Source organism: Cetorhinus maximus, chromosome 17 (genome assembly GCF_964194155.1).
Source record: "Cetorhinus maximus chromosome 17, sCetMax3.hap1.1, whole genome shotgun sequence".
Classification (NCBI taxonomy): domain Eukaryota; kingdom Metazoa; phylum Chordata; class Chondrichthyes; order Lamniformes; family Cetorhinidae; genus Cetorhinus; species Cetorhinus maximus.
In genome coordinates, this window is record NC_135895.1 from 25,060,674 (window position 1) to 25,204,852 (window position 144,179).

At 43.7% G+C, this 144,179-nt stretch overlaps 1 protein-coding gene across 3 annotated transcripts; it reads left to right on the forward strand.

The window, feature by feature from the left end:
- Positions 1 to 18,637: 18,637 nt before the first annotated feature.
- On the forward strand, positions 18,638 to 111,669 carry tie1 (tyrosine kinase with immunoglobulin-like and EGF-like domains 1). Of its 3 annotated transcripts, none has more exons than XM_078560852.1 (24): positions 18,638 to 19,118; positions 45,395 to 45,688; positions 51,255 to 51,365; positions 52,643 to 52,798; positions 54,045 to 54,176; positions 57,130 to 57,270; positions 59,662 to 59,790; positions 63,012 to 63,157; positions 65,309 to 65,453; positions 67,244 to 67,405; positions 68,391 to 68,528; positions 69,185 to 69,472; positions 74,402 to 74,677; positions 81,017 to 81,319; positions 82,585 to 82,775; positions 83,706 to 83,916; positions 88,048 to 88,158; positions 88,780 to 88,970; positions 89,940 to 90,053; positions 90,810 to 90,880; positions 100,642 to 100,682; positions 103,604 to 103,700; positions 108,399 to 108,498; positions 110,159 to 111,669. In XM_078560852.1, exons 1-24 carry the CDS (start codon positions 19,070 to 19,072, stop codon positions 110,228 to 110,230), a joined length of 3,669 nt encoding a protein of 1,222 aa, XP_078416978.1. In that variant the 5' UTR covers positions 18,638 to 19,069; the 3' UTR covers positions 110,231 to 111,669. The 3 variants fall into 3 exon arrangements, with proteins under 3 accessions (XP_078416978.1, XP_078416980.1, XP_078416979.1); XM_078560853.1 differs by having other exon boundaries at positions 18,685 to 19,118; positions 45,358 to 45,688; XM_078560854.1 differs by lacking the exon at positions 74,402 to 74,677.
- Positions 111,670 to 144,179: the final 32,510 nt, after the last annotated feature.

Genomic DNA, 144,179 nt, shown 5'->3' on the forward strand with positions numbered 1-144,179 from the left:
GTTTGCAATTTAAACCGCATTTTCAAATGGTTTCCAGCACAGGGCAATTGTCCAGAGGAAGTGTGCACTTCTGGGCAATTGCCATGCAAACCCTTACCTGCAAACTTCCCAGAGGGATTCCCCAGCACATCTTTGGGTTTTATGCTGTTGAAAAAGGGCAGAGAGTCAGCTGGAACGAAAGACGAGGTCAGGGATAAGTTAAAGGGCAGGGGATATTAAATGACAAAGATGTCATGGAACCAAAGAGAAAGGAGTGGTAATTGTTGTGGAGTCTCTAAGAGACTTGACACAAGTCAGCTGTGAGATGAACCAAGCAGTTTATTGAGTGCTGAGTATGCAAACACAGGAGATCAAGGCAACTCCCTGATACAAAGCTTTCCCTGTGTATTTCTAGTATTTTTTAAAGCATTACAGCATTAATCATGTTTACATAATACCTTGTTTATACTTTTGATCTCATACATTCATGATTATGTAAAAATAATATGCATCTGCACCTCGTTGCTCTATTATTCTCCTCGACCTTACACCTCAAGTACACTTTTCCCTACTTACTCTGACCTCCTCGACTTTGTAGCTCCCTCTTATTGGCTCCCCTTTCAGCAAAATATCAGCAGATTATTAAAAATGACAATGCAGCAATAATGTCTAACCTTGTAACCCAGACACTAGCAAAAAGTCCCCTTATGTCAATATTGGACATCTTTCCTTTAGATCATACCCTAACCATCCTGTTAGTCCTAAGTTAGTTATGTCTGCAAGATCAGGAAGGCCAAGCAAACTTGGTACCTTTAAGCATATATGTAACCTTGTTGCATTAACCTCTTCAGTAGTGATAGTCGGCCGAATCTTAGCTACGTCGGCCGAATCTTTACTACGTCGGGCGGGCTGGGCGGGAGCGGGCATAGGCGGGCACAGAGTCGATCGCTGCCCGCAAATGGCTGCGTGTCGCCATTTTATGTGGGCGGGCCAGTGTAATACGCGTTCCATAGCACTCAGCGCTACCTGTACAGGCTGGGGGAGGAGGCTGAGTCAGGGCCAGCGATCTTTCGTGCACATGAAAGAGCGCAGCAATCCCCTGCCTCAGCAATATGAAGTACAGAATGAAACTTTTTATAAATAAAGTGAAATATCAATTCTTTAGATGGGTCCAAGTGTTACGTGAGCTGGGACATGTTTGTCAATTCAGCAAAATTTATTTATTTAGTGACTGGAAGCCATTGTTCAGTGGCGTACCACAGGGATCTGTGCTGGGTCCCCTATTATTTGTCATTTATATCAACGATATAGATGACTTATGTGAGGGGTAGGATTAGTAAGTTTGCGGATGACACAAGGATTGGCCGGGTGGTTAACAGTGAGGTTGAGTGTCTTGGGCTACAGGAAGATATAGACGGGATGGTCAAATGGGCAGATAAGTGGCAGATGGAATTTAACCCTGAAAAGTGTGAGGTGATACACTTTGGAAGGAGTAATTTGACAAGGAAGTATTCAATGAATGGCATGACACTAGGAAGTTCTGAGGAACAAAGGGACCTTGGTTTGTGTGTCCATAGATCTCTGAAGCCGGAGGGGCATGTTAATGGGGCGGTGAAAAAGGCATATGGGACACTTGCCTTTATCAATCGAGGCATAGATTACAAAAGTAGGGAGGTCATGTTGGAGTTGTATAGAACCTTGGTGAGGCCACAGCTGGAGTACTGTGTGCAGTTCTGGTCGCCACATTATAGGAAGGATGTGATTGCACTGGAGGGGGTGCAGAGGGCATAATTTGGATGTTGCCTGGGATGAAACATTTAAGTTATGAAGAGAGGTTGGATAGACTTGGGTTGTTTTCGTTGGAGCAGAGAAGACTGAGGGGGCAACCGGATCGAGGTGTACAAGATTATGAGGGGCATGGACAGGGTGGATAGGGACCAGCTGTTCCCCTTAGTTGAAGGGTCAGTCACGAGGGGACATAAGTTCAAGGTGAGGGGCAGGAGGTTTAGGTGGGATGTGAGGAAAAACTTTTTTATCCAGGGGGTGGTGACGGTCTGGAATGCGCTGCCTGGGAGGGTGGTGGAGGCGGGTTGCCTCACACCCTTTAAAAAGTACCTGGCTGAGCACTTGGAACGTCATAACTTTCAAGGCTATGGGCCAAGTGCTGGTAAATGGGATTAGGTAGGTCAGGTGTTTCTCATGTGTTGGTGCAGACTCGATGGGGCGAAGGGCCTCTTCTGCACTGTATGATTCTGTGATTCTGCGATTTTATTAATCCTTCAGGAAACCTTATCCCGCCCGTGGATGAGGTTTCTTGAAAAACGAGAAGGCCACTTGGGCCCTTTGCCTGCCCGCCAACTTTAAGGTTGGACGTGCAGTGTTGTCAAGAACTTTAATTGCTTTTTTAATAGCCTTAATAGGCTGTTGACAGTTTGGCGGGTGTGCAGCCGCCTCCAGTGTACACCCAACGAACAAAATATCAAAATGACACACGATGACATCGGGACGCACGCCCGGTGCCATCGCGCATCATTTTACGCTTTGGCATGTCGGGCCCGCCCCCGCACGCTGACAGCAATGTTTTGCCCAGTACTAAAGAAACAAAGGATTGGTCCAGAGTAGGTGTGTAGAGCAGAATAAGCGTCAGCGCTGTCTAAAATCAAAATAACAATGTCTTCAGAACTGGATCGACAGAGCCCGAGCATTAGCAAATTTAGAGGAGGTATTAAAAAGATTTCTGGAAGCTGGGGTCCGCCTAAAAAAGGAGAAATGCACTTTCCAACTCACCAAAGTTACCTATCTGGGGTACTGTGTAGATGCACAAGGATTACACCCCATGGAAGAAAAGGTTAAGTTGATAAAGGAGGTGCCTTCCCCCACAAATATCACTGAACTCAAATCACTTTTAGGGATGATAAACGACCAAGGGTGATTTTTACCCAACTGTAGGCCTTTTATACATATGTAAAAAGCAAGAGGGTAGCCAGGGAAAGGGTAGGCCCACTCAGGGACAGAGGTGGGAATCTGTGTGTGGAGCCAGAAGAAATGGGAGAGATACTAAATGAATACTTCTCATCAGTATTCACCAAAGAGAAGGACTTAGCAGTTGATTTGTCTAGGGAAGAGTGTGTAGATAGCCTGGATCATGTTGAGATCAAAAAAGAGGAGGTGTTAGGCGTCTTGAAGAATATTAAGGTGGATAAGTCCCCAGGGCCAGATGGGATCTACCCCAGAGTACTGAGGGAGGCAAGGGAGGAGATTTCTGGGGCCTTGACAGAAATCTTTGTATCCTCACTGGCTACGGGTGAGGTCCCAGAGGACTGGAGAATGGCCAATGTTGTTCCATTGTTTAAGAAGAGTAGCAGGAATAATCCAGGAAATTACAGGCCGGAGAGCCTTACGTCAGTGGTAGGGAAATTATTGGAGAAGATGCTTCGTGACAGGATTTACTACCATTTGGAAGCAAATGGGCATATTAGTGAGAGGCAGCATGGTTTTGTGAAGGGGAGGTCGTGTCTCACTAAGTTGATCGAGTTTTTCGAGGAAGTGACAAAAATGATCGACGATGGAAGGGCAGTGGATGTTATATACATGGATTTCAGGAAGGCCTTTGACAAGGTCCCTCATGGCAGACTGGTACAGAAGGTAAAGTCGCACGGGATCAGAGGTAAGCTGGCAAGGTGGATACAGAATTGGCTTGGTCACAGAAGACAGAGGGTAGCAGTGGAAGGGTGCTTTTCTGAACGGAGAGCTGTGACTAGTAGTGTGCCGCAGGGATCAGTGCTGGGACCTTTGCTGTTTGTAGTATACATAAATGATTTGGAGGAAAATGTAACTGGGCTAATTAGTAAGTTTGCAGACGACACTAAGGTTGGAGGAGTTGCAGATAGTGAAGAGGATTGTCAAAGGATACAACGGGATATAGATCGGTTGGAGACTTGGGTGGAGAAATGGCAGATGGAGTTTAATCTGGACAAATACAAGGTAATGCATTTTGGAAGGTCTAATACAGGCAGGGATTATACAGTAAATGGCAGAATCCTTAAGTGCATCGACGGGCAGAGGGATCTGGGTGTACAGGTCCACAGGTCACTGAAAGTGGCAACGCAGGTGGATAAGGTAGACAGGAAGGCATATGGCATGCTTGCCTTCATTGGCACGGGTATTGAGTATAAAAGCAGGGAAGTCATGCTGCAGCTGTATAGAACCTTGGTTAGGCCACACTTGGAATATTGCGTGCAATTCTGGTCGCCACATTACCAGAAGGATATGGAGGCGTTGGAGAGGGTGCAGAGGAGGTTTACCAGGATGCTGCCTGGTCTGGAGGTTATTAGCTATGAGGAGAGGTTGGAGAAACTCAGATTGTTCTCACTAGAGCGACGGAGATTGAGGGGCAACTTGATAGAAGTTTACAAAATTATGAGTGGCATGGACAGAGTAGATAGTCGGAAGCTTTTTCCCAGGGTGGAAGAGTCAATTACTAGGGGACATAGATTTAAGGTGAGAGGAGAAAACTATAGAGGAGATGTGCGGGGCAAGTTTTTTACGCAGAGGGTAGTGAGTGTCTGGAATTCGCTGCCAGAGGAGGTGGTGGAAGCAGGTACGATAGTGGTGTTTAAGAGGCAGCTTGACAAATACATGAATAGGATGGGAATAGAGGGATACGGACCCCAGAAGTGCAAAATGTTTTAGTTGACGGGCAATATGATCGGCGCAGCCTTGGAGGGCCGAAGGGCCTGTTCCTGTGCTGTACTTTTCTCTGTTTGTTTGTTCTTCGTTCGTTTGCACTGGCCTCCTTGCACATACTGTTGAAGAAACACCATCGTTGGTCCTGGAAGGCAGCCTTCAACAGAGAAAAACAATTGTTGCACTCCTCAACCTTGTTAGTGCACTTTGACCCATCTAAAGAATTGATATTGACCTGCAACGCCTCTCCATATGGTGTTGGTGCAGAGTTGTCACGTGAAATGGATGATTCTTAGGGGGCTTGACAAGATATAAGCTGAGAGGTTGATTCCCCTTCTGGGAGAGTCTAGGACCAGAGGGCATAATCTCAGAGTAAGGGGATGCCCATTTAAAATAGAGATGAGGAGGAATTTCTTCTCTCAGAGGGTAGTAAATCAGTGGAATTCTATACCGCAGATGGCTGTAGAGGCTGGGTCATTAAGTATATTCAAGGCTGAGATAGACAGATTTTTAATCAGTAAGGGAATCAAGGGTTATGGGGAAAAGGCCGGAAAGTGGAGTTGAGGATTATCAGATTAGCCATGATCTCATTGAATGGCGGAGCAGGCTCGATGGGCTGAATGGTCTACTTCTGCTCCTACATCTTATGGTCTTATGGCTCTGAGAGGCCAATAGGTTACGTATCAAGAACCCTCTCAGTGGCTGAAAAAAGTTATTCACAGATTGAGAAGGAAGGGCTGTCAATAGTTTTTGGAGTTAGAAAATTCCACCAGTACCTACATGACAGGCACTTTACTATCGTCTCCGATCATAAACTGCTTTTGGGCCTTTTCAAAGGAGACTATCCCGCCGTTAGCCTTGGCAAGAATTCAGTGATGGGCATTATTTCTGTCCACCTACGAATACACTTTCACGCCCCGACCTGGGATACACATAGCAAACATGGACGCTCTTAGCTGCCTACCCTTGCCAGAAAGCATTGGATGTACTCTCGTACCCCAAAGATATCATCCTTACATTGAATTTCTTAGACACATCGCCCATCTGCGCAAAGTAGATAAGGAACTGGACCAATCGAGATCTGCTTCTGTCCGAAGTGAGAGACCAGATGCTTACAGGGCGGTTAAATGAGCCAGCCTCTGAGGGAATTAAACAAATTTTTACCCACAAACGCGAATTGAGTTTTCAGGATGGCATCATACTCTGGGGAGCAAGAGTAATTGTTCCTGTACCAGGCAGAGAACTGCTCCTAACCAAATTACACAGCGCTCATCCAGGCATTTCTAAGATGAAAATGCTCCCCAGTAGTTCTGTGTGGTGGCCTGGGATATATGCAGATATTGAGAAGCTAGTCAAGCACTGTCAACTGTGCCAACTGCAGCAAAAGTTGCCAGCCTCAGCCCCACTAGACCCTTAGGGGTGGCCTAGATGGCCATGGGTGCAGATCCATATAGACTATGTGGGTCCATTCCTAGGCACAATGTTTTTGCTTATAATTGACGCACACTCAAAATGGATGGAGATTTTTGAGGTGAAATCACTTACATCACATGCTACCATCGAAAGGTTACACCAATGCTTTTCGACTCACTGATTGCCCAAAGTTACTGTCTCAGACAATATTTACACGTGCTGAATTTCAGAACTTCACCAATCTAAACGGCATTAAACACATCCGAACTGCGCCTTACCACCCAGCGTCTAAAGGACAAGCTGAGAGAGCCGTCCAAACTTTCAAGCCAGGATAAAAAAAATTGTTGGGAGGAACCTAGGAAACCAAAATCTCACATTTCCTTCTTAGGTACTGCACGACTCCGCATGCAACAACGGGAGCTCCACCAGCAGAACTGCTTATGAAGCGTTGTCTCAGAACAAGTCTGAGCTTTGTCTTTCCAAATTTGCAATGGAGGGTAGAAAAGGACCAAAGCAATCAGAAAACAAGCCATGATTTGCATAGTAGAGCCCGGAAATTTATGATAGGTGAAGCCATATATGTAAGAAACTTTGGAAATGAAGTTTCTTACCACAAAATAACCAGGGATTATTGTCTGTGAGACCGGACCTCTTTCACATCAAGTAGACATGGAAGACTGGATAGTTCATAAACACGTGGATCGCCTGAGAAGCAGAGAGACGCTTCCACAGTCAGTGTTACCGCCAAGGAATGTTATTGAATACATAAGCACCGAAGTATCTGACTGACCTATTATAGACATAACTGATGTCTCCATTGAATCAAATAGTAATGAACTGCCTGTGCCAAAAAAGGTGCCTGTTATCACAGTTCCAGTTAGTGTCGATCCTGCAGGAGAGCCTCAGGCTATAGAATTACGCTGCTCTACCTGAAACAGAAAAACCCCTCAATGACTTGATTTGTAATTGCTGGACCTATGTATATAAGTTTACAATCTGAATTCATGACAAAGTGCAAGTGTGATTATTTCTAAGACTTTTGATATTGTTTTCTGTTCACCTGTATAAAGTAATTTGTGTAAGAAATGTAAAACAAGGAATTAAAGGGGGAGATTTGTGGTGATTGTCGCTTTAAGGCCAGCCTTCCTGAGTAAGTGTCATGTGGCCAGAACAGCCAATCAACACTAAGCGCAGGGAATCTCATAATGGGGTGGAGTTTTCCTCACCTGGGGGAATGTACTGTAGCCTTGGTAGAGGCCTGCAGCTAATCTAGCAGCCCTGTAAGTAAAGTTAATTATTCAACTCAAAAAGCTTCTCAGTAGTACATCTCTACAATTGTCTTAAAGTCACGTTCTCTATGAAATATGTAATTGTGCCTTGCTCATTTCAAAATGTTTTCTTACTCTTCAGGCCATTTTAACCATTTCAGGTCATGCCGTTTGTCAGGTAACTGAACATGTGGACTATAAGATTCTGTCCAAAGTTATCACCAATCGGGTCAAGTCCACTCTGGAACTGGTGATCCGCCCTGACCAGACCTGCGCTGTGCTCCACAGGAAATTCTCTGACAGCCTTGCACTCCTCAGGGATACGATTGCCTATGTGCAGGACAGGGGTGTTGACACCTGCCTCATCAGCCTGGATCAGGAGAAGGTCTTTGACAGAATATCGCACACCTACATGGTGGCTGTGCCCTCCAAAATGGGGTTTGGGGAGGGAATCTGCAACTGGATCCAACTGCTCTAAATTAACATCAGTAGCGCAGTCACAATCAATGGGTGGGAATCAGAAAGCTTTCCTATTAAATCTGGAGTAGGACAGGGCTGCCCTTTCTACCCTGTCCTGTTTGTGTGCTGCATAGAACACTTTGCTGAGTCCATCATGAAGGATCCGGGCATAAGAGGAGTGATGATCCCAGGCAGTGGAGGCACTCAGGTCAAAGCCTCCCTGTACTTGGACAATGTCGCCGTCTTCTGCTCGGATCTGCTGTCGGTGCACAGACTGATACACATCTGCGACCAGTTCGAACTGGCCTCGGGAGCCAAGGTAAATCGTGGGAAGAGCGAGGCCATGTTCGTTGGGAACTGGGCTGACTGATCCTTTGTCCCCTTCACTGTCAGGGCTGACGGCCTGAAAGTGCTGGGGATATGGTTCGGAGGGACCAGGGCATGCGTTAGAAACTGGAAGGAGTGAGTGGCAATGGTAGAAAGAAAACTGGGCATGTGGGAGCGACGCTCCCTCTCCATTGCGGGTATGAACCTGGTCATCAGGTGTGAGGTACTCTCGCTGTTGCTGTACTTGGTGCAGGTCTGGCCCATTCCACACTACTGCGCAATGGCGACCACCCAAGCCATCTTTCGCTTTATCTGGAGGTCGAAAATTGATCATGTCCGCAGGGACGCGATGTACAAGCCTCTAGATAAAGGGGGAAAAAACGTGCCCAACATCGCACTCATACTGATGGCCACCTTTGTGTGTGGCTGCATCAAGCTGTGCGTAAACCCTCGGTACACAAACACCAAGTGTCACTACGTGCTGAGGTTCTATCTGTCCCAGGTGTTGCGAAGGATGGGTCTGGCCACGCTGCTGCAGAACGCTCCAAGTAGTTGGACCGTGCCGTACCACCTGTCCCTTGTGGAAAAATTTTTGCAGGCAAACACCTTTGACCACAAGTCCATCAGGCAGTGGTCGGCACGTAACGTCTTAGAGGCCCTGCAGGAAAACGAGATGGTGGATCCTGTGGGATGGTTCCCCGAGCAGACTGTCAAAGTCATTTGGCAGAATGCCTCATCACCAGAACTTTCCAACATGCACCAAGGTGTAACTTGGCTGGCGGTGAGAAAGGCCCTCCCCGTCAGATCCTTCCAACACGCCAGGAGTCTCACCCACTCTGCACGTTGCCCTCGAGGTGGCTGTGGTAGGGACGAGACCGTTGTCCACCTCTTTGTGGATTGTGCCTTTGCAAAGAAGGTCTGGAGAGAGATGCAGTGGTTTCTGTCGAGGTTCATCCCGAGCAGTTCTGTGCCACAGGACTCTGTGCTCTACGGGCTGTTCCCAGGGACACACACCAAGACAAACATCAACTGCAGCTGGAGGATCATCAACTCAGTGAAAGACGCTCTTTGGTCTGCCCGAAACTTGTTGGTCTTCCAGTGCAAAGTGTTGTTCCCGACCGAGTGTTGCAGATTGGCACATTCCAAGGTCCAGGACTATGTGCTGAGGGATGCAGTAAAGCTTGGGGCAGCCGCCGCAAAGGTGTAATGGGGAAAGGTCGCTGTCTAAGACCTTTCTGCCATAGTGCATCGAGGGGCTGGGAATTGTATAGACCCCTTGGGCTGTACGGCTCACAATGAATGTATGCATTGAATACTAATTGTATTATAATTGTATTGAAGCACCTCAGAGTGCAACATGATGTATGTTGATAACTCCAATACCATTGCACTGTCTGACTATCCATAATGACCATATTGAAATGATGAAAATATTCATTGATTGTTTTGAAGCACCTCGTGATCCATGTGTAAAAGTTGAATCTGATTGTACTTTTTGTGATGGTGATTTAGAAATGTTTTGTAACGTTCTTCCAGATATTTTATGAATAAAGTATATTTTTCAAAAAAAACTGAACATGTCTAGAATCAGTTCTTCAGTCCAACTTCATGATGCACTCTCACACGTCGGTTGCTTCACATGTAAGAAATTGCTTCTGTACACACACCAGTGTCCATCTTCACATGTTTCCCTATTTGTTGGACATGGTCTTCATTGATTTTTTTTTCCCAAAGCTTCAACTGAAAATCTCCCTTTTGCTCATCATGCTTGGTGATAATCCCTCTGCTCTTACCAACAAATCCTTGTTTTGCATTTGTCAAAAGTTTATCAGGTCCGTGGGAATTGTGCCGTGTATCTTGCCAATCAACTTCATCATCCCATTTAGTTGTGCATACCGCATCACACATGCTCCATCCGATAAGCCTTCCTGACTTACAGATAATCTTCTCAAAAGAACAAAGGGGGTCTCTGTCTCAAGATCTTCGCTTATCCTCCCCTGCCTGGTCCCAACATCTCAGGTAGTGGCTAGACTATCAAATTTGGTTCTCTTAAAAAGTTCATAGGCAAGGAGATAAATATTTCCAAGAGGGAGCTGCCAACTTATTAGTCTCATATACAGTTTCATTTCACTAGAATGTACATCAATACCAGACTAATATATTCCATTGAACCACATCCAAAGTGAGTTGTTATTCTAATTCCCATTTGGTGTTTTGTCCTTTTTCCTAACTCTATCTCCGACCCTCATTCTCTTCCTCATACCATTGCACATGTGCAATAGTTACCATCTTATCTCGTTCATGAGCCCCAGAAAAATGTTACAGTCCAATGAGATGCTTTCATAATATCCTTAAAACAGAAATTAGTTGACAGCGGTTCACTGATCCCAGAGGACGAAGCGATGGTTGGCACAGAGTATATTGATTTCAGAAGCTTGTGATAGCAGTATTCTCTCTCCAGTGGAAGCATTGGGGAGCTCTCCCCTTGGCCTTCCTCCATCTTGCCTGGCCCATCTTCCATCAGAATAAGGTGGCTGCCTGACAAGGACTTCAGCCTGACGAGAACTGCCCCCTGTCTCTGAATACTAGTTAATATACTTTATTTCTAGGGGCTGGTAATATGTTATTCACTTGTTTGACCCTTTCTAACCAATGAATACAGGACAGGAACCCAGGTCGCAAAATGTCAGGACGGTCACCTCCCCTAGTCCATCACCTAGCTTGATGTCACTTTTCAGTATACCTCATGCTCAGGGTCATTGGCTAGATAAAGGTGGTATGCAACATGCCAGGAGACTCTCTGCAATCAGTTCAGGAGTTTGTAAAGTCTCATGACTGCAACGTGGGGAGCGCAATCTTTGTGACCTCCATTTCTACCTTGGTCCCTGACTCCTTAGAATTGGTTATGTTTTCTTCAGAGAGATAAAGGTAAATAATTCTATGCCAACTAATATGATGTGTTCTATATTATTCTAAAAAATTCTAATTCTTAAAGGTCCCTATTTCTTACAGACAGATTTTTGATTGACAAGGGTGTCAAGGGTATATTTCAGATTTCCAGAATCCGTAGTGTTTTGTTTTTATATAAGGGAGTCAAGAGTTAATGGGGGCAGGCAGGAAAGTAGAGGCCATGATTAGATTAGCCATGTTCTTATTGAATGGCAGAGCAGACTTGAGGGGCTAAATCGCCTACTCCAGCTCCTATCCCTTCTTTTATTCATTCCTGGGATGTGGGTGTCACTGGCTGGGACAGTATTTATTGCCCATCTCTAATTGCCCTTGAAAAGGTGGTGGTGAGCTGCCTTCTTGAACAGCTGCAGTCTATGTGGTGTAGGTACACTCACAGTGCTGTTAGAGAGGGAGTTCCAGGATTTTGACCCGGCGGCAGTGAAGGAACGGCGATATATTTCCAAGCCAGGTGGTGAGTGGCTTGGAGGGGAACTTGCAGGTGGTGGTATTACCATGTATCTGCTGCACTTATCCTTATAGATGGTAGTGGCCGTGGATTTGGAAGGTCCTGTCTAAGGAGCCTTGGTGAGTTCCTGCAGAGTATCTTGTAGATGGTACACACTGCTGCTACTGCGCATCAGTGGTGGAGGGAGTGAATGTTTGTGGAATGGGTGCCAATCAAGAGGGCTGCTTTGTCCTGGATGGTTTCTAGCTTCTTGAGTGCTGTTGGAGCTGCACTCATCCAAGCATATTCTTATGTTCTTATGAATTTGCTTGTCTAATTTCATTGCTACATGATGTTACACGTTTTACATGTTTTTAACCTGATTACTTAGTCTATACATGATTTTTTTGATGTAAGCTACATTGTAATTCAGTCTTCAGGCTGCAAACATGTTTCTTGAATAAAATATCACTAATATGAGCAAATGTATGTTTGGCCTCAGAGAAATGTCTTTTTTCAGTCAAGGCAGCTATTTCAAGTGTCTGCTAAATATTGCAGTAAGACCAACCACTTTGCAGATACCAAGTTTGACTCCTTTTCCCCACACACACTGAGCACCTCAACAATGTTTATACTGGGGGAGGTATCTGCCAAAAATGTGCAAATTGTTGTACCCTAGGGAACAAAAAGCCAGGCTGGAAGATCACTGAGGTGGTGGGGGGGTTGGGTGCAGTGAGAGTTCCCACTCAGCCAGTTACAGCAGTGGAACAGAATTTCTGGGCCCATGTCTTTTAGTAACATGAAGTCGATATGTTAATGAAGAAGGAGCAGTGTAACTTAACATGTCACTGAATTTTCCGTATAAGAATCCTCCCTTCAGATTATTGGATTAACTTGTTACTTTTGATTTTTGATGTGTGAACTTTCAATTAAATCAATTTAGTGGCAACTAGACGTTGTTTCTAACCACACTGAACTGAGGCCCATAACTTACCAAACCTAAGACACAGGCCACACAGTAGAAGAAGGCAAGCACATGTTAAACACACAAAGCAGAATATCCATTAGAAATGGCCAGAGTTGTGCTCGAAAGTCAAAACTCTTGTTACACCCTGCAATATAAGCAAGACAAAAACCTGTGTATAAGTTACAGCTAAGTGAAGTTTTTGGAGAAGCCCTCATTGGAGGAAGTCTGAACGAGACATCCTGATGCAGTAAATCACAAAAGCAAAATACTGCGGATGCTGGAAATCTGAAAGAAAAACAGAAAACGTTGGAAAAACTCAGCGGGTCTGACAGCATCTGTGGAGAGAAAAACAAGGGTTGACATTTTGAGTCTGTATGACCCTTCTTCAGAGCTACAGAGAAGTAGAAATGTGATTAAATTTATACTGTTTCCGGGGTGGGGGGTGGGGGTGGAGCAGGTGGAGCTGGATAGAAGGCCAGCAATAGGTGGGGGCAAGGGAGGGATTGACAAAGATGTCATGAACGAAAGGACAAAGGGAGCGTTAATGGTAATGGTAAAGTCTAAATAGCTGCTGATAGTAGCATTAAGGTAAGAAAGTAGAATGTGGTAATAGCAGAACAAGGATAAGCACTCTGAAAAGACCAATATGAGCAAGTAACAGATGGCCTTAGTGCGGGTGGGGTGGGGGGAGGGGGCGGCGATGGGGAAAACAGGATCGAAAATGGGATAAATGGGGGGGTAAAAAAGAGGATAAGACAATGAATAAATGAATAAAAATAAAAATAAGTGGATAAAAAAGTGAATTTTGAAAAAAGAGAAATAAGAGGGGTGAAGATGGAGGAGAGAATTCATGTTCTGAAGCTGTTGAAATAATTGTTTTGGAAGATGATTGTTACAATATTGCAAAACACGTCACAATACACTTAAGCCCCATTGTATATGAGACCACACCGTCCCGATCGATTCTCCAATCTGCAGGCTCCACTGAAATGATAAAAATGCTTTTGAGCTGATCACTGTTGTACTTTTGGAGGTGCCATCTTTCGGATGAAAGGTTTACAGAGACAGGCATAAAAGAAAACCTCACAGCGCTATTTTGCAGAGCCGAGGAGGTGTCCCGTCCGATATTTATCCCTCTACCAGCATCCCAAAAACAGATTATCTGCAGGTTTAAGTGTTAGTTTTTTTCCTTAACTTGAAAAGCTTTGCTGTCCTGATCTTTGGCCATATGGCTCCTTTATTTGGCTGAACTGACATCAAGACGTGCTTTGTATATGGAAATTATTTTCTTCTGTTGTTGCCGTGTAGTATTTCAATTTCAAATTGGTTCGCATTAAAATCACAATTCAATTGAGAATTCATCCAAATGCAGATGACACTGGGTGTTTCATTTTACTCTGAAAGGACAATGATATTAGATTAATTGATATTTTGCAAATAAGTCAATAGTTTTTAATCTATTTGGCAATTACGAAGAGGTGTTTAGGGATTCCTGCTAAACTGATAATAAGAAGTTATGGGATTAAACATGTAAATAAAATTAAGTCTCATTCTTCAACAAATAAAAACAGAAAATGTGGGAAATGCAAAGCAGGTCAGTCAACATCTGGCAGAGATAGACAAGTTGATATTTCCACAGCCACTCTTCTTAAATTCTTATAAAGGGTCCCATTTATCCATCTCTTTAAGTTGTAAACTAACCTCTTTGTGCTTCCAGCACTTTTTGTTTTTAATTTCAGATTTACAGCTTTGTCCTTTCTTTCCCTGGATCAGGCTTTGTAGGAAGTGAAATGGCAATAATTTCAGTAGCTGTAATAAAAAGCATGCTGCTAAAAGTAACAAATTAAATGTCGACAGATTGGATATCTTTCTGTTCACTCAGCATTAGTGCCGTACTTCCTCTGTCCCAGTCACCGGTAGTGCTAACCCACCAAACCCAAAGACCCCTGTCGAGTTCAGACTTCCTTCCACAGGGCCAGCTCCAATGCTGGTTAAGATTATTAGTCAGCGTGAGCTGTTTCTGTGACTATTTCCTGTGCAAAACCCTTCCTGTGCACTGAGATACTACTAACAAAATGAATCTTTTCCACAGTCAGCGCCAGTCGTCACTGCTTCTTCACAATCTGGAAATTCATACACCCTGTACCACAGGCTATGCTGCTATTAACAGATGTGATCATCACTATGTTAATGTACTGTTTGGTTCCATGTCATGCTGTTTAAGACAACAACCTTAAAACATGTTGAGAACAGCATGATTGAAATTCCCTGGAACTGTAAGGGTTAAAGCTGTCTGCTATAAATGACAGAATGAACTGCACCAAAAAACAGCTTCGTTGAGAGGGATGCAAAGGAGTCACAGGAGCATTTAATCTACTCCTTCCCCATCCAACCTTGAAGCAACAGGTAGAGAATGCTATGCCATTCTGTTACTCAAATGATAAAGTTGTGTAGGCTGCATGAAAAATTATTATGCCAATGTGCTTAATTGAACCTATAATGATAAGAACATAAGAAATAGGAGCAGGAGAAGACCATACGGCCCATTGAGGCTGCTCCACCATTCAATATGATCATGGCTGATCTTGGGCTTCAACTCCCCTTTGCTGCCCATTTCCCATACCCCTTAATTCCCCGAAAGACAAAAAACTGTCTATCCCAGCCTTAAATACGTTAAATGCTGGAGCCATCCTTTGGAGTAGAGAATTCCAAAGTTTCTCAATCCTTTGAGTGAAGAAATTTCTCCTCGTCAGTGTCCTAAATGATCAGACCCTTATCCTGAGTCAATGCCCCTTGTTCTAGATTCCCCATTCAGGGGAAACAACATCTCAGTATCTACCCTGTCAAGCGCCTTCAGAAACTAGAATGTTTCAATGAGATTACATCTCATTCTTCTAAACTCCAGAGAATACTGCCTCAATTTACTCAGCTTCTCATCATAGATATCCCTCTCGTCTCAGGGACCAATTTAGTGAACCTTCGCTGTACTGTCTCAACTACGAATACATCCTTCATTAAATATGGAGACCAAATCTGAACACAGTATACCAAGTGTGATGTCACCAAAGCCCTGTACAACTGTAGAAAGACTTCTTTATTCTTGTTCTCTAACCCCCTGTAATAAAGGCCAACATGCCATTTGCCTTTTTAATTAGTTGCTGTACCTGTCTGCTAACTTTCTGTGTTCCTTGTGTGAGTACACCAAAATCTCTCTGAACATCAACAGTTACAAGTTCTACACCTTTTAAAAAAATATTCTACTTTTTTTTATTTTTACCATGAAAGTGAATAACTTCACATTTCCTCATATTATACTCCATATGCCACAATGTTGCCCATCCACTTAAGATGTCTATATTTCTTTGCAGCCTCTTTGTGTTCTCCTCACAGCTTGCATTCCCACCTATCTTTGTATCATCAACAAATTCAGATATAATGCTCTGTCTCTTTGTCTAAGTCATTAATATGGATTGTAAATAGCTGATGCCCCAGCACTGTTACCTGTGGCACTCCACTAGTCACAGCCTGCCAACTTTAAAATGCCCCACTTATCCCTACCCTCCCCTTCCTGTCTGTGAACCAATCCTCTAACCATGATAGCATATCATCCACAACACCATGAGCCCTTGCCTTGTGTATGAACCTTTTGTGTGGCACCTTAATGAATGCCTTTTGGAAATCCAAGTATACTACACCTACTGGCTCCCTTTTATCTACCTTGCTAGTTGCATCCTCAAACAACTCTAATAAATTTTCCAAGCAAGATTTCCCTTTCATAAAACCATGTTGACTTGTTCTAATCATACTACTCTTTTCTAAATGCATTGTTAAGACTTCCTTAATAATAGATTCCACACTTTGCCAATGAGTGATGTTAAGCTAGCTGACCTGTTATGCCTCAAAATGACCCAGATACTATACCCCAAAATATTTATTCCAAAAGAAACTTATTGAATTTGCATTTCAATTAAGAAATACCATCTTTAAGGAGCCTGTTTCACCACTGCACACTCATTCACAAAAATATGTGTTTCTCCAGATTAATTTTCAAGTGTTGAACATGACTTATGGCTCTATTGTTCTGGACGCTTTGAAACAGCTTGTCATGGTCAACATTATCTAGGTCCCTTTTGAATCCCAAAAAGCAGAAATCATATCACCTCTCCCTTCCTAATGAGAACATGGCCAATTTACATAAATATTCCTCATTACCCAACACCACACTACTGCCCATCCCTCAATCATCCTGGTTGTGCCCTTCCTAAATCCTTTCACGAAAGAGAAACTTGAGAAGTTAGGGTTTTGTCCACTGGGACTGGGAAGGGGTGACCTGATAGAAATCTTCAAAAATAAAAAGAGGGTGTAGGAGCAGAAAGTATATGTGCACAAATCACTGAAGGTGGCAGAGGAGGTTGAAAAAGTAATTATAAAGTGTGCCAGACCCTGGTCTTTATAAATAGGGGCATGCAGCACATAAGCAAGGAAATTATGTTAAGCTTGTATAAAATATTGGTTTGACCTCAACTGGAGTATTGTATCCAATTCTTTAAGAAGCATGTGAAGTCATTAGAAAGGCTGCAATGAAGATTCACAAGAATTGTTCCAGGAATGAGGAACTGCAATTTTGCAAATAGTTTGGAGAAGTTGGGGTTGTTCTACTTAAAGAGAAGATTAAGAGGAGATTTGATTGGGGTGTTCAAAGTCATGAGGGGTCTGGAGAGAATAGATGAGGAGAAGCCGTACCAGTTGGCAGATGGATCAAGAACAAGAGGACACCAAATTAAGGTGATTGGCAAAAGAAGCAATGGCAATATGAGGAAACCTTTTTACACAGCAAGTTGTTAGGATCTGGGATGCATTGCCTTATAGTTTGGTAGAGGCAGATTCAAATTTGGCTTTCAAAAGAGAATTGGACAAGTATTTGAAGAGAAAAAATTGCAGGGCTACAGGGAAAAGGCAGGAGAGTGAGATTGGTGAGGTGCTTTTGCACAGCTGGCATGGACACAATGGACTGAATGGTCTCCTTCTGTGCTGTAACCATTCTATGATTCTGTGATTCAAGCTTTTGCTGAGTTATGATAGAGAAATAAGTTCCACATTGTTTCCACTGGTCATCAAGGCGGCAATGGCTGGGCATAGAGTTAAAATAACCGCAAAACTACTTCAAGGGAAAAATTAGAACTAAAATCTTTACATAGAGGAATGTGAGAATATTGTTGATACAGAGTCCATAAATTATTTTAAAAGGGCAAATGGTGGTTGTTTGAACAGGATGGGAGCAAGTAGGAGACTGGGATTAAAACAGATGGTTTATGCAAAGAAAAACTCTGTCACAGACTTGATGGTCTGTTTTGGTGCTGATTCACTGTGCAATGCCATAAATGTACTAATTAATCCAAGTATCTAATTACGAAAGGGACTGATGGTTATAAGGATGAACATGGATAGTGATAACCAAACCATTGAATATTCTGGTTCAATAGTCCAGGTGCTATTGAAATGAAAGAAATAGCATCTGTAGAAAGCAATATTCTAATATCAAACACTGGAGACCAATTGATATTCTAAAGGTTTGCTTGACCAGGGGCAGGAGCTTTCATAGGATTTTCCATGAGGAGACATTGAGAAGAGAGATTCCACAATAAATGTAGCAAGAGCTTTTGAATAGGCACAACATCCTGCCATGAATCCTATGAATCTGTAGTGAGGTAGATTTTCCTTTACAAATGGGTGTAAAATTTTAAATTGGCCAGTTTCTGTGCAACAGCCGGCGGGTCAGCAACGCCCGCTTTACGCCTGAGCGGGAAGTTGAAAATCTGCCCCAAGGCAGTACAATTTTTGTTTAAGAGCCTCAATTTTTGCACAAACAAAAAATATCTGGGAATCAGGCAGAATATGCTCAATGAATGATTTGCCCTAACGCTGGGGCAAATCATACCCAGTGCACTAGAGGAGTGGGCTTCAACCAACTCAACACCCTTTGTTTTGGATTTCCAGCATCCCGCAGTTTTTTTGTTTTTAACCCTTTAATTCTTGTCAGGCGTTTAAAGCAACATTCTTCGTGTTATTAATAGACCAATAATAATTCTAGGCGGGGTGGGATGTTAGAGAATTGTCTTATTTTAGTTGAGCAATGATTCAGGGGTGAAATGATATTTTGGGAGGGGTGTCAGAGTCCCAGAGATGGCTGTTGTTTTAGTAATGTTCCGGGCGGGAATGATGTGGGGAGAGTAGTGCAGCCTGGTGCAGTCTCTTGTAGTCATGAATCACTGTGCTCCTCTCAGCACAAGTGACGCTTTTCCTTCTTTGCTTTCTCAGTCCAGAAACTCGGCGAGGAGAAAAGGGAGAAGGAAGATTCCCAAGAGAAGATGGAAATTGGTCTTAGTTCCAAGGAAATCTGCCTGAAAGGGATGACTTTTAATCGACTTCACTAAAGGGATTGCCTCAAAGCGAGATATTTGAGGGCAGGGAGAAAAGATTCAGTAAGAGTTCGCGGCAAAGTCTGCGTGGGAACTCCAGGATTTTGCAACGTTTCCAAACCTCTGGATTTTCTCGCAACATTTTATAAGGAAAAACATGATTTTGTTCCAGCTGTATTGGTTGGTGTTTCTTTTTCATATCACAGGTAAGCTCAAATCACTTATTATAAGAAAATCTCGTTTGTTTATTTGTTTAAGGCAACAGACGTTTATGCTTCATTTTTGCCTGATTTTGAATTCAGGTTTTGTATTATTATTAAAAAATGGTTGAAATATTGTACATGTCTAATCCACCCCCCCCCCCCCCCTCCCCTGCCCAATCTTCCCTCAAACAGGTGGCTGAGTGGTTTGGATAATACTCTTCCAATTTGGGGATTAAACTATTCCAACAGGTTCAGTACTGAGCCCCCACTCCCCCCAAACCCGGAGAGATTAGCTCCTGGATCACCGCTAGAGATTACAGCTACAGAAAACTGAAGGAGCAAGGTGTAAGAGAGACTCTATTCATAAGTATTTCGTCTGGGGCAAAAGAAAAGGTACAAACTATGCGAGTTCCCCCTCCCCTCCCCAAACATTAGTTTTGCAATGAAAAGAATTTTAGACTGTGCAATTTCTTTAGCCTGTTTGCAGACGCCCACAGAGCAATGCTCCGCCTGTAGGAAAAAGCCTTGATACTGCAGCCTCACTGGTACATGTGCAACATGGAGCGACAGCGTGTGAACATTTTTTTTACATCCCCCGCTCCCCCCACAACTGAGTTATGTTTTTAATTCTTTCATGGGACGTGGGCGTCGCTTGCAAGAGGCTTACTAGGCAGTTAAGAGTCAACCACATTACTGTGGATCCGGAGTTAACGTGTAGACCAGGTAAGGATGGCAGATTTCCTTCCCCAAAGGGCATTCATTAACTTTGACAACAATTGACGTTAGTTTCATGGTCACCATTTCTAAAATTAATTGAATTTAAATTCTACTAACAGCTATGATGGGGTTTGAACACCTACCCCCAGAGCATTAACTTGGGCCTCTGGAATACTAGCCCAGTGACATTACCACTGTCACCTCTGTGATATTTACCCCTTGTCCGTACTGATTCAATGAAGCATGACCAATGTCTATGCTAGTTGTGCAGTTTAACTATTTTGATCACCAATTTGCTGCTGATTTGGGTAGCAGATGCTTAGCAAAACTGACTAAAGTTCCTATTGGAGGAAATAAACGAGGAAGCAGTAACAAATTCGGAAATGGTTCATTTGAATATGTGTTCAGAGGAAGCGCATAAGAAGAGTCCAGACCGAAAGTTTGGAATTAGGAAGAGTTAGATCATTCAGAAAGAAACAGAAAATTCTGGAAATACTCAGCAGGTCTTTTTATAATTCATTCATGAGATGTGGGCTTCGCTGGCTGGGCCAGCATTTAATGCCCATCCTTAGTTGCCCTTGAGAAGGTGGTAGTGAGCTACCTTTTTGAATCCGCTGCAGTCCATGTGGTGTAGGTACATCCATAATACTGTTAGGGAGGGAGTTCCAGGATTTTGACCCAGTGACAGTGAAGGAACGGCGATGTATTTCCAAGTCAGGGTGGTGAGTGACTTGGAGGGGAACTTCCAGGTGTTCCCATCTATCTGGAAGGTCTGACAGCATCTGTGGAGAGAAACAGAGTTAAACGTTTTGAGTCCATATGACTTCCTCAGAGCTAAAGAGAAATAGAAATGTGATGGATTTTATACTGTTTAAGGGGAGGGGGAGCAGGTGGAGCACAATAGAAGGTCAGGGATAGATGGGATCTTAGAAAAAAAAGATAACCCTTAATTTATAAAAAAAAGGTTTGCATTTATATAGCAGCTTTCATGACCTCAGGAGATTGCAAAGCTCTTTATGACCAATGAAGTACTCTTGAAATGTAGTCACTGATATAATGTAGGAAACACAGGAGCCAATTTGTGCACAGCAAACTCCCACAAACAGCATGACCAAATAACCTATTTTTAATTATGTTGATTGAGTGGGAAATATTTGTCAGGACAGTGGGGACAACTCCCTTACTCTTCTTCAAATATTTCCATGGGATCTTTTATGTCCACCTTAGAAAGCCGAGAGGGCCTCAGCTCAACATCTCAGCTGAAAGGCAGCACCTCCAACAGTGCAGCACTCCCTCACTACTACATCGGACTGTCAACCCAGATCTTTGTGCTGAAGTCTATGGAATTGGACTTCAACCTACAGAGTCAGAAGTGCTACCAACTGAGCATTGGTTCACATGCAAGGATCATATCCAAGTGGGAAAAAATTCAGTGTTGAGGGTAGTAGATGAATGTAAGTTGTTGTGGAAAAGTTCTACATTAAAAAGGAATAGAATTTATGTAAAAACCATTAACAAACTATTCCTACTGTGCAAAAATAGGTCACTGAATATCAGTGATAGGTGAGTAATAAAGTCCTTATCTTGGCTTGTTAAGGCCTTAAGAACATTAAACACTGTGGGTGTACCTGCACCACATAGACTGCAGCGGTTCAAAAAGGCAGCTCACAACCACCTTCTCAAGGGTAATAAAAAATGCTGGCCTAGCCTGCAACACCCATGTCCTGTGAAAGAATAAAAGAAAAGCTGCCCTTTGATTGCTTCACAGTCAAACTGATAAGTGAGTATTTTGCTCCAAGGGTTACGGAGTTGAATGAATGGAAATATATTAAGGCAATATCACAAGCATTGTGACTAGGTTATGGCTCCACTATTGGCCAGTAATGAACCCTGGCACATTCTCTGTGGGAAAAGGAGAAAAAATACCAAACCATAGATAAAAAACATGTTGATGAAGCTAGTTAGCAAACTCATGAGTAATGTGCCCTGTTTAAAAAGCAGTGTCAGAAGTTGGTGTTTTTGAAAGTTACTTGAATGCTGAAGGCACAAAAATTTATTTGTTGGTGGATTTTCAGCTCATAACCACCATATAACTTAAGGATTTAAACACCATCACCCCCTAACTAAATGTAATATTCATCGTGAGTCCAGCTCCATTATAATTAAACTCAAAAATTGTCCTGATTTTGTCTACCAGATATATTCTCAAAAAATAGATTGTTTGTACCAGTTACTGAGCAAATACACTTTTAGGTACTTCTCCATGAATATGTTTAGTTATGCCTTTAATCAAGCACATGTCTGTCACATTTCCAAGTATCATGCTTCAAAATATAATATTTTGTTGTTGCAAAATAATTTTAATAAAGGAAAGAAAGCTTACTCATTTTATGTTGGCTTCTCCTCACCTGAAGCCACAAATTCACAATTGATCTGAACAGTTAACAATTTGCCTAATTAAACCTTCCCATGAGAAATACTGGAACAGAGGCCTTACAGATACAGGCCAGGCTGAACCTAACTCCATTTTTACAGCTAATTACCACAACTGATGTTTCATTCAAACTGTCAAGTTTATATCAGTATCAATGCCCTCAAATCAGGATTTCTCCACTGCTAGATCACTATGTTAACATCTGACCTTGGAAAACCCAACTATAGGTTGGATCCCGACGTTTCACTTAGTACCCAGAAGGGTATCTCTGCCAATACTAGTGCCTGAATTCTTCTGCTCTGCCCAAATGTGGTGTTTCCCAAATGATCTGGCCAAAAATGATGGGATTATAGCTGGAGATCACCAGCTTGGCATGCATTCCACGCAGTCATTACATCTCAATACACTCACATATGTAGCAATTGATGTGAGGTGATATGAGGAAACAATTAAACACAACAAGTTGTTATGATCTGAAATACACTGTCTGAAAGGGTGGTGGAAGCAGATTCAATAGCAACATTCAATTGAGAATTGGATAAATACTTAAAGGGAAGTAAATTTCAGGGCTAAGGGGAAAGAAGAGTGGAGTCGGACTAACTGGATAGCTCTACCAAAGAGCCAGCACAGGCATGATGGGCTGAATGGCCTCCTTCTATGCGGTATCCTTCTATGATTCAATGATTATAGTACAGTTGCAAGTTTAATACCCGTGTCTTTGGTTATGTTATGTGTCCAGAAGTTAATTCCACTGCATTCAGATCATTATTTCCACAAAAGAGTTAAAATGTTCCAAAACTTCAACCATTGTAATATCTGCCTGATAAAGAGTCGACAAAGACAGATGACGCAAACTAGATTGCACTTTAAAAATGTAATAAATGTTTTGCTGTGTGTGCAATAAAATACTGTTAAATGCAAGAAATTGTAGCTCAGTGTAGAATTGCAATTATTCATGAGAAGTTAAAAGATAAAAGGCATCAGAAAGATGCATGAAATGAGAGTTAATTTTTCTTATCTAATGCATTGAGTTGCTCATAATTTTTCTTTTCTAAAATCTTATAAAAACCTATATATTATATATCTATTTTAATAAAAGCCTTCCATTTGCACACATTCCTTGTCAGTGTAACATTTTCTTCCCGTGGGACAATTCCTATCAGGCTTTTTTACACCGTCCTGTTAATTCCAACACACCTTTGAATTGAATTGAATTTCTTTTTGATTTCAGTTGAGGTGTTAAATGATTTTCGCTTAGTCTCTTGTGCTGAACTGCCGAACTAAACAACCGTTAGGTGCCAATCTTTCCTGATAGTTAACTCTGATTGGCTGGAGGGGGTTCATGTTATATGGCCTCTCATGACACAGTTCCCAAGTCTGTCAGACCAGGCGTTTTTCCCCACTTCCCTAATTGCTCCCCTTAGTCCTCAATCCCCTGACCACACACAAGTGCCACTGGCAGCCCTTTGAACCCTGCACTTGAAAGGCTCTGTTCTTGACTCCAACTTAGGGTTGACAACCCTCCAGGATTGGCCTGGGGTCTCCAGGAATTAAAGATCAATCTCCAGGACGGTTGTGTGCAACCCTGGAGAAAAATTATTGGGACGTTAAAAAAACATTTATTTTTTGTCATTTTCTTTGAACATTTCTCTTTACCAGATATAAAAACATTGAAAATGGGCTTTAAAAAAAGCGGTTTGGCTGATAGTGAAGCATCATCCAATTGGGTAATGAGTCTTTTTGCTTTCCAGTTGGCATAAGAAAGGTAGCACATCACAAGGATGGATGTGTTGGCCGACTAATGACTGGAGCATGTGGGCAAATCATGTGATGAAACCTCCATTTAACCACAGTTGGCAACCCTACCATAACTAGAAACCAGCTTTTGAAATGTGGAAGCAGAATTTCATAAATGGATTCTTAAAGGCTTTGGGTAGTCCTTGGTATTTCAAGAGCTACCAATTTAAGTAGCAAGGGACTTCACCAAAGTTGAGGGAAATCCACCTAGATTCTCTGCAATTCAAAAGCTGTTTGTGGCTAGGGCCAGGGCCGGGGCTTTTGTAATGCAGGCGTAAGATCATTAATGGCTTTCCCATTAAGCTTCTGCTTTTTAAACTTCAGATGTTTTAAGTGACAAGGGTCATCTAAATGGACACCAGAGGGGAATTGAAGGCTTATGACATTCATTCACCTTCACGCTTCTCCTTCCTGCTCTCGACCCCTGGTCAGGATGATCAGGCCTTCCTTCATTTGTTGCTCCTGTCCCATTCTGTGTCTTTCTTTACAGCCTGTTATTGTCTCTTACCTTGAGGGCCCATCTTTTTCACTCTTTCCTACAACCTGAAAACTCTTCCCTCTCCAACACAATACTGACAGACCCCAGCACCTCCCAATTAACATCAAACCCAAATGCACACACCGTCCTGCCAAGCGCATTGCCATAACCCCATGCCTCATTAATAGATGTTAAGCCCTCATTAACGTATGCAAGGTGCCGAGTGCCTGTTGAAGGCAGTTGCCTTGAATGCCTGAAAATTAGCCAAGGACAATATAGTGTTGGATGTATTTCAGTCATCCTTAGAGTGCAGGGTATAGCCCTGTGAATTAGGTCACTTTTGTGCCTGTTTTCTGGGTGGAAAACATTCCCAAAGAGGGCCAATTTCAAACCCCATATCTTTTGATTCACCATGGAAAATACCATGGTAGATCTGAGAGTATACATTTTGTGTGTATCCCTTGTCTGTGTTCACTTCCAGTCCACAAAAACTTTACTTCTTGGCTGTTATTGACTGAAAATATCTGCATAAAATTACCATGCTGTAATTACAATCTTTGGTCTGTGGTGGGGCTGAAATGTCTCAAGCTTTGTATCTTCCAGCCTCTCAGCCTGTGCTGCAGAGAAGCACCTAAGCTCCAACTACTTCTCTACATTCAAAGCAAAATACTGAGGTTGCTGGAAATCTGAAATAAAAAGAAAATGCTGGAAAAACTCAGCAGGTCTGGCAACAACTGTGGAGAGACAAAAACAGAGGCCGGAATTTTCCAGCCACCCTTCTCCCCACCCCCTCCCCCACCCCAGCGGCTGGGCTGGAAAGCCATTGAAATCTCCATTCACATCGGCGGGACCGGAGAATTCAGGGGCTGGAAAATTCTGAGCAGAATTAACGTTTCAAGTCCAATTAGGCCCCTCTTCAGTCCTGAAGAGGGGCTGCTGAATTTTTCCAGTACTTTCTTTTTATTTTAACTCGACTTCCCTGCTTGTCAAATTACTTTAAGGTTTGGTACTTTCTAAAAAACCTTTTAAATCATACAAAATCAAGGAATTATACAAAATAAGAACAGAATGTATGCGTTCTCCTAATTTTGCTTCATCTGAAGACAATATTTGTTCTTGAATCTCCATATGAAATACTATGGGAACGTCATTAGTGTGTTTATATCTGGATGTAGTATATTAAATATAATGTATATTTATATCTATATAGAACATATATACCATATACCTGTTTCTTTCTACCTCCAAGAATTTATATTAACGATCCTCCAAGAACCATGTCTACCTCCAATTCTAGCCTCTTGTGCATTCCTGATTTCCTTCACCCCTCCATTGGTGATCATGGGCCCACCAGGCAGGCGGGCCCGACCCAATCTCCGGCAGGCGGGGAGCCGATCCCCGCCGGAGAAGCGGGCCCCGCTGCCATTTTAAGTGCGCTTCCTGTGCGGGCGGTGGGGGGGGATTCCCCAAATGCGAGAGTGCGCTCTTTCGCGCATGCACACGAAAGAGCGCACATCTCCCTGAGGCTAAGTGAGATCAGGGAAATCGCTTACGCTTGTACAAACATTAAAAATAGAAAAAATAATGATTTTGCTGTGCCCCCGCCTTCCTGAATATTTAAATGGGCCGGGATGATGTCGGGGGTTCCCCTCAACGTCATCCCGCGTCATTTTGCGTGTCGGCGAGCAGGCCCCGCCCCCTGTTCGCCGACGGCAAAATTCAGCCCCATGCCTTCAATAGTCTACACCGTAAGCTCTGCAATTTGGTCGGCTAAACTGTGCCCTTCGCCACCTCTCTCTCCTCTTTTGGCGCTTCTCAAAACCTACCTCTCTGACAAGCTTTTGGTAACCTACTCTAATGTCTCCTTCTTTATTTATTTTGCTGATTATAATCCAAGGGCGTCTTGGGTCATTTTATGACATGAAAGATGCTGCATAAATGCAGTTTGTTGTTATATGGAATACATCAAAAATTTTAACTTGTTTATATTTATCCTATTAAAAATCTTACACTTGTTTATGTTTAACCTATTAAAAATCTTACTGGAATTTATATATATATGTTAAAAATCTTCCTGTCAGCCATTGCCATTTTGTGGGGGAGAAATTTATTCACATAGCTTTGCTGTGCAGAATCACATCGATTCCCCGTGTCAGGCAATGCCTCAGGCAGTGCCACAGGCTGCGCAGGCAGTTAGAAGTGGTGCAGGGGAACTAAATTTCTCCTCCTCTATCTCCACTGCAACTGCTGGAAATCTGAAACAAAAACAGAGAATGTTGGAACTAAACTAAATAGAGGGGGCAAAAGATCAACTGTAGAAAGATGTGGTGTATCAAAGAATAGAGACAAGGTAAGAGTGGAAAATAGTAATAGTAGTGATGATAGGGATTGGGTCCTAAATATTGAGGTGTATATGACCTTCAAGAAAAATAGGAAGCTAGTTAAAGGTAGAGGGGTAGCACTGTTAATCAAGGATGCCATTTGTTCAATGGTTAGAGATGGCCTTGGTCCAGGAGATCAGGATGTAGAATCGGTTTAGGTGGAGATGAGGAATCGCAGGGGAAATAAGTCACCACTGGGAGTGGTCTACAGGGCCCCTAACAGTAACCACAATGTAGGACAAAGTATACAAGAAGAAATATTGAGTGCTTGTGATAAAGGGATGGCAGTACTCATGGGTGGCTTTAATCCATACATAAACTGGATAAATTCAATTGGCAGTAGTAGCCCAGATGAGGAGTTCATAGAATGTTTTCGAGATAGTTTCTGGAATCAACCAAGAGCAGGTTATATTAGACTTGGAGTTGTGTAATGTGACAGGATTAATTAATGACCTCAGAGTAAAGGCACCACTAGGTAGCAGTGACTACAATATGATTGAATTTTACATCCAGTTTGAAAGGGAGAAGTGTGGGCCTAAAACTAGTATTTTAAACTCAGATAAGGGCAACTATATGTTCACGAAAGCTGAGCTAGCTGAAGTGAACTGGGATATTAGGCTAGGGGATAGATCAATAGAGAAGCAATGGCAAACGTTTAAGGGGATATTTCAGAATACTCAGAATAAGTTTTTTAAAAATTTTATTTGTTCATGGAATGAGGGTGTCGCTACCTAGGCCAGCATTTATTGCTCATCCCTAATTGCCCTTGAGAACAGGGTGGCTTGCTAAGCCATTTCAGAGGGCATTTTTTAAGAATCAACTACATGGCTGTGGGTCAGAAGTCACATTTAGGCTAAACCAGGTAAGGATGGCAGATTTCCTTCCCTAAAGGACGTTATTGAACCAGATGGGTTTTTACAACAATTGACAATGGTTTCATGGTCCTGGGTCACCAGAGCATTACCGTGGGTCTTTGATTACCAGTCCAGTGACAATACCACTACGCCACCACCTCCCCAGTATATTCCTACTGTAAATAAAAATTCTAAAGGGAGGACCCACCATCCATGGTTAACTAAAGAAGTTAGGGAAAGCATCAAATTTAAGGAAAAAGCAAAGAACTGCGCAAAAATGAGTGGCAGGTCAGATGATTGGTCAGAATATAAAGAACAGTAGAGAATGACTGCAAGGTTAATCAGGAGAAGGAAATTAGAGTATGAGAGGAAGCTAGCTAGAAATGTAAGAATGGATAGCAAGAGTTTCTAAAGGTGTTTAAACAGAAAAAGAGTAGGTAAAGTGAGTGTTGGTCCTCTAGAGAGTGACAACGGGGAGTTAATAGTAGATAATAAGGAAATGGCAGATGAAATGAACAAATATTTTGCTTCTGTCTTCACTATAGGGGATGCAAAAAAATTCCAGTAGTAGCTGTAAATCAGGAGATGAAGTGGAGACTGAAACTTGAGGCAGAATTTTGCCTTTGGCAGGCGGGCTTGGCAGGAGCGAGCAGGAGCGGTCGGGAAGCCGACCGCCACCCGCGATCAGGCTGCGACCATGATTTCACGCTGGTGGGCTGGTTAAGGCCCACCCAAGGTGAAATGCGTGCTGCAGCGCTCAGCACTGCCTGTGTGGCCTGAGGGAAGGAGGGTGGTACTTTAATGGCCTTAATAGCCTGTTAGTTGTCAGCGGGCGCACTGCCGACTCCCGTGTGCACCCGCTGACCGAAATATTGCACAAGTGCGCAATGATGTCAGGATGCTCAGCTAGCGCCATCACGTGTCATTTTATACTCGTTTGGGTCGGGTGCGCACTTGCCCGACGAGGTAAAAATCCTGGCCTTGGTGAAATTACAATCAGTAGGGAAGTGGTACTAAGCAAACTGATGGAGTTGCGGGCTGATAAGTCTTCAGATCCACATGGACTTCACCCTACAGTCTTAAAAGAGGTGGCTAATGCGGTAGTAGATGCATTGGTGTTAATTTTCCAGAATTCCCTAGATTCTGGAAATGTTCCATCAGACTGGAAAGTAGCAAATATAACCCCTCTATTCAAGACGGGAGGGAAACGGAAAACAGGAAACTGTAGGCCAGTTAGCTTGGAGTCTGTCATGGGGAAGATGTTCGAGTCAATCAATAAAGAGGTTACAGCTGGGCACTTAGAAAAGCCCAAGGTAATCGGGAAGAGTCAGCTTGGTTTTATGAAAGGGAAATCATGCTTAACCAATTTATTAGAGTTTTTTGAAGGAGTAACATGTGCAATGGAGTGGATAGAAGGGACCCTGGAGACATACTTTTCTTGGATGTCCAGAAAGTACCTGATAAGGTTATTGTGGAAAATAAAAGCTCATAGTATATGGAATAGCCTATTAGCCTGGATAGAAGATTGGCTGGTTGGCAGAAACAGAGAGTATGCATAAATGGGTCTTTGTCTGATTAGCAGGATGTGACAAGTGGAGTCCCGCAAGGGTCTGTGCTGTGGTCTCAACTTTTTACAATTTATATCAATGGCTTAGGTGAGGGGAGCAAAGGTATGGAAGCTAAATTTGCGACAACACAAAGATTGGTAGGAAATTATGTTGTCAAGAAGACATAAGGAGTTTGCAGACGGATATAGATAAGTTGAGTGAGTGGGCAAAAATCTGGCAGATGGAGTGTGATGTGGGAAAATGTGAAGTTATCCACTTTGGCAGGAAGAATAAAAAAGCAAAGCATTACTTAAACGGAGAATGATTGCAGAATTCCCAGGTGCAGAAGGTGTTCTCGTGCACGAGTCACAAAAGTTAGTATGGAGGTACAGCAAGTAATCAAGAAGGCTAATGGAATGTTATCCTTTATTACGAGAGGAACTGCACATTAAAGTAAGGATGTTATGCTTCACTTATACAGGGTGTTGGTGAGATCGCATGTTGAATACTGTGTGCAGTTTTGATCTTCTTATTTAAGAAAGGATGTAAATGCGTTAGAGGCAGTTCAGAGGAGGTTTACTGGATTGATACCTGGAATGAGTGTGTTGTCTTATGAGGAAAGGTTGGACAGACTGGACTTGTTTCCACTAGAGTTTAGAAGAGCGAGGGCTGACTTGATTGAAGTTTATAAGATCCTGAATGATCTTGACAGGGTGGATGTGAAAAGGATGTTTCCTCTTGTGGGTGAGTCCAGAACTAGGGGGCACTGTTATAAAATTAGGGGTCGCCCTTATAGGACAGAGATGATGTGGTAATCTGAGGTGCAATACACCTTTAAAAGAATGTGAGCAGATTGACCACGTGACTGTATTACCCGATTGCTGTGTAGCGCGGGCTACAATGTTAATCAGTAGTTTAGAACAGTCTGGTTGGAGAAGCACACATGTTTTAGTGCTCTGTTACTTGTGTAAATAAACAGCATGTGCTTCATCTTATATTGATCTCTGCATCTGTAGTATATTGTTTGCCAACTCATCCATTGGTAGATAGGCGTGCAGCCGTGTTCACGAGCAAAGCGAGCTGATAGAAGGAACATAACAACTGGCGGTGAGGCAAAACACAACCAGTCAATGACACCAAGGAAAGCTGCGAAAATTCCACTGAATTTTCAACGATTATGGTGAGGGCCGTACCTTGCAGGCTGATTGTAAGTATGGCCCTCACCATAGTCGTTGAAGTTATCTCCCTCTGGTATGCCACAGTTTGACCGTATTGAACCGTTTGATCAGACCATCAATGACATTTTATTGAACGCCTTGTGTTTTTTTTGGCCAACTACATACCGGGGGAGGAGAAGAGGCGAGTGATCCTCTTATCGACATGTGGCAGTAAAACATACGGCCTAATTCATAGTCTAATGGCATCCAACACCTCAGATTCCAAGAGCTTTGATGAGTTGGTAAATCTTGTGAAAAACCACTTTCAGCCAAAACTCTCGGTAACAACGCAGCGATTTAAATTCAATTCGAGATTTTCTGCCCCTGGAGGGACAGTGCTATGTAGCAGCTTTGAAACAACTAACAGAGCACTGTGAGTTTGGGACATCGATTAACGACATGTTAAGAGACCAATTAGTATGTGGAATTAATGAAGACATCATTCAAAAAATGTTGTCAGAAACGAATTTAGACTTCAGCAAGGTGCTGGAGTTGGCACTCGTAATGGAATGCACAGTCAGGGATACAGAAGCAATCAAGGGAGCACAAAATGGCACCGTCCGTCATGTTAACAGACCAACAAAAAGCAATGGTTTAACAGAGAAAAGCCACATTATTAATGGCAGAAATGGAACCAGACAGCCTGCAAGTGAACGACAATTTAAAGGAATTGAGTGTTTCTACTGCCATCGCAATGGGCACATTATGCGATATTGTAAAGACAGATTGAGACAAAGTTTTTAACAAAAAGGTAGAAATCGTGAAACCCACATAATAGAGGAACCAGAAGAAACAGAGTCAGATATTTACTCACTACACAACTTAGAAATGGGTGAAGCAGAGCAAATCTACATGACAGTGGAAGTCAATAGAAAACCCATCCAAGTGGAGGTGGATACAGGGAGATCCACAACAGTTATAGGGGAACATACATTCACATATCTGAATGGAGGAGACCACTCCTAAATCTGGAAAATTCACATGCTAAATTAAAGACGTACACTGGTGAAGACATATGAGTAAGAGGTATATGCAAGGTTCCAGTACAGTACGAAAATCAGCCTGTTAATCTACCTCTAACAGTGATAGCAGGCAGAGGACCGAGTCTCCTCGGAAGAAACTGGTTAAGAGAGATTAATCTTGAGAGACTACTGAGATCTCAATCAAAAGCAGGAAACATTACTGTTTGGATAGGGAGTATGTAAAGACTCACCAAAAGGAACTCATAGAGCTGATGCTTCAGGACAGAGTTTGAGTTGAAGTTAGTAACCTCCAAAAAGAAAAAGAAAACCTGCTGAAGGACTTTCGCATATTGCAAGATTCCCTCAGATCCCAGTTTGTACCACTAAAAAGATATGAGGGAGAACAGGAAGATTTCAGCATATCTCTGGCCGGGATGAAAAATAAATTAGCCGAGAAAAGACAGCAATATTTAATTTCCAAGAAACAACTAACAAATATAAAAAAGAACTGGAAGAACTGAAGAATCAGCTACGTAAAAGGCAATAAGTTTTAAAAATAGAGACCCCTGAGTTTTCAAAGGATCTGACAGATGAGGAAATGCTGGAAGACTCAAGCACTGAGTTCACTCAAATTAAGCCCATACTTGAGCCTAGTCTGGCCAATAGGGAAATTGAAAAGAAAGCCGAGATTTAAGTCAGCGCTGCCAGGAAGAAAACCCAAGAAAAGAAGACATGTAGGAAGAAAAAGCAGAATTATTAACAAGGCCCCAAAATTCATACCCTGCTGCATTTAGGTTTGCCCAACATCCTGATTTTGAGAACCATCCTGAGAGTTGACCTTCTCATTGCTGAACTTGGAGGAGAGGAGCAGCAGGAGTGCATGCGATTGGGCCGTAAAGAGGGTGAAAGCATTCCCATTGGAGTCTACACCATATGTGGGAGGAACTCCACTTGGTTTGGAAGTACCTATAGGATAGCTGAGCCTGAGAGATTCGAAGAGACAAACTTACAGGTTCCTACTGGGAAGCCTAGTGGACAGATAGCTCCTGAGAGGGAGGCCTCAGATAAACCATCCGAAGTCATAGAACTATGACATTTGACACATTTGAAGAAGCCTCCAGAGAGACTGAATTTGTAAATAGTTTATTTATGTGAAGTTTATACTGTAAAGATTGTAAATTGTACTTTTGAGTAAAGGGGGAGGGATGTGGTAATCTGAGGTGCAATACACCTTTAAGAGAATGTGAGCAGATTGACCACATGACTATATTACCCAATTGCGGGCTATAATGTTAATCAGTAGTTTAGAATGGGGTCTGGTCAGAGAAGCACACATTGTGTTAGTGCTCTGTTACTTGTGTAAATAAACAGCATGTGCTTCATCTTATATTGGTCTCTGCATCTGCAGTATATTGTTAGCCAACTCACCCATCGGTAGATAGGCGTGCAACCATGTTCACAAGCAAAGTGACCTATCAGAAGGAACATAGCTGATGAGGAGAAATTTCTTCCCTCAGAGGGTTGTGCGACCTTGGACCTCTCTGCCTTAGAGAACAGTAGATGCTGGGTCATTGAATGTTTTTAAGGCAGGGGTAGATAAATTCTTGTTAGGCAAGGGAATGAAGGTTATTAGTGGAAGATGGGAATGCGGAACTCGAAACACAAACAGATCAGCCATGATCCTATTAGATGACGGATCAGGCTTGAGGGGCCCAATGGCTTACTTCTGCTTCTATTTCATATGTTTGTATGGAAAAGTAAGTATTGGTGGAGTGAATAGAGGAGTACATTTTTCAGGTGTGGATCCACCTTCTGAAGGGTCCACACCTGTAACATATATTTTATTGGGTCCTGTTAGATAAAATACAAAGGAGGAAGACTCACCAGAAGAGCAGCCTGTTGTCCATATTCTGTAAATGCTGTCCCATGCTGGCTGCTAATGGAGATGGGACACAGGTTACAGTTTGGGACAATTAGCCCATTCATTCAAAAATAAAAATAAAATTACCTGGAAAAACTCAGCAGGTCTGGCAGCATCTGTGGAGAGGAACACAGTTAACGTTTCGAGTCCGTATGACTCTTCAACAGAACTAAGTAAAAATAGAAAAGAGGTGAAATATAAGCTGGTTTAAAGGGGGGGGCGGGGGGGGGAGGTGGGTAGAGCTGGATAGAGGGCCAGTGATAGTTGGAGATAGCCAAAAGATGTCATAGACAAAAGGACAAAAAGGTGTTGAAGGTGGTGATATTATCTAAGGACTGTGCTAATTAAGGGTAGAAAGCAGGACAAGCAAGGTACAGATATCCCTAATGGGGGTGGGGTGGGGTGAAGGGAAGGGATCGAAATAGGCTAACAGGTAGAGATAAAACAATGGATGGAAATACATTTAAAAATAATGGAAATAGGTGGGAAAAGAAAAATCTATATAAATTATTGGAAAAAAGGGGGGGGTTCGGAAAGGGGGTGGGGATGGAGGAGAGAATTCATGATCTAAAATTGTTGAACTCAATATTCAGTCCAGAAGGCTGTAATGTGCCTAGTCGGAAGATGAGGTGCTGTTCCTCCAGTTTGCGTTGAGCTTCACTGGAACAATGCGGCAGGCCAAGGACGGACATGTGGGCAGGGTGGAGTGTTGAAATGGCAAGCGACAGGGAGGTCTGGGTCATGCTTGCGGACAGACCGAAGGTGTTCTGCAAAGCGGTCACCCAGTCTGCGTTTGGTCTCTCCAATGTAGAGGAAACCGCATTGGGAGCAACGAATGCAGTAGACTAAATTGAGGGAAGTGCAAGTGAAATGCTGCGTCACTTGAAAGGAGTGTTTGGGCCCTTGGATGGTGAGGAGAGGGGAAGTAAAGGGGCAGGTGTTGCACCTTCTGCGGTTGCATGGGAAGGTTCGTCACAATTTTAGATCATGAACTCTTTCCTCCATCCCCACCCCCTTTCCAATCCCCCCTTTTTTTCCAATAATTTATATAGATTTTTCTTTTCCCACCTTTTTCCATTATTTTTAAATGTATTTCCATCCATTGTTTTATTTCTATCCTTTAGCCTATTTCGATCCCTTCCCTTCACCCCACCCCACCCCCACTAGGGCTATCTGTACCTTGCTTGTCCTGCTTTCTATCCTTAATTAGCACATTTCTTAGATAATATCACCACCTTCAACACCTCTTTGTCCTTTTGTCTATGACATCTTTTGTCTATCTCCACCTATCACTGGCCCTCTATCCAGCTCTACCTGTACCCCCCCCACCGCCCCCCCCACCACCAAACCAGCTTATATTTCACCTCTTTTCTATTTTTACTTAGTTCTGTTGAAGAGTCATACGGACTCGAAACGTTAACTGTGTTCCTCTCCGCAGATGCTGCCAGACCTGCTGAGTTTTTCCAGGTATTTTTATTTTTGTTTTGGATTTCCAGCATCCGCAGTTTTTCGCTTTTAGCCCATTCATTCGTTCACTGATCACTGCCTAACTGCTCCAGCAACAAATCAATGAACTCATCGCCCAACACTGCAACTTTCAGGCAGTCAAATGTGTTAGAGTCTCAAAAACAATGGAAAGGCATTTCATGGGATGGTTGCCGCATAGAGTCAATCACACGCACGTCCCCAAGGCATTGAATAGCAACCATTAAACGTGTCCCCTGCTGGCTGGATTGCTTTTAAAATGGAGCTTAAGAGCAAGAAGTTGACATGTAGGTGTTTGTAGGCCACTCCTGACCATGAGTAGGTATGAATAAAGTTCTTCAGAAACAGCAAGTGTAGCAAAGGATTTGTGCAGCATTTATCTTCTGCCACTGCACTGTAACAGGAAGTCGATGCTGCTGACGTCCTTTTTATGTTCCTGGAATAGACATGTGTGTGGTGCCTCTGATGTCATTGTTATTTGTACATTGTCCGTTGAATGCTCACCACCTTCGCTGCCCTTCTCACCACTTTGATCACCATGCCCTTGCCACTTTTTTCCCCACCCCCTTGCTGCCCCACTCACCACTTCACTTGCTGCTATACACAAGATCTGAACACTTCAATAAACAAGACTTGTACCATAAATGTATATGTAAGTTTTAAACAATCTGCACTTTCTGTGTTACATTTAGTTCAATTTCAGTGTTCTTTGATGCCAGCAGCTACCTGCAACAACACTGGCATTAATGTCACAGGCATGTGTGGTGGGTGCGCCCCCTGCAGTTGCAGTGGCAGCAAATGCAGCTGATGACAGCACCCACTCTGTCTGTAGGTTGTCACAGCGGTGCTGCTGGTATCATCGTTGTGCGTCAGTTGCCCGTTGAATACTCACCCCACTTGCCGCTTTTTGCCTGTCAATCTGCTCGCTGCCCCGCTCGCTGCTTTGCCCACTGCCTCTCTTGCTGCCTCACTCACATCCATGCTCGCCAGCCCGCTTGCCATCCCCTCACTGCCCCACTTGCCGCTTCACTTCATAATGCTACCTTGATCGCCACTCCCCGGCTGCCCTGTTCACTGCTTCACTCGCCTCTATACGCAAGATCAGAACACTTCAATAACCAAAACTTCTACCTTAAATATGTAGCTAAGCCTTAAATAAACTGCACTTTCTGTATTAGCATTAAGTTTAATTTCAGTGTTCTTGGATGCAGGCAGCTACCTGCAGCATCGCTGGCACTGATGTCCCAGGCACGTGTGGTGATTGCGCCCCCCGCAGTTGCAGGGCAGCAAAAACAGCCTCTGGGCAGCCCATGGAAGGGCTAGTGGTGGCAAATATTACACCCTGTTGAAAAGAAGTGAAAGGGATCATGCAGATAACAATAGGCAAGTTAGCCTCACATCAGTAATAGGAAAGCTGCTGTAAGCCACGATAAGAGATAGCAGCACTGAACAATTCAAAAGACACGGGCTAATCAGCAACTGTCATTGGATTTGTAAAGGGCATTCATTGTCCATTAATTTTATTGATTTTTTTTCTTCTGTATGTTGTTGAACAAATAGACAAAAGGAATTGAGTGACCTGATATATAGGTGTTTTAGAAAAATGATAAAGCGTCACATAAGACACTTGTTTCAAAGATGAAAGCCCATGCTGTCAACGTTGCCCCTTAATCTCAGAATCACAGAATTGTTACAATGTAGAAGGAGGCCATTCAGCCCATCATGTCTGCACCGGCTCTCTGAGCATTTTAACTTAGTGCCAATCTCCTGCCTTTTCCCCGTAACCCTGCACGTTGCTATTAAAGATAAAATGGAGCCTCGGACAGAGGGTTGACAACAATGAACAGGAATAAAAGATGTTTCTCATATTAACAAGGTGGAGCTGGCAGTGAGCCCAGGTTCTGCTGGTGTCCCTCTTGCTCTCCATATAAATAAATAATTTGGATACTCAGCGAGGAAATAACACCAGAATTTTCTGATAATAAGTCAGGGGATAGAAAAGCGCAGGAAACTTCCAGATGACATGAAATTTCAGAAAAATGAGGAATTCCATAATTGGACCCTAGCAGAACAGAGAATTTGAGGGATGCAAATAGATGGATCTTTAAAAAGGGAATTGGATGAGGAAAATGTCATGAAAAGGCAAAGAGGATTCTTGTTCAATGTGCAGCACACTCAATACAGAAACAAGGAAACAATGATGAATTTGTGTAGGACATTGATTAGTCATGCTAGAAGTATTGTGTGTTTTGGATATTTTATGGAAAACTTGCACAGTGGATTCATTACAGTGACACTAGGAATGGGAGAATTTAGTCATGATGAGACAGTTGGAAATACTAGAGATATGTTCCTTAAAGCAGAGAGAGTTCAAAAACAATCGAACAGTGGTAGCTGAAAAATGATGGAAAGACTAGGGGGACAAATCACGAGGGAATATGGAAATTCACTGGTTGGTGAATTGTTAATTAGCTGGTGAAAAATTCATTTCAAATGTGATAAGGTTGAGAATTGAACACATGACATTTCATCGAGAGTCATGTGGAGTGACTACCTTGCACGCCTTTCTCTGCCGGCATCAGGCACCAAACAGTTGTCCCGATAGTGTTCCCAATTTTGGTGGAAAATTTTCCAGGAGGATTCATCATATGACTTCCTAACTTCAATCATTGCTTTCAGTCAAGCCGTTTTCTCCCCCATCTCAATATGTTTATGCCCGAAACAAAGGTGACATACACCCTTTGCGCAGTCCATTGTCTCCTGAGATGGATGGATGCCAATAATAATAAACAAAAATGTTCAAAGAAAAGTTGAAGAAAAAAAATCTTTTTAATGCCCCATGATTTCTCTCCTGGGCTGCGCGTAGCAGTGTCCAGGAGATGAGTCTCTAATTCTTCAGGACTCCAGGATAATCCAGGAGGATTGGAAACGATGTGTTTTGGTGTAGCTCACGCACTGGGGGCGTACAACCTTGGCTAGGTCCAATGCCAAACAGCCCTCAGGTTGGATGTAGCCAGCAATTGGGGTGAGGCTGAGTGGGGTGGAATTAAAGGATAAACTGAGGGGGTACGACCCAGTTGACAATAATCAGCAATATTTTTGTAGAACAACAAGGAGTAAACTGGCTCTTTCTGGCTCCACCAAAATAAAACTTTGGAGGGGTTTTGTGGCCTCCAGCAATCCCTTCAAGGAACACTAATGAGGGTGCTCGAAAACTGGTACAACTACGTGTAGCTTGTGAGACACAATCTCTGACTGTGCATAGCTGAATTTTGTTCTGGGCTTTACTGCTGGCGTGGGACCCTGAACTACTAAGATTAGCAGCTTAAGCCTGTTTCAGATTGTTGGACTGCTAGTCTACATAGGCGCTCACCTGAATATGAAATCAGGAGGGCCATAGGTAGTAATGGGGTGGCTGAGGTTCTTCCCATTCCTAGATTTTGAAATACTGTCAGTACAGTACATCGATTATATCTTAAAATTTGTGCATGAGAAGGTATATGCATTTAAGTGAAAACTCATTCTAAGTACCTGCAGTACCTGTTACTCCCATAGGTGATGCTATGATAGGCATATCCAAAATTAAAGGTTTTATGCTGTGTAACGCACAGCTGTTATTTTAGAATGAGAGTACTGCATAATCTGGCCACAATTTTCTCAAAGTGCTGTCTGAGGTTATTTTCAATCCCCAATCCATTTCCTGCAATAACCGAAAACTCAATGTCCAAAGTAAAGGCTCACACAAAATGTTTTAAAATCGAAAAATGGCATATTCTACAATAACATGACTCAATTTATCAATTTAATTGTCTTTTGTGTTTTTTAATGCCTTCATTAAAGTTTTCACTTGAAGGCCTCAGCCTCTCTCAAAAGCCTGAGGTTAGACTTAGGGATTTGGTGATGCTGCATCTGGGTAAAATCTGTTACGACCAGGTGAGGGGGGGTGGTGAAATGACCCCACTGTTCTCCCACTCCTCGTTTGACCATAACAGGGTTTTTTCTTTAAGAAGTTAGAGAGGCTGTGCTTTACCAATTCCATAAGAGTCCCACTATTTAAGTGTCGAGGTTGTAGAGAATTCAAGGTTTTCTTAGGTTAAACAAAGAACGAGATAAATTTTTTGAAACTATTCCCGAGCTAACAAAAAAGAAAATGCGACACCATTCATACAGTCACACACATTCGTCTGGGCCCATGCACACACAAATACAGATAGCAGAGTAAGAGGATAGGCTTATAAGGATTTTAAAGACCATGAAAGAAAAGACAGAGTATACAATTAGCTGTCCTTGATTGGCCTCAATGTGGTAATTCGACAATGTGGCCATTTAGCTTAACTGTTCTCCTGGATGCAGTTGTATGGAGCAGATTTTCACGGTGCAAAAAAATCTTGGTTCGCAGTCGTTTTCTCCTCAGGGTGGTCATTTTGCAAACTGGGCAGAGTGTACTTCCAAAGAGAGAGAGAGAAGGCACATAGCTCCTGTTTCAGTACAGCTTTTCACTTTCTTTTCACTTCTGCCTCTCTCCTGCTTGACAGGGGTTCCCTTGAAATACCTTGCTAGTTCAGAGGGAGCTTGATTAGTTCATGTCTGCTGCAGTTATTGTTTCAGAACAGGTAATTGAATTTTGATTTCTCATCTCAGAAACATTTGCAAAGTCTCAGTATGGTGTGAATAGTTGGTGGAAGGGGTATTTCATGCTCCCCAGGTGGTTGATTGTCAGTCTTCATTCCAACTTTGTGGAATGGGAAATTGTGCTTTGTAGCACCTCAGCCTGTCTGGGCTGTTTCTTTAAAAAGAACCCGATTGTCTGTATGGGGTTCCAGTTTAAAATCCAGCCAGTGAAAATATCATTAATCATACCTTCAAAACACACATCCTTGTGACAAATGCCTGGCTTTTACATGTGTTAGTAACAGGACTAATGCCTGCTTGATACCACTTTACCAGATGTGTTTGCCCTGGGTTGAACAAAACATGACTAATGTCACCTTCCTATATTGCACCAGTTGAAACAGAACTGCTGGAGGTGGCCACCATAAAGATACATTTGAAAACTGAGCTGAATATGGGTGGGTGGAATATTACGCCAACCCCTCCCCACCCCACCCCACTGGCATATCTGAAGGCTGGAGGGTGACTAGCCCAGCGCTTTCCTGCCCACCCCTGAGTTGTCCCTCATATTAGCGAGTAGGTGCTGCCAGCGTGTCTGCCCTAAGGCCTATTGAGGCCCCTAGGTTGCCAATTAAAGGCCACTTAAGGGCCTCTTTCTGCTTCCACTGCCATTAAGGTGGGCAGAGAATGTGGAAGGAAAGTAGCCAGCCGCTACTTTCCCAACTCAGAATAAAAGGCGGGAAGGAAGGGGGGTTGGTTACCTCCTTTGGGGGGATCTCCCCAAGATGGGACCCTCCCTTTTGTGCCTTCCCGATGGCCTCTCGAACACGATTCCCTCACCCTTGAAACCACCCCCCCCTCTCTTGTCAGATTCTCTGATCCCACCCCGACCAAAAATTCTGGACTTACCATAAATTCCAGTATCTATGATCTTTTTCTCAGAGCTCCCGTGTAGTCCCAGAAGCGGCCACTACTGAGTCTGGTGCTGCTGGGATGACTCAGCTGTCAGCCGATCCGATTGGCTGGCAGTTCTTGAGAGCTTTACTTCCTGTCCCTGAGGGGCAGAAGTCCCATCCTTCCCTTGGTAAGGTCACCCCAGCATATTGTCACTGCGGAGCAGCCTGTTTTAAAGTTGCTGAGGAATACACATTCTTGTAAAATTCACCCTGTGGAATCGGGAAGAGCTTAAGTGCTCCTTTCATTTCCATTGCAACTCTGAAGATCATTACCCGTACCCTCTCAGCCCCTACCTATCCCAATCACTGCACCCCTTTTCCAGCCAACATGTTCTCCTGTCACCCCCACGCTTCAGACTCTACTTGAGGGTCTCTGCCAGCAATGAAGATACAAAATTGAAATGCTCCTTCCTGGTGAGCTGCATGAATGAGAATGCCCAGCTGACAAGTGGCAAGTAACATTCGCGCCACACAAGTGTCGGGCAATGACCATCTCAAACAAGAGAGAATCCAACCATCACCCCTTGATGTTCAGTGGCATTACCATCACTGAATCCTCCACTATTAACATCTCCATGTTATCATTAACCAGAGGCTAAACTGGACTAGCCATATAACTACTGTGGCTACAAGAGCAGCTCAGAGACTAGGAATCCTGCGGCAGGTGACTCGCCTCCTGACACCCCAAAGCCTGTCCACCATCTCCAAGGCACAAGTCAGGAGTGTGATGGAATACTCCCCACTTGCCTGGATGAGTGCAGCTCCCCACACTCAAGAAGCTTAACACTATCCAGTACAAAGCAGCCCGCTTGATTGGCACCACATCCACAAACATTCACTCCCTCCATCACCGACGCACAGTGGCAGCAGTGTGTACCATCTACAAGATGCACTGCAAGAATTCGCCAAGGCTCCTTTGACAGCACCTTCCAAACCCACGACCACTACTATCTAGGAGAACAAGGGCAGCAGATACATGGGAACACCATCACCTGGAAGTTCCCAAAAAGTCGCTCATTGTCCTGACTTGGAAATATATCATCGTTCCTTCACTGTCGCTGGGTCAAAATCCTGGAACTCCCTTCCTAACAGCACTGTGGGTGTACCAACACCACACGGACTGCAGCGGTTCAAGGAGACAGCTCCACACCACCTTCTCAAGGGCAACTAGGGATGGGCAATAAATGCTGGCCCAGCCAGTGAAGCCCACATCCCGTGAATGAATTTTTAAAAAGTGTCTGCAGCTCTTTTTTGCACATACATGAAGCCCAAAACCCAATATGGGCCTTGGGCCTATGCCATTCTGGTGCAGGAATCACACTGTGAGTGGAAACCAATTTTCTGGCTGATATCTTAGTCCAGAGCTGTAACTCTAAATTGCTACTGTACAGTTAGAGTATTTGCACTACTTTCCTCAGGATGCTTCAGTATCATTGAGTATTAGCATGATATTTGTCTTTATCATTTTCTTTTAAGAATTGTGTTAAACAAGAGAATAAATTTAAATTCATTGAAGTAAATTTATATTGAATTATTTTTTAAAGGGAGACTAGGCACACGTATCTGAATAAGAGAATGAGAACAATGTTAGAATTCCAATGACAAACCTCCTGTAGCTTCTGTTTTCTGTTCTATTTACTTCAGAAAATGTATTAAGAGAGAATTTTTAAAAAAGTTGTAGAAAGCCAACTAATTATCCAGTTGTGTTTTGTTGATAGTTCAAACTTTTTTAGATAGCAGTACCTATGAGATAGAGGGACAATCTTGTCTTTAGTAAGCGGGTGACACAATTAGCACCTTCTTTTAGATTTCTCCCCATCTTTACTTCTGAAGCAGTGACTCACTATCGCCCATTTTACACTATCTCACAAAGTCAAGGTCTACTTCAGAGAGTGCGAAAAAGTGAGGAATAGTAGAGGAGAGAGAGACAGAAAGAAAATAAATTTGAAAACATGCAAGTGTCCTTCTAAGGGAAATGAAAGGAGGTAGCTAGGAGAAAGGGAAAAACTTTGACAGCGATGGAGTGCCTAGCCTTTGCTCGGAGGTGGGGGTGGGTGGGGTATAATGAATGGAGGATCCTGGGTTAAAGGTGAAATGAGTGACATAAGAGCAAAGGGGGAAGGGTAGGATACAGGATTGAGCAGATAATTCAAAGGGGAGGAGGTAGGATTATTATTGGGATTGGGAAGGTGCTTAGAAGGCAATGTGATAATGGGAAAGTTAAGGGGTAGGCAGTCGGCTGGGGTTGAGGGAGTGAGTGGAAACATGACTAACTGCAGGAGGAGGTGGAAAGAGATCCACTGAGGTCGTGCTTTCGCCACAGCCCCCATCATATGAATATAGATATGTTTTAAATTGTTTGAATATAGAACAAAGACAAAACAATTAATGTTGGCAGAATTGATTTAAGATTGCAGATCTTATATTTTAATCAGAATAACACTGGGATAATAACGTTGGAGCTGGATGAAATTTTAGACAATGGAACAGGACATATGCCTGTCTGGTTGTGTATGTTCAGCAATCTCTTTAATGACCTAAGGGTCATAAACCTCCCAACACAGTTAAACTCAGCAAGAATTAGACAATGTATGCTTATTTTCAAAATTGTGAAAATGAGATATAAAGCAAAAACCAAAACTTAGTTAGGAACTTTAGCTATCAATGAGGAGCTACCTTGAACAGCCTGGATAGTCAATCACTCCTGAATCCTGGGAAACACTTTACACATAATTCTCTAGACACAAAACTGGCATGTGTGTGCTGCTCTGAGTCTTTAAGTAAATATTTTGACAATAAATGAAGTTAATTGTCAGAGACAATTGTGAGCGAGGTTTTTCCTTTCAGGATTCTGTAATCAAAGTAATAAGGAGTAATCAACACTCACCCCATTGATCACTCCTCTCTTTAGAGGAGCTAGGCTAATCCAGAACTGGATTCTGATTGCAGCTCCTTCACAGCTTTGTAGTGTAAGAGAGAGAAAATGCTGAACGCCCCTGTTTCCAAAGGCCTGCACAGCACCCTCCATCACAGGCTGAATTGATTCTTAGGGCCTCTGTTTCCAAAGGACAACTTAACAGGTAACAGCATCCTTCCCTCACCCTAGCTATATCAAAGTTCTGACCTGTTTCTGAAGACTCACTCACTTTTCCGCTCCTTGCCCCCACCCCATTGAGATGATTCTTGACACTTCAGTTTGCAAACTGGTAACTCTCCTAACCCCTCCTCAGCTCTCTCGCTTCTCATCCTTCCCCCTTCACCAAACTCCCCTCCCCAACTCCTTCCTTCCTCTTCTCTTCCTTTTTTTCTCCACACCCTCCTTCCTTTTCCTCTTCCCATTCCTCCTTCCCCATCCTGAGTCCATTATCCCCTTGCTTTCTAACCATGCTTGACCTAAATACTGCACTTGGTCCTGACTCCCCATGTATGACACCACAGGGGATTGAATATCAGGTTGTAGCACTTGCCACAAAAGTGGGAATGTTAATGTTGTGTCGACAGCATCCTCGCCGCGTACAATCAGTGCTCCCTAATTGAGAGAAAATATAAACTGAATCCGTTTGTGTTAATTTAATTTGAAAAAAGTTTTTTCAGTTATCAATGAAATTATCATCAGTAATAATAGAATATTTGAAAACAACATGTAGTGATTTATCTATATATCCAGTTTAAACCCTGATCTCATATTATTCCATTTAATGGAAAGGGATTGAATTGCTAACCGTATGGTTTTTATGTACTGGGCAACAGATTGTCATTGAGCTGACACAAAATAAATGTCGGTATTTGTGTTGCGCACATCATTTAACATTTATTCCAAGTGAAAATTGATGAAGGTCTTCAATATTAGGCCTTACCTCAGCTAAGCCTTGCAGATTCCTGTAGGTTCTTATTGAATGTGTCCCTAATGCAACCTAGTTTTGGCACTGAGGTGAGCAAAAGGTGCATCATATAGCTCTACCTCACTCACATAAACATTCTGACAAGGTGCTATTTTTAAACAAGCAGGTTGAGGAAATGAGCTAGACATCTTTCCAGAATTGCGATGGTGTAGGAAATGAGAACACAGCCGCACCTCCTCTGCGAAATGTGTCAGCCTCCTTCTTGTGGAACATTCGATTCCATTGTCTAAAAGCCAACTAGAAGATATACACACAAAAGACAAGTCCTCTGGATTACAACAAGCTAGCGTTCTTGCTGCCAGCAGTAATGCTGCTTTTGGGAAGGCCATGCAGTAATGAGGGGATGGGAATGGCTAGGTATGTTAATGCAGGGGAGACATTCGAGCCACTTGGAACATTGAGTGAGAGGGTTGGAAAGATGACAATTCAGTTTCTTAAGAAAAATTGGGACTCATTCCCATGTTAGGACCTAAGGGCAGTGAGCTGTGATATTCCTTCTGGGAGAATAAAAGCAAAGTGCTGAAGATGCTGGAGGTCGGAAATCAAAACAGAAAGTGCTGGAAAAGCCCAGTGGGGCTAGCAGCATCCGTGAAGAGAGAGAAACAGAGTTAACATTTTGAGTCCAATGTAACTCTTCTTTGGAATTGTAGAGAGGTCTACCTCCCTTCATACCTTGCCAGCTCGCGAAGGAAAATAGAGTTAAGCCCTGGAACCCGTGGAATAAATTTAAACACGTTTACTACAATTTCTATATCTTCCAGGAGTTAAAAGGATTATAACAGCCGAGCAGTATTTCAGACCTGAATCCCTTCTGAAATGGTGCATGAATAGCTGAAAATGATACACAGTGCACATGAGCTTCCAGCAGAGGGAGTATCCAGAATAGGACTTAACTGTGTAGTTTCAAAGTGAATAGTTTCAAAGTGTACTTTGTGAGGAAGAAATCTAACTTCATTGGGATTTTCATTGTAAATTTTCAGATCCTGAAAATTTGTTCTCTGTGCTTTCTTCATCCAGGAGCAATTTTGGACCTCTACCTGATCACTGACCTCAATCCTTCGAACAAGTTTCCCCTTTCCTGTGTGTCTGGTGAGCGTCGCTTCAATGGACCTGAACTTAAAATGGAAAAGGACAGTACGATATTTCAAATGAAGAAACATAATTTCAATTATGTAAGCGACTCTAGCAGGCACAATGGCATCCAGGCAATAGGCTCCAGTAAGGACTGGGAGCAGGTGGGAATCTACTACTGTGAAGGAAGACGACAAACAGAGAAAACTCACATTGTGACAATTATTAACAGCAATAAAGGTAATATTTGGAACAACAGCCTTGACAGAAACAAAGCGCTTTGTCTAAGTTTTAATTTAATATTGGAGCCTTCAATTCCGCCTTGGCACATAAGGAGTTCTAAAAGAGTTTCAATTAGGGAAATCACGGCCCAGTTGAACTCAATTGGGCGCTTTGTCAGCCATGGCTCAGTTGGTAGCACTCTTACCTCTGATTCCTAAGGTTCTGGCTTCAAGTGCCAGTCCAAGGCTTGAGTGCAAAAATCAAGGCTGACACTCTATTGTGTTACTGAGGAAATGCTGCACTGTTGGAGGTGCCATCTTCCAAATCAGACATTAAACCAAGGCCCCATCTGCCTGCTCAGGTGGATGTGAAAGCTCCCATGGCACTATCTTGAATAAGATCAAGGGAGTTATCCTGGGTGCCCTGGTCAATCAGTATCACAAAAACAGAATAACTGGTCGTGATCATATTGCTGTTTGTAGGAGCTTGATGGATGCAAATTGGCTGCTGCATTTCCTACATTGCAATTATGGCTACTCTTCAAAAGTAATTCATTGGCTATAAAGCACTTTGAGATGTCCAATGGTTGTGAAAATGCAATATAAATACAAGTCTTTTTTTATTGCTCAAAAAAGAAACATGCTATCAAAACCTTTTGTCTTGCACTCATCAGAATAGCTCGCAAGAAATTACCAGCTGTAACAGGGGAATCAGCACTCTCTTCTCATGCGGTATTAATTGTTGTTCCTCCTTTACAGTTGGTAATTTCTTGCGAGCTATCCTGATGAACGCAAGGTGAAAAGCTTTGACAGCATGGGGAGAATTTTCTCCCCGTTGGGGGGGTGTTGGACGGGAGCAGGCGCGGGCGGGCGCGTAGCCGATTGTTGCCAGCGATCGGCTGTGCGCCACCATTTTACATGGGCGGGCCAATTAAGGCCTGCCCAATGTGACACGCACCTGGAAGCGCTGTGCACTCCCCGTGCGGGTGGGGGGAGCAGGCTGAGTCGGGACCTTTTGTGCATGCGCGCGAAAGAGCGCAGAAATCTCCCTGAGGCAAAGAGCTGCCTCAGGGAGATCAGTTTTATTTTTGAAAATTTTAATAAAGAAAAAAAATTTTTTAAGACATGTTCCCTCATGTGACAGTGTCACATGAGCTGGGACATGTCAATGAATTTTATTATAAATTTTTATAAAACTTTAAAAGCCTTCATAAAACCTCATCCCGCCCATGGATGAGGTTTCTTGATAAATGCGAAGGCCGCCTGGGCTCTTCGCCTGCCCTCCAACCTTAAGGTTGGCCGGGCAGCTATGTTAATTAGTTCAATTACTATTTAAATGGCCTTAATAGGCCTTTGACAGTTCAGCGGGCGTGCAGCCGTCTCTGGTGCGCGCCCGCCGAACTCAAGATCTGTATGACATGCGTCATTTTACGTGTCGGCAAGAGGGCCCTGCCCCAGCTCACCGACCCGAAGATTCTGCTCCATGTCTCTTTTTTCAGCAATACTCAAGTTCTGTACTACCAAATGACTATTTTCTTTTGTAAGTGGGGTAGAAATTTGTTTCGAATGGTATCACACAGGCTTCCTGTTATACACAAACTGCCTGATATTCAGTTCCATTGCAGAAACTTGAATTCAGTCAGGGAGGGCAAACAACGCGAGGCCCATCTCAAAACCATTCACAGATAAGTTCACCGTGTGATTTATTTGTGGTTGTGTCTGATTGACATCTCCTTTGGAATGTAAGTCGATACCAAAGCCTCTGTAATTGCTTTAGGGATATTATTAACCTGGATTTTTCAAACGAATTAATTTCATTGGAGTCTTTGCAGATAGCCTATTTGGAACTCCAAATGAATGTTAGTTAAGATAAAAAAATTCCTGCAGTTGACAAATACATGGAGAAAGAATTACTGTGTAAAAAAAGTGAATATGATATAGTTTGTTAAATGAGACAGCAAAGCTTAACAACTCTAAGGCATGTGTTAAGTTTTTGCTACCTATCCTCTTAATCTATTATTCAATAGATTGGTTGGCATTTAAAGTCTAAAACAAGGTCTGGTGTAGCATCCCTCTGTCATTTGTGGAAGTCAGGTGCATCCAGTGGAGTCACAGGATGGAACGAATAGCTAAAGCAAAGGAAAGAAGGGCTTTCTATTTATTACCCTTGGCACACTACTAGATCTGCCCAGATAGCAACACAAAATGTAAATACTCTCGAACACATAGGGCACGAGGCCTCACCGGCCAGAGCAGTCTGAAACTCGCAGGCAAGAGCACAAAGGGTAAAAAGGACTGAAAACTGGAATAACTAGTGTACCTAAATAAATGGGTTTGCAAGATTGTGATCAAAGTGATCCGTTACTGAGCTCCAAGCTGACCCATGCTGAGCAATGTGCTTAAGAACATAAGAAATAGGAGTAGGATTAGGCCATTCAGCCACTCAAGCCTGCTCTACCATTCTTTCTCATTCATGGAATATGGGCGTCATTAACCCGCTCGGTTAATTGCCCATCCATAAATCCCCTTGAGAAGGTGGTAGTGAGCCACCTTCTTGAAGGTCAGCAAACATAGCAGTTTGTTAGATAGTTTCAGTTAAACAGTAAACATTGCTGTGGGTCTGAGGTCAGATATCAGCCAGACCAGGTAAGGGCAGCGGATTTCCTTCCCTAAAGGGCAAGAATGAACCAGGCAGGTTTCTATGACAATCCAGTCATTACATTACTGACACTGCCTTTTTAATTCCAGATTGAATTAACTGAATTCAAGTTCCCCAGCTACCATGGTAGGATTAGAACTCATTGGCGGGATTTTCCAGTCCTACCAGCAGTGGGTATCGTCATGGTTGGGGTGGGAAAATTTGGTGAGCGGCCAAGAGTAAATTGACTTTTTGTCGTTCTCCAAATTTTCCCGTCCCGATGATGCCTCCCGCTGATGGGGCCAGAAAATCCTGGCCCATGTCCCTAGATTGCTAGCCCCATAACATACACTATGCTACCGTTTCTTTATTTAATTCAATAAGGCCATGACTAAACTATTAAATCAACTCCACCTTCCTGACCTATGCCGGTATCACTTGATTCCTTTGGTACCCAAAAATTTACCACTGTCTGCCTGGAATATACTCATCAATTAAACAGCCATATGCCCAATTATTACAGCTTTAAATTCTGTTAGATCTCAATCACGTCGCTCAGAATGTCCATCTCTCAGAATCCAAAGAATCCACTGTTATATGCTAAAATGCAGCAGCCATATTGTACAGGTACTCTAAAAAATAGCTATAAGATGATGTCTGGTTTTGTTTGGTGTTGTTCATTGAGGGAGGACTTTTGCCTTTGGCCACCACATTAAACTCACCTTTTTTGAGTTCCATCATTGTTCAAATACCTTAATACCTTTTGAATGTTGTCAGTCTCTGTCACACGCCATTGGACATCAAAACTTTTTTTCAGCATCTTGCCTCATAATGTTGCCAGAAAAACCCCTCGAAATTATTTTACCAAAGATGTGAACAGCAGCAGATGAGGATGGTTCCAATGAAATTCCATTTTTTTCTGCTCCCAAGATGGCATTGTCCATTCACCGTTATCTTCTATAATTTATTGATAAATAGATTTTCAGTTCAGATAGCTAATTTATAATTCATTTTGTGAGCTATCATTTTTGGCAAGCCTCACAACCAGTCTTTAATAAAGATTCTTTTTAAATTTCTATTTCTATGTTTAAATCCATGCTGCATTATCTTATGGCGTCTGAACTGATCAGATAGTATTTAATAACATTCTAAAAATAATAACTGAAAACTTTCCAAATTTGTGTGTTATACAGATTGGTTCTTAGTATTCCGATTAATCTGTGACTCCTTCTCTATGTAGCAGGTTACTTGAGCCCCCTCCAGTGCTGAGGCGCAACTCCTGCATTTATGTAGCTTCTTTACATACAGGGCTGGTGCATAAGTATTAGATGCCCTTCAGTAGCACCCCCCACTCCCCACCCAACCATAATTAATTTTCAAAAATTAACATTGTGCAATAATATGGATTAAAATTCTGCATTCACAATTACAGATTTATTTTATATGAAAAATATTATAATACTGATTTTACATTCTCATTGTTCTACACTTTTCACAGTATATATACTAGAAGAAATGCACATTATGATGTGTAATGTGGCTCTCATGATGTCATACTGTGTTCCTGCAACAGTTACTAGATGATTTTATGTGCAATTTAAACAATCAATAATCATTACAGTGGAGTGAGCTAGATTAAATTATGCTCTTTGCTATTATTTACTGGTTTGCAGTTTTGGAATAGCCATGTAGATGTACAAATTTGTAAAATTGTCTCATAAACAGAATGAGGAGCATAATATGAAATTTTGGGAAAGATTGCCATGTAGATACATGGAAATCTATATGCATGTCAGTATATGTGGATGGAAATCAATAGATCTAGACCTTTTATTTCCACTGCTGAAGCCTGTTTGTTTATTTGTGTAGTTTCATGAATAGTTCATTCCGTTTTTTTGCCACCCTCCAAGTTTTTCTGCTCCAGGTGACCGCCTGTTGGTTGCACTGGCCCTGTATGCATACACCAATCATAGTATCACTTCATAACTCAGCTGTCCCTTATCGTTCTGTAATGTATCCAGTCCAATCAAGGTAATTCCTAGATAATATTCCTGAGATAATATTCCTAAGGCAAATTCCTAAGATAACTTTGTCCAACTATTGATAAATTATCTGCCTGATTTCTGCAAGGACACTAGAGGAGATGACTCTTCTGTCTCTGTCTGTGTTTTGTAACTTCTTCTCTACCATCAATGGTAACATCTTCATCTGGTAATTCTGCGTTTGGTAAATCCTCTTCTATCAATGTTAGGGATGTCTGTGTTTGACCTCCTCTGTCACTAATAATATTAACATTGGATCGTTCCTCTTCCTCAGTCTTAAGCAGTGCCTTTTATATTTATAAGATTCGTCGCTGCCCTTCCCAAAGGCACTTAAGAGTCAACCACATTGCTTTGATTCTGGTAAGGACAAAAGACTTCCTTCTCTAAAGGACTTAACTGAGCCAGATTTTTTTTTACAGTCCAATAATTTTCATGGTTACCATTACTGATATTAGCCTTTTATTCTACATTTATTCAACAACCGAATTTAAATTCCCCAGCTGCCGTGGTGAGATTTCCATACATTTCTCATTAGCCCAGGCCTCTAGATTACAAATCCAGTCACATAACCATTATACCGCCATACTCATGCATGTGCCGACCTCTGGTTGATCATCCTTCTTTAACCACCACTAGGAATATCTGTGTTTGATTACTCCCAACCTCCATCACTAGCCGTAATTGTATCTGGTAACTCTTCCTCCGCCATGACCAGTTGTTTCAGCATTTGACAACTCCTCCTCCATCATTAGTAGCCATGTCAGTGTTTGGTGAGTCCTGCAGTGCCCTCAATAGTAATTTGGTAAATCATCCTCCGCTGTCACTATCATTGTCTGTGGCTTTTCCACTGCTGAGTCAGGACATTTTTGTTTCAATATTAAAGTTATTTTATCTTGAATTTCCAGCTGAATTCTACCCCAGCAAGCTTACAACAACGGTGAACAAGGGTGAAACAGCTCTGCTTGTAGTCCAAAGACTGAATGCAGTGAATGAGGATGTCATGTGGAAGTGTAACGGTGAGTAAAATAATCCTGCTCTTGAACTCTCTGTCCAGCTGTGTGTCAGCTTCTCCTGCATCAAGAGTGGCAATCGGATAGTCCAATCGGATGGTGTAGCCAAGAGGAGGAAATAATGTTCAGGGCAGTAGCAGGTAGGTATTACGCACGGTCAATTTGAGACATGACGGCTGGAATTTAATGGAGCCTGCCAGAGCACGAATGATAGTGGGAGGCCCGAGAGAATTGGGCAGGAGTACCTGAGTCTGATTCCTGATGTTGGGAAAACTGTCCCTAATTTAGTTGGGGGGAATGGGCAGGAAGGGTCTGACGTGGGAATCCCAGCCAGTGGCAATGGGATGTAAATTAGGCTCGTCAATGTGCCACTGAAAGCCAATTACTCATGAGCCCACGGGGATTAGATGGTGGCTCAGGGATTTAACAGGACTCACACGGGTCCCCTGCTCCTCCTTAAAAGTGGCTTGGGCGTTGGGGAGGGTCCCCTTGTTCAGTGGCAAAATGCCTGATTGAGGGACTGACCATCGGGAAAGGGGATGCTGCAAAAATCCAGCCCCCTGCCCTTGCATCCGGCCCCCTCCCCTCGCCAGTGACCTCCTCCCCACAGCCCCCCATTCTGCCCCACTCACCTACCTCCAGGAATCCAGCGATGATCCCTGGTGAAGGCCTCAGTTCATTAGCAGCAGCAGCTACCGCTCCCACTGGCACTGTTGGTAATGGAGCAATGCTGGCCTCTGATTGGCTGGCAGTTCTCGGGGATGGGGGGGCTTGATCGTGCGGGAGGCCTGACGCTGGCCAATTAAGTGCCTGATTGCTCTTAAATAGAGCTGGGCTTCCCAGACAGAAGCGATGCGAGGTTCACATGAGTTTTCCAACCGATGGGGGATCTCTGTGACAGGAACTAAATCCTGCCCGACGTGGTGAGTGAAGCATGCTCGGTGGGGGAAAGGTGACCCCAGGCATACAATTCCCAAAGCTCCCCGCTACTGAGTGGAGGGGGTTTCCTTGCATCACGGCTGCCTGTTGCAGGCAAACTAATAGAGATCAATTTCTGTTAGTCAGCAATTCAATTATTATGGCATCCTGAATTGCCAGAATGGTAGAAGACTAACTAATGGACCTTGGTCTTTTTTTCATGTTATTCCAATGTTTTGATGCCGCTGAAAATTTGTCCCTTTCCTTCTGTCTCACTGTTCCAATCTACCTCTCCCTCTTTGTCTGTCTTACTGAATTCTTGACAAGCCTTGAAGATGAATAAAGCACTTGTGTTATTACATTAGGTACCTACTACAGTACAATTCATGTTAATGAAATTGAGAATGGGACTGTTTCCTTGAAGATCGAAAATGCGACTCCTTCGCACACCTGTGTTTATAGCACGACAACGCTCAGCGGGGTTTTTCTGAAAGGAGCTTACTTCAGGCTTATTGTTCGAGGTAAGGCCTTGTTTGAATTTGGCAGAAAAATGGGATAGTTTCACACTGGTAGAGACAAGTCACGGCATCAGTCTAATAGATGTAAGTGATAGTTCACATAGTCGCAAATATGCATTCCTATAATCTCTCACAGTACAAGAAAAAAACTGAGACTATAATTTTTTTAAAAGAGTTAAATGAAAAGGTTGTTACTTAAGTAGGACTTTTCACAAGCTTAAATGTGCAACAATTTATGCATTGTGCTGTAACAATGGCATGATATCACATTCCTTCAGAGGCTCAGGTCTAAAACTTATAAAACACCACAAAGGTAAAAAAAAAACAACGTATTGTCAGATCATCAAAAAGATCACATTTACCTCAGAGCAAGCAATGAAGTAACAACTGAGACTTGTCTCTTCACAATTCCATACGTTTTCACCAGCAGAGGCTGCTGGAGTCTGCAGTAAGAGTTACTGTGCAAACCAGTACTGAGCCACAAGTCACTCTGCAGCTGTAATAAATACCCCGGTGCATTCATTTCTGCAGATGAGAAATTCTGTGCATACATCAATATGAATTTCCCAATCTGTCAACAACTATCCCACCATCTTCATGTTACTTTGCTGCACTGAATCATTTGCCTTAATTACAATGCAGATAAATGCTCCGTGAACTGCAATAATTTCTCAATCGAGTGAAAGGTGTAAAGTTCGGAGACTCATTATGGGCAGAACAACTCTAGAGTGTTAGTTTTGGCCTTGAATTAAATTATAAAATAGGTGGGGAAAATCGCAGCTCTGAATATTAAGTGATACTTGTCCTCAAATTTTAAATTTTCATTTGTGTGAATTTGTGGGGCAGTTCTTAGTGGTAAAATAATTCACCCAGTCTGCTTTGAAGACCAGGTGTTAAGTACACACTATTGTACATAAGGTAAAAATGAAAGAAATTTGTTTTATACTCTCTAATGTGTAAGTGAAATAACAAGCAGAGGAAAGGAAGCATGTGGGAAGGAATGGGCCAAAGATCCATGGGGGTTTCTAGAGGTAATAGTGGGTAGGTGAGAAATTAAGTAATTGCTAAGGATACTTTAAAAGCTGTTTATTGCTTAAAATGGAATTTTGAAATTTCACCAGGCTGTGTCCAGAAAATGCTGCACAAGTGTCAGCTGTATTTGGCTCAATAGTTACTGGACACTAATACTGAAACACTGTTATTGAATACTAATTTGATACTGTACTTACATTATCATGCTATGTTACAGCTTGCCCTGATAAGAAATGGGGTACAGCGTGTGACAAGGACTGCCCTGATTGTCTGAATGGGGGAATCTGTCATGAAGGCTCAGGGGAATGTATCTGTGGACCAGGCTTTACTGGAGAAAACTGTGAGATCGGTGAGGAAACAAAATTATTAATATTGCAGAACGAGGTTTTGTAAATCAGTTATCCATGTGGAACTTGTCTCAGCGTTCACATTTGATATGTATTCCATTCATCATATATTTGCTAAGCAACTGACCTATTAATTTGAATGTTTAGTACTGAAACTCACCTACTGAACCACAGAGTTACAAGCCCTAGAACTAAAACTGTATTCAATAGAAATCACTGATTGGGCATAGGTGTGGCTACAGCAACAATGCTTTCGCCACATCCACTTAATTTAGTGGAGAAATAGCTTTCACACAAAGTAGGCAATATACTTCACACATGTATATTTACTTAACAAACATTTACCATCATTCAGTAACCAAGGAGATGAAGCATTCCATGAGTAAAAGCAATCACGCACAGCTTTTCATCTTATCATTTTACCAGTAAATGTTCAGAAAGGTTAAAATGTGTGCAAATGCCATTCGAATGAGTAGGGATCACAAGTTATTAAAAGAAATGAGAAAGTGCTTGGTGAATGTGGTGGGTTTTAAGGAGGTCAGAGAGCCAGAGGGGTTTAAGGAGAGAATGCCAGAGATTTGATCCTGGATGGGTAAAAGCACAGCTACCAATGGCAGGACAAAGGGAGGAGGATGTAAAGGAGGACAATGTCAAGGGAATGGAGTGTTTTGTGGGATGGGGAAAGAATAGGACAAGATATGGGCAACAGAGTTTTAGCCACAAAAGCATTGAAATAGCCAAGAGTGAAGGTGACTAAGGCATGAATGAAGGTATTCAGTAGCAAACAGACTGGGGCAGACAGAGGTGGAAAACATTATGGATGTTGTGAATAGTCTAAATCAGCAGCAGACATTGATCAGGGAGAGGAAGGGAGTGAGTGGCGAGGGTACTGAGCTTGTGCTAGGGGCTCAATGTGTTGTGTTCAGTTTTACCCATGTTTAGCTAAAGGGGATTTCAGCTTAACCAATACTGGATGTCGGACAAACAGTCTGGCAACACACAGGCATGTAAGGTTTAAAAGTGCGGGGGAAAGGTTCGATCTAGATGTTGCCAACATAAGCCCCACATGTGCACATGTTGTCATCAAGGTGCAGCATGTAGATGAAAAAGAGGAGTGGGCCAAAGCTAGATCCTTGGGGGTTTCCAGAGGTAATTGTGGATAGGTGAGAAATTAATTAATCACTGAAGATACTGTCACTAAAATCCACTAGTTAGGAGTGGAACCAAGTAGGGATAGTCCCACTGAGCTGGATTACAGAGGAGAGGATTGGAGCAAGATTGTGGGCTTGACAGTGTCAGAGGCTGCAGAGAGTTCAAGGGGGCTGAGGAGGGAACAGGCGTGGTCACGAAGGATGGTTAGTGTCATTCTGGTGTTGTGACAGGGCAAACATCTCACTGGTGATAGAGCTGCAAGACAGATGGGCTTAGACACATTTGCAGACTTTGAAGGAGTAAATGAGGTTAGAGATGTATTGGTGGTTTGCACCAGAATCATAAAGGATATTTGTTTTCAAGGAGGAGGCAATGAAAGGGGGAAGGGTGGGGGGACAATACCTAAAGCTAGGAGATAATTTACATTGTCAGCTCACATGGTTGGCAGTTTAATGGGAATGAGATCACGAGAATAAGGGACAGGTCTTTTGTTAAAATTCATTTATGAGATGTGAGTGTCGCTGGCTGGGCCAGAATTTATCGCCCATCCCTAATTTCCCTTAAGAAAGTGGTGGTGAGCTGCTGCCTTGAATCGCTGCAGTCTCTGTGGTGTAGGTACACCCACCGTGCTGTTAGGAAGAGAGTTCCAGGATAGTGAAGGAACGGGAATATATTCCCAAGTCAGGATGGTGAGTGGCGTGGAGGAGAACTTCGAGGTGGTGGTCTTAAGGGCAAGAGGACCTTGGAGGGGGCATAAGGGCAGATGGGAGAGAAACTACTTAGATACTGGGGTTCAGGACTGGAGTAGGAAAAGGATGGGGGCGCATTTGGCTTAGTGGAAAAGGAAAATTTAGGAGAGTCACAGAGGCAGCTGAACAGTGGGCCTCGATTTTAGTGACAAACAAGTTGATGAGCACTTTGAATTTGTTATTGAAGGTGAGGGTCTAGTGTGCGGGGGAGAGGAGTATAAAGAGATGACTGTTAATGGAGGAAATAAGTTCAATGGAGAGAAGAAGTTGGATAATTTTTGAGCCTGGAATAGTTTCGGCAGAGGAAAGTGAAGCCCATTTGTGCTTGATGTGGTCCAGCCAGATCTGGTGATGGCTAAACCAGCTGTGTGCCAGATATTTTCAACGTTGCACCACCAGAGCTTGAGGGAACGAATATGGGGGCCATCGTTTGAGGACTCTGGGTCTATACTTGATGGAGTTTAGAAGGATGAGGGGGGATCTGATTGAAACTTACAGAATACTGAAAGGCCTGGATAAAGTGGACGTGGGGAAGAGTTTCCATTAGTAGGAGAGACTAGGACCCGAGGGCACAGCCTCAGAGTAAAGGGAAGACCTTTTAGAACAGAGATGAGGAGAAACTTCTTTAGCCAGAGAGTGGTGAATCTATGGAATTCATTGCCACAGAAGGCTGTGGAGGCCAGGTCATTGAGTGTATTTAAGACTGAGATAGATAGGTTCTTGATTGGTGAGGGGATCAAAGGTTACGGTGAGAAGGCAGCAGAATGGGGCTGAGAAACTTATCAGCCATGATTGAATGGCAGAGCAGACTCGATGGGCCGAATGGCCTAATTTCTGCTCCTATGTCTTATGGTCTTATGGTCATCGCAGGAGGGATGAACAGGATGGAGAGTATAAGGTTTTGCTGGGTCTAAAGATCTCCAGGGTGGTGAGCAAATCAACACCTGCAGAAGTGAGGCGCTAAATGGGTTAAAAAAAAATCAGCTCGCGTGTATTTGATGATTAATGGCCGTACAAGTTTCAGAATCTTAACAGATCATTATCTGGTTTTTAGTCTGTGAAAAAGGAAAATTTGGCCGCAATTGCCAGGAAGACTGTAAGCGCCAGAGGAGCTGCAGCGAGTATAGGTTTTGCCTGCCCGATCCCTATGGGTGCTCATGTGCTACAGGTTGGCGTGGGCAGAAATGCAGTGAAGGTTTGTATGTGTAACAACATCCAATTCATAGAGATGCCATGAAACCTTATTATGTGGTGGACAAAACTAAAATGTATCATTAAATGTTATGCCCGTGATCAAGGAATGTATAAAAGTGAAGACCTGGAATTGGGTAATTGCATCATAAAAATGCGATCAGACAACAACATTCTGAGTTCAAGTACAGCTATGGCACTTAACACTCATCTTGCTTCGCCCCTAGAACACCAAAGGGTAGATTTTCCCTTTTCCCTACCTTTTTTCGTTGAAGGACCCCTTTTCAAATGGATGAGTCACATGAGGGGACATGTTTTATAACATTTCTAAAATCTAAAATCTTTATTTCTAATTTTTAAAAATGTTCATCCCCCCGAGGCACTCCCACCCCCCCCTCCGCCCAAGCAGCGCTGAGCACTGCTGCTCATGTCTCCCACTGGGCAGGCCTTAACTGGCCCACCAGCATGAAATCACGGTCTGGCCCCGATTGCGGACGGTCGTCAGCTTCCTGACCGGCCCCGTCTGCCCCCGCCAAGCCTGCCCGACAAAGGCAACATTCTGCCCGATATAATAACTACAATATGAAAGTGCTGCACATAAAGAGCGTTTGAATAGTGCTTTCACAAAAACAGATATTTACTTTTATGCCACTCCCGGTGTTCCTTCATGCACCTTCCCTTGCTAGGTGTGATCGTCAGCCCGATCTGCACTGCATGTACAGCGGCTACAATCTGCTCCCTTTCACATTATTTTGTGAATCCTTTGCAGAGTCTCTATGGATTCCCAGGGGCCTGAAAATCCCAGTTTGAGAGCCAGCTCCCCGATTCATTCAGGAATTAACTCCCTCGGATTTGTTTAAAATTTCCCTCTTTACAATGAAATGCAAGAGGGAGCTTTCTTCCTCTGCCACCACCCTTAACAAATGCGAAGATAACAGAAAAAAAACTGCATTTATATAATGCCTTTCACATCCTCAAAATGCCCCTAACTACTTGTGGTTGGTGAATTACCGTTAAGGCTCGGTCATGGTTGTCTTGTGGGCAAACTACAAGAAAGAGATGAATAGAGTGAACTCAAATTCCAATGGCCTCATACAAGCTAACAGATTCATCAGGGAAAGTTCCATATTCTGAGCCTCAGGGTAATCTCCAAAATAATTACCCCTTCTCACATTTGTATCATTCACCCCAAGCCACTGCTCTTCACAAGCATGAAGCACCCTCTCCCACAATTTCCATCATCAAGTTTCATGGAGTATAACACCAGTTAGCTACGAATTGAAACTGGTCCCGTTAATTCAAAGCTTGAAACCGCTCACTGGTGTCTTACATAGCTGAGCAGTGCAATGGGATGTGGGGCTTACTTTTCAGCTATATATATTTTTTTTTTGGCAGAATGCTAAGTTTATATTTGAAATTTTATTTCTAACTTGATGACTGCTTTTAGAATGTTCATTGTGATCAACCCCTGATTCTCTCTTGCTTGGCTGAACAAAATGCCATCAGTTTAGCCAGCTGCCCCAGGTAACTCCTCACTGTTTTACTCAACTAATGAAACGAATCAGGCATTCAGAGGCTTGAATATCATCTAATTAGTGGAAGATGTTGCATTGTTAACTGTATTCAGTCTCTGGGTACCTATGTTCTGCCAAACATAAAGCCACCCAGTTTAGCAAGTTTCCACTTAGTATCTTGCTGTCTCACTCCGCTAATTGGCTGGGTAAATAACAGCTATCTAGGTGTTCATAGGCTGAGCATTTTAAACAGTCTTTAAACAGTTTACTTTGTTCAGCCTTTGGAGAAAGACGTGCAGCTTCCTAACTGTCTGTATTCTGTTAAATTTATTTGAGCAAATACTACAGCAGTCCATTCATAAAATTATCATAAATAAATTCACAATTGTAAGGTTCAAGTTCATGAAGAAAGTGCAAACATGCAGTGAAATTCTCACCTCTTTCACTTTGTTGTAACAGCTACTTATTATTCTAGCATACACCTAGAAGAGCTGTGTAATGTCTTGTGTAAAATACACAACTTGCTCAATGTTTTCTTGTATTCAGTGAAAGACTGTGCATTTTCCAATATATAATGTATTACTAACTAGCCATTATCCTGTAATGGACCATTAGCTGCATGTTCTCCTATAAACTGTACCCTACTAGCTGTATGTTAATCTGTAATATTTTAGCAACAAGTTATCCTATATGGACTCCAACATTCATTGAATTTAATCCTTTATGTAATATACTGCAAAATATATGTTGTCCTACCTGTAACATTCAGTAGCTTCAAGTACTACACCTACATCTATACTGATCTAGAGATTACGGTTTAAGTCACCTGTTTATTTTAATGCCTGATGTAGATAGCTACCTGATTAAAATTATGTTCACAGAATGTAGCCCTAACACCTATGGACCAGAATGTAGGTTGAAGTGCCAATGCCAAAATGGAGGAACGTGCGATCGGTTCCATGGCTGCAAATGCCCAGTTGGATGGCATGGCCAGTACTGTGAGAAATCAGGTACCAGACAGTGTGACTTTGCATGTGAATATGCATCATTGTGTGCATGTGTGTTTGCCGGCATATGTGCATGCATTTATTTTCCTGGGATGAATGGCTGTTTGTTCCGAAATAAGTAAGATTGTTTTTACAAAATGGGTTTTCTTTCACCCTAATCTTGGGTTATCAGCCAAAGTATATGCAGCATTCAAATCACTGTGTTTTACCTGCAGGTGCTCACCATGCTACCATTTACTCCAGCGGAACTCCTGATGTCACCGCGCCCATTTAAATTTTCAGGAAGGCGGGGGCGCAGCAAAATCAGCTACGGGCCCGCCGACATGTCAATGGCCAACTGAAGCCATTGACAGATCAATTAAAGTCATTAGTGAACCTGCCCGTCCAACCTTAAGGTTGGCGGGCAGGCCAGGAGCCCCACCAGCAACTAGAAAAAACATGAAACCTCATCCACAGGCGGGATGAGGTTTTATGTAGGGTTTTAAAAATTTTAATAAAGTTTTCTTAGAAATTATGAACATGTCCCAACTCATGCGACATTATCACATGAGGGGACATGTAAGGGAATTTTTTTTTTCTATTTTTAATATTTTTATAAGTAGAGGTGATTTCTCTGAGGCAGCACAGCCTCAGAGAGATGTGCGCTCTTTCATGTGCATGCGCGGAAGAGCGCACTCTCAATTTTAGGCATTCCCCCCCCCGCCCACACAGGGAGCGCATAGTGCTTCCCTGCGGACGTCACGTTGGGCGGGCCTTAATTGGCCCGCCCACATAAAATGGTGGTGCGGCCCCAATCGGGGCGCCGATCGGAAGCGCGCCCGCACGTGCTCGCCCATCAACTTCCCCCCCAATGGGGGGAAAATTCTGCCCATGGTGTGAGTGCTCTGTTCTTAGTTCCAATAAACTACCAATGTTTGTTCAGTTAATCGGTCTCTCTGTCTATATTGTTTCAAGCACCAACTAATGTGTTAACATCAAGGGCACAGCTCCCGTTTGTTGGACAAAACGAACCTGATAACCAAAAACATAAAACTGGTTTATAGCAGGGTTCCAGGATAATGGAGAAGTTCTTCTTAAAGGTTGCACACGAAGCCAGTAGTAGAGCAGAAGGAACTTCATCCTACATCTGGCTATCCTACACCTGATCTGAGTTTCTAGACACTAGGTTCAAAAGTGGAACTATTACCTCTCACCTTCTTGAACAAAATTTCACCAAGAATAAAAATCTTCCAAGCTGACGGTGGTCTGTAGATCGTGGCCATGTTGACTTGTCAAATTGCTTGTGATGGTGGTCGTTGTTACTGGTGTTAATAATCAGTGACGATGGGTGGAGCGTTTTGTTTTTATTATGCTTCCTACCCCGCCCTCTCCAACCTCTCCTGAAGGCCCATGTCTCTGCTGTGTTCTCCTTTGATAGCATTTATCCTCAGGTGGCCAATTTTCATTTGTGAGCCTTGACATGAGTGACAGCAGGCAGTTCATGGAAGACATCACAGCCAAGCTCAATCCTCTCCTCGCGCTTGAATTTCCAGCAGGGAAGTTAAACAGGAACAGGGAGTGATAGCTGCTCTCCCTGCTTTGTAAGCCAGAGGCGCTGAGTCAAGTTTAGTGCTCGCACTGTCACCTGGCTGAGATCAGGATAGACCAATGATAAAAGTTGGGACCTTCCTGATGATACAACCCAGTCATTCCCAAGTTACATCCGCTGAGAGAAGCTGGATGTTCAGGTGCTGATTGTTGATGACTGTCAGGGGAGAAATTATGTGAAAGGTCTTAAAGATTTTGTGAAGTTGCTGATGAAGGCAGCCTTGGCACCCTTTCTCATGGGGGAGAATTTTTCCTATGGCGAGCGGAAGTGGACGGGGGCAGGTGTGGAGCCGATCCCGCGCTGCCATTTTACGTGGGTGGGCCAATTAAGGCCCGCCCAGTGTAACGTGTGGCCGGTAGCGCTCAGCACTACCTGTGTGGGCGGGGGGGGGAGTCGGGGCCTGCGTTCTTTCACGCATGTGCGCTAAAGAGCGGAGCAGCTTCCCTGAAGCACGGAGCTGCCTCAGGGAGATTGAATGGATTGTAAAACTTATTCACAAATGAAGTAAAAATTTATTTAAACATGTTCCCTTATGTGACAGTGTCACATGAGCTGGGACATGTTTGTGAAGTTTGGAAAATTTAATCATTTATTTTATAAAAGCTTCAGGAAACCACATCCCGTCCGTGGATGAGGTTTCCTGAAAAACGCAAAGGCCGCTTGGGCTCTTCACCTGCCCGCCAACCTTAAGGCTGGACGGGCAGCGTTCTTAACAAGTTTAATTACTTTTTTAATGGCCTTAATAGGCTGTTGACATTTCGGTGGGCGCGCAGCTGTCTCCGGTGCGCGCCCGCTGAATGAAATATTGAAATGACGCGTGATGACGTCGGGACACACGCCTGATGTCATCGCACGTCATTTTATGCGTCGGCGTGTTGGGCCCGACCCCGTACACCGACCGGAAGATTCAGCCCATGATGTTAGGTGGAATAATTGCAGGGGTCAAAGTTGATTAACATCTTCTGCTGATTACGTGATTTAATGTAGGACATAAACACTTTGTGGTGGTTGTGATTGGTGCAGGTATGTTGATGAAGGTATGCACGGTAATAGAGTGCTTGTGCTACTCGAATATTAACCCAGAGGTATAGGCTAATAATTCAGAAGAATGTTAGCTCAAATCTCACCATGGCAATGAAATTTTCTATTCAGTTTAAAAGCAAAATCTGGAAATAAAAATCTAGTATCAGTAAAAGTGGCCATGAAAATGTTGGATTATCCCCAAATAGCCATTAAGACCTTTATTGTAGGAAATCTGCCATTCTTACACAGTCTGGCCTACATGTAACTTCAGTCCCACATTAACATGGTCAATTCTCAACTAACTTGGGCTGTGACCTATTAAGCCATTCAGTTGTATCAAGCTGCTCAGTGGTTCATAGTCTACCACCACCAAATCCACTAGAATTGGGCAACCAATGCCAGGGCACCCATATCCCAAGACTGAATAATAAAGAGAAAAGGTTATGACAATGTTGGAGACAGTAATGTTGGTGCTTGTAGCAGTATAGGAATTTTGGAGATACTGATAACATTGGTGGTGAGGGTTTCCACCATGTTATATTGTATACCTGACGGACTATATAGTAATATTTTAGTAACATTTAGTCATATATATTGATTTGTTTCCCTTAAGATCACATCCCAAAGATAGTGGACACATTTACTGAAGTTGAACTGAACCTTAATTCAAGTCCAGTGATGAAATGCTCTGCCTCAGCAAAACCGCTGCCTGTCGACAGGGAAATTCAGATCCGCAAACCTAGTGGAGAAATTGTGATGGTGAGTCTCTAACTTGCAGACTTCGCCTACCTGAATTAGACTCTGGAACTCAAACTGGAGACCAAGAGATTATTATCATCAACGTTTTTTATTTATAGGATCAATGGTTAAGGACATTATTCCAAACTTTTTTGCCATGAACAGAAATTTCTACATCCATGTTGTTATGTGGAATTTTACAGCACAGAAACAGACCATTCAGCCCAACAAGTCAATGCTGGTGTTTCCGTTCCTCTCACCTTACATCACCTCACTCCATCAACATAGGACATTGAGATAGGCACATAGTAGTATGATCAGAGGAAGATAAACAGGAGGTAGACGCACAGAGCCATGATCATAAGTGACCCTGTGAACTGTACAAGCAGCGGCATTATCATAGTATGGGGCTGGAGGCCTGTAATCTATACATACGACAAGGTGCTTGTAGGGTAATGGCCTGTGAATTAGACACAGCAATGTGATTGTCAGGGAGAGGCCTGTGATCCATACAAGCAGCAACATGATTGTGAAGGAAACGACCTGCGAGCCCTGAACACAGCAGTGCGATCACTGGGTGAGACACACATTATCTGTAAACACAGCTGATTGATCATAGGGTAAAACATGAGAGTTGTACACAAGTTCAGACAGGGATGGCAGAGTTTTGTATGAACTCCAGTTGACAGAGGGTAGAACATGGGAGGCATGCCAGGAAGTGCATTGGAATAGTCGAGCCTAGAAATATCAAAGGCATGGATGAGGACGCAGTGCAGAAGGAGGCCATTCAATCCATTGTGCTGAATCTGCAGTGGAGCTATCCAATTTTTCCCACTCACCCACCCTTCCCCCCAAAGAAATACTTGGTGAAACATTTGGATTACAGATTTTAAATCCAAGCTTGGACTGTATCCACAGAGATCTTCTTGAGCTGGCTACACTAGAGTGAAATACTGGTGGTGTGGACTTTGAGATGATAAATTAAAAGCAGGATCTGAAAGCCAGAGGGCCAATTTTCCTGCATAAATGGCACCTCAGAAATGTGTTGCCTTTCAGATTGGTGAAACCCGACTGGGCCTGTAGCAAGTACAACAAAGTAAACTACAGGAAATTGAATGTCAGGGCACTGAGATTCGCTGTATCACCACTAAGTGCAGTTCAGAGATAAACTGCTAACAGAATTACTTGACGCTTCAGTGCTTGTTGTTGATGTTAGTGCATTGCACATAATGATGGAGGCCATTCTCAGTGCATTGACACCTCCGTCCTTGCCAACTTACATTGAGTGGTTAGGGCAGAAATCACTGCATCTTTAAAGGGAAAAATCAGTTGTTAAAGTAGAGGAAGATACAGGAATAGAAACAGACAGTGCTGGAAAAACTCCACAGGTATGTCTACCTCTGTGGAGAGAGGAAGGCTTTGATCCAACGTGACTGTCTTCAGAACTGCCGAGGTCCTCAAGTCCTTGAACGCGTCCGCATCTGAGGAATGTGGGATTGAAACCATTGACCAAATTAGTAAGACTAACCGAAATGCAAATCACTGCTTCTGGCAAGGATACATTAGTGTAAAGCTTACCATTTTTCATCAGAGTGTGTTCTTGTTAAAGTTATGCCCATTTCCTGAAGGAAAAAAAGCCTTCCAGGCTCTCCCATTGTTGTTTCTTGTAGCTGCTTCTTTGAATGATGTTGCTACCGTTAAGACTTGAGTTGCTCCTGATTTTTCTGAGCCTGCACCCAATAGTTCACCTCCCGATGTATCCTTAGCAGTACAGATAGATGGTTGATTTGCTTGCTCCTGGATCACCATCATTGCTGCTCCCAGCTTTCTACCAAGATACACAATACTGCAGTCCAGGGACTACATTCTCATGTTTTTCCCTACTTCCCTAAGGAAGTTAGCAGGAGTTTACAGCAGCACAGATTGATCCTGGTCTATTGAATGCAATGAGTTTGAGTTTGAGGGTTTATTCTCATTACATGTAAGGATTATGCACTGTGCAACTGTATGGCATTCCTTACCATTTTGTAGAATAAAGATTAATTACCATGCTATTATGTGCAGGCCCATTTTATACTGTAGATAAACAGTCGATGAGAGTTATCACGTTGATATCATATTGTCAGAAATTATCTGAAATGAATTGCATTGTATCTTGTATTTTCATCACAGGCAACTAAATCCATCATGCAAGGAAATATAACCACTTCAGAATTCAAATTACCACAGATCAGTTTACAGGATGAAGGTGTGTGGGAGTGCAGAGTCAGTACATCCACTGGCACTGATTCTAGGCGATTCAAAGTCATTGTGAAAGGTAGGAGAGTCCAAAAACTTAAACATTTGGGCCTAGATTTTTACATTTGAGCTAACACATGGGCCAGGATTTTATGGCCCCTCCCACCTGGCGGGACATTACTGTCCCGCTGAACTGAATGGAGATTTAGATGGTGCACCACATCTGCCTGGGAGTGGTGGGGTGGGGGGTGAAACACTGGCCATGGAGTCAGCTAAAATATGATTACATATAGCATCATAATCATCCAATGCCCTCTTGAATGCCTCATGGCTACAGCTGCGAACATTGTGGACTAAATTTTGGTTGCAGGGCCGGGACCCCGATGTCAGGATCATTTCTGAAGCCCAACCCCAAACAGCGGCAGCTGTACAACCCCGACGTGATTTTTGAGTTCCAGGCCTCAGGCCCACTCGCCATCCAGTTAAGGAGGTCCTCCGGCGCTGAGAGCATGGGAGCCTCACCGTCAGAGGCAGGGGCTGCCGCTGTGGTAGAGATAGAGAGAGAGAGGGAGAGAGAGAGAGCACCTCAAGATGGAGCTGCCCCCTCAACACCATTCAAATGTTCTGAAACAGCTGCATCCTGTGGCATTCAAGAGGGCATTGGATGATTATTTAAATAGAAACAACATGCAGGGTTACAGGGAAAAGGCAGGAGATTGGCACTAAGTTAAAATGCTCAGAGAGCCAGTGCAGACATGATGGGCTGAATGGCCTCCTTCTACAGCCTAACAATTCTGTGATTCTGTGATTTGTTAATCATGGCAGTGAGGTTGGGTTTAACAAGCCAAAGGGATGTTGGCCCGCCACCTACCCCCATCCGTGTGCCAGTGACAGGCTGCCCCCTTTCACTGGCCAAGTTCCAGCCACTATGGGGCGGACCCGTCTGCTGACTGGAAAATTCCAGTCAGAGGCAGCAGAGGGGCCTTAAGAGGCCCTTTAACCTGCCCAATTGGCTATCTGTCGCCTGAAGGTAAGATGGCCGTTTCACCCAGGAACCAGCATGTTCCAAAATGGCACTGGAGGTGGGAACACGCCAGTAAACTGGCACACCGGCCGGTGTCAGAAAATTGCAGGCCTACCCACCTCCGATGTTGCCTCCACTGAGCTTTGAAAGTATGGCCTAGTGCTTCCAATTCAGATAAACCCCACAGCGCCTGTGACCTGCTGTTTAAGTTTCAATGTTAGCTACATGTGATGCGAAGGAGAGCACAGCTTATACCATCGTGCACAATAGCTCTGCATTTGTGAGCTGCACTGGAGGGGGTGGGGGGGGAATGGCTGCTGTAAATGGAGAGGCTTTCCTCTTTCTGATGCCTTGTGATTTTATTTTCCAGCGATTTCCAGTAGAAGTAGCTGAGTTGCTTGAGTTGAAGGAAAAGCCAGAGCTGTGTAATTATTTCTTGTTCAACGTCCAAGTTAACGCACAAATTCTTGAATGACGAAAGAAAAAAATGGAAAAAAAAGCAGGGATTGGAAACTTTGTCCCTGAGCTCTGGATCTAATCAGACTGAGGTGCTGACAGTCTCTTCTCTCTAATGGCCTAAACTGGAATGAGTTTAACCAAACTTAGTCCAAATCTTAGTGCGAGTTCTAAATTACCCTTCATTGCCCAACATGAGATTTCTATCTTTCTTCCCTAACTGGGACATCCTTTTCCAACGCTTTACCTCTTTTGGCCAACTGCTAAGAGTTGTTGAACTGCCATCCTTGGACTTGCCTGTTGACACATTGCTTTTGGTCGCACTAATGGATTATCTGTAAGTCTTTTTTTTGCCCCGTCTCAAAAACAAATCCCAATTGTTATTCCAGTGCCTCCTGTCCCAGTAAGCATACCAAGAGTCCTGGAAAAGAAAAGCAAGCAACTAAAAGTAGATCCAAACAGTGTGAACTTTACTGGAGATGGACCAGTGAAATCGGTTAAACTCCTCTACAAGCCAAATGACAGTGGAGCACAATGGTCTTCAATAGTAGGTAAAGCCATATCAAAGAAATGTTTAATATCAGAACAGTTGGGATAGGTGGTCATATAAATCATTGAGAACCTTATATCAAATTAAGAGGATAGTTGCCGCTAGGCTAGTTTCACTTGACTGAAAGACCAATTGGCAGTGTATTAGCAGAGAAAACACTTGATAAGGATAAGCCCTCTAGTGGACTGCTACAGGTTTGCAGATAACACTTCCCTTAAAATTTGCTGGAACCAAATATTCTCTCTTGAGCGCTCGTTTTTTTTATTAATTTACAGGATGTGGGCATTGCCGGCTAGGCCAGCATTTATTGCCCATCCCTAATTGCCCTGGAGAAGATGGTGGTGAGCTGCCTTCTTGAACCCCTAAATAGTGCAAATTCCAGCTGAGCAGTAATGTGATAAGATCACTTTAACTTCCTAGGTCAGTTCATTTGTATATTCATTCACAGACCCAGATGTAAGCATAGGGGGCATATAAGGAATGCATGAGGATGTTTGTGCGTTAAATGCCAGTTTAAGGGCTGGGGGCACCTAGAGCCTCCTCATGCACTAAAACTCGGTTAAAGCCTGGTCACTTCTGCCAGCAGATGTGGGTTTACAGATGTTGGTGGGTGGCTTCCCTCATGCTGTTCACACAGTCCTTCTCTTATTCCAAGTTTAGATATGGGCCATTCTCCTTGATAAAAGCCAGTGATGTCAGTAATAGTGCTGTGGGTCAGTAATAGTGCTGTGGGCATTATTCAGCATTGATGCGCGCACACAGGTTGTATGCTGATTGAGTGGAATCTTTTGTACTCCTAGTTGTAAAAAACCCGGGGACTCCAATTCACTTGCATGTGCAGATTGGCAATGAATAGTAATGAAATGGGACTATTGAGGCAGAAGTACCCCACAGTGCCCCAAAAAAAAACACTGCCATAAATTGGTTAATGCAATGTAATAACATCTTGGCTGAGATTAAGAAATGTTTTGTCTGCATTATTTTAGTTGACAATAATGAGCCAATCACACTGATGAATCTGAAACCTTCGACAAGCTATCTGGTTCGAGTACAGCTCACTCGTCCTGGAGAGGGAGGAGAGGGGCCCCCGGGTCCTGATGCTATCTTAGAAACTGATTGCCCAGGTAAGTTTTCAGTTTTGTTCACCTGATTAATGGAGCCTGTTACTAACCTGTCTCACAAAATAAAATCACCCAACGCAAGTTCTTATATACATACAGTAAAGTGGACAGTTCACTCATGCAGAACACTGGAGAGTGTTTTATGCCTAGAACTAACCCTATTCATATACGGGCCAATATTCTAACTCCATATTCCTGACGCACAAGGTCTACATGGTGTAGACAGAAAACTGCTTCATAACACTGTACAGCTCATATCTCAGTATGGTTCTTGAATATGTTACATATTAGTATATTAGTAATCATTAAGGGTTTTGCATATCTCAATATCAACTCCTATTCCTATGTGACAATAGTAAAGCTGATTGTCCACCTCACCCAAGCATGATAATATTTAAGATCATGTTAGTGAAAAATAAAGATTTTTTGATTAATTTATAATCACTGATGGGCACGGCAGCCATATAATTGGCATGTTTCCCACAAGAATGATCAGACATTTCCACAAGATTTGTATATCAGTGCAAGCTATTGCCTAGTTTGTACTGTATGTCCCACATACATCTTCAATCAGCACTGTTCCTAACTTTGCTCATTCTTACATCTCATCCCCCCCAGTTACAAAATGCAACGGAATTTCATTGCTTTCCTCTTTCCAGAACCCACCACAGTGGCGAAGATTGATCGGGCCTTGGCCGAAGGCAGGGACACCATCTCAGTCAGCTGGAACATCTCCAAAGATCACGAGACCGGAAGTGGGTTTGTCGTCCGAGTCACTGGCTCTGGGAATTCTATTAAGAGGGAGGTTCGAGTGCAGCCCCTCTCAGTACGATCCACGCAAATAACTAACCTGCAGCCTGGAAATGCATACAAGGTGGATGTCATGGTGTACCATTGTGGCAGTCTCGGGCCACCGTCTGAGGCAGTCATGGTGGAAGTGGATGGAGGTAATCTAGAACATTGGACAGCTTTTTAGATTTTCCATACAATTAAACCTGGAATATAAGGCAGGGATTTCCAGCTGCTTTTAACCAATTGAGATCTGCAATCTTCTATATGAAAGTTTTTTAAAAAAGCATCAGGGTAGCATGCTGATACTGAGGCACAGAATGAAAGCCCAGTATCTCCTTACCATGTGGAAGTGAGGAATCAGATGGATGGTCAGTGCTAGCCTATTCTCACTTACTTAGCTTTGTTTTTGTTATTGTGCTCATCAAGGAGAGGAATGTTAGCGCAAGGGAAATGCAGCTCCTGTCTGGTGTCAGCATTATACCCTCACAGGTCAGATATAGCAGAGTCAAATGCAGCATAAAGCTTTCTCTACTCACCCCCATATGTTAGTTCCTGCCCTGAAGCAAAACCTCTATCTTTGAGATTGCTAATTATTGCTGAATAGGGTAAGCTTTATGCTATGGGCCTATACCGACAAGCAACTTATTGGGAATGCTTAAACTTGCTTCACACGTAGAGAATTCTTTCATCTCATTAGTAAGAGCGAGATTTGGGCCTAGTGTCTAACCCACTACACCATCCACTTCCTTAATTTTGTACAAAGAACATAAGAAACATGAGCAGGAGTAGACCATTCAACCCCTCAAGCCTGCTCTTCAATATGATCATAGCAGATCACACATCTACTCCGCTTTCCAGCTGGCTCCCCATATCTCTTGATTCCCTGAGAGATCAAAAATCTATTAACCTCAGTCTTGAATATACTCAAATATGAAGCATCTACAACTCTCTGGGTAGATAATTCCAAAGATTCACAGCTGGCTGAGTGAAGGAATTTCTTCTCATCTCAGTCCTAAATGATCAATCCCTTATCCCTGAGACTGTATCCCCACCACCCCCCTCCCCCCCTCCCCATGTTCTAGACTCCCCAGCCAGAGGAAACAACCTTTCATTATCCACCCTGTCAAGTCCCTTCAGAATCTTGCATGTTTCAATGAGATCACCTCTCACTCTTCTAAACTCCAGCTAGCATAGGCCCAGTTTACTCAGCATTGCATCATAGGGCAACTCTCTCATCCCAGGAACCAATTTAGTGAACCTTCGCTGCCTCCAAGGCAAGTATATACTTCCTTAAATTGGGCCACAATCTATCTTCTATCTAGAAAGATTACCTGTACCATTGCATCAGTTGCCAGTTCCCAGTGTTGTAGATAAATTGTCTTGCTCCGTAGCCCCGTCTCCAGCAATGCAGATGAGAAATATACTTGTAAATTCAGGAATTAGGAACCGCATTTGCTGATCTTGGAAGCTTCGTAGGATATAGAGAAAACAAACTGAGAATAGGTAACTATACACACACCTGGGAAGAGCAGAATGAAGGGAAAGCTTGTTTAAAAATTAAGTAGAGGGAATTATTGCATTTATGGAATTTGTGCAGTTAACATTTTAATCATTTTGAAGAAATATTACAGTTTGTTCTTGCACATTAACAGTGAACAGTCACGATTTTTAAAACTATTATTATTTTCAAACGATATGTAAGGTCAACATACCAATGGCAAAAACTCTGTAGTTTTCCATTTTCCAGCTTATTCCTGGTCAAGGTTACCAATGAGAAAATAAGGAAGGTCAAATGGATAATTTGAAACCAGGCTGTACAATACAATTTTGCCATTGTAAATAGATACCAATAAATGTAATTTAAATAAACTTTGGCCTTTCTCTGCCCTTTTGCAGGTGAAACCATTGGCAGCAGCTAGATATGTGATCAGTCTGACAAATTGAATCTTTGTTTTAAACCTACAGTGTCGTATTGAAACCTGCAGACGTACAAATCTACACAGTCTCTGTTTAGAGTTTTTGCTCGCAATAGGTAGAAAGTGTCCCATTTTCAGGACACATTTCCCCTAGAAGGTAAAGAGGATAGACTTATCAGTGACTTGTTTCCCTGACTCAGTCTGAGCACAGAGCAGATTTAAATCTTGCCAAACCTTGTTTAAAATGGTGGCGGACCTCCATCTAACCCCAAAAAACGCCATCTTACTGCTACACGTTGCATAAATTTGAAATGGGACAAAGGTGATATGAGACAAAGGTTCTGTCTTACAGACGTCTCTTTGTTTCTACATTTACAGAAATAACAATACTGGAAACCTTCACTCAACTGTTCGATAATCTAGAATTTTGTGTGAATATTTTAACAACAAAAACTGTTCTGTGGAGGTAGAATTAATTGTACTATCAAACAGGAAAAAAACAACCGCTCCTCTGTCTAACCGACAGAAGTGTGGCCGTTAATGGGGTTACTTTTCTTGCTCTGGAATGGGGTGACATCTGCAGTTTGGTGGGAGACACATCAATCACTACCTTGGATGCTATCCAACCATTACTTTACCAGAGGTATGGGGGGAGGGGGGGCCTCTTAGCCTGCCTGGAGCACCGCCCCCTCCCTACCAACCCGGCCTGCTGTGGGAGGTCACCTCCAGGCAGCTGTACTCCCCCTTGCCACTTGTGGGAACCTGGAGGTCGACTGGAAAATCCCAGTTAGTCTCTGCCAATTGGCCTTAAGTGGCCATTAACATGGTCAATTGGCCTCCCGGCACTTGTGAATGAGTAACCCGCTTCCCACCTCTGGGAAAATGGCCTAGGAGCTGGAAGGAGTGGGGAACAGGCCTGTGACGCTACTTTTAATACTTTTTAAGCACCTGCCTGCCTCCATGTCCGCCTCCATATCTGCCCCTGGCAGGGCGTAAAAATCCAGCCTGTAGTTTCATATCACAGTACTTGGTCTTGAGGAGCTTTAGAATTCAGTGGGAACCTCTGTCCTGATATAGCCAGCTTTCTCACCCTGACTTCAGTTTACCAGATAAGGCAATGAGGTGTTAAGTAGCAGCTGGGTCTTAAGTGGTAGATAATCAGTACTTGGTATTTTGATTCAGAATGTTGTAATTTTACATCAATTTTCCAATCCAATTTGATTTTCAATTTGTAGATCTCCTTGCACATTTACTCAGAACATCTGCAAACCATGGAGCGGTCAAAATTGATGGGATTACATAACCTTTATGCATTTATACTTATTTTTGTTCATTCATGAAATGTGGGTTTCACTGGCAAGGTCAGCATTTATCGTCCATCTTAATTGCCTTTGAGAAGGTAGTGATCGGTCACCTTCTTGAGCCGTTGTAGTCCATGTGCTGAAGGCACTCCCACAGTGCTGATAGCAAGGGAGTTTCAAGGATTTTGACGCAGCTCCAATGAAAGAACTGCAATATATTCAAGTCAGGATGGTGTGACTTGGAGGGGAACTTGGGTGCAGCCATGTTCCTTTGCGTCTATGCTGCCCTTGTCCTTCTATGCAGCAGAGGTCTCAGGTTTGGAGAGTTCTCTTAAAAAGGATTTGGTGAATTGCTGCAGTGCATCTTGTAGGTGGTACACACTGCAGCCACTATGTGCCAGTGGTGAAAGGAATGAAATGTTTTATGTAGTGGATGGGGTGCCAATCAGCAGGCTTCTTTTTCCTGGATGATGTCAAGCTTCATGAGTGTTGTGGGAGCTGCATTCATCCAAGCAAGTGGAGAGTATTCCATCACACTCCCGACTTGTGCCTTGTAGGTGGTGGATATTGGCATTGAATGTGAAGTCGAGATGGTTAAATTTTCTTTTATGGAGGTGGTCATTGCCTGGCACTGGTGTGGTGTGAATTTTACTTGTCACTTATCAGCCCAAGTCTGAATCCTGTTCACGTCTTGCTGTACGTGGGCATGAACTGCTTCAATGTCTAAGGAGTTGTGAAGAGTATTGAACACGGTATAATATTCAGTGAGCATCCCCGCTTCTGACCTTATGGTGGAGAGAAGGTCTGAAGCAGCAGGAAATAGTTGAGCCTAGGATTTTATCCTGAGGAACTCCTGCAATGACGTCCTAAGGCTGAGATGATTGATCTCCAACAACCACAACCATCTTTCATGCTAGGTATAACACCCACCAGCAGAGAATTTTCTCCCCCCCCCCGATTCTCATTGACTTCAATTTTGCTAGGGCTCCTTGATGCCACATCTGGTCAAATACTGCCTTGATGTCAAGAGCAGTGACTCTCACCTTGCGTGTTTCAGTTGATGATGAGAAGATGGTGTTCCTTGGCACAATTTGGAATCAGAAGACTTGGTGAATGCTTTTCCCAGTCACCCAGCACGCCAGGACAGGTGTGTTGATTCAATAGCTATACTGTAGGAAAGTGGAATACATAAACAAAGAATGGCAGAGAAAGTTATCTGTGTCAGACACAAACTCAGCTGTGATTTTCATGGGGCACTCCAGACACAGCATGTAATAAATTAAGATAAAAAGAAATGGGTAGAGTCCCATTCCCTATTTGTGTTACACAGCATAATGTCCCATGGTACACAGGATACAACTCTATATTATCCTGTGCTCCAATCCCATGGTATCCCCATATTACATAGTGTAACATCTCATGGTATCTGTGTTATATAGGGTACAGTTTCATTATAGCTCCATGGTTACACAGCCTATAGGATAGGACCTCCATGTTATGCAGGTTATTGGCCTGTGGTGCTTCCATGTTACACAGGGGTCTCGATATATTATATTGCCATGGTATTACACAACATATATGTTATTGTGCTACATGAGGTGTATTACTGTGATATCACTCTGTTGCACAGGGACAGTGCAGTGCTGTCAGTGTGAGATATGGTGCATACTTCCATTTTACCTGAGAGACAGTGGCAGAAAATTCTGCTTTACACTGGTGTAGTAGTCAAGAGTTACACAAGGTTTCAGCATTGAGGCAGCGGCATGGCTCATCCTTGGTTCAGTATCATGAGGTCTCTTTGTTCAACTATGAATACACTTGGCGCGTCAGTGCAATGTAAATGAAGAAATTGGTTCTGTCTGTGCAGGCCCTCCATCTCCCAGAAATCTACAGGCCATCCCCTTGTCTTTGACCAGCATACAACTGAAGTGGTTGCCTCCTCTCAGCACAAAGGAGATAAACAAGTACACCATCGAGTACCAGCAGCTGGAACCACTCAGCAAGCCCACGTGGATTGATACAGTTAGAAATGAAACTCTCAAAGATCTAAGTCCCAGCACACAGTATCAGTTTCGAGTGCGTGCTCAGTCCAATGTTGCGGGCGAATGGAGCAGCCCCGTCACATCTTGGACCTTCAGTGACTGTAAGTGAGATTTTTTCTCCCCATTTTGGAATTTCCCTCTCGGGTATTTTCTCTCTGTTTGGCCCCTTTCCCTTTGCCTCTTTTCCTGCGGCCAATTTTCCTCATTCTCATGATGGGAAGAAATCTAAGCCGTGAACATTTATCTTCTCCTGCCTGTCCCAAAAATCGGCATTCGTTTCAGAATCGAGACTTGAGCCATTTTCCTGGAATTTTACCACCACTTTGGCCACGCACTAGAAGGCGGGAAGGCTGACAAAATGGCAGAGGAAGGTATCGGGTGGCATGCCTGACCTCTTCCCGCTGCCATGTCATTTTGCCAGCGGCTGGGAAGGCGACAGATCAGCTGGCCACCAGGAGTTCAAATGAGTCAATTGAGGGCCGCAGCCTGCCCCCGTAGGCATTAATCTGCTTCGGGGAGACCAGCTGCCGTCTAGGGAGACAATCCAGTGAAACTTGATAGCCTCCCAATGGGTTCTGAAGGTAAGGGGGGAGGGCCTCCTTTTTGGGCGCTCCATGGCCCACAGAGGAGTCCCCTGGCAACAATGGCTGCACCTGTGGCAACAGCGCTGCCAGCACACCCCTTCCTTGCCCCTCTGAATGCCAGGGCCTGTCTAGCAAGCCATTTGCCTTCCTTCAAAGATACACGCCCATTGTGGTACCCTCCCCTCGCAGCTGTAGCCTCAGCACTGGCCATCACTGGCAATATGCCAATGCGGGCTCCCCCCTCTCCACAACCCACCCCCTCCCTGGTTGAAGTGGACTTGCCTCCTGGTTTTGGCTTCGGTGGTGGGACTTCTGTCTCTAGCATCAAATTTGGCCAATTAAATTATTAAGTCTTTTTTTCAACTAATCCTCTGTGTAAGGGAAAGGAGTCCTTGGGGTGTGGGGAAGGGGCAGTAACCTGCATGCTTCTTCCAAGGAAGACCAGGCAGACCCCCATTCCGTCACCCACCTGCTCAGCATCCTTCTGCTGGACTTTCCAGCCTCATGTGAATGGTGGTTATCCCAGGTGTGTCCCTCATGGTGTGGAGGCTTGTCGTTGGGATGATAATTAAGGGACCTCCATGTGACCTTTCAGATGTTAGTGGGCTTGACAGCAGAGGTGTGGGAGGGGAGGGTGGGAGGCAGCTGCAGCTCAGCACTTACTCCGAGGTATATTTCCATGTGGATTTCCACAGCCAAAACCTTTTTTAAAATGGTTAACCAAACGGAATTTGTATCTATTTGATAGGGGGCATGGCAGTGTTCCTTGAAGCAAACCTGTTCAGCTTTGCCTGTTGCCTCCAAGCTCGAGCACTCCTGAGTGAAGCCAAACCACATTCAGTGTCATTGAAAGAGTCACCTAATCTGCTCCAGATCAGTTTTTCTTTCCATCAACATGTTGCTAACATTTTCTTTTCAGCAAATTCCTGTGCATTTGCCCTCCATAGATCCATAGAGTCATTATAGCACAGAAAGAGGCCATTTAGCCCATCAGGTCCAATCCAGCTCTCTGTCGAGCAATCCAGTCAGTCTCATTCCCTCACTCTATTCCTGTAGCCCTGTAAGTTTATTTCCCTCAAGTGTCCATCCAATTTCCTTTGAAAAGCATCAATCGTCTCTGCTTCCGCCACCCTCATAGGTAGCAAATTCCAGATCATTACCATCATCTGTATAAAAATAGTTCCACCTCACATCCCCCTTGCATGTCTTGCCCCAAAACTTAATTTGCGCCCTTTCTTTGTCTACCTTATCTAAAACGGTCATAATCTTGTACATCTCTATCAAATCTCCCCTCAATCTCCTTTGCCCCAAGGAGAAAAACCCCAGCTTCTCCAACCTAACCGTGTAATTATAATCGCTCATTCCTGGAACCATTCTGGGATATTTCTTCTGCACCCATTCAAGAACCGTCACATCTTGCCTTAAATATGATGTCCAGAACTGGACACAATACTCAATATCTTCCTATTTATGCTTTCACTAGCATATGCACTTGGAGAATCCAGAGATTAGTCTCTTTGAGGTCCTACTTTTTAACCTCCTCCCTAACTGGTGAAAGCCTGACCATAGGGACCTCAATACCTGCCCTCTCTATGTCATTGCTACTAACGCGTGCCACACTTCTAGCGCACTCCTTTCCACTACAGAATACTCTGCACTCTCTTCATGATGTCCTGTGCCCTGGCACAAGGGAGGCAACACGCCCAAGGATGGTTATAGAAATACCTGTCTATTCCCGTAACCATGGAATCCCTTAGAACAATTGCATTTCTATGCTTTGCTGTTTCCTCCCCGTGCAGCACCTTGCCCATTGATGCCATGGTCTGGACTGCACTCTTTCCAAGTATCGTCACTCCCAACTGTCTCCAGCTGAGTACCGGTTTGAGAGTGACACACACCCGAAGACTCCTGCACTTCTTGACTCCTCCTACTCTTCCAAATGGCCACCCATCTATTATCTACTATAGGAGGACCGAGGGAATGATTAAGAAGGGAAAAACAGAGTACGAAAGTAAGCTTGCGGGGAACATAAAAACTGACTGTAAAAGTTTCCATAGGTATGTGAAGAGAAAAAGATTGGTGAAGACAAATGTAGGTCCCTTACAGTCAGAAACAGGAGATTTTATAATGGGGAACAAAGAAACAGCTGACCAACTAAATACATACTTTGGTTCTGTCTTCACAAAGGAGGACACAAATAACATACCAGAAATGTTGGGGAACACAGGGTTTAGTGAGAGGGAGGAACTGAAAGAAATCAGTATTAGTAGGGAAATGGTGTTGGAGAAATTGATGGGATTGAAGGCCGATAAATCCCCAGGGCCTGATAATCTACATCCCAGAGTACTTAAGGAAGTGGCCTTAGAAATAGTGGATGCATTGGTGGTCATTTTCCGAGATTCTATAGACTCTGGAACAGCTCCTACAGATTGGAGTGTAGCTAATGTAACCCCACTATTTAAAAAGGGAGGTAGAGAGAAAACAGGGAAATATAGACCAGTCAGCCTGATGTTGGTAGTAGGGAAAATTCTAGAGTCCATTATATAAGATTTAATAGCTGAGCACTTGGAAAACAGTGGCAGAATTGGACAGAGTCAGCATGGATTTACGAAGGGGAAATCATGCTTGACAAATCTACTGGAATTTTTCGAGGATGTAACTAGTAGAGTTGATGAGGGGGAGCCAGTGGATGTAGTTTGTTTGGATTTTCAAAAGGCTTTCAACAAAGTCCCACATAAGAGATTAACGTGTAAAATTAAAGCTCATGGGATTGGGGGCAATGTATTGAGATGGATAGAAAACTGGTTGGCATGCAGGAAACAAAGAGTAGGAATAAATGGGTCTTTCTCCAAATGACGGGCAGTGACTAGTGGGGTACCGCAGGGATCGGTGCTGGGACCCCAGTTATTCACAATATATATTAATGATTTAGATGAGGGAACCAAATGTAATATCTCCAAATTTGCAGATGACACAAAGCTGGGTGGGAGGGTGAGCTGTGAGGAGGATGCAGAGATGCTTCAAGGTCATTTGGACAAGCTGAGTGAGTGGGCAAATGCATGGCAGGTGCAGTATAATGTGGATAAATGTGAGGTTATCCACATTGGTAGCAAAAACAGGAAGGCAGATTATTATCTGAATGGCTATAAATTGAGAGAGGGGAATGTGCACCGAGACCTGGATGTCCTCGTACACCAGTCGCTGAAGGCAAACATGCAGGTGTAGCAGGCGGTAAAGAAGGCAAATGGTATGTTGGCCTTCAGAGCGAGAGGATACGAGTACAGGAGCAAGGATGTCTTGCTGCAATTATACAGGGCCTTGGTGAGACCATACCTGGAATATTGTGTGCAATTTTGGTCTCCTTACCTGAGGAAGGATGTTGTTGCTATAGAGGGAGTGCAGTGAAGATTTACCAGACTGATTCCTGGGATGGCGGGACTGACATATGAGGAGAGATTGAGTCGGTTAGGATTATATTCACTGGAGTTCAGAAGAATGAGGGGTGATCTCATAGAAACATATAAAATTCTAACAGGACTAGACAGGGTAGATGTAGGAAGGATGTTCCCGATGGTGGGGGAGTCCAGAACCAGGGGTCACAGTCTGAGGATATGGGACCATTTAGGACTGAGATGAGGAGAAATTTCTTCACCCAGAGAGTGGTGAGCCTGTGGAATTCGTTACCACAGAAAGTAGTTGAGGCCAAAAAATTGTATGTTTTCAAGAAGGAGTTAGATATAGCTCTTGGGGCGAAAGGGATCAAAGGATATGGGGAGAAAGCGGGAGCAGGCTATTGAGTTGGATGATCAGCCATGATCATAATGAATGGTGGAGCAAGCTCGAAGGGCCGAAGGGCCTATTCCTGCTCCTATTTTCTATGTTTCTGTTTCTATCCTCAACGGTCTCTGCCTGTGCGGTGACAACGTCCTGAAATGTATGATGCAGGAAACTCTCGTACTCCGTGATGCTGCACAGTGTCTCCAGCTCCCCTTCACGCTCAGGAATCGTGAATTCGATTTCCAGCAGCTGGAGACACTTCCTAAACACGTGGTCCCCAAGACACATGAATTGTCCTGAAGTTCCCACATGGCACAGGAATTACAAGCAACAGGTCTCAGCTGCTCATCCATGATCTAAGGGTGTTCTGCGCTAACACTCATTACTGATTCACTTTGTGTTTTATTTACTTCATTTGAAATCTTTAATTTCCTGGCTCTTAGTTTAAACCAGTGCCTGAGGTTAGAGAGAAATAGAGAGGAAAAAGAGAAATACTCACCAACCAATCGCTTATCTGCTTCCTGTAATGGCCACACTGATTTTTCTCGAACCCTTGATTCAAACACACAGTGTCCGCTTTTGATATCCCCCCTCTCTCCTCCCAGCAGAGCTCTTTATATCTCCCTCTCTACTCCCAACAGACTTCTTTATAACCCCCTCTCCCCTCCCAACAGAGCACTTGTTAACCCCCTCTCCCCTCCCAACAGAGCTCTTTATAACCCCCTCTCCCCTCCCAGCAGAGCTCTTTATATCTCCACCACTGCTAGTCTGGGGTCATGGGTTGCCGCTCTTTGTATCCCTGGTCCTGGTTCCACTTCTGCTCTTGCTGCTGCTGCTGCTATTTGTCAGAAGCTAAAGGCAAGCTGGGACAAAAGCATGTAAACAACTGAATTGTGCAATAAAAACTGCAAATGCTGGAAATGCTCGGCAGGTCAGTCAGCATCTGTGATGAACGACATAGAGTTAACATTTCAGGACTGTGAATTATTTCCAGCATCTTCTGTTTTTATTTCAGATTTCCAGCATCCGCTGTATTTTGTTCTAAAACAATTGTGCAACTGTTTTTTTTTCTAAACAGTGAATAAATACTGCTCATTTTTGCAAAATATTATTCCCAGTTATCTCCTATCAAGTTTACACCCCCAGCCTCCCGAGGCACAGCCCATAGCTGAAAGGGTCAGTTCTGTCAAGGCAAGTCAAAGCATTATTGCCAGAGTGAAGATTGTTTCTACATAGGCCCAAGTTTAAATTTACGCCAAACTCAATTTGCTTGTATCACAGACCTATCTAGCCTGAAAACAAGCACAAAAAATGTGCAGTAGCTTCATGAATAGCAAAGAGATGAATGTAAACGCTTAAAAAATCAATTTAAATAAAAAAACACCAGGCTTTCTTCTGCACCGAGGAATCTTTTTAGAAAGAAAATCTTGTAATTATACAATGTCTTGTACAACTTCAGGACATTAAAAAGCACATTATAGCCAATGAAACTGATATGTAGTGTAAGAAACATGGCAGTCAATTTGGCCACAGCAAAGTCTTCATCATATAATAATGGACAAATAATCTGTTTTTTAGTGATTTTGGTTGGGGGTTAAATATTGGCCAAGGCTCTCCTGCTCTTTTTTGAAATAGTGCCATGAGATCCTTTGTATCCATCTGAGGGGCAGACAAGGGCCTTGGGTTCATATCTCATCTAAAAGTTAGGCCTTCCAACAGTGTATCACTCTCTCAGTATGCATTGGAGACTCAGACTAGAATGTTTGGTCAAGGATGCAGAGTGGGACTTTGAACCACAACCTTTTAACTGAAAGGGGAACAGACCACCAACTGAGCTGCAGCTGACACCTGAAGTTGAGTACTTACCAGTAAACTGAGGTCAAATTATCTAGAATGGATGAGAACATGGGAGTCAAAATGTTTCTTTGTCCAGAATATTGGTATAACATTTTGTTCCCTTAGAGCTTTACCAAGATATGTACCCCATTGCCCAGTAAAAATGCTGGACTCTGGACAAGCCTGTAGGTGCCTTTCATGAACTAAATGAGTGAATATTCTCTTCCTTGTTTTTAACTCCAGCTATTCCTCCTGCACCTTATGATGTTAAGATATCAAACATTACGGACACATCTGCGGTTATCTCCTGGGTTCTACCAAAAAAACACGCCATCTCCTCTGTGGTTATAAGGTGTAAAGTCTATGGGGCTGCAACATATACTGAAGTCACACCAATCAATTTGGCGGAGATGCCAATTTCAGAGTATGTCTTGCATGGGTTGCAGGCCGAGACCCCCTACCTAGTGGAGGTTTTAGCCAAGAACAATAAGGGAGAGAGCAAGCCAAACCCAATGAAAGAACTTCGAACAGCAGTAACTCCACCAGGTAAGAAATGTAAGAACTCAGCTAACTACAGTACACATCTGGATTTGTATACATATGTATGTATATACGTTTACATGTCTGTGCACGTGGGTATGTATTACTAATCTTCAACCTGTATATGTGTTAAGGGGTATTAAGTCAATCCTTGCCCTTGCTGCTTAACTAAACAACTTACACTTCCAAGCAGCCTTTAACATAGTAAAATGCCCCAATTTACTTCACAATTCTGTTAGCTGACAAAAATTGACATTGAGTCGTGTAAGCGAAGGGATTTAAAGAGCATCTTAAAAGTAGGTGAGAGAGAGAGAGAGTTTTAGGAAGGGAATTGCAGAGCTTAGGGCTTAGACAGCTAAAGGTATGGCCATCAATGGTGGGCCAAAAAAAATTAAGGTTGTTCAAGAGGCTAGAATTGAAGGAATGCAGAGTTCTCAGAGGATTGTAGGGCTGGCGGAGGTTACAGAGATAGGGAAGGGTGTGGAGGGATTTTAACCTGAGGATTAGCATATCAAATTTGAGACGTTGCTGAACTGAGAGCCTGGGTAGGTCAATGAGCCCCGGGGCGACAGGTGGGCAGAAGCTGGTGTGAGTCAGGATATGGGTAGTAGAGTATGGGATATTGGAAATAACGGAGGGTGATTAAAAACTTGCCCAAGGGGCTGGATTTAATGGAAGGTCCTAAAGGATGAGGGAGGCAGAGAGATGGAGGGATTTAAGCAACTAATTCCAGAGCTCGGGCCTCAGTCCTAGGCATGGCTGCCAATGGTCAGACAAAGGGAGTGGTGTTGGGGGGATACATAAATGACCAGGCGCATAGACTTCAAACTAATGCTAAATGTCTAGAATCAGCTTACTTGACGTTGAGTGGGTGCAATGTGTACCCCAACCTACTTTCAGGATCTCACCTGAATGGAAAATCTAGGATGAGCAATTGTATTTAAGGAATTAAATACTGCGAACCCCCAAAATTACAAGCCACTGCTCCTTACACAGTCTCTTGCAGCTTTAAAGGCTGATAGTTATTGAATGAACTCAGTTGTGCAATGGTGTTTTACAGAAGGTGCATTTGCACAGTCAGTAACACCCAGTACAGAAATTCCATAAACCAGTTGCTGCACTCACTTTTGCTATGGGGTTAAGTGGAAGATTTCTCTGTCAGTTGATTGAAGAGACCTGATGACATGTGAGGAATAAGAGAGAGAGAGACCTTTCCAAGTTAACAAAAAAGGCTTTTGTTCCCTCACATTGGTTTTGTTCCTTTTCCTCAGCTACATCCAGTGTGGCTCATGTATCGAGGAATTCGGGACAGCCTCCTGTTGGTGACCAGCAACTCTTGATGGCCATTGTGGGCTCAGTGTCTGTGACCTGTCTAACCATTCTCCTTGCACTTCTGGGCCTCTTCTGCGTCCGTAAAACCCTCTTCCAGCGACGGCGAACCTTCACTTACCAGTCAGGATCTGTAAGTACCACTCAGTTTAAGCATAGTGTCACCTGATGATTTTATTCAAATTAAAGTATCCAATTAAATATTCCATGGAAATCTCACAATGCTGTTTTTTAAAATCTCTCACCAATTTTGAAAATGCACATTTGCATTTACTGCAAGTTCAGGATTGCCATTCAAAATGATTTTACCATGAAAAACGTAGCTTTGGCCATTTTTGATTGGCCTTCCATAATACCAGTTCAAAACCGTGTTCCACTTTTCCTTTCTCTCTCTTCTTTCTGCGTTCCTTCCTGTTCTTTTTCACTGTTTGTTGCTTTTTGAGTTTGCTTCAGACATTTTTATCTGGTATGCGATAACCAAACGAGCTGTAACAAAAATTTCTGAATTTTCGACCAAAACAGTTTGGCCACTAACCTTAACATTTTAGCGGGTGTCTTGTCTACCAGTCCATGAATCTCCAGACTTTATAAACCATACACCTTCACATTCTTTTAAAGAAAGGCATGACTTTTGCAATCTGGAGGTGTATATTAAGAATCTGTGTGGGCCTGTTATTGTCACTGGTTCCTTAGCACTGTGTTAGTTCACATTAAGGCTAATCCATAAAATCAGTTATGTTGTCATTTGCTGCATGGAAATGACTATAATTGTTTAAACTATGTTCATCTGCAACAGCTCAAAGTTAGCCTCAAGGCAGTGGCTCCATTGCCATCAGGAGGAATTTCAGGCAGATCTGTATTGTTTAAGGGAGGATTCCTTGTTGAAATTATTTCATATGTGTACTTCCGTATTCTAAATTGATATAGCTCATTATCCTGAGGTAAAAACAAAAATTCATAACCTGCATGAATCACTTAAATCTCTGCTGTTGTATGCTGTGCAATCCTGTCTAGCCAAAGGACAACAAGTAGGTAACCTTTAGTTTTATTTATTTGTTCTGAGGGTGAAGAGACAGTCCTTCAGTTTAACTCTGGAACTCTGACGCTCACGCGCAGGCCTAAACCACAGCCCGAGCCCCTCACTTACCCCATCCTCGAATGGGATGACATCAAATTCGAGGACGTTATTGGAGAAGGAAATTTCGGGCAGGTCATCAAAGCCTTGATTAAAAAGGATGGACTGAAGATGAATGCCGCAATTAAAATGTTAAAAGGTATCTCTTTATAAACACTGAAGAAGTCGGTTGGGGGGGTGGGGTGCCTGAGATCAGAAGTTCCTGCTTGATTGCGTTGTTCTTTTCAAGGTAATTGGTGCAAAATATCACGGAATTTTAAGTGCAAATTGCATGCAACGCAACTCGAGTTCCTGTGATTTTTCTCCGCTAGCTTTAGAAACATGGCGCTAGAAGTCAGCCTTGACCACAAAACTGGCCACATCCCCAGTGCGACTTAATCAACACTGGGAGTTTCTGCTGATTGTTCTTGTTCCCAGGCGTTCAAGGAAGACCCAAAAATTAAGCTGGAATGTTTGGGTGCAAGAATATTAATGGATGCATTTTGAAAAGATTCGTATGAATTTTTTTTCAAGGTTTACCAGGGAATAGAATACTGTGCCCCAATCTAGCTAGAAAACAGCTTTCTGTATTGTTTAGAAGTTATCTTCAGGAATTCAAAATCAGGTTATTCACGGGCGGTGGACCGATACTGTGATTTAAAATATTTATTTTTTTGCGATGAACCATTCCCAGATGTATTAATCAAACTTTACAAAGTTACCGCTCTTAAATATAATCACAGGATTTTTTTTTAAAGCAAGGTTTTTGTTGAAACTAACTGCGGTTTAAGTTGCTGTCCGATTGCACTGGTTCATGCCACATTTTGTGTTCGGCCCTATGCAACTGAGTTTGAGCACAAACAGGGAGGAAAATAATCACTTTTCAAAACTAGTGCAGCTTTGGGTGTTTGCTCAGGATTCGCTTGTTGTGCCCAAAGCAGAAGCTCTATCCTGTCTGTAGCATTCACTGGTGAAGATTTGCAGATTGGGTTTTAGTCGGGCAGTCTTCATGATCTTCATTTACATTGTTTGGGTGAGTAGCTCATTCATATTGGGCCTTGCATTGGAACCTGCTGGAGCGGGCTCAGGTGGAGTGCTGGGTGCTTTAAAGGGATGTGGCCCCCTGTAAGTAAGTGACAAAATAAGGCAAAGATGTATTGGTAGCTCTATTAAGACATCTAATATTTTTATATATATCTTCCAGCCTTTGCGAAGACTTTGTGGGTAATAAAAGTGGCAAATAATAAATCTAATGACTACTATGGTGCATCACAAGGACTGCACCAATTCAAGAAGGCAGCTCATCATCACCTTCTTAAGGGCAATTAGGGATGGGCAATAAACATTGGCATTGCCAGTGATGCCCACATCCTATGAGCGATTAAAAGAATAGTGTAGAAGCCATAAAAATGAATCTTTGACAAAGGAATGGAGTGGCACAACAATCAAACCCTGCTGTTTAACAGCTGGTGAAGTGGAAGTGATGTTGCATGAGGTGGTAGCGAGGGGTGTACAGAATTCTATTTTATAGATTGCCTGCAGGAGGCATTCCCAGGTAACTTGGGGCACAGCTGATCTTGGTAATATCAGCAGTAACTACCCTCTGGTACATGTTAGCTGTTGATGTCCTCCCAGCAAATGACACATCCCTTGTCACATTCTCCTGGGTGGCTTGGAGTGCCCGCAGGCCAATTGCAACAGGCAGAATCTAGTCTGTAAAAGCATATTACTGCAGTTACTGGAAATCTGCAATAAAGACAGAAAATGCTGTCAATACCCAGCAGGTCAGGCAGCATCTGCTGAGAGAGAAACAGAGTCAACGTTTCAGGTCAATGAACTATTGTCAGAACTGTTCTGATGAAAGATCATCCAGCTGAAATGTTAACCTGCCAGGTAAGCCTGCCTCTGCCTGTAAACACAGGTGTGAGGTCACCATTGGATGTATGCAGTAGGCCTCTAGTATAGCCTACACTACTTGGCATTCCTCATTTGCTGCTCCTTCCCTTCCTCCGAATAGTATAAGTGGGATTCCTGGCATAAACTACTGTGCCAGCATAGTGGATGTACCAAAAAAAGGAAGTGGACAAACACCTAACAATGCTTCCTCAGTACTAAAAAGGGTTGTAGGTGAGGGAAGAACAATAAAGCTGAATAAAGTCTCAATATGGAGCAATAGATTTTGTTGTTTAAATACATTTCCACATGCAACACAGTATATAGCATGTCAATTCTGATGCAAAATCCAAGGTGTTATGTTGGCATCTAGATAACATAAGGGCTACACTGAAACATTGCAACTGAGAACGATGTGTGTTTCTTATGCCAGTTGTAAACATAGCTGGCAAATGAACCACTGTTGACATGTATAGAATTTTTTTAAACAGTGAGTTATGATCTGGAATGTACTCCCTGAAAGGTGTGGAAAGCAGTTTTAATATAACTTTCAAAAGGGAATTGGCTCAATATTTAAAGGGAAACATTTGGCAGGGTAAAGGCAAAATACTGAGGATGCTGGAAATCTGAAACAAAAACTAAAAATGCTTGAGAAACTCAGCAGGTCTGACAGCATCCGTGGAGAGAGAGATGGAGTTAACGTTTCGAGTCCATATGACTATTCATCAGTTCTGAAGAAGTCATATGGACTTGAAACGTTAACTCTGTCTTTCTTTCTCTCCACAGATGCTGTCAGACCTGCTGAGTTTTTCCAACAATTGGCAGGGCTCTGGGGAAAAGGACTAATTGGATCGCACTTTCAAAGAGCCAACACAGGCGCAATGGGCCCAATGGCCACCTTCTGGGCTGTATAATTCTATTACCAGAAAAGCAAATGAGGTACTAAAAGGGCAGCAATCGACCTAAGCAAATTCTAATCAGCTACATCCACTTTGTATGTTTATTGAGTGAAGTTGATTCAAAAATCTAGCCTTCTTCATCCACAGGTCGGAGATAGCTACGTGAAAAAAATGTAGCCTAATATGTGAGTCGTATGTTTCTAACGGAGAATCCAGTTGTGGCTAATTATATTTAATTTATTCTTTCATGGGATGTGGGCAGTGCTGACAAGGCCAGCATTTGTTGCCCATCCTTAATTCCCCTTGGTCTGAGTGGTTTTCTAGGTCATTTCAGAGGACAGCTAAGAGTCAACCACTTTACTGTGGATCTAGAGTCACATGTAGGCCAGACCAGGTAAAGATGGCAGATTTCCTGAAGGACATTAGTGAACCAGATGGGTGTTTACGCCGATGAAACTAAAAATGAAAAAAAATTCAATTCAATTACTAAAACCTGGAATAAAAATCTAGTATCAGTGATACTATCTGGAATTAAAACCAGTCACAGTCACCACTGAGACTAGCTTTTAATTCCAGGTTTTATTAAATGAATTTAAATTCCACCAATTGCCATGGATTTGAACCCATACCCTGAAAACGTTAACCAAATAATAAATGAGGAACAGACACCTTCATTGGGCAAGAGAATTCCCGACTCTGCAAACCTGACCTTTAAAAATAGCTGCTTGCATTTCCAATTTTCATTCCAGTGGGGTGGGTTGGATTAGAAGTTAGGCCCCCAGCCCCTAGAACAAGTGCAGAGGTTGCCTGGTGCGGAGGTGGACTGGGCGGAAAACCTGCCTCTGTGCTCCGGCAATTTGTTGAATTTAATTTTTTTTAAATAAAACAACTTGAGCACTCCAGCCCTCACCCCCACCCCTCACCCCCTCAAACCCTGCACATCCCCCATGCCCTTCTACCCACCTCATGCCCCTTCATACCCCCTATGCTAACCCATGCCCCCTACCCAACCCCATGGCCCTCGTACCCCTTATGCCCCCACATCCCCACGGCCCTTTATAGCCCCTATGCCAGCTTAGTGCCAACTCATGCCAACCCATGCACTGCACCCACCACCCTTTGCCCTTACTCCTCCATGCCAGTGCACCTAGTATCCACCATAGGAAAATCTCAGGAGCCATGCTGACATAAAATTAATTTATATACCTATTGATGTCGTCTCTATTTTTAAAAAAACTCTCATTGATAAAAAAAATTCAAGACATAGAAATTTATGAAAACAAACATTTCTGTTCTATAACCACTTGGAGCTGTCAATCAAACTGCTCCTATGAATGAATAAATAAAAGTACTTTACCTGCATTCTGTGAGTGTACAGAGACTTGTTTTACTAAAATTAGCGCATACGGATAAAGGGTTGTCAATGTAGCACACCTGTTATGTAATTTCTATTGGATGGCACTATGCTAAAAGTATGTAACAACTTGCACTTTACACAGAATTTGCCTCTGAGAATGATCACAGAGACTTTGCAGGAGAGCTGGAGGTTTTATGTAAACTGGGGCATCATCCCAACATCATCAATCTGCTGGGAGCCTGTGAGAACAGAGGTAAGAATTGAAACCCAATCAACTTCTACACAAAGGTCAAAAACAAAACAGAATACAGAATGCAGCAATATGAAGAAGTATATCGAACCTGATGTAATTTCAAATACATATCAAATGGAACTTGGTGCACAGGTTTGCACACAGTTAGCCCTTCACAATCATAGTTAACTGCACAATACCCAGCGCTAAATCTCAAAAAACTTTCATAGATATCCTTTATCTGTATATTTATCTGGAGATCATATCAGGGAGTGTTTAGGAGTTGGGGTGGGGGGCGAGGGCGGTTAGGTCAGATTTTGTGGTACAGTCAACAGTTAGGTCAGCAAGTGTGCTGGAGCCATTGATTAGGTTGGTTAGTATAAAGGCTTTAGGAGAGAGGTCAGAGAGTGTACACGGATTAATGGTCATATCAGATAGTGTGCAGGAATTAAGGATTAAGTGAGTTAGTGTACAGGAGTCGAAGGTAGATTAAGATGTGGACGTGGGTTAAGGGATAGGCCAGAGGGTATGCAAGAGTCGAGGATTAGATCAGGTTGTGTGCAGCCACCTGTCACATTAATTTTGCAGAGTTACAAGATTCTGATGTGATGGTTTAGATGTGTCTCTTGTACGATTGACCAGGTTACCTGTACATTGCCATTGAATATGCCCCATATGGAAATCTTTTGGATTTTCTACGGAAGAGCAGAGTTCTGGAAACAGACCCAGCATTTGCAAGGGAGCATGGAACTGCATCGACGCTGACCTCTCAACAGCTGCTACAGTTTGCATCTGATGTGACAAAGGGAATGCAGTATCTGAGCGAGAAACAGGTGAGCAATGGCATTGAAAGTATTGACTTTTTTATTTATTTACTTGACATCATTATGGTGGCAACTGATGATGGTGATTGCAGTCTTAATTATTGTGAGTGTGTGTGTGTTCCATGTATTCACACAAATTAGTGTAATCAGTATACATTTGCATGCACTGAATGTATGTACATGCTAGTATGTACACTATGAATCACCTGTGTATGTGTGCATAGGATGTGTTGTGGGTGTGGGTGTGCATGTGCATAACTGTGCGTGTGCCTCCAGTGCACAGCTAACTGTGTGAATATAAGGGGGTTGTTTGAAATTTTCTGTACTGAGTTTGTTGAAGGTTTTAACCTGGGTGTGAAAGTGTGTGTACTGTAAGGACTGTGTATGTGTGAATACTTGGTATGTATAAAATAGTGTAGTTTGCTGAATTCATGCTGTGCACCCTATCACATACTTTCCCTTTTAAGCTAACCTTGTTCTCCCCACCACTTTTCCTGCCTCTGCACTTTCTTAAAACCTGTCACATCTGTCACAACAAAAGGTTATTACCTGAAACATTAACTGTTTCTCTCTCCATGAGTGCTGCTTGACTTACTGAATATTACTACATGCTGAATATCTCTTACAGTTCAGATTTCCAGTATGCAATATTTTATCTTTGTATTAGAGGATATACTGGTTATTTGTTGACATTTGAGGCAGAATTAATTTGATATTCCCGCTGATTGGAGTTTTCAATGTCTGTATTGTGCTTACACATCTACACACAGAAAACTGTACAGACAGCACGGCACAGGCTTCCCCACGAATAGGAACATCTAGTTCACACAGATTGCCTTTTTCAAACATCAGTTCCTGCCACACAGTAAGATTATTTGACCATTGCTGAGCCTGAGTCCCACAATTATTTGAGCTTTAATCCCTGTTTATTGCAGAAATACTCCCCTTTTTCCAAATCTAATGCAAAATTTGTCTCAGTTCATTCATAGGGATCTCGCAGCCAGGAATGTATTAGTGGGAGAAAATCTTGTGGCTAAAATCGCAGACTTCGGGCTGTCAAGAGGGGAAGAGGTGTATGTAAAAAAGACCATGGTAAGATTAAATACAATAGTATTTTATCCACCAGATTGTTATTGTGTTTCCCCCTCATTAAGGCCTTCTTTGAATTATGTGACCATATTGTTCTGTTCTGATAATGACTCCAGCACATTATCTATGTTAACATATCCGTACACTCTTGAGAAGCATTCTGTTGTTATGAGTGTCATCCTTCAGATGAGACGTTAAATTTCATGCAGCAAGTGATTAAGGTCTGAAATGTGCTGCCTAAGGGTGTGGTGGAGGCTGATTCACTTGAGACACTCAAGAGGGAATTGGATTATTATCTGAAAGACAAGAATGTGCAGAGTTATGGGGTGAAGGCAGGGGGATGGCACTAGGTGAATTGTTCGTTTGGAGAGCCAGTGCAGACACGATGGGATGAATGGCCTTCTTCTGTGCTGTAACAATTCTTTGATTCTGTGATCAAAGCCACATTTGCTCATTCCTGTGGTTCAAGTGAATGTTAATGATTCTGAGGTGTTGTTCAAAGGAGAGAAGGAAACTCTTCTGGTCAACATTGTTTTTTCAACAAACTCAGGTAGATTAACTGCTAATGCATCTCATCTGTTTGTGCGATCTTGCTGTCTGTAAATTGGCTGCATAACACGAGTTCCTTGATTTCATATAAATGTTAGATTTTCTCCTTATCACAAGGAATCCATTACACTTTTGTACTTTGACTTGTAATCATTCTTCTATATTGGAGCTCATTCAGGACACCATTTTATTCCCCTGTGAATTATTTAGGGGCGTCTCCCAGTGCGATGGATGGCAATCGAGTCCTTGAACTACAGCGTCTATACAACAAAAAGTGATGTGTGAGTAACCAATAATTAGAAAGGGGATTTTGGAGTAGCTCAGTTCATGTCAATTTAACATATTACTCACTATTGTGCTAATCCAGTCAATGACATGTGATCTAGGGTTGAAGCCTTCTAAGGGAAATATGAATTAACAATCTTGTAGTGGAGTTATACAGGGGGCACTTAGCTCAGTTGGCTAGAGTGTGATGCAGAATCATGCCAACAACATGGATTCAATCTCTGTAGTAGCTGAGGTAGTTCTTCGGGTTTGCCGCCTTGCCATGTCCCATATGATTTTGTGGCATGAGCCATGATTAGCAACCCTTGGACAATGAAGAGGGAGAATAAAGCCATGGAAATGTGCTGTGCTAAAACAACAGGGTTAGATTTCCAACTTTGTATATAGAGAATGCAGGACATTAAGCAGGTGCTCATTATAAACCCTGCCCAATTTTCCTTTCCACTGAGCTAAGTAGAAAGTAATGTCATGGGGAGTGTATAACAGGCTGATCAGATAACGTTTATTTTACATTGAACCTGAAAGCTGCACCAGCAATTTCTAAGAATAAACTTTTGTTAGCTAATCGTTAGTTGTAAAGAGAAACCATCTCCCAATTATTACTGAAGTAAGAATTCCCCTCCTGGTTTTTACTTATATCAAACTAACAGAAATAATCCAGGATTTTTAATGCTGTAGTAACATTTTTTTATTGCTTTTGTGCATTAATAAGTATTCATGAGTTTACAGATTATTCTGTAATTACACAGCAAGCAATTCAATTTTTCAATTTAATAGTAATGTTATTGAAACCAGTCCCCCGTCCCTACATACAGATGTGAGAGAAAACCAACTGTTTATGGCAGTGGTGACTGACTCGAGCTGTTCTTCTTCAGAGTGTCTCTTGACACCGCTGTCAGCCAGTGAGTTAGAGGGAGGGTAGGACTTAAAGCAAGGCTCACAGCAAGCTGTCTATTTTATAGCAAACAACATCTATTAACTCAGCAGAGTCAATTTAAACAATGCACAGCAGCAAGGAGTTGTTATGAACCAGTTAGGGACCAGTAACTTTTTGTTTGAAGTGGAAAAAGTTTGAAATCCCAGCTACTTACTAAGAGGTTAAGTCACCTGATTCCACAGATTTTAAACAAACAAAATAAACTTTACAATACAATGTCAGAAAAGTAAAACAATTTACAATATTTATCTTACACTCTAACAATCAGAATTAACATGCGAATTAACAGGCAAACTGTGGTCAAACACACCATATTGTACAATAAATGGCGATTGCAACCAAAACAGATCTCATGGATTTCTCAGCAATGCGCCCAGATGTTAGTGCCCGCTGTGAGTTACACAATCTTGTTAAAAACTCTGTCTCCCTCACGAGGGATTTCAAGTCTTAACTTTCGAAGATCTAGCCTCTGAATTCCCTCCAATAGTCGCTCCGACTCGGACAGCCTCAGTGACTACTCACCTCCTGATGGTCAATCTTGTTTCCACTGGCTTCCCAAGGCTGCACTCTTCTGCTCATGGGCAGAACTCCAGCTCTTCAGCCACGTTGGGCAAAGCTTCTCCAAAGCATTACCTTTGCCCCATTAGCTCGTAGCATAGAGTCAACAAACTTCCACTAGCTTCTCATCTCCCTCCGGACTTTTCCCGAGCCCTAGCTTCCTGGATCCTGCCAATAGCAGCAGTTTCCCTCCTGAAGCCTCTTCTTCAGCATCCTCCCCCTCAATTGTTTCTCTCGATGAAAGCAAAGTGATTTCTCTAGCGAAATGAAGCAAGATAGTTCCATAACATAAATTATGTAAAATCAACCCCAGTCACTTACAGCAGTGCAGTCTCCTGGGATGATTGATGGGGGAGTTGTTGGTATGATGTACCTACATGCCATTGTAATGTAAAGGTGCTCAGTAGAGCAAGGGTTAATGTGGGACTGGAGAAAAGCACCACCCATGGTATGATGCATAGAGTCACATGGTAATAGAGTCAGAGAGAACAGTCTAGAGAGAACAGTCTGGAACCAAACTGCATGGAGGTAACACCATGTGTGACAGTAACCTGGGATCTGTAAATAGTTAAAAATCAACAATAAAGGGTTCATGTTTAAATGTACAAGTCTCAAGATCTCGCCATTGAGATATCTAAAGAATCCATATTACAACGTGCTTAGCAGCGGTGGGAGCTCCTAAAAGAAATCACATTAACAGTGATATGAAAGGAGGCAGCAATTTAAATGATGAACCCAGAACAGTATCCCAAGATATGAAGAACTAAAAACAGCTGAAGCCAAACTAGAGAGGCATGCACCATGAAGAAAACTTGAAGGAATAGTTGAAGATGCTTCGCCACAGACTTAGAAGTTGAGGAATCCATCAGAGCAAGTGAAAGCCCATTGCAAGACCACTGAGTGGCGCAGAGCAAGAAAACTGCTTAGATCACAAAACAGGTGAGCAACGCTACAAAAAATTGCAAGACCCTGAGTGACACTGAGTTAAAACATTTAGTTAGATCACAAGACGTGAGGAATACTACAAAAATTGCAAGACCCTGAGTAACGAGGTGTGAAGAATACTGGACAGTTCAAAAGCCAGTGAGCAAAAATTATAGAAAAGAAGCTGTACTTACATTATAGAATAGGTGGCGGTCCTGCGGCTCAGCAGATTGCAGCATTAATGGCCATGCTGCACTGGAAATCAGCTGGTAGGGTCAAGAGAGAAACCTGCACAGTTAGCAAAAAAGGAAAAAAGCATATGGTGTTTAAGATACAGAGAGCCCATTTCAGTTGGGAAAAGTGAAGTTTTTTTGGTAAAGGAGAAGAAAGAATTGCCGCTGTTCTCAAGAGTTTAAAACAAGTGGCACTGAGGCTAAAGAAGAAGAAAACAAAACCTGCTCATGGCTTTCAACAAAAGTGCCCTGCTAACTCTCAAAGCACAAAGCTCAAAGAGACCTGCAGAGTTTAAAAAAGGATCGCTCAAAAGAGAAATACTGCAGTATTTTCTTTAAATACAATTAAAAATAAAATGTGTGAAAGAAGGCCCATTATGATGGGGATCCTGAAAAAGTGCAGGAAAATTACTGGGAGAAAAGCGGCAGGCTGCCGGTTAAACCAGACCCTCAAGTGGGGGTCTTGGAGAAGGTAATTTTTTTGTTTACCGGAGACTTAAAGGCTTAAGGGAGGAATCAGAAGGAGTACAAGTTGATAAGTTTTTATTCAGGTTTGGTTTATTTGCTGGTGAAGTACTCCACAGCCAATGTATAGGTCCATACTCAACAACATTTGGTGAGGAATTAAAAGGCTTTGACAGATATTTTAAGCTCCAAGTTGTAGGAAGTGTAGACCCTAGAAGAAGGTCTAGCACACCCCTAATAAAGCATCAAGGGCACCAAGAGACCCCAGGGAGAGGGCAACTCCCAATAAAGCACCAAGGACAGCAAGAAAACCCAGAGAGAGGACAACAAAAGACCACAGAGCAAGGGCAACAAAAGACTCTAGAGCAAGAGTGAAAGAAAATCCAAAAGAGAGGGAGCCAAATGATCCCAGAGTGAGGGACACAGATAGCAGTGCAGAATGAGCAGATGGCTATGCATGAATGAAAGCTATCTGAGGTAACTCAAAAAAAAGCAAGACGTGCAAAACATAAATGAAGCTGTTCTACAGGAAAATGTTTAAATCAGAGCTAAACTAGAACATTTGACGTGCAAGACTCAAGCTGAGTGTATACCTTTGAAAATGCATGATAATCTGAAGTCTTTAATGAACCAAGCTACTCGAAATCTGAACACACAAATTTCAGAGATGACACAAAGGTACCAGGAAGAGATAACAACCCTCAATTCCATAGTTGGCAAATCAAAGCAAGAGCTGGGAAAACTCAATCAGATGTACAGCCAGGCAAAACAATGGGCAGAAAAGGCACGCAAAGAAGTTGCAACCCTGAAAAACCCCTTGAAGAACCAACATGCAGCCATGGAAAAACATGAGGAGCTGAAAAGTATGTTGAATATTACTTCAGAAAAAGCTGCATTGGATCTATTAGTATCAACAAAATGATGCACTGAAGCCCAGAGTGAGTTGGCAAGAGGTCAACAAGAAAATAAACAGTTGAAAGAACAGTTGATTGTCCTTCAAGGTCAACGGCAAAAGGAATGTATGACCATCCAGCAGCATGAAGAAATGAAGACTATCTTCAACAGCAGAATGGAACCACAGCAGAAGAAACTCATAGACTATGTTGAATTACAGGAGAGCTCAAGATGAAGCAAGTGAGCTTCACAAGGAAAAGGAAAAACTGTTGCCAGACCTTTGACACACAACACGAATTCCTTAGGACAAAGTTTATTCTTCTGGAAAATTACGAAGAGAAGGAAAATGAATTTAATGTCACTCTGAACAAACTGAAGAACCAGTTGGCAGAGAAGACTCAGCAATGTTCAATATTGCAGGAGGAAGCCAAAAGCTACAAAAAACAGGCCGAAGAGCTGAAGAAGCAGCTGAATGGAAAAGAGGAGGCATTGAAAGGAAAAGCCGTAGAACTTTCCAAGCTGTGGCCGGCTAATGAAGCCACGATTAGCACAATTACAGAACTGAAACAAGCTAACACTTCTCCAGAGACAGATCTGACACACTGAAAACCAAGTGAAACACAAGGACAAAGCTATGCTTCAGAGAAAGCACGATAAGAGAGGACTAAGATTGAAAAATGTAAATATGACACAGAAGTTCAAGGGACTAGAAGAAGAAAAAGTACTGGATGTCTCAGTTGTGCTGAGAACCATTGAGCAGAATGAAAAGATTCATAAGCTTGTAAAACAATTTAAAAATAAAGCAACATACAAGTGTTTTGCTGTAATTATGAAGCAAGTGGAAATGTCCAGCAAGAACATGGCGGACACCATGGGAAAAGAAAATTTGAGTCCACTCTAGGAATGAACAGAGTGCACATTCCCTATGGAAGGAATGTGACAAATCCACAGTGTCCAACAAAAGTAGACGGGTTGTTAATAAAGAGAAATGCAACTTGAAGGAGCTCAAAAAGTGAATCAAATGGAGATAGCCAAGTACCAGAAATACAGAGTACTACTACCATTCCTCCAAGTGTGACAGACCGAGATGTGGAAGAACTGTCAAGCCTCAAGACCGCCTGAATTTATACAGTCAGAGACTTGAGATGGTGGAGCAGGGATCACAAGCAAAGATTGTATTACAAATAGTTTTGCTCCATTGGAAAGGAAAGTTTTCTTTGGAGAAGAAATGGGGATGTTGTATGATGTGCCTGTATGCCATTGTAAAGGTGCTCAGTAGAGCAAAGGTTAATGTGAGACTGGAGAATAGCACCACCCACGGTATGATGCATAGAGTCACATGGTAATAGAGTCAGAGAGAACAGTCTAGAGAGAGCACTCTGGAACCAGCCTGCATGGAGGTAACAGCACCATGCATGACAGTAACCTGGATCTGTACAGAGTTAAAAATTAACCATAAAAGGTTCGTGTTTAAATAAATAAGTCTCAGGATCTCATCATTGAGACATCTAAAGAACCCATATTACAACAGGAGTTACCTAATCCTTTCCATTCTGGGCTGGTATAGTAGTGTCACTACATGTAGCCATCCTTCTTGGTAACCTGATATTGTTTGTCAAAGTGTTTCAGCTCCCCTCATCTGCCCCCAATCCCATCCAAATCCCCTTTCAGAGTTAATGGGATGGATTTTACGCTCACCCGCCAGTGGGTTTGAAGGCAGGGGAATGTAAAATCCAGCAGGTGGCTTTCCTGCCGCCTACCTGCCCCCAACCTGTCTGAAATTTTACAGTTACTGGGGGAGGCATGGGCAGTCCACCTGCCCTTAGGTCTATTGCAGCCCTTAAGTGGCCAGTTAATGGCTACTTAAGGGTCTCATCCTGCTGCCGCTGCTAGTATTTTACCCATGGCGGTGTAGGCCCACACCATGCAAGAAGCTGTGTGAGTTGCTGTTGGGCAAGCGGGGAACTTCTTTTGCAGGCCCCCTGGGCCCTAAGAGTAACCCCCTCCCCCCTCAAGATCATCCCTCCCACCCCCATTTTAACCCTCCCTCTGGCCTTTTAAATCTGCCCCACCCCCACCAATCCCCCTCACTGAGATCTTAACCCCAGGCTTTACTGGGCTGCTTGGCATGGTGGGTCTGCCTGTAGCCCCAGTCGTGACCACCATTCCAAGCTGGCACTGCTGGGACTGCAGAGCTGCCGGCCATCTGATTGGCTCCTGAGAAAGGGGTGGAAGTCCCGCCTTAAAGGAATTAACAGTGCGTCCAGTGTTATATTGCTGCAGGGCAGTCATAGCAATCATGGGTGGGGTCGCCCCCTGATTTTTAGCTGACAGGAGGGGGATGTGGGGTGGGGACTGCTGCGCCCTGTAAATTCCAACTCAGTGATGCACTTTAAAAAGAGAGAATAAAACACAGTTATATCATTATTGTTAAACCCCAGGGAGACAGATCCTGACCATCTCTGCTGTTAGGCTATAGCTTTTGGCCTCCATGACTGTACCACACACAGGTTCCTTTGTTTCATTGCATGGGGTTCCAGAGTTACTACTTGACCTATGATTACAAGTTCATCTGATAGTTACACTTAGAATTCCAGCATCTACTTGTTTCTTAAAGGACCCTAGGATTTTTACTTAGCATATCTGAGAGCTCATTCCATGTGCTGACCATTCTTTATGCAAAGAACTCCCAGATACTCAATTTACATTTTACTAATCTTACCCCAATAGTTGCATCCTTTCCATTCTGACAACATCTTTGTAGATATCTACTTCACTTTGTCCAGTGCTTCAATATCCTTTTTGTAGCATGTGGAACAAACCTTCATTCCCTCAAACATTCACTCCCTCCACCACTAATGCACAGTGGCAGCGGTGTGTACCATCGACAAGATGCACTGCAGCAACTCACCAAGGTTCCTTCGATGGTACCTTCCAAACCCGTGACCTCTACCACCAAGGAGGACGAGGGCAGCAGACATGTGGGAACACCACCACCTGCAAGCTCCCCTCCAAGCCACTCACCTGACTTGGAAACATATCGCCATTCCTTCACTGCCGCTAGATCAAAATCCTGGAATTCCACCCCTCACAGCATAGTAGGTATACCTGCACCAAGTGGACTACAAAGGTTCTAGAAGGCAGCTCACCACCAACCTCTCAAGGACAATTAGGGATGGGTAACAAATGTTGGCCTTGCCAGCAACACACACATCCCATGAAAGAATAAAAAAACCCTACACACACTGGTCCAAGTGTGTAATGTAAAGTGTAAAATCCAGCAGGTGGCTTTCCTGCCGCCTTACTGCCCCAAGCTGCCTGAAATTTTACGGGAGCTGGGGGAGGTGCAGGCAGCCCACCCGCCCTTGGGCCTATTGCTTCCCCTAAGTGGCCAATTCATGGCCACTTAAGCGTCTCATCCTGCCCCCGCTGCTGGTATTTTACCCAGGGTGGGGGTAGGCCCACACCATGAAGGAAGCTTGGTTCTACATAAATTTAACATGACCTCTCTAATTTGGTATTATATTCCTCTAGGAATGAATCCCAATACTTTGCAACTGTTATGGCCTTACACTCTCCTTTCCTAAACACTGGATGTATACCACAGAACATTACTTTGCATTCCCTATCATTGAGCTTTGAGGTAATTCTTGTATATGTAGCCTCGATGGCCCTCTGGTATTTCTCCCTCTCCCTCTGTACTTTACCTCTTAGTTGGCTGTCATTTAAATGGACTATTACCACTGGATCTCCTCCTGCCTCTTTCAGTTAACTTCTAATCCTCAATATGTACTGTTGGAGTTCTGAATACACAGGTTTATATCCAATGAGTTTCATCTTTACAGCGTAACTGGCTGTCTATTTCCCTGACAAAGAAAATTGGTCACCTGCATCTTAGTCAAGGCACCTGGTTTGCTTGTTGCCTTTTCTTCTAAGACCTGTTCTCTTGATGCTCAGCATCTTATTAAGTTATTGTTATTCTATTGAATAATCAATTCTGTTCACCCAAAGGCATCATTTATTTTTAGTTTTGTACTTCAGTATAGGATATATATATCTAAGATAGGACTGACACGCTGCAGTGATTAAATGCTGATGATGCAGAGTAGCTCTGCACTCCTGGGAAGCAGTTTCTATATTTTGTTATCACTGATTCTACAGGAAACATGACTGTTCACTGATGCTCTCAGTCGGAACCATGCAAGTAAAGATAACTTTTCTCAGGAAGCAGCTGGTGTTCATCCAGCCACAGTTTGCATTCTGTGGCGTGCAGCACAAGATACTCAAAAATAAAGCAATTTCTGTTGCTTCAGTTGGTTTCAGTGTAAGGAACACCCCAACCAAGGGAGGAAAATTGCACCCAGGTAAAATTAGGGTGACAAAGATTCTGGAAGCCTTTGTAGAGCGTCAGAAAGCATCTCAATCTATTAGCAGCTCAAGAGAACGAGGAAGTCACAAGCATAAAATGAAGGGAAAGTGCAACCATTGGAAGAATTTTCAGGTTGGCAAGCGGGGGCAGGGCCCACTCGCCGACGCGTAAAATGATGCACGGTTATGTCGGGCGGGTGGGATGAGATTTCAACGAAGGGTTTATTAATTAAATTTTAAAATTTCAAACATTGGATAAACATGTCCCAGCTCATGTGACACTGTCACTTGAGGGGACATGTCTAAATAATTTTTCTCTGTCTTTAATAAAAACTTTCATTCTGAGCTGAACCTCCCTGAGGCAGCTCCGTGCCTCAAGGAGAGCGCAAGTCCCAACTCAGAGAATCTCCCCGCTGCCCGCACAGGGAGCGCTGAGTGTTTCCAGGCGCTCTTCACGCTGGGCGGGCCTTAATTGGCCCACCCGCGTAAAATGGCGGCGCGGCCTCGATCGGGGGTGCCGATTGGCTTCATGTCCGTCCCCCGCCCGCCCCCGCACAACCCCCCCAACTGGGGGACATTTCTGCCCCATGAGTCTTCAGGCAAGTAACGATTGCTGCTGAAATGCAAGTTGTAATATAAGGGTCTGGCTCATCTCGGGTTAACGTGGGACTAAATACAGTACCCCCCACACAGTGATGTAAGAGAACATGACCCACACCTAGGAGTCAGTCTAATGTCGGACAGAGCTGTTTTGACAGCTCTGTCATGGAGACAGCTCATGGCTTGAACTCTTCACTGTATATGTGTACATAGTTCTTGTAGTTAACAAATACATACAGTTAACCTACTTAACACAACAAAAACTTCATTAAGACTTACCAAATGGTATGCAATACCCTCCAACAGCAGTGTTGCTACATGATACTATTCCTTTCCACATCTATATGGTGCCATCTCCATAGGTCAGCACATAAGGTGGTGCAAGCCACTCTAAAGGTTTAACACTTGTCAAAGGGCCTATTCTTTAAACTGCATAGCACATTACATAGAAGGCAACTATAAACTATAGGTTAAAACACACCATTTTTGTCCCATAATGAGTTTCAGTGACAGCACAGTAACATTGCTTTTAGGACATCCCACCATGAGTGCCCACTTACTGCTTGGAGATATTGAGATAGTATTCCCCATTGCTAATGCCCAGTTATTCCCCAGAACTATCAGGATTACTGCCCACTACCAGTGCTCACTTCCTGCTGGGAGCTGTCAGCATTGTACTCCCCACTGTCAGCATCCAATTCTTGCACATGCTGTTCAAATTATGTTGTCTGACAATTGAATTACGAATGACTCACATGTGAATTTTATCTTTCTTTAGCTGGTCATTTGGAGTGTTGCTATGGGAGATTGTCAGCCTTGGTAAGTGAGATCAGCTCTGCATTTCTGTAGTGTGCTGGAGCATTGGCTTCTTCTGCATACATGTGTGTACATTTGTGTCTGTGTCCCCTCCATTCCTCTCTCTACTTCCAACTTCTCTGTCTCTCACCACTTCACAATATCTTTGCATTGATTTTTTAAAAAATGACCAGATCACCACAGGGATGACACGGGCGACACTATATATTTTTATTAGCTTTCTATCTAAACTGAATTCAAATTCTCAAACAACCATGCTGGTATTTTTTGTTATTCATTCATGGGATGTGGGCATCACTGGCTAGGCAACCATTTAGTGTCCTTCCATAATTGCCCTTGAGAAGGTGGTGATCAGCTGTCTTCTTGAACCACTGCAGTCCATGTGGTGTAGGTGTGGTGCCGCCATTTTATGTGGGTGGGCCAATTAAGGCCTGCCCAGCGTGAAGAGCGCCTGGAAACGCTGTAGTCCATGTGCTGTTAGGGAGGGAGCTCCAGGATTTTGACCCAGCAACAGTGAAGGAACAGCGATACATTTACAAGTCAGGATGGTGAGTGACTTGGAGGAGAACTTCCAGGTAGTGGTGTTACCATGTGCCTGCTGCCCTTGTCCTTCTAGATGGTAGTGGTCGTGGGTTTGGAAGGTGCTGTCGAAGGAGCCTTGGTCAGTTCCTGCAGTACATCTTGTAGTTTGTACACACTTGTGGGCTAATTTGTCCTAGATGGTGTCTAGCTTCTTGAGTGTTGTTGGAGCTGCACTCATCCAGGCAAGTGGAGACCATTCTATCACACTCCTGACTTATGCCTTGTGGACAGGTTTTGGGAAGCCAGGAGATGAGTTACTCGCTGCAAGATTCCCAGCCTCTGACCTGCTCTTGTGGCCAAAGTATTTATATGGCTAATCCAGTTCAGATTCTGGTCAATGGTAACCCCCAGGATGTTGATAGTGGGGGATTCAGTGATGGTAATGCCATTGAATGTCAAGGGGCAATGACTAGATTCTCTCTTGTTGGAGATGATCATTGCCTTACACTTGTGTGGTCTGAATGTTACTTGTCACATTCAGACCAAGCCTGGACATTGTCCAGGTCTTGCTGCATTTGGACATGAACTGCTTCAGTATCTGAGGAGTCGCGAATGGTGCTGAACATTGTGCAGTCATGAGCGAACATCCCCACTTCTGACCTTATGATAGAAGGAAGGTCATTGATGAAGCAGCTGAAGAACTCATGTGGCTGAATTTTACCACAGGCTTCAAGACCCCAACAACAGACCCAAATGGAGGTCTTGAGCCTGCACTAGCTGGCAGTGAGACTGGCAGTTTAATCAAAGTCAGTATCCTAATTGCCCACCTCTGGGCTTGCCATCCAGTTAAGATGGCAGGTAGGCTCCTGATGCTGTTGGGCCAATCACAGGGCCAGCATCTCTGAAGTTCCCCTACTGGGACAGATGCTGAGGCAGGTAGCAAACCTCAAGATAAGTGATCTTTTTTTAGCCTTTCATGGGATGTGGGCATCGCTGGCAAGGCCAGCATTTGTTTCCCATCCCTAATTGCCCCTGAGATGGTGGTAGTGAGTGCCTTCTTGGGCAGAATTTTGCTCTTGGCGTGCGAGATCGTCGGGGGCGATTGGGAAGCTGACCGCCGCCCGCGATCGGCAGCGCTCCGCGATTTTACACGGGCGGGCCAATTAAGGCCCACCCAGCGTCATACGCGAGCGGCAGCGCTGAGTCGGTCGGTGGGGGGGAGGAGGGCGAGCAGGCCTAGTGCGCAATTCACGCCTGTGCGCGAAAGAGTGCTGAATAATTTCCCTGAGGCACGGAACACGAAAAAAATTATTAAACAGCGCAAAAAATTAATGAAACACGTCCCCTCATGTGACTCTCATGACTGTGTCACATGAGCAAGGACATGTTTTTAATTAAAATTAAAGTTTTTATTTCATTTATATTTGCTTTTGGAATCCTCATCCCACCTGTGGATGCGGTTTCCAAAAAAATACTAAGGCCGCTTGGCCTTTTCGCCTGCCCGTCAACGGTTAGGTTGATTGGGCAGTGAAAAATCCAACACAGTTATTAACATAATGGCCTTAATAGGCATTTCAATTGTTGGCAGGTGCGCTGCTGGCTCCAGCACGCGCCCGCCGACCGAACTATCGCTCCGCTGCGCATTAACGTCGGAGCGATCGGCCAACGTCATCGTGCATCATTTCACGCCCAGTCGGATCGGTCACACGCCCACCTGCCGAACTAATAATCCTGCCCCTTGAACCGCTGCAGTCCATGTGGTGTAGGTATACCACAACGCTGTTGGGAAGGGGTTCCATGATTTTGATCCAGCGACAGTGAAGGAACGGCGATACAGTTCCACGACACGATGGTGTGAACATTAGGGTGGCAGAGCTTAAAAGGCCCTGGTGATCAGTGGGGAAACCAATGGGGAGCCTGCAGAGAGGCAGCATTCAAGAAGCTGATGACGTTGGGACTAATATGCCGCCTGTAAAATGCTGGCAGCCCAGCTTAATGGTCCCTAATAGGTTGCCTTAATTCTGTAAATCAGCTGCCCATCTCCATGAAGAGAGCAGATGATCCGTGCCCTTGCTCGCCTTCTGCCCACTGCTTGAAAACCTCCCTGGCACTGGAGAGGCATCCCAACATGGGTCTCCACTATTTTACTGGTATCCCCCCCTGCCCCCCCCCACCACCTTCCTTCCCATGGCCCGGGCAGCTGGTTAAATTAAGGCCACGTTCTCTCGATTGCTAGTCTAGAAACATCACAGCTACGCTACCCTCGTCTTCCCTCTTACTCTTTTCAAACTTGGTGATAGCCTGTATTATGGACCATGTTCTTTTATGTAGGTTTCTTAATTTTAAAAAGTCTGCCCGGTTTCTGCATTTATTTTGTGCCAATTGATGTCTGTTCATTGTAGGAGGAACACCATATTGTGGAATGACATGTGCAGAACTCTATGAAAAATTACCTCAGGGCTTCCGAATGGAGAAACCCCTCAACTGTGATGATGAAGTGTGAGTAATCACAGGCTAATCCTTTCATATTTGCAATTGCCGTGCTGACTCTGTAATCCCAATCTGAGTTGTACTCACAAGACTGTCATTTTAACCGCTTTATGTCTTTATTTTACATTGGGCAGATAAGTGTCAGATGGAATTTAACCCTGAGAAGTGTGAGGGGATACACTTTGGAAGGAATAATTTGACAAGGAAGTATTCAATGAACAGCATGACACTAGGAAGTTCTGAGGAACAAAGGGACTTGGCGTGTGTGTGCATTGATCTCTGAAGGCGGAGGGACATGTCAGTGGGGCACAAAAAGGCATATGGGACACTTGTCTTTACCAATCAAGGCATAGATTACAAAAGTAGGGAGATCATGTTGGAGTTGTATAGAACCTTGGTGAGGTCACAGCTGGAGTACTGTGTGCAGTTCTAGTCGCCACATTATAGGAAGGATGTGATTGCACTGGAGGGGGTGCAGAGGAGATTCACCAGGATGTTGCCTGGGATGAAACATTTAAGTTATGAAGAGAGGTTGGATAGACCTGGGTTGTTTTCATTGGAGCAGAGAAGACTGAGGGGCGACCTGATTGAGGTGTACAAGATTATGAGGGGCATGGACAGGGTGGATAGGGAGCAGCTGTTCTCCTTAGTTGAAGAGTCAGTCACAAGGGGACATAAATTCAAGGTGAGGGGCAGGAGGTTTAGGGGGGAGGTGAGGAAAAATTTTTTTACCCAGAGGGTGGTGCTGGTCTGGAATGCGCTGCCTGGGAAGGTGGTGGAGGCACCTGGATGAGCACTTGGCACGTCATAACATTCAAGGCTATAGGCCAAGTGCTGGTAAATGGGATTAGGTAGGTAGGTCAGGTGTTTTTCACGTGTCGGTGCAGACTCGATGGGCCAAAGGGCCTCTTCTGCACTGTGCGATTCTGGTGAGGATTTCATTCCATGTGCACTACAACTTATATATAAGAACATAAGAACTAGGAGCAGGAGTAGGCAATTTAGCCCCTCGAGCCTGCCCCGCCATTCAATACGATCATGGCTGATCTCATTTCGGCCTCAACTCCAATTCCCCGCCCTCTCCCCATAACCTTTCAACCCGTTACTAATTAAAAATCTGTCTATCTCCTCCTTAAATTTATTCAGCGTCTCAGCATCCACTGCACTCTGAGGTAGTGAATTCCACAGATTCAGGACCCTTTGAGAAAAGTAATTCCTCCTCATCTCTGATTTAAATCTACCACCCCTTAGCCTAAAACTATGGCCTGTCGGATCTAGACTGCCCCACAAGGGGAAACATCTGCTCCACGTCTACTTTGTCTATCCCCTTAAGCATCTTATATACCTCAATTAGATCTCCTCTCGCCCTTCTAAATTCTAGCGAGTATAGGCCTAAACTGCTCAATCTCTCGTCATAAGACAAGCCCCACATCTCTGGAATCAATCTAGTGAACCTCCTCTGAACCGCCTCCAATGCAACTACATCCTTCCTCAAGTAAGGGGACCAAAACTGTGCACAGTGCTCCAGGTGCGGTCTCACCAATGCCTTGTACAGTTGCAACAACACTTCCCTATTTTTATACTCTATTCCTTTAGCAATAAATGCCAAAATTCTATCTGCCTTCCTTATTACCTGCTGTACCTGTATACTAGCTTTCAGTGATTCATGCATGAGGACACCCAGATCCCTCTGCACTGAAGCATTCTGAAGTTTCTCTCCATTTAAGTAATAAGTCGCCTTTTTATTCTTCCAACCAAAATGGATAACTTCACACTTATCCACGTTAAACTCCATCTGGCAAATTTTGGCCCATTTACCTAACCTGTCTATATCCATTTGTAAATTTCTTATTTCTTCATTACAACCTACTTTCCCACCTATTTTGGTGTCATCTGCAAATTTAGCTATAGTACCTTCTATCCCTGAATCCAAGTCATTAATATAGATTGTAAATAGTTGGGGCCCAAGGACCGAACCCTGTGACACCCCACTGGTAACAGCTTGCCATCCAGAAAAAGACCCATTTATCCCGACTCTCTGCATTCTGTTGGTTAGCCAATCCTCTATCCAAGCTAATATATTACCCCTAACTCCCTGTGATCTTATCTTGTGTATTAATCTTTTGTGTGGCACCTTATCAAAGGCCTTCTGGAAGTCCAGATATACTACATCTACAGGATCCCCATTATCCACTTTGCTTGTCACATCTTCAAAGAACTCTAGCAAATTAGTCAAACACGATTTACTCTTCATAAAACCATGCTGACTCTGATGGATTGCATTTTGACTTTCCAAATGCCCCATTACTACTTCTTTAATAATGGATTCCAACAATTTCCCAACGACAGACATTAAACTAACTGGTCTATAGTTTCCTACTTTCTGCCTCCCCCCATTTTTTGAATAAGGGCATTATATTAGCATTTTTCTAATCCACTGGAACCTTTCCAGAATCTAGGGAATTTTGGAATATTATTACTAATGCATCCACTATCTCCGCTGCTACTTCCTTTAAGACCCTGGGATGTAGGCCATCAGGTCCTGGGGACTTGTCACCCTTTAATCCCAATAATTTGCTCAGTACTTTTTCTCTAGTGATATTCCCTTCAAATGTTTACTTCTTCCATTCTGGCCAATATGTTTAATATTAAAGGTCATTCTTCAGTCTTACAATTATCTGTGAGAAAGTTCAGTTACTTCTTGTAGGATTGTTTGTGCTGTACATGCGTGTGCTGCTGCGTGTATATTTATACGCACACAAGGCTGCATGCAAAGAATGCAAGGGAGAAGTCAATTCCAGTACAATACCAAACCATTTCATCCTATTTTACCTGGAATTCATTTCTAACATTTCTATTATAGAGTTTATGCTCTCCAATGAGATATACTCTCTCCTTGTCTTTAAATCCACTCTTCAATGGGGAATCCTCTTTTTTACAGAATATTTTGGAACTCTTTACGAAAAAAAATCCTTGCCTCAAAGAAACCATCTCCCCACCATCCTTGGAAGTGACCATCTCCAAACTCCCTTTCCTCCCCAAAGTCCTTGAATGTGTTGTCACCTCCCAAATCCATTCCCACCTTTCCTGGAACTTCAGGTTTGTATCCCTCCAATCAGGTTTCCCATCCTGCTACAGTGCTGAAAATGGCTCTTATCAAAGTCACAAATGATATCCTATGTGATTGTGACAACAGTAAATTATCCCACCTCATCCTTTACGACCTGTCGGCAGCCATTGACAGGGTTGACCACACCATCCTTTTCCAGTGCCTCTCCACTGTCTTCCAGCTGTGTGGGGCTGCTCTCACCTGGTTCTACTCATATCTATCTAAGCATAGCCAGAGAATCACTTGCAATGGCTTCTCTTCCTGCTTCCACACTGTTACCTCTGGTGTCCCCCAAAATCTATCCTTGGCCCCCTCCTATTTCTCATCTGCATGCTGCCCTTCAGTGATCATCCAAAGGCACAGTGTTATTTTTCATACATACAATGATGACATCCAGTTTTACCTCACCATCACCTCTCTCAACTCCTCCACTGTTGCTGAGATATCAGACTGCTTATCTGACATCGAGTATTGGATGAGCAGAAATTTCCTCCGGTTAAACATTGGGAAAATTGATGCCACTGTTTTCGGGTCCCTGCTCCAAACTTTGCTCCCTAGCTATCAACTCCATCCCTCTCCCTGGCAACAGCCAGAAATTAAGCCAATCTGTTTGCAGCTTTTGATCCTGAGATGAACTTCCAACCTCATATTCGTGCCACCATTAAGGCCGCCTATTTCCACCTCTGTAACACTGTCCAACACCACCCTGTCTCAGCTCAAGCTGTTGAAACCCTCATTGGTACCTTCGTTGCCACTAGACTTGATTATTCCAATGCATTCCTGGCTGGTCTCTGACATTCTACCAACATTCTACCTCCCTAAACTTAAAGTCATCCAAGATTCTGCTGCCCATATTGTATCTCGCAGCAAGTTCTATTCTCCTTTCACCCCTGTGTTTGCTGACCTACATTGGCTCCTGGCCAAACAACATCTTTTTAAAATTCTCATCCTTGTTTTCAAATGCTTTTATGGCCTCTCCCCTCCCTGTCTCTGTAATCTCCTTCAACCCTTCAACACTCCGAGATATCTGCATTCCTTTAATTCTAGCCTCTCGTGCATCCCCAATTTCAATTGCTCCACCATTGGTGGCCGTGCCTTCAGTTGCCTAGAAATACCCTCCCTATACCTCAATGCCTCTCCATCTACTTTAAGACACTCCTTAAATCCATCTTTCTAACCAAACTTCTGGTCATTTGATCTAATAGCTTCTTAATGTGGCTTGGTGTCATACTTTGTTTTATAATGCTTATGTGAAGTGCCTTGTCATGTTTCATTACGTTAAAGATGCCATATAAATGTAAGTTGTTGTTGTTTACTTTGATGCAATAGTCCCTCTGCTGAATCAGCTTATTCCCTGTTTTTTTCTTGCGTCCTTTTAATAGGAAACTCTTTCTCAAATCAAACCACCATCTATCCGAGTTCATGCTTCTTATAAGCAGGTCAAGATTCACAATTAACCGAACCAGCAAATCTCAAGTTGACTTTCTGCTGTTCTATATATTCTTGCTGCATTACTTTAAAATTCGATGAGAAAAGCGGAAGCATTTTTATGTACATCAGTGTAAATGTTCATCTTTGTTTATTTAAAACCTCCTTAGCTATGAATTCATGAGACAATGCTGGAGGGACCGGCCCTATGAGCGACCGACCTTTGCACAGATTTCAGTGCAACTGAACCGAATGCTTGAAGCAAGAAAGGTAACTCATCTGATGTGAAAGCTGATGGAAAGTAATTGGGATTATTCACCGACCATGAGGAGTGCTCGGTCATGCAAAGAGCCAAGAATAACTGATGTTGACATAATAACATTTGTTGTAAGCCCAGAGGGAACCTCCTGTGGGTTGCACAGCAGCTGGTATGCATCCAGAGTGCTTGTTGTGTGCAGGGCTATAGAGAAGTAATGTGTGAAAATTTCAACTAAAGAGCCATTTAGATTTTCCCCAGATGGAAGTCGAGGTTTTTCTTAAAAAAGTGATGTTTCCCCCAGTCTTTTTTGTCATCTCTGCAGAGCTCCCTGACTATGTGGACAGAGGTCGCAGCCTGTGTAGCTCCCCTGTCAGGGAGGCCAGAGGCATTGTATTCCCTCTCTGTGGCTGCAGACACAGTAGCCCTGAAATTCCATGGGTGATGACACCGCCATGTCCTCTGGGAAAAGGTCCAGCAGCTTCGTCCAACACTGAACTCCGCCAGAGTTTGTGGGGTCAGCGTGAGGATGGACTACAAGGAGTGTCCACTTTACTTCATACACCAACAAATTGGGGAAGCCACTGACGTGAGTGGAGAGGTCGTTGCCAATCTCCCCCACCCCCATCTCCGAACACAGCACCCATGGGCTTTAGGGCGAGTGGAGATCCCATCCCCATCATGGGCACAGTGACTCTGCAGAAACTAAGGAAATTCATGGGTCTCTGTGTGTATCTTGGTGCCTTTTATGAAGCTAATAAATCATATTGATGCTTATATTTGCTATACCAGTGTTTTTGAGACAGTACAGTTCAATTGTCTAACCTTGTCTCTTAGCCAAAAACTGGTGGAACTGATCACAGGTATGGCCAATAAATTGGAGTATTAAATTCATGCCTCCTGAAAAGAAAAGTGATGACTGTAATGGTTCAACTCTGTGGTTTCTTATTTTACAAGTATATCTTTAATGGGGGAAAAGGGTAAAATGGTGGAGTAGGTCAGATCTGGAATCTGTGTATGAATTCCATCCAGACTGCTGCGATGCAGTTGGACTCTTACCTTGACCACATTTGTCTCTAAATTAGCAAATCGTTCTCAGAAAAACAGCTGCTTGTAGGGAATGGAAATGTTGCAATTGTGCGACAAAACATGTTTAATTGTTTGTACATAGTAAAGGAGGATTTACTCTCTGGCTGATGCATTAGCTACATAAAACGAGAAAGTGTTTCTCATACTGCAAGCACCCCACAGCAAAAAATAGGAAACAAAGCTTCCCTATTGAGGTTGTAAGTTGACCCTATGAGAAGCTGAATGACGGGATAGCTAAGCTGTACATACCAAGAAAGCCCGAGGTTCAAACCCTGATACAGGCTGACCTAGCTAATTTCAACTGGGAAGTTAGTGGGGATATTAGTCTTGGTGGCTGTCAGGTGGGTTGGGGAATATCGAAACTAACTAGAGTGTTCATCTTTGGATGTCAGGTAATGAGTAGATCGGCCCTGGCTGTAATGCCTCCTGCGGCCAAATAATCCACCTTCATCCATCGCCACTTGATTCCAGAAAGTGATCATTGCTTACAGCATCATACCCAGCTAGATATCAGTACTTTGAAGAGGCAGGGAAAGATAAATATATCTTAACTTAACATTTGAACTTGTTAATTTCTCCCCATAGGCTTACGTGAACACAGCTTTGTTTGAAAACTTCACTTATGCTGGAATAGATGCTACAGCAGAAGAAGTGTGAAATACAGGCTATCCCGGGCTCATGCAAATAGAAACACTACCTGAGGTCATATAGTTCCTGCTAATGATGCTCACAGACTGTCCCACAGCCTGAAGTCCCTGTTCAAAGAGACAGCAAAAAGCTTGAAGTTGACTGCTTGCCCCATGAGCCAACAACCTGGAGTAACATATGAAAAGAGATGATTTCTGCTGCATTATAAAGATCGTTGTGGGTTTAAGACCTGTCCCTGATCCCTGTGACAGAGTGGATGACTGTGTCTAATCCAAGTGATGGAATGGGGACCTTCGCACTAACTCAAGTTTTGGGATCAAGGCTACCTGCCCAGCTTCACCTTGAAATCAGCTGTGGAAATGGCGTATTTACGCCCCATGAGCAACACAACATTTCTCAAGTCAAACTTAAGAGCTGGACTCCCTGCAATGTGGCAGTACGAACATGAGGACTGAGCAAAATACAACAGTAGCAATGGAGTTGGTCAATTGGATATGTGGAGTTTGAACAATGCTTTCACAAACTTGGTTTTTTGCAGCACGTGTATATACATACAACAAAGTATTTCTTACTGTATAAACACAAATGTTAAGCATATTGTGTCTGTGTATATATACATAATGTACAAGTAACAACTGTAGCACTGAACTATTCTGGGTCAGACCATTGACTTCTGCAGCATGTAGGTGAAAGCAGTTGTATTGGAAACAAACTTGACAACAGGTGACTGGCTGAGAGCAACTGAAACTTGTGACACTAGGCCAGTGACTCCTGTACACTACAGGATCCATCAGGGATTCCAGGAAGAGTTTTTATCCTCTTTATTCTTACCTAGAAGGTGGGCATCACTGGCAAGGCCAGCATTTGTTCCCCACCCTAATCACTTGCTGGGCCATTTTAGAGAGCAGTTGAGGGTCAACCACATTGCTGCAGTCACATCAGGTAAGGATGGTAGATTTCCTCACATTAGTGAACCAGATGGGTTTTTAAACCATTACTGAAAGTAGCTTTATACTCCAATTTAAATTCCACCAGCTGCTGATAGTGGGATTTGAACCCATGTCCTTAGAGCATTAGCCTGGGCCTCTAGATTACTAGTTCAGTGACATTACCACTATGCCACTGTTGAATTCCAAAAAGTCAAGCTTTAACATGTCCTAGGGTGGAATTTTACTGCCCTGTTGCAGCGGGGGCAGGTCTGTAAACTGCGGCAAGCCATTCAAAGCTCCATTGACTTCGGCTGGACCGAAAACTCCCGCCAGCGTATGATTCCGCCCCTGGTCTGTCCAAGTTATGCTGGGCTTTAGAGCTGGTGTGAATATTCCTTTTCAGTAACATAAAGCTTCTCAAATTTAGGGCTATAATTCAACCATGTGCACCTCACTTTTCATTGTAAACAAAATTCATTTTCCTGATGTTCAATAAATGCATTTATTTGATCATCTGAATTTCTATGGGTGTATATCCTGAAAGAAATCATTTAAATTTTATAAGATGAAGTACAAAAGTGCTGGCTTATAATAGTGTAAAGCTGAATAATATCATCAGTTTAACTTGTGTCAGGAACAAAGAAGGTCATAGGGAAAAACGGCTGGGGTGTGGGACTAAAGCAGATAGCTCTTTCAAGGAGATGGAACAGGCATTATGGACAGAATGGTCTCCTTCTGTATTGTAAGATTCCATAGACTGGATTTTAATGTGCAGACACACTGGTAGGGGGCGGCGGGGGTGGGGGGCGGTGGGGGTGCATGGAAGTGCAATGGGAAGCCTGTGAGGTTTACCTGTCAATTATTTTTTATCATAGCTAGTTCATTAACAAATGATTTCCAGGTTTCCCATCTAATTAACATCAGTGGACGTGATGACAACTCACATAGTGCAATCTGAACTCCAAACATTCAAGTTGAAGCAGTTGGAGATAGGAAGGAAAGAGAGAAAGATGTTGCCATGAAAGGTGGAAAGTCAAAGGTTGTGCCTAGCTTCAGAGACACCTGAGTGGATTTACTGCTGGGGGCTGTGAGGACCCAGAGAGAGATCCTGTTCGCTAGCAACAGGAGGAAAACGCAAGCTGGGGGACACCTAGAAGGCGTGGTTGGAGATGGGACAAGAGGTCAGCAGCAGGAGTGTGGGGCCACCGTCCTGAATTCAGCACAGGAGGTGGCTCACTGACCTAACCAGGGCAGGAAAGAAACGAGCAATGGCACATTCATCTACATCTTAATTTGCATGTCAGCCAACCCCTTTGCTCTTTCTTCTCAAGCCTACTCCAGCAGATCAGTTCTTACATCAATGTATCTTGCAAGTGCACCCATCCTTCTCTATCTATGCACTTCCTCATATTCCCATCTGTCTGGCCACCACTGACATTCACTCTCACCATTATACAATGTCATGCCTCTCCCTCACAGTCACTCTCAACAAATGCTCTCCGTCCATCTATTCAACATATACCAATACTCTCGCTCGTAGATCTCTTCTTACCCTCCTTGCAGGAGAAGAAAGCACAGAATGAAAGCACAGAATACTAGAGAGAGACAGAGTACTGGAGGTGACGCTCTAGCCATCTCGATATTGACAACTGTGGGTGTACCTACACCACATGGACTGCAGCGATTCAAGAAGGCACCACCACCTTCTCTCAAGGGCAACTAGGGATGGGCAATAAATGCTGGCCCAGCCAGCAAAGCCCACATCCCGTGAATGAATATAAAAAAAAGAGGAAATGTTGGAGATTAGCAGAGCCTCGGTATGCCTGGGCATTGGAGGTGGAGAGATTGGAGTCTCCCATCTACATAGAGACAGAATTAAATATCAGGCAGCCTAGCAGACAACGGTCATTCATGTTGTCTTGATGTCAACAGCCAGTGATATAATCATGTGAATAATGATCACTTCAAACATTCTTACCTTGACAGTAGTTATTCAGGTTTTTTATCTATCACATGGCCTTCATGCATTTCCAATGGGGGTAGTTGAGGTCACCAAGCAATGGAGGGGTGGTGCAGGGAGGGTGTGAAAGGGAAGCTTGCTTGTTTGCAGGTCTGTTCTGTGTTCGCGGCAATGTTGGGATGGGATGGAGGATGGGGGTCAAAAATGGAATATGCAGCTGGTTGGCAGACTGGGTGCCTTAGTGGATTCTCAGTGAACATCACAATGCTGAGGACAACCCAGGCACTGGTGCCACTGGTTGTGCTTTTCATGCATCACCTTCTGCCTCCTCATTGGAATTGCCTGACGATGCTCTGTACTCTGCACCTTGTTCCTCCTGCAAGACCAAACTTCACTGCTGCCTAATGTTGTGCAGAGCGCATCACATCACAACTACCCTGGAGATCCTGGGATAGTCAGTACATAAGGGTGACTCCAGATTTGTTCAGGTGCCTGAAACATCTTCAGCATGCCAGTGGCTTGTTTGATGACAATGTGGCATTCATTTTTTCACTCCTGGCCCTCATTCCTTGGATTTAAAAGAGGTGTCGTCAACCATGTTTTAAGAAGGTATACCTTATTTCCAAGCAGGCTAGCCAGTAACTCTGCTTTAAGATGCAATGGGATCAACGAAGTTAGACTGCTGCAGGACAAAATCATCATGGCAGCTGCCCAGGAATCTTGTGCATACCTGCATCTTGTTATGGTTGCACACCAGCTGGACGTTGATGGAGTGGAAGACCCTGCGTTAGACAAACACTCCTAGGTGATCTGGGACTGCTTTAACTGTCACGTGTGCAGTTGATGACACCCGAATGATGCCGGGAAGCCAGCCAGAGATGCAAACCCAAGCATCCGCTCATTCTGACTGGGATCATCACAGGCAAAGTTGACATAATTGCTGGCCCTGACAAAGAAGCCATCAGTCACCTGTCTTCTGCATTTGTGGACCACTGACTGAAAGATCCCTGCAGTTGGCTCCGGCAGATCCCTGGAAGAATCCAGAGGCAAAGAAGCTGAGAGCAGTGGTGACTTTGCCAGTCATTTGTAAAGCATGGCCACCAGGTCCAGTATCAGCAGGTTTCATTTCAACAAGCTGCACGTGTCTGCCACCACCTGATGAGACATCCTGAACCTCCTCAGACACTGGTGTTCAGACCTGTCAAGGGAGCTTATCATCTGCCTGTACACACTACGCCCTATCCTGTCAGCTGCACCTCTCTGCTGCTCACCTCTCTCTGTGGAGCTGAAGGTCTGTGAGCAGTGGGTTGCTGGTACCCCTGTTGGTCCTGCTGGTCCTGTTAAGGCCCAAGGTAGGACAGCATATGAGTGGCATCCATGTTGATCTGATATATCAGAGCTGCCAAGTGTGGATGACACCTCCAAAGTGTGCAAAGTTACCTCCAACGTCTCTAATGTAACCTCTCGCCACAAGTGGAATCAGTTTCCCAACATGCCTGCATTTCTGGCAGATTTAACCCTCCACCCACACCCAGATCCATGTGCTCACCCTGGTTAAAATTCCCCCCTTGATTTCTATGTTTGAAGTGAGATGGGTCTTGGGGCTATGGGTAGCATCTAATTGCACAAATGAGATAAAGCACTGAACTAGAACTTCAGAACCATTTGGAGACAAATTGGAAACAGGTCTCACTCACAAGGTCACAAGATGAAGAAAAAATATCAGACTGTTTCCCTCCTCTGAGGTTAGGGCAGGATAGAGGGAGCTTTACTTCTTGTGTTGCACTTAACCTTAGAGTTCTTGATATGACACTCGTTGCTCTAAATGGGAAGTGTCATTCCTCAGCATTAACATCCCTCACCTTAGTAAGCACAATTTTTAAAAAAAATTCCAGTATGAAAAATAAATAAAACCCAGATTTTATTTTCCAAGTAGTTCTTTGTGAATATCTCTTCTTTCCTGCATCCCAGGTACTGTCTTATTCTCTCACTGTTCTGGATTTTCACCGAGTCGGGTTGACTCGGGAGCCCTTTGAAAATGGCGGGCAGGTCCCGATTCCGGGATTCCCGACCCCATTCCTGGGCTGTGTGATTTTCAGAAGTGCCTTTAAAGGGTACAGGCTGATTCCTGTCAAAAGCCCACATCCGGCACTCCTGACCTGGCCAGCTCCATTGTGGAAGTACCTAAGTCCTGCTCCTCCACAACTTTCATGGAGTCAGGCCAGGTTTTTAAAGAGTCTTGGTTCATGGCTCCTTGGAGGAGTCATGAACCCTAGTCTGCATGAGGGGACCTTTTAACAGGTAAGTTCAAAAAGTCCCTCTCATGCCCCCTATGCCAAGTTACATCCCCAACCATCCACTATGTCTGCTCATGCCCCATGCCAAACTCTGCCCTTCCACCCACCCTCTATGGCCCCTCGTGCCTCTTATGTCAAGCTCTACCTTTCCACCCACCCTCCATGGCCCCCCCCATGTCCCCATGCCAAGCTCTGCCACAAACCACAAGTCCTTGAAAACATTGTGAAGTTGACCACAGAGATCAGACAACCTGAGCTGTCAATCAACAATGTTTCATCTGTGGAGCAGTTGTTCTGGTATTTTAGTAGTTGCCTTGGGTTCTCAGCCAAGCCTCATTATGTATGATTGGCTGAGAGCCCGGACAGCTATTATGTGGTTTTTGGTTTTCGAAACTTCAAAAGGCCTGGATTTTTATTTTTATTTATTCACTTTTATTGGCTTGCACTTTAGACTTTTTTTTCAATAGGAGAAACTTCCCAAGGAATGACTTTTTAAGTATGTTTTCACACAAACTACACTGTAGAGCTCATTGGTTCTACAAAGCATACAATGGGTCAATGGGGATGGGAGTGCCAGTGCTTGGCATGAGGGGTCATAGGGAGTTTGGCATGGGGTCATGAGCGGACATAAGGTATGAGTTGAGGGGCATAGGTGGCATGAGGGCCGTGGAAGGTTGAGTGGGTGGGGGGGGCATGAAATGAAATGGATGGGGCATGGAGTTTGGAGGGTGAAGGCGGTGTGAGCTGTAAGAGATGAATGGCCTTACTTAAATAAGGGTAATTACAAAGGAATGCTGGCAGAGTTGGCTGGAGTAGACTGGGATAGGATTTTAGTAGAAAAAACGGTTGATGAACCATGGCAGATGTTTAAGAAAATAGTTTATGACTCACAACAAAGATATATCCCAGTGAGGAAGAAGGATTCAAGGAAGGGGATAAACCAATCATGGTTAACCAAGGAGGTTAAGGATATTATCAAATTAAAAGAAAAGACATACAATGTGGCAAAGATTAGTGGTAAGCCAGCGGATTGGGAAAGTTTTGTGAACCAGCAAAAGATGACCAAAAAAAAATAAAGAGGGAGAAAATAAACTTTGAGGGTAAATTAGCAAGTAAATAAAAATGGACAATAAGAGCTTCTTTAAATATATAAGGAGGAGAGAGGCCCCTTACAGAATGAGGCTGGGGAAATAATAATGCGGAACCAGGAAATGGTAGACGAGTTGAATAAATACTTTTCATCAGTCTTCACGGTAGAAGACATTAATAGCATTCCAATACCAAATAATCAAGGGGCAAAGAAGGGGGAGGAAATAAATACAATAACTATCACTAGAGAAAAAGTACTAGGAAAACGAATTAGGCTAAAGGCCGATAAGTCCCCTGGACCTGATGGGTTGCATCCTAGGATATTAAAGGAAGTAACTACAGAGATAGTGGATGCACTAGTAGTAATCTTCCAAGATTCCTTAGATTCTGGAAAAGTCCTACAGAATTGGAGAACAGCTGATGTAACAACCTTACTCAAAAAGGGAGACAAAAAACAGATAATTATAGGCCAGTTATCTTAATATCTGTCATTGGGAAAATGTTAGAGTCTATTATAAAGGATGTAATAGCAGAGCATTTAGAATTACATAATCTCATCAAGCAGAGTCAGCATGGCTTCATAAAGGGGAAATCATGCCTGACAAATTTATTAGAATTCTTTGAGGAGGTCACAAGCAGATTAGATAAAGGGGAACCAGTGGATGTAATATATTTGGATTTCCAAAAGGCATTCGATAAGGTACTGCACGTAAAGCTACTTAATAAGATAAGATCCCGTGGTGTTGGGGGTAGTATATTAGCATGGATAGAGGATTGGCTAACTAATAAAAGACAGAGAGTTGGGATAAGGGGGGCATTTTCAGGATGGCAACCTGTAACTAGTGGAGTACCACAGGGATCAGTGCTGGGGCCTCAATTATTTACAATATATATTAATGACTTAGATAAGGGAAGTGAATGTACTATTGCCAAATTTGTGGATTATACAAAAATAGGCGGGAAGGCAAGTAGTGAGGATGACACAAGGAGTCTACAGAGGGATATAGACAGGTTAAGTGAGTGGGCAAAAAGTGGCAAATGGAATATAATGTGGGAAAATGTGAGGTTATGCACTTTGGCAGGAAGAATAGAGAAGTTGAATATTGTTTAAATGGAGAAATACTGCAGCACAGAAGGATTTGGGAGTCCCTGTGCATGAATCCCAAAAAGCTAACATACAAGTTCAACAGGTAATAGGGAAGGCTAATGGAATGTTGGCCTTCGTTTCAAAGGGAATGGAGTATAAAAATAGGGAAGTCTTGCTAAAACTATACAAGACCACACCTAGAATACTGTGAACAGTTTTGATCCCCTTAACTAAGGAAAGATATATTGGCATCAGAGGCAGTCCAGAGAAGGTTCACTAGGTTGATTCTGGGTATGGAAGGATTTTCTTATGAGGAGAGGTTGGGTAGGCTAGGCCTGTACTCATTGGAGTTTAGAAGATTGAGAGGCAACCTTATTGAAACATATAAGATTCTTAGGGGGCTTGACAGGGTAGATGCTGAGAGGTTGTCTCCCCTTGTGAGGGAGTCTAGGACTAGAGAGCATAATCTCAGAGTAAGGGGTCACCCATTTAAAACAGAGATGAGGGGGAATCTCTTCTCTCAGAGGGTAGTTAATCTGAGGAATTCTTTACCGCAGAGGGCTGTAGAAGCTGGGTCGTTAAGTATATTCAAGGCGGAGATAGACAGATTTTTAATCAGTATGGGATTCGAGGGTTATGGGGAAAAGGCAGGGAAGTGGAGTTGAGGATTATCAGATCAGCCATGAGCAGACTCGATGGGCCAAATGGCCTACCTCTGCTCCTAGGTCTTACGGTCTTATGGTTTTCATTTTAGTTGCCACAACAGCACCAAGTAAGCCTTTTAAACAGCTCGCTTTAGCACCTGGCAGCCCCTGTGGCTGCCTCTGCACTTCTTCCCAGCTTAGCTGGCCGGACTCCAGCCCACTAACCCCCCCACACCACCCCCCCACCCCCCCCGCCCCCAGCAATAAAGTTCCCACCTTTGCAGGCTCTTTCCCCTACGGCGGGCGGGCCAAGCCAGGAATTTTCCAGACTCACCCGCCTCGAGGATGAAAATTTAGGCCACTGTGTTCCACAAGTTAACTCCCACTTTGCCACTCCGTGCCTCATCTCCTGGCTGCTAGTTTTTCCTCACGAGGGGAAGTAACACTGATGCTATGGAAGGTGATTCTTACTCACCGTGAACATGATGGAGGGACGATGTAACCAGTATCACTTTATCATCAAGGAGCAGAGATATATGGACTTCAATAAAATATAATCAAACTGTATTGTTAAAAAGAACCTAAATGACAGGATGAGTTGTAATGGATGAGTAGTTTCCTCCTGCATTCTTGCCAGAAGTGAAAGATAAATTGTCAACACAAAGCTGTAATTCAGAGAGACTATCAGTTGGGAGATTAATGGTCTGTTTCTGACAGTTTCCTTCTTCTGGTCACTGAGCTGTGAGGCCAGTTCCACAAATCTGTTGTCTCAACTGAGTGAACAGACGAATCTTAACACAATGCTCTCTTTTAAAGGGACATGCACATCAGAACTCAAAGTTTTCATGATAGCAGGAATTTGTGTTTGCCATGAATTGGCACAGCTTTTTGGCTTCAGGCACCACAGAGCAGAGATTTTGTGGCTCAATAGATAGTGCATCTGCCTCTCAGCCAGATACTCTGGGTTCAAGTCCAACTCCACATCTTGTTGGCCATGGAAGGAGCATTCATGATGTAGCAAAACAACTTAATAATCAACCTTCCTAATCCTTCTAACATACCCATGGCAGATATAAGAGTGGGAGAGGTTCCTGGTCAGCCGTGCTAGAAGTGGAGTGCTGCCCCTCAAATTATATTCGTTTGTCTCTCTCTCACCTAAAGCCTCCTCTGGATAATTACAGACAGGCTGTGTAGATGTTACTGTGGAACTTTAGAGGATGAGTCTAGGATAACTTCTTGCCTTCGCTGCATTAGCAGTAGTTAGGCCCCATTCAAGAATCCATCCAGATTCCATTGCATTGATTGTACTGTATTGAACAAATTGAAATTGGAATCGAAACCTGGGAAAGCAGCTGTGACATGAAAATCCAGTTAGTCTCTCCCTCCTATGGCCTAGCACCACCTGTGTAGCATTAAGTAGGATGTGTCAGATTCAAGTTTCCAGCCAGGCCAGCAGAAAGGAACTACAGTTGAGCTCAAGACTGTTGGGTTAGGGGGGGGTAGCCTGTTCCTGTTTGCTATATAATGAACAACTGGAAAGAATGGGGAGAATTTTGGCTCCACCACCCCCGCCCTCCCCTCCCCTTCACCCCGGGCCCCCACCCAGCTAGTTGAGTGGGGAAATTACAATGGAGCTGAACACTTAGCTGCCGGCTTCCAGCCCTGATCCACTTGAAGCCTGTGTTGTCCTTGTTTAAATATGCAGGTCTTAACCAGAGGCCCGAGTGAGGAAGTTGTAGTGGCTGCATCCTGTGGAACTTCAGAGGATGAGTCTAGGATAACTTCTTGCCTTCACTGCATTAGCAGTAATTAGGCCCCATTCAAGAATCCATCCAGATTCCATTGCATTGATTGTGCTGTATTGAACAAATTGAAATTGGAATCGAGACCTGGGAAAGCAGCTGCAACATGAAAATCCAGTTAGTCTCCCACCCACCCATCGCCCCCACCTATAACTAAACCTGTGGCGAAGTGGATCTATGGTCAGAAGAGGCCCAGCAAGGTTTGTTATTTCTCATTTTTTTTATCATTCCTTTGTGGACCAGGAGGGCTAGGAGTGCCCCTCTACCAACAAGAATATCTCATGCCTCCCCTTCTCTGGACTTCAATCCACCTCTCCCAACTGTAATCCCCTTCTGACCCTCCTTCTTACCACTTATCTCCATGAATTGTATCAAAAAATTATCAGAACATTGCAAAGTTTACAACAATTATCTGTACTGTAAGTTTTAGAAAGGTTTCACAAATAGATATCGCACTGTGGCGCAGATATATGATATCACCCTAGGGCGCCTGAAGGTGCTAACTGTATAAAAGGCAAGAGTGCCGATCACCTTTGCCATTCATATCACTGTGCTGGCTGAAGAATCAGTTACCAACTCTCAAACCCCGGCAGAAGTAAAGAAAAAACATATAATTGAGCAAAGATGGGCAGAGACTGGATAGAATATAAAGAACAGCAAAGAATGACAAAAAGATTAAGAGGGAGAGAAAAGTTAGAATACGAGAGAAAGCTAGCTGGAAGTATAAAGACCGATAGTAAGAGTTTCTATAAATATTTAAATAAGAAAGGAGTTAACAAAGTGGGCTTTGGTCCTATTCGAAGTGAGCCTGGAGAATTGGTAATGGAAAGTAAGGAGATGGCAGGTGAATTAAACAGATATTTTGCATCGGTCTTTACTATAGAGGATACAAGTAACATCCCACAAATAGCTGTAAATCAGGAAATGTAAGGGAGGGAGGAACTCAGGAAAATTACAATCACCAGGGATGTGATATTGAGCAAATTGTGGGGGCTGCAGACTGGCAAATCCCCGGGTTCTGATGGACTTCATTCTAGGGTCTCGAGAGAAGTGGCTGGTGAAATAGCTGATGTGTTGGTTTTAATTTTCCAAAATTCCCTAGATTCAAGGAAGGTTCCATTGATTGTAAAATAGCAAATATAACTCCTTTATTCAAAAAGGGAGGGAGACAGAATGCAGGAAACTACAGGCCAGTTAGCTTAACATCTGTCATAGGGAATATGTTACAAGCTATTATTAAAGATGCTATAGCAGGGCACTTGGAAAGGTCGAAGGCAATCAGGCAGAGTCAACATGGTTTTGTAAAAGGGAAATCATGGGAAACATTTTCCCCCATCGGGGGAGAAGTGCGGGAGCGGGCACGGGCAGGCATGCCCCCGGCGCTGCCATTTTACGTGGACGGGCCAAATAAGGCCCACCCAGCGTGATGTCCGCTCAGAAGCGCTATGCGTTCCCTGTGCAGGCAGGGGGGGATTCCCTCAGCCAGGAGTGCGCTCTTTCGCGAATGCGTGCAAAAGAGCACACAGATCTCTCTGAGGCTAAGTACTGCCTCAGGGAGATCGGCTCGGAATTAAAATTTGTAATACAACTTATTTAAAAATTTCCCTGACATGTCCCCTTGTGTGACACTGTCACATGAGTTGGGACATGTCCATAACTTCTATTGAAACCTTTAATAAAATTTTAAATGCCCTCATGAAACCCCACCCCGCCCGTGGATGAGGTTTCATGCTTTTTCTGAAGCCCGCCATGGCTCCCGGCCTGCTCGCCAACATTAAGGTTGGACGGGAAGGTCCATTAATGACCTTAATTAGTTTTTCAATGGCCTCAATAGGCTGCTGACAGGTCGGCGGGCACGCAGCTGACTTGGCTGTGCCCCCGCTGACCTGAAAAAGGAAATGATGTGGGGTGACGTCGGGAGCTCCACCCGACATCATCCTGCCTCATTTTATGTGTTGGCAAGCGGGCCTCGTCCCCGCTCACTGACCGGAAGATCCTGCCCCAGGTTTAACCAACTTATTAGAGTTCTTTGAAGGAGTCACATATGCTGTAGATAAAGAGGAATCAGTGGATACATTTTAAAAATGCATTCATGTGATGTGGACTTCATTGGCTGGGCCAGCATTTATTGCCCATCCGTAGTTGCCCTCCTTAGATTTCCAGAAGGCGTTTGATAAGGCGCCACATCAAAGGTTATTGCGGAAAATAAAAGCTCATGGTGTAGGGGGTAACATATTGACATGGATAGAAGATTGGCCAGCTAACTGGAAGCAGAGGGTAGTCATAAATGGGTCTTTTTCTGGTTGGCAGAATGTAATGAGTGGTGTGCCACAGGGATCAGTGCTGAGGCCTCAACATTTTACAATTCATATAAATGACTTGGATGAAGGGACAGATGGTATGGTTGCTAAATTTGCTGATGACACAAAGCTAAGTAGGAAACTAAGCTTTGAAGAGGATGTAAGGAGGCTACAAAGTGACTTAGATAAGTTAGGTGAGGAGGCAAAGATCTGGCAAATGGAGTATAATGTGGGCAAATGTGAAATTGTACATTTTGGTTGGAGGAGTAAAAAAGAAGCTTATTATCTAAATGGTGAGAGATTGCAGAGCTCTGAGATTCAGAGGGATCTGGGTACCCTAGTACATGAATCACAAAAGGCTAGTATGCAGGTACATTAGGAAAACTAATAGAATGTTATCTTTTATTGTGAGGGGAATTGAGTACAAAAGTAGGGAGGTTATGCTTCAGTTATGCAGGGCGCTGGTAAGACCACATCTGGAGTGCTGTGTACAGTATTGGTCTTCTTATTTAAGGAAAGATGTAAATGCATTAGAAGCAGTTCAGAGAAGATTAGGCTAATATCAGGAATGGGCGGGTTGTCTTATGAGGAAAGGTTGGTAGGTTAGGCTTGTATCCGCTAGAGTTTAGAAGAGTAAGAGGTGACTTGATTGAACCCTTTAAGATCCTGAGGGGTCTTGACAGGGTGAATGTGGAGAGAATGTTTCCTCCTGTGCGAGAATCTAGAACGAGGAGTCATGGTTTAAACATAAAGGGTCGCTTATTTATGATGGAGATGAGGAGAAATCTTTTCTCTCAGAGGGCTGTAAATCTTTGGGCCTTTCTTCTTCAAAAGGCAGTGGAAGCAGAATCTTTGAACATATTTAAGGCAGGGGTAGATAGATTCTTGATAAGCAAGAGGGTGAAAGGTTATTGGGGGTAGATAGGAGATACAATCAGATTAGCCACGATCTTATTGAATGGCGGAGCAGGCTTGAGGGGCTGAGTGGTCTACTCCTGCTCCATGTTCATATGCTCGTAGGTCAAAAACCATTAATAAGAAAATCCTTCCTCAGTATTGGTAGTTTTGTATATGCTGAGGCACAGGAACCACACAGAAAGGTACCACCTCATCTGCTACATTTCACTGCTTTTTAAAAATTCATTCACGGGTTGTGGGCTTCACTGGCTTGGCCAGCATATATTGCCCATCCCTAGTTGCCCTTGAGAAGGTGCTAATGAGCTGCCTTCTTGAACCGCTGCAATCCATGTGGTGTAGGTACATGCACAGTACTGTTAGGGAGGGAGTCCCAGGGCTTTGACCCAGCGACAGTGAAGGAACGGCAATATATTTCCAAGTCAGGGTGATGAGTGCCTTGGAGGGGAACTTCCAGGTGGTGGTGTTCCCATCTATCTGCTGCTCCCGTCCTTCTAGATGGAAGTGGTCATGGGTTTGGTAGGTGCTGTCAAAGGACCCTTGGTGAATTCCTGCAGTGCGTCTTGTAGATCGTACACACTGCTGGAGGGAGTGAATGTTTGTGGATGTGGTGCCAATCAAGTGGGATGCTTTGTCCTGGACGGTGTCAAGCTTCTTGAGTGTTGTGGGAACTGCACTCATCCAGGCAAGTGGGGAGTATTCCATCACATTCCTGACTTGTGCTTTTTGGATGGTGGACAGGCTTTGCTGAGTCAAGAGGTGAATTAGCCGTTGCATGATTCCTCTGACCTGCTCTTGTAGCCACAGTATTTATGTGGCTAGTCTGGTTCAGTTTCTGGTCAACGGTAACCCCAGGATGTTGATAGTGAGGGATTCAGTGATGGTAATGCCATCGAACATCAAGGGGTGATGGTTGGATTCTCTCTTGTTGGAGATGGTCATTGCCTGGCACTTGTGTGGCGTGAATGTTACTTGCCACTTGTCAGACCAAGCCTGGATATTGTCCAGGTCTTGCTGCATTTGGACATGGACTGCTTCAGTATCTGAGGAGTCGCGAATGGTGCTGAAAATTGTGCAATCATCAGTGAACATTCCCACTTCTGACTTTATGATGGAAGGAAGGTCATTGATGAAGCAGCTGAAGATTGTAGGGCCGTGGACACTACCCTGAGGAACTTTGCAGTGAAGTCCTGGAGCTGAGATGACTGACTTCCAACAACGACAATCACCTCCCATCCTCTGCAGCACATCAAAGAAATAAAATTCTCTCTTTATTCTTGGTCAGACCCGAGAGTTGCAGCAGGCTTCCCAGTTTACGTTTTCTTCATTTGATTCAGAGTTCATTGGTAGTCAATGAGGTAGCTGACAAAACTTTGAAAATGTGTAGAGTGAGCCCTCAGATACATTTGTACAGTGCAAAAATGAATGTGAGTAGTTAAAAATGGGAAAACTATATGCAACACACTTGCTTACTTAAATTTTATTGAATCTTGTGGAAGCGGCAACTACCATATCGAAACTTCAGGTAAATAGATATTAAATTTGATTTAATAGTGCATCATTGATGTACTGTCTCGCCCTAGCTGGGCAGCTGCCCACACAAAAAGTAAGAGGCTTCAGCACACTCAACATAGATTACTGTCCTGCTAATTGAACATTTGGTGCATCATTTTGTGTCGGTGCTGGCAGAGTGAAAATTCACACAAATGGATAGCAAATGTTCCCACTCTGAATATCTTGTGACTTTTTGCTTGATTCACTGAATGTCTGTTCAGGGTGCAAGTTGGAATGTTCCCTAAACAAAAATTTGCATTTATGTAACACCTTTCATAACCTCAGTGCGTCCAAAACTGCTTTATAGTCAATGAATACTTGTGAAGTCTCATCACTGTTGTGTTGTAGGTAAAGTGGCAACCAATTTACTCACAGCAAGCCCCTGCAAACAGTAATGTGAATATGGCCAGATAATTTGTTTCAATGTTGTTAATTGAGGAATAAGTATTGGTCAAGATGCTATGGATAACTCCCCTGCTCTTCTTCAAGGTATTGCCATGGGATCTTTTACATCCACATGAGAGAGCAGACAGGGCCTTTAATGTCGCATCCAAAAGATGTCACCTCTGATAGTGCAGTGTCAGCCATGGCTCAGTTGGTAGCACTCTTGCTGTTGGAACGTTGCGTGTTCAATGCCCTCTGCAGGTCTTGAGTGCATAAATCAAGGCTGCCACTCTGGTGCAATATTGAAGGGGTGCTGCACCATTGGAGGTGCCGTCTTTTGGATGAGGCAACCTAAGGCCCTGCCTGCACTCTCAGGTGGGCATAAAAGATCCCATGGCACTATTTCGAAGAACAGCAGGTGTGTTATCTCCAACATCCTTTCCAATATTTGTCTCTCAGTCAACATCACAAAGAAACAGATTATCTGGTCATTATCACGTTACTGTTTGTGGAAATTTGCTGTGTGAAATTGGCTACCACATTTCCTACATTTCAACAATGACTACACTTCAAAAGTATTTCATTGGCTGTAAAGTGCTTTGAGATGTCCAGTTATTGTGAAAGGTGCTATATACAGGGATGAGTGTGGCCAAAGACAGAAAGCTCTGACATTTTAGTGACAAGCACCCAGCTTCAGACTGCACCACCTCAGCACAGCTGCAGTCTGGGCTGGCAGGTTGAGAGGCGTTAACATGATCACTGGCAGAGTGGCAGAGGTGGGAGCATGAATGCTGACCGTCTGAGAGAGGATAGCAGGTTCTTGCATAATGGTACCACTCTCCCAGGGTATCACTCCTGTAATCTGTTGGAGGACAGATTCTTGCACTGTTATAAAGAGCCTGTATGTCCCTTTCAGCACTGGTACCCGCAGCCATGTTGGCAGCAGTTTGAGTCTACATGGCACCAAGCTGGGCAGACATGGAAACAAGTATAGATCTCATGATCTAAGCCTGAGCTTCCACAGCAGTACACAGATGCAGGGTAGCTCTGTCTGCTGCAATGGAAGTTCAGACATCATCCACTAGATGCTGCTTCATGGCTGCATCCACAAGTACTTAAATGGAGTTGTACACCATTTCCATGCTGGAAAGGATTGGCTGCAAGCTCATTGTGAAACCCTGTGCCAAGTTGGAGCCAGACATCTCCATGCTCCTTGACACTGTCAACAAGTTTTATAGGAGGCTTGCCAATGCAACAAACATCTCTTGTGTGCATGCCCATCACTCTTAACCTGTACCCATTGGAGTCCTCTGCAGCAGAACCTCACCCTCTGGCAAACTGGCACACACGCCATCCTTTCCGTGTAACACACTTGTATGGTTGAGAAATCATAGAATCATAGAATAGTACAGGACAGGAGGCCATTCACCTCAAAGTGTTCTTTCAAAGAGTAATCCAGTTAATCCCACTCCCAAGTCTTTCTGCAAATCGCTGTAAATTTTTTTTCTTTTTCAGGTATTTATCTAATTCCCTTTTGAAAATTATTATTGCTGGCTATTTGAAATGGAAAGGGACGTTAAGACTGAAGGCCATGCCCATGGATACCACATAGAATGGCTTGTCACCGTGTCATCGTGCTCAGAAACAGATATGTGCAACATGTGGTGAGTGTGGGGTCGCTACAGTCCCATAAAAAGTTCTTGAGAGAACATTGCCAGTTACAGGGAGCTCGTCGTTAGTTTAGATTGTCATGTGATTCTCCTGGAGCCTCAGGAATGGGGGAGGAATTGTCGAGAGTTTCGCTGAAGTGACCACATTTCTTTGTCCATTCTAAGAGGCAGTATCCCTATGTGCCGGGACAGCAGTTTGCGAGTCAATATTTTTTGCTGGATGGGACAAGCTTGGTCAGCCTGATGGTCTTTACTTGCCCAAATTATTGTACATTTATCATGTGCAGATTGGGCCCTGTATCTGGGCCCTGCTTGGTCTGTGGCTCGTTGAGTTCACCCAGTAAGTAGCTGATCCCAGTGACAACCCCCAGTCTGCAATCCCCCATCGGTGTATGTTACTTTCTATAGACTCTAAAGGCACCAAGGGGCATGGGGAGAGAGTGGGAGTATGGAGTTGAGATAGGGGATCAGCCATGATCATATTGAAAGGCAGAGCAGATTCGAAGAGCCAAATGCTCCTATTTTCTGTTTCTATGTTTTTATTTCTTCCTCTATCCATTGTTCCTCACTATGGTCTGTGCACAAATCAGACCGCACAGTTAGTTACTTTCCCTTCCTCATTTATTTCCAAATGTTAGATTTCTTGCTTTAAGTCATTGAAATGGAACATAAGCATATACAAAAAAATGACAGTTAACTGCAGTGCCTTAATATATAGGCTTGCTAGCCCTGTCAAGACCATATTATTTTGTGGCAGAATTGTGAAAGCAAGTTAAAAAGGTCAAATTGGGAGAAAAAGTTTCTGCGAATTTTCTCGCCGACTTCCTTAGGCGATTGGAAACTAGTCCAGGACATCGTTCCGGTCCGAATAAGACCATGAATTATGAGGTGATTGATTTTCCATTCCTACTTTGCAGCCACCATCTGAATACAAGGCCTCGGATCCTGGGTTCCATCGACCTCCGGCCCAACCCAGCACCTCCAGTCGCTTCCAGAACAACCATCGATGACTTGAAAGCTGTTGATGGGTTTTCCAGAGTTCCCACCTGTGTCGTTATAGCTTGAACAAAATCTATTAATTTGTTTTTTTTAAATGCCAGCTGTAACATCCTTTAATTAACTAGGATTTGATCCCACTCCTTTAATCTCAGGTATGGTGGTTTAGTGGTTAGATTACTGGATTTATAATCCCGAGGACTGGAATCATAATTGGGAGAGGTGGGTTCAAATCCCACCATGGCATTTTGTGGATTTGAATTCACTTGACTAAATAGACCTCTGAAAAGTCACTACTTTCAGTAATGGTGACCATCAAGTTATCAGATTGATCTGAAAACCCAACTGATGACCTTTGGTGAAGGAAACCTGCCACCATTTCCCAGTCTGGTCTATGTGTGACTCCAGGTCCACTCTGAATGGCCTAGCAAGCCCCACAGTTATATCAAAATCATCCCAAAAAGATACAAGAGGAGTAATATTGGTGTGACTATTCAACATGGATCTAGGCATTGGATTCGGAAAACAACAAAAGCACACTCAGTCCAGACGAGCCTGCAAAGTCCTTCTCAGAGACATGTGGGGACTAGTGCCAAAATTGGGAGAGATGTCCCACAGACTAGTCAAGCAACAGCCTGATATAGACATTACTTACTGAATCATACCTATCATCCAGCATTCCAGAAATCCTTCACCACCATCCCTGAGTATGCCCTGAGGGGGCAGAACAGTGGTACACAGATAGGAGGGAATGACCCTGCAAGAATGAAGTCTCATGGTGTCAGGTCAAACATGGGTGTTCATTTGCCTAAGCTATGGAATTCCCATTAAAGTTCTGTTTCTCTGCATCTTTAACACCCTCAGCTAATGTGTCAGTACACCTCCATGTCGAACACCATCTGGAAGAAGCGCTGAGCAAGGGTACATGAAGCACTCTGGCAATGGAACTTCAATGTCCATCAGTAGCATCACTACTAACCAAGCTGGCTGAATGCTGAAGGACATAGTTCCCAGACTCGGCTGATGGCAGGCGATGCGAGAACCAACAAGAGGGGAAAGCCTACTTGACCTCATCCGCACCAATCCACCTGTCACACATTCATGACAGTATTGGTCAGAGTACAGTACAGTCTCGACAGTAGAGACAAAAATCCCATCTACAAAACTGGGCGTCCATGAGGTGGGCTATCAGTAGCAGAATTTGATTTTCACCACATCTGTAACTTTATGACTAGTCATATTCCTCACTCTGGACATCAAGCCAGACGACCAATCCTGGTTCAATGAGGATTATGGAAGGGCATGGCAGAGTCAGCAACAGGTGTGCCTGAAATGGAGGTGCCAACTTGGTGAAGTTACAAAGCGGGTGACATGGTTGGAACCTTATCCTACGGGACCTGCACACAGCGCGCAAGTTGCTAGCGGACTGGGAAACTCTTTATCATAGCCACGACATTGGGACCCTGTTTCTGTGTTTGGCAGCCAATAAAATAGGGTGGGTGAGGTGACATGCTGAATCTGTCAAAGGAAGGATTTCTCAGGAGCCTCAGGCTTTCATACTGACATCTGCAGCATCTGGACAACATCTGACCCTGGCAGGGGTTGAGCAGCTGAACTGTACATTGATTCCTGAGGCTTCAGCACCCACAGGAACAGAGAGGATAACTGCAAAGGCTGCTCTCTGGCTCTCAGACAATTAACTGGAGGTCCTGCCGTGGGATTTAAGGGACTGCAATGAGGTGATATCTGCCTAGCATCAGAGGAAGGAGCCAGACCATCAAAGCAAACAATTTGGATGGAAGTGGCCAAGGAGGTGAGCAGCATGAGTATAGTCCCTCAAACCTGGAGACAGTGCACCAAGGGTTTCAAGTACTTCAGGAGCACAGGAAAGGTGAGTGACATAGTAACTTTTTCAGGTGCCAAATCCCACACTCCATCCACAATTATTGTCCTTTCCTCCTCTCCATAGAAACCATTTCTCAAACTCACGATGCTTTGCTTTTTCCCCTTGCAGACAGAGGGAGTGTAGAACTCCAGGGAAACAGAGAAGTGTTGGCTGGCCCTCCAGTGACATGCACCTTGAGGGCCACTGGCAATGTGAGTCTACCGAGTCCACTGGGAAGGAGGTCTTGATCCAGGAGGCTGCAGGTGTCAGCAACAACCTGTCATGAAAGCCTGCGCCTCCTGAAGAAACTTAATTGCTTGGATCTGGTGCTCACACATTCATGTTGGAAGAGTTGATTCTGCCTATAGACCCTGTTTTGGGTGTCACCCCAATCCCCAGCCCCCAGCAGGATCTCTATGTTTACTTCTGCCCTGTGGCCTGCCATGTGGTTGAGGAGAATGCAGCTGGTACTCCTCCCCCTGCTGGTTTTTGCTGCTGCTGATGCTGATGCTGTTGCTCTTATTCCTTAACAGGGATTCAAGGTGGAGCTGCATAAACTGCTCCTGAGCTATGGTGAAGGCTGACAGCAGGGAAGTGCAGATCAAGGTGACTGAAGTCCAGGACAGGTAAACTGAATTTCATAAAGTTGGAAAAATACCTGTCAAGCAGTGGAAGCACACTTTCAGAAGAGGTGCTCTAAGCGTCCACTGCACTTCACTCTTCAGACTGGATGACAGGAGCAGAATGTAAAGCTTATCATCGAGATGCATCAGCACAATTTACCTTGGGAAAAACTCTTAAGGTGTGATCTCACATTCAAAAACAATTTTTTTTAAATGGCCTAGCTCTGGAGAGCGCGCCCACATGCTTTCCTCAACCTATGTGGCTACTACACATTGTTAACTTTTAGCACACCCTAGAACTCAGATTGTTGACATCTAAGTACAAGTTAGAATGAGGAAAAGAAACATCGCAAATACTCCCCACAAGAACCCGAGGGGGGGGGACAAACAGCCGACTGGAAAATGCTACATTACCTGTGAAATGAATAGAATTTTACATTGGATCAGTTTACAAGGAAGCTGGACTTCGTTCAGGTTTTCTGTATAGAATTTTGGGAACTAACCAATCTTCTAACATGGCAGATAATGTATACCAGGTGGATCAAATCCACAAGGGAAATTTGGGGTTTAATTTTACGCTGAACGGGTGGACACGCGCCCGACCCGATCGGTGTGAAATCGTGGTCATGGGCCGATTGCAGTCCGGCTGATCCCGGGCCTGTCGATCACACCTGCCCTGCAAGCTGAAAATTAAGGCCTTAGTCACACTATCACAACAGTTTTGCAAGTTGTATTTATTACGAGAATATGTGTGCACTGAATTCAGAAGTGATGAGTCCACCAAGCCCTTTAGAGATTTTAAAAAATTAAATTAAAACATTTATTAACAAAATAAAAGATTTCAAGCACATACATAAGACTACAATTACTTACGACAGTAACAAACCCTAAAACTCCTGATTAACCTGACTGCCAGTTACACCCCGCTTTAAGGCAACAGTCCAAAATGGATTTTAGATTTAAAACAAAATCAGCAAGTTAACACAATACCCACTTAACAGTGGAATTTCAAGTGATCTTTCTCCAACTACAGTTACTTTACATAGCAGACTTATGCACAAATGGCTGGAGGCTTCTTGAAGGCTGTTTCACACACTCCTGTTAAATCTTTAATGGCCTTCTCTCACATAGCCTTTCATTCTCCTTTATATATGTTTCTCTCTTTTTAATATGTAAATTCTATTGTTCCATATGGTTTTGAAATTGTATCTTCCTCATAATATAAAAACTTTCATGTTGCCAATATTGTCAGTAGCCTTCGGGAAAAATAAACATACGTGTTAGCCTTGCTTATCTGGCTAGTTGTAAAAAGACTAACATCCCTTTGAAATTCAACCATCCCTTCATTTATATAAAAATGCAAGATCCCTTCACATCTTACATGCTAAGCCAGCATGTTTACTCATTAGCATTTCAAGCACCGAGCTTCTTTTGATGATTTCAAGCTTGCAGTCTACTTGACTCCAAATGTAACTAAATCACACAGACAAACCCAACTATAATAACATCCATAAACCTACTTCACAATAAACCAGAAAAATATTATGAACATTATACTTTCATCACACCAAATAGTACTGAGGGCAAGCATCTTCAAAGCATTAGTACGGGAATGGAGATTTAAGTCAACTGATAAAGTATTACCAAAGAATGTCAGCCTAACTAGTCATCTCCTGGGGATATCAGGGAGACTCCATGTTGGAGGTATATTTGGGACACATGTAGTGTGTCCATAATGGCCAATATTGCACTGTTGGTATACAATAATCTGATACACATTCATTCCATCTAAACAAATAGGCTATCAATCAGATACTGGCAAGATCCAGATTGCAGCATTTCAGGATAACTGTTTGGATCTAGCACACCAACTGAGTAACAGCAGTAGAGTGGTGGAGAAAAAGGTTTCCTAAGTAAAAGAATTGTTGTCTTTACTCTTCAAACAAGTTGGTGTTCTCCTGAGGCACCTGAGATCAGACTGGCAGCATTCAACAGCCTGGGTATCCAAGAGGCACCGTTTGTGAGAACAGCAAATGATTAACTAGGACCACCTCCTGCTGCAATATTCTGTAGCATCTGGACTGCCTGAATGTGGAGCATCCAATGGTCAGGGTGGATCACAGAGAAGCTGGTTGTGTTCCCACCCCAACTTTTTTTATTCATTTACGGGATGTGGGCGTCACTGGCTAGGGCAACATTTATTGCCCATCCCTAATTGCCCTTGAGAAGATGTTGGTGAGCTGCCTTGTTGGAATGCTGCAGTCCCTGTGGTGTAGGTACACACAAAGTGCTGTTAGGGAGCAAGTTCCAGCACTTTGACCCAGTGACAACGAAGGAACGACAATACATTTCCCAGTCAGGAGTTGAGTGGCTTGGAGGGGGCAAATTCTAGGTGGTGGTGTCCCCATGTATCTGTTGCCCTTGTTCTTCTAGATGGTAGCAGTCGTGAGTTTGGAAGGTGCTACCTAAGGAGTCTTGGTGAGTTCCTTCATGCATCTTGTAGATGGTACACACTGTTGCCACTGTTCGTCAGTGAATGTTTGGGGAAGGGGTGCCAATCAAGCGGGCTGCTTTGTCTTGGTTGGTGTCAAGCTTCTTGAGTTTTGTTGGAGTTGCACTAATCCGGGCAAATGGAGAGTATTCCATCACAACACTGACTTGTGCTTTGTAGATGATGGACAGGCTTTGGGAAATCAGGAGGTGAGTTAATAGCCACAGGATTTCTAGCCCCTGACCGGCTCTTGTTCAGATTTGCACAGTTCAGTTACTGGTCAATGGTAACTCCCAGGATGTTGATAGTGGGGGATTCAGCGATGGTAATGCCATTGAATGTCAAGCGGCGAAGATTAGATTGTCTCTTGTTAGAGATGATCATTGCCTGTCACTTGTGCGGAGCGAATGTTGCTTGTTACTACAAATGCAGCAAGGCTAGACAATATCCAACCCAAAGATAAAAACAAAAAGCTAAAAGCTACTGCAGATGCTGGAAATCCAAAACAAAAACAGAATTACCTGGAAAAACTATCCAACCCAAGCCTGTTGCATTTGGACATGGACTACTTCAATCTCTGAGGAGTCACGAATGCTGCTGAACATTGTGCAATCATCAGCGAACATCCCCGCCTCTGACCTTATGCTGGAAGGACGGTCATTGTTGAAGCAGCTGAAGATGCTTGGGCCTAGGACACTACCCTGGGGAACTGCTGTAGTGATGTCCTGGAACTGAGGTGATTGACCTCCAACAACCACAACCATCTTCCTTTGTGCTAGGTATGACTCTAACCAGCAGAGAGTTTTCCTCCTGATTCCCATTGACTCTAGTTTTGCTAGGGCTCCTTGATGCCACACTTGGTCAAATGCTGCCTTGATGTCAAGGGCAGTCACTCTCACCTCACCTCTGGAGTTCGGCTCTTTTGTCCATGTTTGATTGAACCAAGGCTGAAATGAGGTCAGAAGCTGAGAGACCCTGTGGAACCCAAACTGAGCAGGTTATTTCCAAGCAAGTGCTGCTTGATAGCACTGTTGATGACCCCTTCCATCACTTCACTGATGATGGAGAGCAGACTGATGGGGCGGTAATTGTCCTGCTATTTATGTACAGGACATATCTGGACAATTTTCCACATTGCTGGATAGATGTCAGTGTTGTAGCTATACTGGAACAGCTTAGTTAGGGGTGCAGCAAGTTCTGGAGCACAGGTCTTCAGAACTATTGCCGGAATATTGTCAGGGCACATAGCCTTTGCACTATCCAGTGCCTTCATCTGTTTCTCGATATTGTGTGGAGTGAATTGAATTGGCTGAAGACTGGCATCTGTGATGCTGGGGACCTCTGGAGGATGCCAAAGATGGATCATCCACTTGGCACTTCTGGCTAAAGGTTGTTGCATATGCTTCAGCCTTATAATGATATGCTGGGCTCCCCCATCATTGAGGATGGGGATGTTTGTGGAGCCTCTTCCTCCAGTGAGTTATTTAATTGTCCACCACCATTCACGGTTGTGGAATTGCTTAGAGATGTTTATAACTTGCTGCTTATGCTGTTTGTCATGCAAGTAGTCCTGAGTTGTAGCTTCACCAAGTTAACACCTCATTTTTAGGTATGCCTGGTGCCCTCCTGCACTCCTCATTGAACTAGGGTTGATCTCCTGGCTTGGTGGTAATGGTAGAGTGGGGGATATGCTGGGCCATGAGGTTACAGATTGCATTCAAGTACAATTCTGCTGCTGCTGGTAGCCCACGGTGTCCCATGGATGCCCAGTTTTGAGTTGCTAGATCTGTTCGAAATCTATCCAATTTAGCGCATTGGTAGTGCCACACAACATGATGGAAGGTATCCTTAACCTGAAGATGGGACTTCATCTCAAGGACTGTGCGGTGGTCACTCCTACCGATACTGTCAGGACAGATGCATCTGCGGCAGGTAGTTTGGTAAGGATGAGGTCAAGTAGGTTTTTCCCTCTTGTTGGTTCCCCCACCATCTGCCGTGGACACAGCCTAGCAGCTATGTCCTTTAGGACTCGGCCAGCTTGGTCTGTGGTGGTGCTACCGAACCACTCTTGGTGATGGACATAGAAGTCCACCACCCAGTGTTCATTCTGTGCCCTTGCCACTCTCAGTACCTCCTCCAAGTAGTGTTTAACATGGAGGAGCACTGATTCACTAACTAAGGGGAGGTGTTACGTGGTAATCAGCAGGAGGTTTCCTTGCCTATGTTTGACCTGATGCCATGAGACTTCATGGGGGCCGGAGTCGATGTTGGGGACTCCCAGGGCAACTCCCTCCCAACTGTATATCACTGTGCCGCCACCTCTGCTGAGTCTGTCCTGGTGGGACAGGACATATCCAGGGATGGTGATGGTAGTGTTTGGGACATGATCTGCAAGATATGATTCCATGAGGATGACTATGCCAGGCTGTTGCTTGATTAGTCTGTGAGACAGCTCTCCCAATTTTGGCACAAGCCACCAGATGTTAGTAAGGAGGACTTTGCAAAGTTGACAGGGCTAGGTTTGCATTGTCGTCTCCAGTGCCTGGGTCAATGCTGGGTGGTCCGTCCGTTTTTGTTCCTTTTAATTGACTTTTTAGCGGTTTGATACAACTGGGTGGCTTGCTAGGCCAGTTCAGATGGCATTTAAGAGTCAACCACATTACTCCGCATCTGGAGTCACATGTAGATCAGACCAGGGGAGGATGGCAGATTTCCTTCCCTAAAGGACACTAGTGTGGCCCCAGGAGTCTCACTTCATGGCTCAAGAATCAATGGGAATCAATGGTTGGAATCTTATCCTCAGGGACCTGCACACGGTGGGGAGGCTGCTAGCAGTTGGAAAGCCATTTGGTTCAAGAGTTGATTTTGCAGTGGCTCTTTAACTCACCACGGCATTGGCATTCTACTTCTGCTTTTGCCAGACAATCAGAGAGGGTGGCGGGGGTGATGTGCTGAACCTGTCAAACAAAGAAATTCACTTGAGGCTCAGGCTTTCAGGCAGGTCGTAGCTGGCATCTGCAGCATCTGGACAACATCTGAACATGGCGGTTAGAATGGCCGAACTATACATTGCATCCTGCTTCCGCGTTTGCCAGAAAATCAGAGAGGGTGAGTAGGATGGATCGCTGAATCTGTCAAAGGAAGAATTTCTTAGGAGCCTCAGGCTTTCATGACAGGTCATAACTGACATCTGCAGCATCTGGACAACATCTGACCCTGGCAGGAGTTAGAATGACTGAATTGTCTTGAGGCTTCAGCAACCACAGGAATAGAGAGGAGAACTGCAAAGGCTGTTCCCCAGGTCTTGGACTCTTAATGGAGGTTCTGCTGTTGGATTTACAAGATAGCAATGGGCTGCTATCTGCCTAACACAAGAGCAAGTAGCCAGCCTACCGAAGCAAACAGACATGGATGGATATGGCCAAGGAAGTGGGCAGCATAGGTGTAGTCCCTCGAACCTGAAGACGGTGCCCCAAGTGGTTCAAGAACTTCAGGAGTGCAGGAAAGGCGATTGGCATAACCCGTTCAGGTGCCAAGCACCACAATCCCTCCACAAATGTTGTTCTTTCCTCCTCTCTACACAATCCATTCCTTGCAATTCTCTGTTTTTTCTCCTTACGGAAGAAGAGTGCAGAGCTCCAGGACAAGGCAAAAAAACATGGGCTGGCCCTCCAGTGACATTCACCTTGAGGACCACTGGCAATGTGAGTCTACCTATTGGGAAGGAGGCCTTGATCCAGGAGGCTGCAGATGTCAGCAACAACCTGTCATGAAAGCCTGAGCCTCCTGATGAAGCTTAATTGCTTGGATCTGGTGCTCATACATTCATGTTGGAAGAGCTGACTCTGCCTGTAGACCCTGTTTTGGGGGTCTCGCCTCCTCACAGCAGGATCTCTGTGTCCATCACCTCTGCCCTGCGGTCTGACATGTGGTTGAGGAGAAGGCAGCTGGTGCTCCTCCTCCAGCTGGTTTTACACTTGCTGGTGCTGCTGCTGCTGCTGTTCCTGTTGTGCCTCAACAGAGGTTCAAGGTGGAGCTGCATAAACTGCTCCTGTGCTGAGGTGAAGGTGACAGCAAGGAAGTACAGATCAAGGTGACTGAAGTTCAGGACAGGTAAACTGAATTCCACCTGGAGATCACCTGTCAAGCAGTGAAAGCACACTTTCAGAAGTGCTCTGAGCGCCCAGTGCTCTTCAGTCTTCCAACTGGCTGAAAGGAGTAGAATGTAGATCTTATCTTCGAGGTGCATCAACATAATTTATGTTGGGAAAATCTCTTAAGGTATGATCTCACTTTCAAAAACAATTTTTGCAAATGTCCTAACTCTGGACAGCGTGCCCACATGTTTTCCTCAACCTGTTCAGTGTTCACTCTTAGCACACCCTAGAACTCAGATTATTGACATCTAAATACAATGCTGAATGAGGAAAATTAACATCGCAAATACTCGTCACAAGGACCAGGGTGACAAACGGACAATTGAAAAATGCTGTGCTACTTGCTGATTGAATAGTATTTTACACTGGATCAGTGTACAATGGAAGTTGGACCTCATTCAGGTATTCTGTGCACTAACCAAATAGTACTGAGGACAAGAATCTTCAAAGCATTAGGACATGAATGGAGACTTAAGTCAATTGATAAAGTATTACCAAAGAATACAAGTCTAACTAGTCATCTCCTGGAGATATCAGGGAGACTCCATGTAGGAGGTATATTGGGGACACATGTAGTGTGTCCATCATGGCCATTATCGCATTGTTGGTATACAATAATCTGATACACATTCCATCTAAACAGACAGGCTATCAATCAGATACTGGCAAGATCAGATCACAGCAATTCGGCTTAACAGTTTTAGATCTAGCAGCCATGAATAACACACTATTGATCCATTTTGCCTAGCAGGACAAGCCCTTGTCAACCTTTGTAACAGCTGTACCATGTTGTAGAAAATAAATTTCCCTGTGCTGTGGTGAAGGCTGACAGCAGGGAAGAGCAAAGCAAAGTGTGTGAGGTTGAAAATAGGCGAACTAACTTCCACAAAGTTGAAAATTACCTGTCAAGTAGTGAAGCACATTTTCAGAAGAAGTGCTGTAAGCCTCTCACAAGGACTTGCCTGCAGCTCTTCAGTTTCACTAAGATAAAAGCAAAATACTGCGGATGCCGGAAATCTGAAACAAAAATAGAAAATGCTGAAAAAACTCAGCAGGTCTGACAGCATCTGTGGAGAGAGAAAAACAAAGTTAATGTTTCGAGTCTGTATGTTTCACTGTTTGAAGGCTTCCTAGCCTGACTGTTTCACTGAACAAACATTTCTCACTCTTCTCTCACCTTGCTGACCCTTGCCAGTTCCACACTGAACACGAAAATCTAAAGGAGGAGAGTCAGTCTCAGTGGTTGTTGCCTCAATGTTGTTGACATAATGAGATGGCTAATGGCTCTCATTAACCAATCTATTCCAGGCCGGTCCACACCAACAGTTGAGGTGTTGGTACCAATGTGCCCAGGCTTTCCAGAGTCAAGAGAAAGACTCCTCCTCTAGCATCAGCTGTGCATTCTGACGCCAGAATGAATTCCCCCAAGCTCCCCCAGCTACCTTTGGTGAGTTCTTCACAAAAGGCAACCACTGCTGCTCTGGTTACACCGAACCACGGCCAGAAACTTGGCCTCCATTTGGCACCAGCACATTTGGGGATGGTCTATCTCCTTGACATGTAGTCATTCATTCCCAGCGTGGACACCAAGTTGACATCCATCAGAGATATCTGTATGGATGGTGCCCAAACATGTGCCATTGCAGGTAACACCAAGCAGTGCCAAACTAGCCTGAAGTGGGAACAGTTTTGGTTTTTGATGTGGTTGTGGGGTCATGAGGGCTGAACATGAAATGCCCAGCCCGGAATGGGTGGGGTAAATTTACAATTAACAATAGAATTAGATGCCAAGATAAAGCCTGGCTGAGATGATAATGATGAATATCTTAGTGGCGTTTGCCTCAACTATTCATCGCAACAAGGTATTTAGAGAGGTCGGTGGAAAGGGTAGACCATCAATTAAAAAATAAATTAAAGGATGTAGAGCTGGCATTGAGAAATGGATGGGACACAGAGAAATAACATGAGGAGAACTTCAGTTGCTCCTCCTTTCCAGTATCTCTACTGGTATTGATTGTTTTTTTTGTTCATCATTTGATCTTTCTTGTATTAGATTCACGTGCCTTTGTTGTTTTGTTTCTCATGACTTGAGTTGGTGGGTAGTTTGATTAAAAGCTCCATTCCCATCCATCCTCCTGGTGTCAACTGTGTACCTGTGGCAGAAGAAATTAAACACAGAAAATACAGGATCGGAACAAGTACAACAACAGGTATTGTATATCTCCTCTCATATTGTCAAACCATTTAACCCGTAAATACTGAACACAGATTCTTGGTGCAAAACTGGTTGGCTTGTTTTGTTCCTTGTCATGTTACTGGTGCCAGCTTAGTATTCAAGACAGAAGAATCCATCACTTCTAGAGTTGGACAACTGACGACTGCATCTCAGCATTTTGCCGTTTGTCTCAATCACTAATTATAACTCCATCTGTGGGAAGAATTTCTTCAACTTCCCGCCTTTCACATTCTTCAAGTCTTGATCCTGACCCCTCAGTGCTGGGGGATAATTGAAGAAGCTGATTATTTACTTGTTCCCTCCCTCCCTCCTTCTCAGTCTCTGCCCATTCTATCTCAAAAAATTACACTCAACACCAGTCAGTGATCTCAATACGAAGGCTCTCATCTACATGTATAAACAAACCATTTACAGCAGCAACTTCTGAGTGTCAGGTGGCGAGCAATGTTTCCATTCTTCATGCTCCCTTCACAAAGCAAAGCTGTTCAGACTTTCTGCAAATCTGCATTCATTCCTAAAGGGATCAATAAGGGTCAGTGCAGCTCCATTTCCAACACTGAAACCAGTTGTGCAGCAATTTATTCAGTTTATAAACCTATTGTGATGTCTGATCTCACTGTAATACTCAGTGTGAGGGTGAAACTTCCTGTGTGATGTCACAGTTTGGCTTATACAATTAAAGGGTGTCACCTTGATGAAAATTTGGGGTTATCGTTATTGGTCTTCATTTAGGTCACAAGGACAGAATGAGCTAGAATGTAAAATCAGATTGCCCTGTGGTTACAAGCCAGAGAACAGGGCCTGATGGAAATGAGTGGTGATGGGAATGTAGCTAGGTAATCCAGGTCATCCATAAGACCATAAGACATAGGAGCAGAAATTAGGCCATTTGGCCCATCGAGTCTGCTCCGCCATTCAATCATGGCTGATAAGTTTCTCAACCCCATTCTCCCGCCTTCTCCCCGTAACCTTTGATCCCCTTACCAATCAAGAGCCTATCTATCTCGGTCTTAAATACACTCAATGACCTGGCCTCCACAGCCTTCTGTGGCAATGAATTCCATAGATTCACCACTCTCTGGCTAAAGAAGTTTCTTCTCATCTCTAAAGGTCTTCCCTTTACTCTGAGGCTGTGCCCTCGGGTCCTAGTCTCTCCTACTAATGGAAACATCTTCCCCACGTCCACTCTATCCAGGCCTTTCAGTATTCTGTAAGTTTCAATCAGATCCCCCCTCATCCTTCTAAACACCATCGAGTATAGACCCAGAGTCCTCAAACGTTCCTCATATGTTAAGCCTTTCATTCCTGGGATCATTCTCGTGAACCTCCTCTGGACCCTCTCCAGGGCCAGCACATCCTTCCTGAGATATGGGGCCTAAAATTCTCACAATATTCTAAATGTGGTCTGACCAGAGCCTTATAAAGCCTCAGCAGCACATCCCTGCTTTTATATTCTAGTCCTTTCGAAATAAATGCCAACATTGCATTTGCCTTCCTAACTACCGACTCAGCCTGCAAGTTAACCTTAAGAGAATTCTGGATTAGGACTCCCAAGTCCCTTTGCACACCAGATTTCTGAATTCTCTCCCCATTTAGAAAATAGTCTATGCCTCTATTCTTCCTACCAAAATGCATGACCTCATACTTCCCCACATTGTATTCCATCTGCCACACTTTGCCCATTCTCCTAACCTGTCCAAATCCTTCTGCAGCCTCCCTGCCTCCTCAATACTACCTGTCCCTCCACCTATCTTTGTATCATCTGCATCGATGGTGCCCGATACCATTGATCATGACCCATTGTTGCTGAGATGGTATCAATAAGGCAGGGGAAGTTGATAGGTGTTGGTAGGGGTCTTACAAAGGGCTGAATCCAATTTCAACTGCACTATATGTGTTGTTAAGGTCACATACTTTCAGCAAATTATTGGCCAAGAGAACGGCTATCTTTGATGCACCAATTCTTTTTATCCTTTTTTAAATTCTTCCATGGGATGTGGGCATCGCTGGCAAGGATAGTTATTTGTTGCCCATCCCTAACTGCCCTGTTTGGCTTGCTAGGACATTTCAGAGGGCAGTTAAGAAGAGTTAACCACATTTTTGTGGGTCTGGAGCCACGTACAGGCTTGGCCAGGTAAGGATGGCAGATTTCCTTCCCTAATGGGCATTAGTGAACCAGATAGGTTTTTAGGACAACTTATGATAGTTCATAGTCACCATTACTGAGACTAACTTTCAACTCAAGATTTCTAATTGAGTGAACTTAAATTCCATCAACTGCTACAGCACGATTTGAATCTGTGTCCCAAGAGCATTAGCCTGGGCCTCTGTATTACTTAGTCCAGAGACATTACCACTATGCCACTGTCACCTCTCTATTTTGTACATGCAGTAGGGATGGGGGGTTAAATGCCTTCCTGGGGCTTTAGCGTGGGGCCCAATAAGGACTGGTAATTACTGTCCACCCTTCAGACAGACACTAGCGATACCATGGGAGATTTACCAATGATGGTAAGTGGTTATATCTTCTTTACAGAACAGGGATTGAACTCCAAGGACTGGTAGCAGCCAATCAGTGAGGGACAACAGGGAAGTACCTGGGACTGTGTAACCATCATTAACCAGGTTCCAAGACCCTATGATGTGTGGGTAACAATATTGAAGATTTACCACCAACAGCAACTTCAACTAATCCACACTAGAATGCAACAATATTATTGGCTCTGTTATAGGGATCAAAAGCTTGTTAGGATGTTTGCAAATTAAAAGGTATCCATGTTGAGACAAACCATTCAATGTCCGCAGCCTTCTGTCTAATCTACCACTTGATGATGTTGCCATTGCCACAATCCTTTCACAAAGTAAACCTGTTCAGATGTTCTAGCCGATCGCGTTAACTTGTAGGTAGATCATCCAGTTAGTAACAGTTTGTGCAGTTTCATTTCCTTCACTGAAACTTTTTTTAATTCATTCAAAGAATGTGGGCTCCACTGGCTAGGCCAGCATTTATTACCCATCCCTAGTTGCCCTTGAGGTGGTGGTGGTGAGCTGCCTTCTTGAACCACTGCAGTCCATGTGGTGTAGGTACACCCACAATGCTGTTAGGGAGGGAGTTCCAGGACTTTGACCCACCGGCAGTGAAGGAACAGCGATATATTTCCAAGTCTGGATGGTGAGTGACTTGGAAGGGAACTTCCAGGTGGTGGTGTTCCCATTTATCTGTCCCCCTTGTCCTTCTAGATGTTAGTGGTCATGTGTTTGGGAGGTGCTGTCTAAAGTGCTTTGGTGAATTCCTGCAGTCACATTGTAGATGGTACATACTGCAGCTACTGTGAGTCGGTGGTGGAGGGAGTGAATGTTTGTGGATGTGGTGCCAATCGAGTGGGATGCTTTGTCCTGGATGGTGTCAATCTTCTTGAGTGTTGTGGGAGCTGCATTCATCCAGGCAAGTGGGGAGTATTCCATCATACTCCTGACTTGTGCTTTGTAGATGGTGGACAGGCTTTGGGGAGTCAGGAGGTGAGTTACTCGTCACAGGTTTCCTAGCCTCTGACCTGCTCTTGTAGCCACAGTATTTATATGGCTAGTCCAGTTCAGTTTCTGGTCAATGGTAACCCCCCAGGATGTTGATAGTGAGGATTTCAGCAATGGTAATTCCATTGAATATCGAGGGGTGATGGTTAGACTCGCTTTTGCTTCAGATGGTCATTGCCTGGCACTTGTGTGGTGTAAATGTTACTTGCCACTTATGAGCCCAAGCCTATTGTCCAGGTCTTGCTGTATTTGGACATGGACTGCTTCAGTATCTGAGGAGTCACAAATGGTGCTGAACATTGTGCAATCATCAGCAAACATCCCCACTTCTAACCTTATGATGGATGGAAGATCATTGATGAAGCAGGTGAAGATGGTTGGGCCATGGACATTACCCTGAGGAACTCCTGCAGTGATGTCCTGAAGCTGAGATGACTGACCTCCACCAATCACAACCATCTTCCTTCATGCTAGGTATGGACTCCAACCAGTTGGGAGTTTTCCCCCTGATTCCCATTGACTCCAGTTTTGCTAGGGCTCCTTGATGTCACACTCAGTCAAATGAGGCCTTGAGGCCTTGATGTCAAGGGCAGTTACTCTCACCTCACCTAGGGAGTTCAGCTCTTTGGTCCATGTTTGAACCAAGGCTGTAATGAGGTCAGGAGCTGAGTGGCCCTGGTGGAAACCCAAACTGGGCGCCAGTGAGCAGGTTATTGCTAAGCAAGTGCCGCTTGATAGCACTGTTGATGACCTCTTCCGTCATTTTACTGATGATCGAGAGTAGACTTATGGGGTGGTAATTGGCCGGGTTGATGCCAGTGTTGTAGCAGTACTGGAACAGCTTGGTTGTGGGATCGCTTAGCTCTGCCTATCACTTGCTGCTTATGCTGTTTGGAATGCAAGTAGTCCTGTGTTATAGCTTCACTACGTTGACACCTCATTTTTAGGTATGCCTGGTGCTGCTCTTGGCATGCCCTCCAGCACTCTTCATTGAACCAGGGTTGATCCCCTGGCTTGATGGTAATGGTAGAGTGGGGGATATGCCAGGCCATGCGGTTACAGACTGTGGTTGAGTACAATTCTGCTGCTACTGATGGCCCACAGCATCTCATGGATGCCCAGTCTTGAGCTGCTAAATCTGTTTGAAATCTATCCCATTTAGCACGGTGGTAGTGCCACACAACACGATGGAGGGTTTCCTCACTGTGAAGGCAGGTCTTTGTCTCCACAATGGCTGTCCGGTGATCACCCCTATTGATACTGTTCATGGACAGGTGCATCTGCAGCAGGCAGGTTGGTGAGCATGAGGTCAGATATGTTTTTCCCTCTTGTTGGTTCCCTCCCCACCTGCCGCAGACCCAGTCTAGCAGCTATGTCATTTAGGACTCGGCCAATTCGGTCAATA

Bases quoted from the DNA above. Each gene is read 5' to 3' on its own strand.
- tie1 (XM_078560852.1), top strand. From the start codon at position 19,070: ATGATTTTGTTCCAGCTGTATTGGTTGGTGTTTCTTTTTCATATCACA. The intron at 100,683-103,603 runs GTAAGTGAGATC...TGTTCATTGTAG, and splicing joins ATGGGAGATTGTCAGCCTTG to GAGGAACACCATATTGTGGA. The intron at 108,499-110,158 runs GTAACTCATCTG...TTCTCCCCATAG, and splicing joins GAATGCTTGAAGCAAGAAAG to GCTTACGTGAACACAGCTTT.